General features: G+C 38.7%; 5 protein-coding genes and 3 long non-coding RNA genes across 18 annotated transcripts; 4 read left to right on the forward strand and 4 right to left on the reverse strand.

Annotated features, from left to right (window-relative positions):
* Positions 1-1,234: 1,234 nt before the first annotated feature.
* LOC311078016 (carbohydrate sulfotransferase 12-like) lies at positions 1,235-2,506 on the reverse strand (the record flags this gene model as incomplete). Its single annotated transcript, XM_084106661.1, has 1 exon — positions 1,235-2,506. One exon carries the CDS (start codon positions 2,504-2,506, stop codon positions 1,445-1,447), a length of 1,062 nt encoding a protein of 353 aa, XP_083962787.1. The 3' UTR covers positions 1,235-1,444.
* Positions 2,507-3,706: 1,200 nt separating this feature from the next.
* On the reverse strand, positions 3,707-31,011 carry LOC311068354 (kinesin-like protein KIF19). Of its 6 annotated transcripts, none has more exons than XM_084090738.1 (19): positions 30,871-31,011; positions 30,354-30,528; positions 16,837-16,947; positions 16,519-16,606; positions 16,253-16,389; positions 16,015-16,140; positions 14,700-14,792; positions 14,491-14,592; positions 14,023-14,175; positions 11,901-12,023; positions 9,861-10,017; positions 8,497-8,659; positions 7,270-7,447; positions 6,793-7,063; positions 6,536-6,657; positions 5,686-6,057; positions 4,693-4,864; positions 4,363-4,470; positions 3,707-4,257 (listed from the first exon to the last, which is right to left on the reverse strand). In XM_084090738.1, the coding sequence occupies exons 2-19, from the start codon at positions 30,420-30,422 to the stop codon at positions 4,097-4,099; spliced, it is 2,706 nt and encodes a 901-aa protein (XP_083946864.1). In that variant the 5' UTR covers positions 30,423-30,528; positions 30,871-31,011; the 3' UTR covers positions 3,707-4,096. The 6 variants fall into 6 exon arrangements, with proteins under 6 accessions (XP_083946864.1, XP_083946863.1, XP_083946866.1 ...); XM_084090737.1 differs by lacking the exons at positions 30,354-30,528; positions 30,871-31,011 and adding exons at positions 23,036-23,116; positions 24,573-26,428; XM_084090740.1 differs by lacking the exons at positions 30,354-30,528; positions 30,871-31,011 and adding exons at positions 17,428-17,482; positions 17,926-18,989.
* Positions 27,330-44,733, forward strand: brat1 (BRCA1-associated ATM activator 1). 4 transcript variants are annotated; one of them, XM_084090794.1, is made up of 14 exons: positions 27,330-27,875; positions 31,352-31,544; positions 33,464-33,618; positions 34,449-34,596; positions 35,315-35,708; positions 36,116-36,235; positions 36,808-36,887; positions 36,969-37,072; positions 37,555-37,738; positions 38,427-38,500; positions 38,596-38,680; positions 40,764-40,862; positions 40,970-41,139; positions 42,416-44,733. In XM_084090794.1, the coding sequence occupies exons 2-14, from the start codon at positions 31,418-31,420 to the stop codon at positions 43,136-43,138; spliced, it is 2,463 nt and encodes an 820-aa protein (XP_083946920.1). In that variant the 5' UTR covers positions 27,330-27,875; positions 31,352-31,417; the 3' UTR covers positions 43,139-44,733. The 4 variants fall into 4 exon arrangements, with proteins under 4 accessions (XP_083946920.1, XP_083946919.1, XP_083946921.1 ...); XM_084090793.1 differs by lacking the exon at positions 27,330-27,875 and adding an exon at positions 31,083-31,151; XM_084090795.1 differs by lacking the exon at positions 27,330-27,875 and adding an exon at positions 31,085-31,151 and having other exon boundaries at positions 31,379-31,544.
* Positions 44,734-50,055: 5,322 nt separating this feature from the next.
* Positions 50,056-51,724, forward strand: LOC311078389 (uncharacterized protein). Its single transcript, XM_084107156.1, has 2 exons — positions 50,056-50,570; positions 50,698-51,724. The coding sequence occupies exons 1-2, from the start codon at positions 50,195-50,197 to the stop codon at positions 51,693-51,695; spliced, it is 1,374 nt and encodes a 457-aa protein (XP_083963282.1). The 5' UTR covers positions 50,056-50,194; the 3' UTR covers positions 51,696-51,724.
* Positions 51,725-67,934: 16,210 nt separating this feature from the next.
* LOC311078047 lies at positions 67,935-71,654 on the forward strand. 2 transcript variants are annotated; one of them, XR_014605034.1, is made up of 4 exons: positions 67,935-68,536; positions 68,798-68,883; positions 68,970-69,022; positions 70,984-71,654. It is a non-coding gene; the product is annotated as an uncharacterized lncRNA (long non-coding RNA). The 2 variants fall into 2 exon arrangements; XR_014605033.1 differs by having other exon boundaries at positions 67,935-68,883.
* Positions 71,655-82,994: 11,340 nt separating this feature from the next.
* On the forward strand, positions 82,995-85,989 carry LOC311077404 (carbohydrate sulfotransferase 12-like). Its single transcript, XM_084105858.1, has one exon. It carries the CDS (start codon positions 83,019-83,021, stop codon positions 84,051-84,053), a length of 1,035 nt encoding a protein of 344 aa, XP_083961984.1. The 5' UTR covers positions 82,995-83,018; the 3' UTR covers positions 84,054-85,989.
* Positions 85,990-90,329: 4,340 nt separating this feature from the next.
* LOC311077405 lies at positions 90,330-91,836 on the reverse strand. Of its 2 annotated transcripts, XR_014604880.1 has the most exons (3): positions 91,481-91,836; positions 91,303-91,404; positions 90,330-91,222 (listed from the first exon to the last, which is right to left on the reverse strand). It is a non-coding gene; the product is annotated as an uncharacterized lncRNA (long non-coding RNA). The 2 variants fall into 2 exon arrangements; XR_014604881.1 differs by having other exon boundaries at positions 91,303-91,623.
* An 830-nt stretch (positions 91,837-92,666) lies between these two features.
* Positions 92,667-94,949, reverse strand: LOC311078130. The gene is made up of 3 exons (XR_014605064.1): positions 93,421-94,949; positions 93,203-93,268; positions 92,667-93,112 (listed from the first exon to the last, which is right to left on the reverse strand). It is a non-coding gene; the product is annotated as an uncharacterized lncRNA (long non-coding RNA).
* Between the last annotated feature and the right edge of the window lie 49,230 nt (positions 94,950-144,179).

Genomic DNA, 144,179 nt, shown 5'->3' on the forward strand with positions numbered 1-144,179 from the left:
CATGAGTCAGCATGGACAGGGGTCACAGGAAGCAAAAATGTACTTGCATCCTGTTCTTGTGGGCGACTACAGTAGGCCATTAGTATTGACCTTTATTCAAAAGCATCTCATAGAGGGGACAACATTAAAAGGACCTGCCACACAACCTTTCAAGCTGTCATACAGCAGAAGCGCAAGCAAGCTGAAGAGGACAGTTAGTTCAGAAGATTTTACTTGGCGGTGAATTCGCCCTTGACCTTTCAGAGTAGACCATCCAGATCTAGTCAGTTTGATAGAGAACTAAAGAGAGACGGAGAAAGAGGAAAAGACAAAACAGTTTTTTTTTTTTTGCTTGATGGAATTTACAGTGACCTTTTCATCTCCTCATTTGTAATGAATATGACTGAACAAAACACCCAGTTCCATTACTTATCATAGCTTAATTAACTAGAGAACAGATTATAACAACAAATAATGTGCTTTTTTTTATAGTAACATTTAGCAATGACTCACACCGGTTTTCAGCAGATAGTCCCATCCAAAACTCGTGCCATTGGTTAAACCGTTGTTAATGTGCTTGGGATGCTCATACAAACAGAACAATGTTGGCAAAAGTGTGCGACAATTAGGGAATTTATAACCTATATATTATGTTTAAAAGTATTATAACATCAAAAATGAAAACATAGCCTTAGAAATCAGGAAAAGTTATGCATGCTGGTTTTTTTAGGTTAGTGATTTTCAGTGAAGGTAATATATTTGACTGCTTTTTTTGCCTGTTGAACTGAAGAGTAAAAATACATGACCACAAAAAGATTTATGTGCTAAAATCATATCAAAATATATTCCTGAGAACACTAAATAGAGATAAAACATCAGAAATTGAAATGTCATACTTTTCCATATCTTTCAGATGATGTGATAAATGTGATCATCTTTCATGATAAATGTCAATTTCTGTCCCCAATTAATTTTATCGTCTCTTACTTTTGCTCAGAGATGTCTGGTTTCAAACAGGAGCCCCTATTTCACATATTCCAATGGACCTTGGAGTCTCAATAGGCCTCTTTTCATAAATTCTAAATTCAAATTTCAGAACTTCATCAGAGCGCTGCTATACTCATAGCTGTAGTATATTGCACTGGCTGCAACAAATCAATTGAGAAACACTGTACCCTTGTGGCCAAAACAAATCAACGCACTGGACTGGTCATTTCCAACCAGTTCAAAATTCATTAAATTTAGAATTTCACTACATGTACTTGCGCCTGTATTGTCCAACAGTGTTTGTACGAACAATGAAATATTACTGAAATTTTCTATGTGGGCAACATGAAAATCTAGCAATACAAAACAGCATCAATTTAACAACAAATATAAAAATGTTTTAGTCAAACAAATTATAATTATGTTTAAGTACCAAAGTATCTGTACATTTTTATTATATAATCCTTTTACTCTCATGTCACTTATGCAGAAGTGTCTCAGGTTTGTCATATCCAAATAATCTAAAGTCTGCTTCATAAAGATTGTAAAGTTTTCTCCTGTCAGCTACTGAAATGTTTGCAAACCAGTCTCGCTCCCAGTTTACAGCTGTCCTATTGCGGTACCCTGGGGGAAAGTGAATCTGATTATCCAGACCAAGAATCCTCAACAAATGGTCTGTATCCTCATCAAGAGTTTCCAGCTTTCCAACAAAATCATAGTCAATTTGGCACGGATGGCAGAGTCTGTACATCTGCTGCCAGTGTTCATTGAATGGTTTTACTTTCTCAGTCTGTGGATCTAACAGGTACTGAATAAAGTGAGTAAAGGACAGTCTGATACCTGCGGCGAAGGCCTCTTGAGCGGAGTCAGGGGGGGATGAAATATTAGCATAACGCTGAAGCATTGTGGAGGCATACTGCCTATAGAATTCCTCATTTGGCAAAGCAAATTTGTTCCGGAAAGCAGAAATAAGTCGTACAAAAGGATCCCGTACAAAAAGGAACTTAGTGTAATTCTGTAGTCTGTGATGCATCAAAGGACGTGAGAAACGACCAAAGAGCCTCCAAAACTTGTTAAACGTCAGATGCAGAGTGGCATTGTGGGATAACGCTGATGGTATGTCAAGAGGATCCAGATATGGAGCTCCATTAGGTGCCTTCAGGTTCTGGCTGAGCACAATCATGACTCGTTTCCAGTTGGTACATGCTACCTTCGGTACAAAACAGTAGATAACACCGTGATGATCATCCACAATGAGATGGTCCAGGGATTTTCTTGGAATCTGGTCAAATGTCTTAAATTTCCCTGGGAAGTTCAAGCTGCTATTGGCTGAGCAAAGTTCTCTTATAATACGTCTACGATGTGCTTGACGCAGGTTGAGTTGTGTGGGAGAAGTCTGCATAAATGTGTGCATTAGGTTGTTTGGACCCTGATCATGTTTTAGGTGAGGTGTGATGATCGTCAGGTTTGGTTTGACTGACCTGCTTGACTGTTTCCAGATAAATGAATCTTCACTTGTCCTACGTTCAGAGGACGTCATGCTTGCGGGGACTTCAGGTAATGATGATGCCACGTGCAGATAAAAAGTCCCATCTCTCACGTCATCCCAGTGAACTATTGCGAAGAATATGATGAATACTGTTCCTAGCAGAAGGAAACACTGGAGCTTCCTCAGCATTTTCACTGAAAACAAGTCTGTAACAGATCCCGACTTCAATGCATATCATTATCATCTCTGGAATGAGTCAAGTTGGGACTTCTGGAGAAAAACATAAACATTTAGGACATTCATGTTGAAGTTTCATTTCAAAATTTCTCCCATGAAAAATGATCCATCACTCACCCATATTTTGTCTTCTTGTGCTCTACATTTCAGAATGTTCCACATGAAAACTTTGAGGAGGGCAGGAATGCTTGAAGTTACATATGTAAACTCACACTAGGGTGTGACTGTGAACGCAGGAGAGAAACGCTCCGCCTTTCAGCCAGAACTAAATCATATGCTGCTGTTTTTCCAGAGGGTTCAGCTAAAACTAACTACCACAACCATTCACAGGAAACCACAGCTGAAAATAAACCAACACGCTTGCAGCGTCAACTCCAGACATGACAAAAAATATGACCAAAAACAACATTGTCATAAAATACCTTTTACTATTTATTTCATTTCAAAATAAATTCAAAGGTTCACCCGTGTACTAGGTTATAAAAATAGCTGAACCCCCGAGATCGAGTGGCCTCTCCTGGGATTTCAGAGGGATTGTTTTATGTGAAGGAGAAGGGACACAATCTACACACAGAGATTTCTCTTGATTGTTACAAATTATTGATTTATTAAATCTATATTCATTCCCATTTAATTTTCTTTTATTTACACTTTCATTTATTTTCATAATTCATGTTATTTATATTCTGTGAGTGATTTTTAACCTTTCATTTCTTGATGTCATCTTGATGTTAATGTCATCTTATGTGTCTTAAGTGCTCTTAACAATCTTGAAAATGTTAACACTCAGTTTTTGAATTTTGAACTATAGCATGCCATAAGTGACAAGGTAGAACAACATCAACATGTCATTCGTGATGAACATTTATTTACTTTGTGTCTTCTAAGTTCTTACTAAATTCATTCCATTTGTATTCTATGTGCATATATTGTGCATATTATATGTGATAATATTCCATGGTTGTGGTAGTTATTACAGGGATGATCCTCACCGGGGAAACAAATATAGGCTTTCACACAAATTTTTATATAATTCAATTTTTATTATAAAACAATCAATCACAATAAATGATTTTGTTTTAGCAGCTTACTCAATACAGAGAAAAAAGCCATTCTGAATCATGCTTTATTTCCAAGCTTATTTACATTTTTTATTTCTAAGATTTTCTCCAAATAAATTAGCTTCAAATGTGATTTATCAAAAAATTAGTATGTGTTCTGTAAAATGTATAAAATCTCTATTTAATATCTCAAAAAGTGTTTTTTTCGAATTATAATATTTTCAATACATATCTGAGAAATGCTATGATAAAATGAAAATAACATCAATTCGCAACAGTCTCAGCTGTACATTTTAGTGAAAAAAAACAAAAAAAAACCTTCTCTTGTTTAAGAAGCAGAAACTCAAACATATGACCTTTTTACAGTATGTTTGTTTTTTTGCCGTGCTTCATTCATTCTGTTGACATCGGCCATTCCTTTTTGTCTAGGATTTTCATTAGTGGACTTCTTGTAATTGCCTGGTTGCTGTAGGAGATTGCTGGGGTAAGAAACATCTCCTGGGCCTAAAAACATTTTTATTAACTTAAAACAATTAAAAACAAAGGAAACTTAAAACAATTAAAAACAAAGGAAACATGTTGTTGAATAGCAAGAAAAAAAAACCTCACCTCGCTGTTGTTTGTAGATTGCCTGTCCTCGTTTGACATTGGAGTGTTTTTGATGGATGGTGCTGGGTGGTGTTCCCCTGATCTCTAACTTCTGAAGCTGCACTTCTCCTAAATTCAAATTGACAAAATATCAAAATTTGCTCATTTAGGCCTGTCTCACACATCTCACGTCTGCGACACGAGAGCAACAAGCTGATTTTGGTACCCAAATTAAAAATCCGGAAAAACTGAAATCACTTTATGGTCTGCATTTTCTAACAGAGATCCAAACTCTAGCCTGAATCTCAATTTTGCTTGAGTTTGAAAAAACAAGTAGCTGTAGTTCTGTACCTGTAAAGTGAGAGACGTTGTTCTTCATTTTAGCTACTGGGGGTGTCGCAGGGTTTCCAGCACCACCGTTGAGTTGCTGGGTCATGTTTAATGCTGGTTGCACAAGGCGGTTGTCGGAGATGCTCTCCAAAGCTGGATATCTGGAAGGGTTTTGTCTTGGTTTTTGTACATGCTGTGATAAAAACAGATCAAATTAAGGCACCTCCTTTCAGAGTGCCACCTGAAATTGACAGTTTTTGCATCTATTTACATAGAAACCTATTTTTTTAATGTAATTATTAGGTTATCACTTTGCCATGCGTACCAATGAAAATAAAAAGCAAAAGCACACTGTAAAAGTGATAGTTTGTCTGACATGATGAAAAGTGTATGTGATATTAGACAAAGAACAAGAAGTGTCAGTAAGATGTCAGTAAGTGTCAGTAAGTTTAGTGTCAGTAAGATGTTTTTGAAAGAAGTCTCACAGAGGCTGCACTTATTTGATCAAAAACAGTAAAAATGTTAAATATTATTATAATTTTAAATAACTGTTTTCTGTTTTAATACATTGCAAAATGTAATTTATTCCTGTGATGGCAAAGCTGGATTTTCAGCATCATTACTCCAGTCTTCAGTGTCACATGATCCTTCATGAATCATTCTAATATGCTGATTTGGTGCTCAAGAAACATTTCTTATTATTATCAATGCTGAAAACAATTGTGCTGCTCCATATTTTTGTGGAAACCATGATATATTTTTTCCAAAGTCTCTTTGATAAACAGAAAGTTCAAAAGAACAGCATCACATTTGAAACAGAAATCTTTAGTAATTATATTATAAAAGTCTTTATTGCCACTTTTGATTAATTTGATGTGTCCTTGCTGAATAAAAGTTTTAAATTCTTAGAAAACACACACACACACACAAAATCTTACTGACCCCAAACATTTGAACAGTAGTGTACATATTTAGCCTAACCGAAACTCACTGAAACAACAAATGTGATCATACCCTTTTGCTTGCTTCAAAAGATCTGGACTTCTTCTTGCGCTGTTGTTTCTCAGGCAACTCCATTCTGCCTTCTGTTCTCTTTGAGTCCTGCTTCGATTGGGAACTGCCTCTATGTCTTGGGGGGTTTCTTTTGACCTCCGCGGACTCATCTGCCAAAGTTGAAACTAAACTGTCCATGCTCACCGAAGACTTGAGTCCTGCGGCCAAATTCACACCAGCCACCCTGGAATTGGACTCCTTTACTCGAAGGTTTGAGCGGCGTTTTGCAGCAATGACTGAGATGCTCTTGGTGTCACTGACAATTTCCCTCAGAGTGTCTGGACTCACAGCTTCAGTAGGACATACAGGAGTCGAATTCTTAACAGCACAAGCCTGCTCAAAGACATTCAGCCACATTACAATCTTCACAAAACTTATGACGCACAAATGCAAAACGTCAACGTATCACTATCAATCAACATGCTTTGTCATCTAAATCAATTGTAGACTAATTTCAAAATAAAGTTAGATTTGGGAATAATATAGTTACATCAATTTGAGTTCATGTTGACCTGTTTGATTTAATTTACTGAATATTTTCATTCTGAGTCAAAAGTGTCTCTGATGTAAAGTTGTTAATTTACACAAATTAAAGGATGAGCCTGACAGTCAGGATGGTTCAGTGTCTATGAACGATTCTGTGAGTTTACCTTCATCACAAGAGTTGGGCTTGAAGATAAGTGGTGGGTATAGAGGTAGAGGTAGTGTATATTTAAAAATCAAAAGCGACTGTTGAAACTGAATGAAAAGGGACAAGAAAAGGAGAAAGAACGGAAGATATCAAATAGGACAAAAAACGAGTGTTGCTTACTGCTCTGGAGTTTGTGACGAAAGTGTGAAGGTTGAAAATTTGGTCCACGCTTGCATCACTTAATTCACCAAAGTATAGTGAATAAAGCTCTTGTAACTCTTCAGGTACACAGAGTCCTTGATCTGTGGAGAGAATTAATAAATAAATACATCAGATAATATATATTTATATCTGAAATTTCCTAATGTTTATTTAACAAATGTCAGATGCTATAATCAGTCTTTTTAAAGACATCTGCCCATTTCAATGACCCACACCTTCAATCAGAGCCTTTTGCTGGTGTATGATGTCATCACAGAGTGTCCGCTGCTGCTCGTGGCGCTGAATGATGAAGTCTTTTGTTCGGAGAACGTTTTCTTTACAGAGAACAGCTGACTGGATTTCAGTTTTTTCAAGCTCCAGCTCATGGACTTTACAAAGCAGTGTCAGAATGTCTCTCTGCTCACTGTTACTTATGCGTTTAGGGAGCAACTCCTCAATCTTTGATGACTTCAGTTTCATGTTCAATAATTTTTCCTCCAGTTCACGCTGAAAAACAGAGTGGAAAGCAATAGGGAAACTAATTTTGGCGAACAAAAATACAAATATTTTAAAATGCCTCCTAATTAAGCTTAGGTCATAATATAAACATTAAAAAGGATTACACTGCAGTCACTGCTTTACATGTCAGATGTCCATTTGCTTTTATGACTCTTAAATGAGTCATAAATGAGTCTTTAATTAAACTTGCTTACTTTCAGTTCCATTGTTTTTCTCTGTTCAGCCAGTAGGGGGCCGATCTCCTCTCGAGCTGATGTAACATACTGTGGCTCCTCTAGCCCACTCTCTTGCTCTTCCTCATTATCTCTCTCTCTTTTCTCTTCGGTTACCTCGTCTCTCCCTCGCCGGGCACGTGCTCGATCACGCTCCCAACTACCAGATGAAGAAAAGAGAAAGAGGGTGGATGTGAGATGAAAATGATAATAATAAGATGTAATACTAAATAATGTATTCAGGAATATTTTTTACTACTTAAAATAAAAAAAGAAACATTTAACTATCAAAACATTTATCAAATGTCCTGGGAAATTTCAAGCGGATTTTGGTATAATATGTGATGGTGTAGATTTTTAACTATGTGTGAGATGGCAATGATGTAAGGTGGTAATGACATATTTGGAGGACAAGCTCAAAATAGACACTCTGTCAAATTTACCATTGCAACACTCTTAAAAATACGGGGAAGTAATTAAATAGATACAATAACATTTTAAAGTGATTAAACTTTGAATTATTGTTAAACTGTTATTAAACTTTATAATTAAATTCAAATTAATATTAAACCCTAATCATTGTTTTAGTATCTTTGAGATACTATTATAGTTTTAATTCATATTTTTTATATATTTATGTATTTTTATATTTATCAAAAATATAAGTTTTTGTAATTTTGTGTTTGTCATTATTATTATTTTTTTATTTTTTTATGTCTGTACGGTTTCTACGAAAATAAGAAATGTTTAAGTTTTTTATATATTTTATTTCTGTTTTAAGTCAGCATGAAATGAAAGTTGCAATCATCCTTTTTTTCCTATGGTGACTTATAACTGACTTTTCAAACAAGAAAAAATGTAGGGCGGGACTTGATGTTTTCCATCAGGAATTGATTGGGTTGTAGTGGTTTATTATTGCTGTGATGTCATGTGAGTGACAGGTTGTAAATACGTCATCAGAGAAGAGAAGAGATGTTGCTGCAAGAGCTATTTTGATTAAAGATTATGACACATGAATTAAAAAAAAGAAAGATGTGCACAGATAAATCATTTATAATAGAAACGGCAATAATATTGTCAATTTTGATTTCAAGTTGACTAAGGTTTAATCATTTTTATTGTTTTAGTTTTTGGTAACTATAATAACCCTGACCCTACTGTAAACTTGCTGATCAGTCTAACTGTTTATATGTGTAAGTTTGTGTTTACTCTGAGATGGTGAGCAGATGTCTGGATGTGTCTATGTGGAGTTCCATACTGCAGTTCTCCAGCTCCATCAAGCTGCGTCTGATCTCCATCTGCTCCCTGAAGGCAGACAAGAGCTGCTCCTGCAGTAAAGCCATCTCACCATGACTGTACTCTTGCACCTCAGCTAAGAACAGCCCATTCAGAGAAATCAGTTGGCAATCATAAAAATGACCCTTTTACTGCTATTTCAAGAAAGAATGTCCTCACTGATGTTCTAACATGGCAAGATCTCATATTATTGCTCATACTTGCATACTTTAGGGATTTGAACAGAATAACTTGTAAAGTGTGTACATTTTTAAGTCTAAAATCCCAAAGATACACTATGTAACTTTTGGACCTCTAGCGGTTAAAAAACAAAATTGCATGCATTTTGTGGAAGAACATTGTTTTGGTTGTGCTTCGGCTCTGCGTGACTGTGCAGATGAATATGGTTCTTTCTCATAACTAAAAAAAGAGAGAGAGATTATCCTACTGCTCATAAAACATTCTCTACTAGGCAATACAACTAGTTTAGATAGAAAGGATCTCAAACTGACTAGCTGAAGATGTAACTGTAGCTATACCCATTAATAGACATGGTAGCTACTTCCTTGAAAATAAATTCCAGCACAGTGCTACAACAACCCATAATGAACCTTCACAGTAGATAGTGCTTTGCAATGAACTCTACATGTGGCAATTTATCTATTTTTATCTAATTTATTTTCAATAAAACATCTTACTAACCTGTTGAGTAATAAAAACACCATCTCCACGTCGCTTTTACAACATTTCAAATCCCTCAGTTCTCGACATCTCCAAAAAGCCAAGCGAATGTTGATTCTTGTTTTATTACGAGCTCTGACGTGTTCACTTTTTGCCAGCTGACTCTCCTCTTTTCTGCTTTTTTTTTTTTTTTTTATAAAATGGGTGATTCCCCAGAGCTGAAGGTAGGAGATTTAGCTGCTCCATGTCAAACTTTCTCGCTCATTGTGACAACTAATCTACGCCACTCCCACACCATACATATGTCAAAGTAGCCAGAGCAACTTTTCTCTCTTTATGGATATGATGAGACACACACGGGCGAGTGATGCATGTAAGCAACTTCCTGTGAAATTATCCTGACAGGTCTAAAATATAAACACTTATAACAGGCTTACCTTAGTGAATCAGGGTAAGACAAAAGCACATTTTGGAAGAGGGATTGATTACATATTGACTTGTTTAAATTTTGTTAATTTTGACCAAAAAAAGTTAAATAGTGTACCTTTAATAAAATTGATGATTTCAATATTAATTGTCAGCTGCTGCACCCAAATACAAACACAAATTGAACACACCTTGAATGTCACAAATGCCTGCTTTCTCTCCTTTTTGTTGCTCTTGACTCTGTTGGTCAATCTTTGCACGAAGTCGGTCAATTTCACTCCGCAGATCAGCAATAATACTGGTGTATTGGGCAAGGTGATATGAAACATTCATCAAATTACGCTTCACCTAGAAGAGTTTAAACAATTGGGCAATCAGACACTGAACATTAAGAGAATATATCATTAACATCCATAATATTTATGGAAGTGTAGGTGTTTGTGTGAACTGGCCAATGCTTTACTAATCTGAACACACTCAAAAGAAAAACGTCACTCCATTAAAGGGGAAACACACACCGCAGGCAACTAACATTCTTAAAGGGATACTTTTTGGAAATTAGCGCCTGAAAATAGTCCCCAGCTCGGTAGACTATTAGGTTGACTATTTTCAGGCGCTGCGTCATATCATTACGCCTGCTGCACCCATGGTACGGCAGCAAAGTTTCTTGATTATTACGCAGGAATGAGAGTATAGTTCCTAGCCATATCAGCCTAGAAAATCGCAACTTTTCATTTTCCGTCGGTCTTAGTACACGATGTAACTACAGAAGAGTCAAGTTTTAAATAGGAAAAATATCGAAACTCTTTGGTCATTTTTTTGAGAGAGATGCTAATGGTCATGTCCGATTCAATGATCTATGCTAAGCTATGCTAAAAGTGGTACCGCCAGACCCGGAGATCGGCTGAATGGATTCGAAAATGGAAAAACTCAACTGTTTAACTCCGGGGGAGTTGTAAAATGAGCCTATTTCCAAAAAAAGTGGAGTATCCCTTTAAAGGGGAAACCTAACAAGCACTGTATGTGAATTCGGCCACACCTTTAATTGATGTCGCCACAGAGTACAGATTGTAAACATAATTATGAAAAATATAATGCTGAATTAACCATGTTAAACCATAACTTTTTAAATTTATCAGTGAAATATACACTACCGTTCAATAGTTTGTGGTCAATACGGTATTTTTTTAAAGAAATGTATACTTTTATTCAGCGGGGAAGGATTAAATTGATTAAAAGTGACAGTAAAAGTTTTTACATTTTAAAATGTAATCACAGTTTACACAAAAAATCACAGGAATAAATTATATATAAATATATTAAATGCAGACTTGGTGAGCGCACTGTAAGAGACTTTATTCAAAAACTTTTTAAAAATCTCTGTGACCCAAAACATTTGAATGGTAGTGTACTGTATATTTCCTAATCAAAACCTAACTTAAACTTAACTCTTTCCCCGCCATTGACGGAAATTTCCGTCATTTGTGAGACAACGCTTCCCCGCCATTGACGGAAATTTCTGTGTTTCCATTTTTTCACTGTTATACAGTAGGGGGGCGCTATTACACGTATTCTGAAAGGGTACTGAATCTCCTGATCAAAACACAGGCGAAGAAGAAACAGTGATATAATATGTAAGCAGATGCATATATAAAATAACAAATTCATCAACAATAAACTGCATATAAATCAAAACTGCTTAATGTTACTGAAAGAAATGTCGACCCAGGGCGAGGTATAGGACTGAGCAAGCTTTGATGATGTTTATGGACTCGATCTACTCCATGTTCTATGTTTTATGATCTACTCAACATCTATGTTTTGATCATAGTTCTGAATCCAATCCAGACGTAGTGATTGACAAAAACACGATTTTCTCAGCTTTTTACTTACTCACATTCAAGTGTTAATAAAAAAAGAATGCATGAAGCTAGAATAAAATGGAGCAGAGAGTCTGTTCTTTCTTTTGATATTTTGCATGTTCAGATATTCATACAATAAAATATTCTGGGGGCCATGAAACTTTTGTGAAAATGATCAAAAATGTTGGCGCTGGCTGCCAATTATTATTATTATTTTTACGCTGGCGGGGAAAGAGTTAATACATTTTAATACTTAATTCTGTTTGTGTAATATTTATTCAATGGTTATTTTAAAATATTAACATGAACAGTTTTAAGTTGTGGTTGATTTGTTTGACTTTCTAAACAAATACTATTAAATGTGTTTACCTTGTTTCGTATATTTTTGGCTTTGTCGGCATAAACCAGTGTGTTTCTTGACTCCTCAAAGTTGGAGCTGGCAGGACTAATATGGGTAATCATGACTGTGCGACTGTTTCCTCCTAAAGCATCCTGAAATCCACATCAAAATTTGCAACTATGTGACAACTGTGCAAACCAAGACTTTCAATGATTAAGGCATTTGTGAACATTGTGAGATACAGTATTCCATGCAGTGTGCTCTGCTCTGGTTGTACACTTCACATTTTGGTAAATGTAGTAGTTCATCTGGATTTTCAATGCAGAAATACAGAAATCGTATGATATATTATTTACATATTGTCGTCTTGACAACTCTCTGAGTGTTTGTTGAGTTAGGACATATCAGTCTGCGCCGTCTAGAGTTCTATGACAGAACTTTTTGTATATATATATATATATACAGTGAGGAAAATAAGTATTTGAACACCCTGCTATTTTGCAAGTTCTCCCACTTGGAAATCATGGAGGGGTCTGAAATTGTCATCGTAGGTGCATGTCCACTGTGAGAGACATAATCTAAAAAAAAAAATCCAGAAATCACAATATATGATTTTTTAACTATTTATTTGTATGATACAGCTGCAAATAAGTATTTGAACACCTGTCTATCAGCTAGAATTCTGACCCTCAAAGACCTGTTAGTCTGCCTTTAAAATGTCCACCTCCACTCCATTTATTATCCTAAATTAGATGCACCTGTTTGAGGTCGTTAGCTGCATAAAGACACCTGTCCACCCCATACAATCAGTAAGAATCCAACTACTAACATGGCCAAGACCAAAGAGCTGTCCAAAGACACTAGAGACAAAATTGTACACCTCCACAAGGCTGGAAAGGGCTACGGGGAAATTGCCAAGCAGCTTGGTGAAAAAAGGTCCACTGTTGGAGCAATCATTAGAAAATGGAAGAAGCTAAACATGACTGTCAATCTCCCTTGGACTGGGGCTCCATGCAAGATCTCACCTCGTGGGGTCTCAATGATCCTAAGAAAGGTGAGAAATCAGCCCAGAACTACACGGGAGGAGCTGGTCAATGACCTGAAAAGAGCTGGGACCACCGTTTCCAAGGTTACTGTTGGTAATACACTAAGACGTCATGGTTTGAAATCATGCATGGCACGGAAGGTTCCCCTGCTTAAACCATCACATGTCAAGGCCCGTCTTAAGTTTGCCAATGACCATTTGGATGATCCAGAGGAGTCATGGGAGAAAGTCATGTGGTCAGATGAGACCAAAATAGAACTTTTTGGTCATAATTCCACTAAACGTGTTTGGAGGAAGAAGAATGATGAGTACCATCCCAAGAACACCATCCCTACTGTGAAGCATGGGGGTGGTAGCATCATGCTTTGGGGGTGTTTTTCTGCACATGGGACAGGGTGACTGCACTGTATTAAGGAGAGGATGACCGGGGCCATTTATTGCGAGATTTTGGGGAACAACCTCCTTCCCTCAATTAGAGCATTGAAGATGGGTCGAGGCTGGGTCTTCCAACATGACAATGACCCGAAGCACACAGCCAGGATAACCAAGGAGTGGCTCTGTAAGAAGCATATCAAGGTTCTGGCGTGGCCTAGCCAGTCTCCAGACCTAAACCCAATAGAGAATCTTTGGAGGGAGCTCAAACTCCGTGTTTCTAAGCGACAGCCCAGAAACCTGACTGATCTAGAGAAGATCTGTGTGGAGGAGTGGGCCAAAATCCCTCCTGCAGTGTGTGCAAACCTGGTGAAAAACTACAGGAAACGTTTGACCTCTGTAATTGCAAACAAAGGCTACTGTACCAAATATTAACATTGATTTTCTCAGGTGTTCAAATACTTATTTGCTGTGATTTCTGGATTATTTTTTTTTAGATTATGTCTCTCACAGTGGACATGCACCTACGATGACAATTTCAGACCCCTCCATGATTTCTAAGTGGGAGAACTTGCAAAATAGCAGGGTGTTCAAATACTTATTTTCCTCACTGTATATATATATATATATAATGCTATATAAAATATACTATAGCCTGTTTTTTACAGTAGGCTTACAAAGTCTATTTGAATGAGATTAATTAAACTTGTTGTAGCCTAGCTGGTTTTTCTCACCTTAAGAAGTCGAGTGAGTTTGCTGTCTCTGTAGTTGACAAACTGAGCACCTTTCCCACCCTTCTCACTCAAGGCATTGATGCAGTTGGCCAGTGCTAACAGGGAACGGTTTATATGTGCTCCTTCTTTCATTCTCTTTCCTCTGTTTTGAGTCTGAGAGAAGAGAATGTATGCTTCAGAACAGGACAAATGACTGTCTGTTGGTGTTCATTGACAAAGAAATTGTCTAAGAATGTTTGAATTTAACAAAGGATGTTTGTGATGTTTTGGCTGCCATATGAAATGTGACATGCTCAAATTCTTTAATCAGTCTCACATTATTTGCATATGAATAATGAAGGATAGAAGAACTTAAATATTTATTTAGATGAAAGATGAGAGAGGGCACTGGACTATAAAATCTGGCATCCATGAGGAATTTAAAAGCTTGCGTTTCCACTTCAGCACATCCACACGCACAGCATGTACCTGTGATGCTCGCTCAGTTCCTGCCAAGTCTACCATGAATAGCTTTCCCACCCTGACCTCCTCGTTGATATCCTTTACGCGACTCTTTTGCTTGACTGCCACCTGTGGAGTAGACAAAGCAGGAGGCGCACACTCAAACTACAGTGCCAATTTGAGGTCATGCACATGATTATTGTGTGTGTGTGTGTGTGTCTCTGTTTTAGGCTTGCCTGAAGTATAGCATGAGAGCGAGATGACGTCTTGTTAGCAGCTGTCGACTCCTGGGTCCTCAGTTTATTCCCTTTGGTCAAAAGAGCCATTATCTAAAATCACAAGCAAACACCAGGTTCAGAAGGACATCATCCTTTACTGGAGACACTATAAGGAGTAGACAGGCCAATCATGGGAAATTAATAATAATAGTAATAATAATAATAATAATAATAATTCATTACATTAATATAGCACTTTTCTCAGCACTCAAAGTGCTTTACATGGAAGGGGGGAATCTCCTTAACCACCACCAATGTGCAGCATCCACCTGGATGATGCGACGGCAGCCATAGTGAGCCAAAACACCCACCACACACCAGCTTATTGGTGGAGAGAAGACAGAGTGATGAAGCCAAAATCAGTATATATGGGGATGATTAGGAGGCCATGATGATATATAGAAGCCAGTGGGAAAATTAATGCCAGAATGCCAGGGTTAAACCCCTACTCTTTTTTCTAAGGACATCCTGGGATTTTTAATGACCACAGATTTCAGGACCTCGGTTTAACATCTCATTGGGGCGTTAGGACCCACACAGACCACAGGGTGAGCGCCTCACTAACACCTCTTCCATCAGCACCCTAGTTTTCCCAGGAGGTCTCCCATCCAGGTACTGACCAGGCTCAGCCCTGCTTAGCTTCAGTGGGAAACCAGTCTTGGGCTACAGGGTGATATGGCTGCTGGCACTTTCAGGATGACACTTACAATGACATGCTCACTTTATCTAATCCAACGTAACTTCTAATAACTAGACTTGCACTAATTTTCAAATGTTTTGGGTTGGTAAGATTTTTTAATGTTTGTGAAAAGTATCTTATGCTCACCAAAGCTGCATTAATTTGATAAAAAATACAGTAAAAATTGTCTTATTGTGAACTATTGTTACAATTTAAAATTCAGCTGTAAAGCTGAATTTTCGGCATCATTACTTCTTCAGTGTCACATGATCCTTCAGAAATCATTCTAATAGGCTGATTTGGTTCTCAGGAAACATTTCTTCTTATTATTATTATTATTATTATCATGCTTAATACTTTTTGTGTGGAAACTTTCCCCCCAGAATTCTGTCATGAATAAAAGATTAAAAGAATAGCATTTGTTTGAAATAGAAATCTTTTTTCATAACATTATAAATGCCTCTACTGTCACATTGGAACAATTTAATGCAGACTTGCTGAATAAAAGTATTCATTTATTAAAGAAAATGATAATAAAATCTTACAGACTTCAGACTTTTGAATGGTAGTGTATTTTAAGCTATTAAAAAGTACCTCTTTAGCATTACATGTAGAGAATTCAGTGATGCCTGCAATTTTTATTTTCCCTTTAGCGTCCTCACGCAGCTCAAGGTATCCAGAAGATGGATTCAACAGATCTCTGATCATCTCATTATAAATCTGCAAAGAAGTTCATTAATGTTTAGTGCATTCAGGACACACTGCATTTGTATAAAGTCCAAAAGGGACAGTACCAAAATTGATGTAATATCATCAAATCAATAAGACTGACCTCTATATATGACATATAAACACTGCAATTCAAGTCCTCGGTACTGTCTTCAATGGCCGTAAAGAGATCATTGAGTGTGCGTATGTAAATGCCAGGCTCAGAATCTAAGCCTAACATAGTGTATGTCTTTCCAGCTCCTAAAAAATCAATAAATTGTTACAAGAAGTTTGCAGGAAACGTGAATGCAGTTTTGTAGGGTTTTAGAATATAAAGTATGTGCTTTTTTAAAATCCAAACACTAAAAAAAAAATTCACATCTACATTACCTGTGGGTCCATATGCAAAGACGGTGGCATTATAACCAGCAATCACACCATCAATAAGATTTTTTGTTGTTGCCACATAAACATCCTCCTGAAGTAAAGAAAAAAGTAAGTAACATTGAGGTCTGGAACTGTGATTGTCATGCTATATCTTTCAAAACCTTAAATTACCTAAACACAAAAACTAATTTGAAAACCGATTACTTTTTTTTCAAGAACGGCACCTTAAAATCTTAATGAACATGTAGGATGAGGATCAAGTATCCCATGACTAACAAAAAGAGTAAATATTTTGTGTGGAAGAGCATCACTACTACACACCTGGGTTGCAGTATAATCAAATGCAACATCAAACATGTATGTTTTTTCACGTGAGCGGTTGGCCCTCAGGACATTGTCAGCATCCTCACAGGGGTCCATCAACACCACCATCTGAAGAAAGTAATTAGACATGAGAATGAACTCTTAGATCAATTCGGCAATGTTTAAACATTAACTCACTGCAAAATAAATGACCTGAAATATGTTGAGACTGATGTCCACACTCTCTGTGACATATTGTACACTACCGTTCAAAAGTTTGGGCTCAGTAAGATTTTTTTAAAAATGTTTTTGAAAGAAAACTCTTATGCTCACCAATTCTGCATAAAGTAATATTGTGAAATTGTATTACAAATTAAAATAACTGTTTTGCAACAATTTTTCATGGAAAAGCTGAATTTTCAGCTGTAACATTTATTTACAATACTAAAAACAGTTGTGCTGCTTAATATTTTTGTGGAAAGAGGATGCTTTGATTAATAGACAGTTCAAAAGAACAGCATTTAATTAAACTATTTTTTGTAGTAATGTAAAAGTTTAATGCTTCCTTGCAGTATGAAAGTATTATTATTCTTTAAAAAAATTACTGACCCCAAACTTTTGCTCTGTAGACAGCCCAGGCTCCACAAACGGCAACAAAACAACCCTGTATCACATGAAATACGTTCTGAGGAAACTATTTTGCAAATCGCAATTACGTTACATGCCAACATATAAGCAGTGCTATTACGTTGGTCCTTAACCTAATATAGCCAGTCTATTGCAGTGCTATTACGTTTGTCCTGAACATAATACATCCAAAGCAGGTTTCTTTTCACACGTAGCAGCTAATGCTGTTCATTTTGTTTTAATTATTTACTCCCTTTTTTCTCATTGGGCTACAAAATATTATCTATGCCAGGGCGAGTCAAATGGCGGCACCCAGATAATTTTTTATCTGACCCTCCAACTGGTTTTTGATGTTTAAAACCCCTCGCAATCTGATATCAAAGTCCCCGCAAAGCTGTAGCGCGTTCAGCGGTGAGTTTAACAACGCAGCGGTGAATTTAACAACACTCAACTGCAGGCAAAACGGCATTCAGAGCATACCTGTCAAGTATCCCGTTTTGGCCGGGAAAGTCCCGTATTTTACCCTTCTTTCCCGCCGTCCTCCCGTATTAGTATTTTCCCGTAAATCTCCCGTATTTTAACCTGCATTATTAAAAAATAATAATACCCCGAGCCCGGGCAGAGTTAAAAAAAAAAAATACATTCCCAGTCTGAGCTCTGTCACTAGTCTCGCGATAACTGCCACCTGCAGTAGCCTACTACAGGTGCTGTAGGTGGCAGTTGTCGCGAGATTAGTGTGTGAGGTCAGATGATGAGTGACAACGCGGAAAAAAAAGAATAAAAACAGAGACGGATGATGGACGATATGACAGAGACGGAAGGCACTCCTGCCAAAAAAACAAAACCCTCATGTAAATACCGCGATCAGTGGGACAGCGTATTTACTTTTCTGAAGAGGAGCAGGGTGGGGGACAGTCACGCGTTTTGTAACTGCGACTTTAGCAGCGGGGGTCAGATAATTTTTCTGATATTGTGAAAAATATAATTACAGTTACAATACAAGTCAACTCCTATTTTCACTGTAGGGACATTTTAATGTAAAGCGATTTCAGACACCCCTATTGTGGACCGTACCATTTTTAACCACCGTGGCTAGAAGCAACGGAGATAGAGAACGACTTCAACTTCTCGAGCAAGTGTCAACGTTGAATGACAAAACGCTAGTTTCATAAAGTATCATTCTTTTCAACATTCCTTATTTGTATATTCAAAAATATTTAAAATAATCTAATTTAATACAGTTACAATTTTTCAATGTAAATTATTTAATTTTATTGGTAACAGCCTAGTGTCTAATTATTTTAATTGAATATATTTATCAAATTTAAGAATTTGAAATGAAACATGGAGCATACATTTAATAAAATTAGGGGAAAATGCCCTTTATAAAGGTACAAAAAATTATTCTGAGTGTTTTCAAACAGTGATGTAATGAAACATTGACAATTTAAGCTTCAAGGGAGTAAAGCCTCTGTTTAGGCTATTAAGGAAATGTAATTTTGCCAAAGGAAAAACTATTATTTTAAATAAATGTTAATTTTAAATCAGCCTACTTCAGTGTGATATGTTACCATATTATCATGCTTAACACTGAGAATTTTAATAATTGTAATGTGATGATCAGATGCAGATATCTAAATCAAAGAATATAGGTGGTTTGCGGGTGGATTATTTATTTTTAACAGTGGATTTGGGTGACTCAAAGTGCACCAGATTAATGAATTTATCTTTAAAATGTACAAATTTTTCTTCAGGGGGGGGCATGCCCCCGGACCCCCCTAGAGATACCAAGCTCCACCAACAAAAAACTATGGGAAACACATTAGGCTATATGATGATCTACAAAAAAAATACACATGTAATTATCTTATAATTAAAATACATTATTATGATTTTATCACCTCTGCCTCGTTTTGAGCCAGGAAAAACCCTGAAATAGGCTATAGGCTTCTTGTAAAGGTATTACTTTTACTAGTAATTAGAATGGTATTTCAGTGCACTTAACTTCTAAATTGTAGTTTACAAGTGGTTGACAAGTGGTGATTTTAGCTTTCTTGTACACCTGTCTTAAAATGTAAGGGATAGCCTACTGGAGCTTGGTTGGGGTGGTGGGACTGCTCGCGGTGGGTGCCGGAAAATTTCCCTTATTTTCAAATCCAAAACTTGACAGGTATGATTCAGAGGTGAGTTTGACCAAAGCAACCCTCAAATGCAGGCAAAACAACATTAAAAGGTGAGTTTAACAACGCTCTAAGACGCTTGCAAGTAAGCAGTTTTAGCGTTTTCTTGTCATAGGTAGGACACTGCTTTAAGAAGCTGGATAACGTATTTTTATCGGAGGTTTGATTAAAAACTGTTGAGTCAGGACAATAAGTTGTGTTTAGAAACTTTAGATTTGTAAGGTGGCCATTTCTTATGACGATAAATGATAGAAGAAATTATAAAAATATAGCTTTCTGCACCAAATGTGCAGGCTAGCAAAGTTAGCTAACGTTATTGAATTCAAGTTTAAGTATTAGGCTAACGTTACATTAGCTCACAACTATTATCCAACATTATAAATGTTCAGAGTGAAGAACAATTAAGCCAGATTGGTTTGTTTTACAGCCTAATTGTTTAAAATCCACTCAAAAATATATAATAAACCAAATAAATCCATAATTAACAATACAATTTATTTCATAACTACAAAATTGTGGCTCATCACAATTTTTCAATAAGAAATAAAACAATTAATATATAATAATAAGTAATGCTGTCATAAATTATTGACTGATTCATATATATATATATATATATATATTTATTTATTTTAAGTTCTGCTGTGGCTTTGTTTGGGAATTTTTTTTTATATTAAAATAAATTGGGAATGTTTTATATATATATCGTCATAAGAAATGGCCACCTTACAAATCTAAAGTTTCTAAACACAACTTATTGTCCTGACTCAACAGTTTTTAATCAAACCTCCGATAAAAATACGTTATCCAGCTTCTTAAAGCAGTGTCCTACCTATGACAAGAAAACGCTAAAACTGCTTACTTGCAAGCGTCTTAGAGCGTTGTTAAACTCACCTTTTAATGTCGTTTTGCCTGCAGTTGAGGGTTGCTTTGGTCAAACTCACCTCTGAATGCCGTTTTGCCTGCAGTTGAGTGTTGTTAAATTCACCGCTGCGTTGTTAAACTCACCGCTGAACGCGCTACACCTTTGCGGGGACTTTGATATCAGATTGCGAGGGGTTTTAAACATCAAAAACCAGTTGGAGGGCCAGATAAAAAATTGTCTGGGTGCCGCCATTTGACTCGCCCTGGCATAGATAATATTTTGTAGCCCAATGAGAAAAAAGGGAGTAAATAATTAAAACAAAATGAACAGCATTAGCTGCTACGTGTGAAAAGAAACCTGCTTTGGATGTATTATGTTCAGGACAAACGTAATAGCACTGCAATAGACTGGCTATATTAGGTTAAGGACCAACGTAATAGCACTGCTTATATTAGGTTAAGGACCAACGTAATAGCACTGCTTATATGTTGGCATGTAACGTAATTGCGATTTGCAAAATAGTTCCCTCAGAACGTATTTCATGTGATAGCCTACAGGGTTGCAACCAAAACAAACTGGCCCAACCTGCTTAACCGTTCCAGTCCGTGCAAATCCAGCCCAGCTGGTATGGATATGGTTTCAATTTCCACCTCGAGGCTGAAACAGAGCTCTTTGGAATGTAATACAAATGCATCAGTTGTTGCCAACCGTGCAGAGAATTCCAAGCCGAGAACGGTTTGTGAACGCGCTTTGCCAAACCAATCTCAAGTGGAAATATAACTGGAACCATTCCTTGGCATTCTTAGAACTGTTCTTGTGAAAAGTAGTGATGGGTCGTTCGCGAATGAGCCGGATCTAAGAGCCGGCTCTTGTAGGTGAACGACGGGAGCCGGCTCGCATATCTGAAGAGCCGACTCTATTTTTAAAAATATAGCCTATAGAAATTAAATCATTGTGTAGGCTAATAATGAAATAATGAATGATTTTAATTGCATTTAAAATAATTGACTAATTCAAAAACCAACAAAAACATAATTATATAGGCCTAAAGGCGCACACACATTTGTTTCGACTGTCTGATCAGCCTCACATTCTGTTCCTGTCAATCATACACGCGATGTTAACCAATTAAACTGCATGAGGGAGGGCCGAGCAAACTCACACACACACACTAGAGATGCGGATAAACCGCGGATCAGGCGGATGACGTGACGAAAAATAATATTTTAATTAAATTCGGGCGGGTGGCGGTTGAACCAATCAAATGAAAAAAGTTTGCCACTAAGCAACCCTGCAAGCTATGCCCAGCTGTCAGTACTATTGGAGGAGGCCTAAATGTCTCTTAGATGAGACCGCCTGGGCTATTTTGTTATTTTGTTTCGATATTAATTATATTTTAAAACAGCCAATCGTAGCCTACTGTGGAACATGCATTTAAAAGAGAGACAGATTATGGTCTGATATGACTCAGAAATGACATCGGGCAATTGCAGCGCAAGATGTTAAGAAGAACGCAAGAGCTAAACTTCTACAAGCTCAATAATATCCACATCAAAAAGTAAAAAAAGAAGGTAAGAAAAATAGTCAGTCATAACTTTGCCCATTAATTAGATGTGCAAGGCAAGCAGGCTAGTTTTTGGGTTGTTATGGACAATTAAAAATGTGAATATTCACGTTGCACAGTTGTGTGGTGGACTTTCAGCGAGTTAAAACATATATTTTTTAAAGAGCCGTTTGTGAGTCAAAAAGAGCCGGCTCTTTTCAGTGAGCCGAGTCAAACGAGCCGGCTCACGAAAAAGAGCCGGAATGCCCATCACTAGTGAAAAGCGACTGAAGCCTCTGAGAACCTGACACCTACTTCAGGTAGACAGTTCTGGAAAACGGTTGCATTTTAAAAAGTTCCTGGTGCCTTCAAGCTGACTGTAATTCTTTGCAAGTCTTTTGCACTTAATTTGCAGCTTTGCTTCTCAGCATGTTTTTTTTCCGCAAACATCTATAATGTTGCATTCTTTCATAACCTGTAGTAAAAATTAACTAATATTTAAAAATATCTAAACATGAGGTGCACTGCTAATATAATATAATAAATAATTATTAAGATTGATGTGGTTTGAAATTGGAAAAATGTGCTTGAAAAATTATATAAAATGAGATTGAGAATATTGAATTGCCCAATAATCATGCACACAAAGACATGTCTGCTGCATGTTTCTTTGTCTACGAATCCTAAGACATCAAGCATAAGCAAAGAAGACAGTAAACCTTATTTATTGACTGTAAACAGGATTTACTGCAGATGAAAGGGAGGATTAGGTCTTTAGACCATCATGACAGATTCAGCAACAGACTCCTAATCAAGAGCTGTGAATATTATGCATATGTTTTCAAAATGTATACAAAACATAGGGGAGACAGTGGCTAGTTGTAACAAGGCTATGTATTAAATTTAAAGTCAAATGTCACTTGATTAAATAATTTCAGGCAGGAATTATAGGTAATGCTGGACAAGTGTCTCAGGTGGTCCTTCGTGTTGTTTTTTGCCTACCTGGTTGTCAATCTTGTGCGCCACTGTGGTTGCACCCTCCTCAATCTCTGCATCGTTCAGAGGCCGGATGCGCAGAGCAACCTTGAATCAGTGCACATCATTTATTTAAAAACTTATCTTTAAATAAATCTGCCTTAAAATATATTTTAACAATGTATGTTCATTATCATTCAAAAAACTTGAATTCATTTAATATTCATATTTGAATCTACATGAACTGTTCTGATCTGTTAAGAACTATAGGAGGATGTCACACAGGGAAGTGTTCACTGTAGTGTTATATCTAGTGTTACTGTATGGTTTTGACACACTACACTATAAATTGTGACAAGGGTCATCAACAGGCTATAATAAACATCATTTTTTAACGAAAGGTCGAAATTTGTTCTCAGGGTATGTCAGGTCAGTGCAAGTTGTCACATGTGGTTTATATATTCTTAAATATTATAATTCATCACAATCTCTGATAGCCAAAAAACAAACAAAAAAACGTTTTTGACAGAAGTCTCTAATGCTCACCAAGGCTCCCTTTATTTGATAAAAAGGTCAAATCAGTAATATCGTGAAAATATTATTACAATTTAAAATAAAATAATGTATTAAAATATTAATTTAAAATTATTGATGGCCAGGCTGAATTTTCAGCATCATTACTCCAGTCTTCAATATCATATGATCCTTCAGAAATTAATCTAATATGCTGATTTGCAGCTCAAGAAACATTTCTTTTTATTATCCATGTTGTAAAGAGTTGCGCAGCATAATATTTCTGTAGAAACATATCCATACATTTTTTAAGGATTGTCTGAATGAAAAGTTCAAAAGAACATTTATCTGAAACAGAAATCTTTTGTAACATTATAAATGTAGGCTATTTACTGTCACATTTGATCAATTGAGTGTGTCTTTGAACAAAAGTATTCATTTCTTTCAAAAAAATAAAAAAAATCTTACTGACCACACTTTTGAATAGTAGGATGCCTAATGCATGTTGCGTCTTGTGGTTTTCATTCATTATTTTGCATTTCATAATTGTTTATTACCAAATATAATACATTTTAAATACTGTTATGTTGAGAAAGATAGCCATTTCTGTTTTCCTATATCTGCCAATAATAACTAGCCTCCCTTTGACAACTTAGGCTATACTCTTACCTTTTTGTATGATCTTTTTATAACATTACTTTTTTTTGTAGCGACTTTAATGTGTATGTCTATACAAAGACTGACTATCAAAACATTCTACTACACTGATAATATTCACTAAAAACGTGATAACTGCTGCATAGTCTCCACATGTAGTGACATACTAACGAATGTTATTATAAGTGTTATCATTTGTTTTCACAACAAGAGACACGTTCTGTTCACTAGATGATTCTCTCCTGTCCCGCAGGAGACAGATTATCATGCATCTCTATGTGTAGCCTGTAACGTTACATTTTCCTGCGGGACATTCGTGACAGGTGCAAGTGACAGGTGTTCAACCTTACTGTTGAATGAAATGTGGTGCTTTAATAAAAGATCGACAGCCTACCGTGAGTTGATGGTCCTTCCACTCTCCTGGCAAATCCTTCATCTTTTTATTCCCAACTTAACGTTACTCCAGTCTTGTGCTGTATCAAAGCCTGTTTTGTTTTTTTACAGACAATATCAAAATACGCCTCAGCTAATGCTACGCTAGAATATACTGGTGATTTACTGCGGGTTAGCCTAGTTAATCTTCTAATCTCATTCTGAGACAGGACTTGTGCTGCTGGCTGGCCCCTGCGGAGGTCCTGGATTCACCAGCGGACGGTTGTTAACGGTGATGAAACCCCTAGAGGTGTGAAACAACCCAACTCGCTCCTACCATGCTGGGACTATGTCAACCCATCCTCTCCAGTGCAGCTAAAATAACATTTTCATCAGTCCAAACCACAGTTATCCTCATATTTGCGATGATATTTAAGAGAAAACGTGTGTGAAGGATTTAACAAGAAGGATAAAGGTGCTTGCGCGCCTCTTTAAACCAGTCAAGACGCTCGCAGGCAGCGCGTGCTGGCGCAAGAAACGGTTACTGTTGCTATGGAGACTAGTACACACTAGTTTGGTTACTTTGGCAAGTTTTTTTGCCGAAATTTATCATATTTTGTCGTTTTATAATGCTAATTTGCTCGCATTTGCAAATTACACTTGCAACAAATGGGGGTATGGGCCTAGCGCTGAGCCTGACATGAACTCACTGTTTTTGTGCAAAACAACCATAATGTCAATGCAATAAATTATAAAAAATAGTTTTAAAAAGTTTTAAAAATATTAAGCCACAGAAGAAACATGTTCACATTTACTAGGAGTAAACATACACAATCTTGTGTGTTTGTATAGAGGCTTTAAAACTATTTCAGTTTATTAAATTCAAGTAAAATACACCATTAAGTAAATTAAATTAAATACAAAGAAAATTCTCATATCAAAAATGTATGATGCTTGTGAAAAACTCGTGGCTCATGTCATGCTCACTTGCCTAAATTTATTTCAATGCTTTTGTGTTAAAATTCCCTTATAATTTTACAATTTTTGCATCCAAGTGCAGCTTGGATTTGACATAATGCCTCATGATACTGCAGCACATTGGCATCACGAGTGAAGATGTCTAGAAGTATAACCTCTGGAATGATGGTGGGAAAAAAATAAGAAACGTTTCCTTAGTAAACAAATTGATCTTTTACAAAAGACTAGATCACAATACAAAAGAAATTCCTCTCCTGCATCAGAAATATTTTCTTTTGAGAAGCGATAACCCACACAATTACCATGCTCTGTCAAAAGAAGAATAGCAAATTATTTATCAATGCCCTTTACCAGTGACGTGCGGTGACGTCTTAAAGAGGCTAGGCACTGATATGAAAGCCAGATTACCTGATTTATTGTTTAGGCTAATAATACATAATAACAGTAAACGTTACGCACAAGCGCGGCATATCAAGAAATGTACAAATCAGGATGTATATCGTGTAGTCTCTCTCTCTCTCTCTCTCGCACACACACACACATACAGGCACGCACGTCGCACACACATACATGCACGCACCAGTGTTGCCAGATTGGGTTACATGTCTACCCTCCGATTCCAAATTCCGGTTTTGAATTTGATTGTGCGGGTAAAAAAGGGTTTGGGCGGGTGGACAAAATTTGGGCTGGTTTGGGGTCAGTTCGGCGGTTTTCAAACATCTACATTTTAAAGTCTAATTGGTTAAAAAACTAAACTAAAGTGTGCATGTAGTCCATAAAATCAGTCATCATGATTACTGTACACACACGCCCATGCAGAGTCAGCTGGCGTTGGTGTTGACATCACCGACGAGCACGCACTTTTAGCCAATCAGCGATCAGCAGGCAGATGCGATTGAGCGCGATAAGTTGTAGCTGTTAGTGATGGGATTTATGGCTCTTTGAGGGGATCCGGATCTTGGCGATCCGTTCCTTTCAAAGAGCCGTTCAAAATAACGGCTCTTTTGGCTCTTTTTAAATATTTAGTCAGTTTTAAGAAGCCAGCTTGGGGGCATCTCAGTTTATCCTGGAAATAATCACTGGGAGGAATGATGAGGTGAGATTTGTAGTCAAATAATTAAAACTCAGATATCACACACCAATATCTGAGTTTGAATTATTCTGAAATATTGATTATTACCTCATTTGTCATGTGTGGACTATATTCCATAGGGTTGCACAACATCCCTCTGCTTAGACAGTGACTATTTTGGATTTACCTTTAGTACAAAGTGTGTGTATGTGTAAAGCTACGTTGACATATGTTATTCATACAATACCTACTCACAAATAAACATCAAAAACAAAGCCGGCTGCAATGAATTTCTGTGCAAAACAGCTTTTACTACAAACACTTCCACACAAGAACATTTTGATAGAAAACAAAAAATATTTAAAGTTTTAAATATATACTGTAGATAAAATTAGAATAAATAAAATGGAAATGTCTACATACAGTCCACTATTACTACTATTACTACTGTAAACTTTGCAAATAGGACATCAGCCCCTTCAAGTCTTAAATGAACAATAACAAAGTGGGCTGCAATGAATGTCTGTGCAAAACAGCTTTTAGTGAAAAATTTCTATACAAGAACAGTATCACAAAAGAACATTTTGACAGATAACAAAAAATATTTAAAGTATTAGACATATACTGTAGATAAAATTAGAATAAATAAAATGGAAATGTCTACGTACAGGTTTTTTTTCCACTGGAGTACTCACGTGAAGGATGCGTGCACAACTATCAATGATGATGATAGTCTATCATCATGCTGTTAGGCAGTAGCACCCCTGCGCTGGGTGCGCCCCTCCCCCTATAACTGTTCTGTCTCGCGGAGGAGCTAATTTGTGTGCATCTGTGTGAAACACGCATAGGAAAAAAAGAACGACAGAAAGAACGGCTCCCCTCCAGCCGCGACTCGGCTCCCATCGTTCATGTTTATGAGCCGTTCAAAAGAATCGGTTCGTTCGCGAACGTCACAACTCTAGTAGCTGTATATTCCGTATATTCAAGTGATCGCTAATGCCAAAGTGATATAGCCTACTAAACAGTAAGTTGTATCTGCACAGTAAAGAGTGAGATAGTGAGCAACTCTAAAAACGTACATGTGGTGGGATCGAGATATCGATGGTGACTATAACTCTGAGAGGAGAGAGCACAGTTGAATGACTTGAAATGAAATCAAATATGGGACGACTCCTGTCCATGGTCATGTGCACACTAGCCTAACCTTACCAGACATCGGCAACTTTTACACCGTCCAGACTGCACTATACTCGACCCTGACAGCTGCTGAAAAAGGTTTGAATCGATGAATCCGTTTTTACTGCTAAATTCTGCGTTATGTTCTGCAATGTGTACTTCCGAGTGTTAAAGTCATCGGTTCATTTCTTGATTGCCGTTTTGACAGTGTCCATCTGGACATTTTAGTCATATTGGCTAATTCTCCTTAATTATTGCCCTGTTTTGATCTGTTTTCCTGGAAAAAAAATTAATTTTTTTATTTATTTTATCATTGTTATTTTGTTTTAAGGAGATACAAATTGTGCTTATCAACCTTGAATGACATGGTAATGAAATTATATCATATTATTTTGGCAGTAAAATTTTGGGCGGTTTTTTCTTGTAGTGGGTGGGTTTTGGTGAGCTTTTGGGCTGGAAATCACCGTCCCAATCTGGCAACACTGGCACGCACGTCGCACACACACAAGCGCGCGGCACAGGCACACCCCGGTAACAATGTTCACTCCAGCATCAGAATAACCATTCTTAGTCCTTATTGTTGCACAGCGGCCAAAAGTAAAAGTAAAATCACACACTGCTCAATTGAATATGAAGGCAAATGGCTTTGACAGGGGTTTTAAGAATATGAGCTCTTACTTTTCATATTAAAATGAAACATCCATTCTCAGCAGGAATATGTGAATCAGTAAGTGTGTTTATGCACTTCAAAAGTTCGAAGTTAGTTCTAAAAAACAATAATTCATATATTTTTTAATGTCATGTAAATGCTTTAGTCTGACTGAAATCATACCAGAATATTTTTTTGCGAAGTCAAGCTCAGCTCAGCTTTGTCCAGCATGTATAAGCATATTCAGACTATACAGTTGGCCTCAACAGTTGCTCCAAAACACAGAGGTGATGCGCAACGTGTATTATAGGCTACACTCTTTAAAGTCACCATGATTTCACAATCAAAATTCTTGTATTTTATGGAATATTGCTGTATTTATTATAAATGTTTTTTTTAAATCAAAATGACATCCCTTCCCTCTTGCAGCAACATCTCTTCTCTTCTCTGATGAGAATGTCTGACGTGAGGACGGGACAACATGTCACTCACATGACATCACAGCAATAGCAAAGCACAACGATCCAAATAATCAACATCAAGCCCTCCCTAAATTTTTTCTTGTTCGAGAAGCTTTCACTTGGATATACACAGGGCTGGACTGGGACAAAAAATCGCCCCGGGCATTTTGGCCCAGACCGGCCCACTATATGATCATAAACACCACCCATCTTTGCACGCCCTTAAATATATATATAGATCTCTGTGCTTCTTGGGGGGTTCGGGGGCATGCCCCCCCGTGAGAAAATTTTGTGCATTTTAATGTTAAATTCATCAATCTGGTGCACTTTCAAAATTAAAAGCTCACCCATATTCAGTGTGCAAATTAAACAAAGAAAAATTCAAAACTCTTTTAGGTACAGTGTCTATTTACATTACACCTACTACATAATAATAGTTATAATATTAATCCAATGACAGTAATTGCCATATTTTGTAAAAAAAAAAATGCAATAAAAAATAAAGGAAACTTTCATAATTAGTTTTGTACCAATTTCTATACTTGAAAGAGATACAGTAAGCACATTATCTTTTATTTTGACGCAAACTCATCAAGCTTTTATTTTGGCGGAAAACATGGTTTACAAACGCCTCTCATTAGATTTCTAGTGAATTGAGGTAATCGTGAACTATGCAGGTGTGGAAATAATCTGTAACTGGGTTATGGGTTCCTACACTCATGACATGGCCGAAGTGTTTTGAAAGTAGTTATGCTTACCGCGGACTCTACACTTTCTCATCTCTCTCCTGATCCTCCTCCTCACTATCATCATCTGCCACTGGAGCTGATGAAGGTCAGAAAACATATATTTTGACACATAAAGTGTCTGCTTTAAGGGCCTGGTTCTATTTTTCACGCTATTTCTCTGCACATTCCTTGCGTTTCTTCTCCATCTCACTGACTATTTTGACAGATACACACTGACACTGCTGCACGCTCGCGCACTCGTTTAAAGTTGTGATTGGGCCAGCCCAGTGTCAATCAAGAAAAGAACCAATGGGCCGCTGATCTACGTGTTTCATCATGTGCTGGTCTGTCAGAAAGAAAAAAAACTAACGCTGACTTTTTTGGACCAATGCATTACACCGGCACAAACCCAGTGCCGCCAATTAAGCAAAACAAAACCAAACGAATGGGCCGCCGATGTACATTTTTTTTTTTTTTTTTTAAATGTATATGAGTATGAGATGTATCGGCCCAAAAAGCACGTCGGCCCACCGGGAAAATGCCCGGTATGCCCAATGGCCAGTCCAGCCATGGATGTATCACAATCGGGAAGAAAAGACAATCACAGCTCTTGTTTCATGGCGACTTTAAATATTAAATTCCGTACTTTTGTGAACTTTTGCTCGACTATGCAAAAACCTGCTGATAACTGAGCATGTCAACATATTAGTGTCTCTCATACAAAGAACTTGTAAAGGACCTGTGGCGGTGACCTCTGGCCTGGGGCTGAGTATTTTGTCTCACAGCTGGAAACATGGGTGCTTTCCATGTCTACTCCAGGTCTCTGAGAGCAATGATCTCTTCACTTCTGAAGATCTCGATAGTTTCCTCTTCCCAGTCCTTCACATTGCTGTCCAGCTCATCTGTGTCCACACCTGAAAGATGATAATTCAGGGCAATTTATGAACTTCCAACTTGGATAAGTTGTAAAATATTTGGTTACCATGGTAAATATTTGCAAGGTCCAAAAGTAGCCTAAACTGAATGGATAAAATATGATCTCATAATAAATAATTTTCTTGAATTCTAGCAGACAGAATGTCCTTTTTTTCTATGCACATAGAAAAAAAAACTGTAATGAAAAAAATCTGAATATTATTGCAGGAAAAATATTTAAAATCCCAATTTAAATTTAGTTTAAGCAGTTTTAGTTAATCTGATGTGCATGGTGACTGTCTCATGTTGAGGCATCGCGGATTCCACTGCAGCCTCTTCACCTTCATCATCGATGAGCAGGAATCGTTGAATTTTTAATGCAGTATGTTTGCTTTTAGTTAGACAACTAATAGAAATGTGTCAGGCAATATTGGTGCTGCCTGCCTCATATCTGCGCAGTTAGGAACTCTTATGGCGTCCGCTGTAACCATGCGTGTGAATGAGAGGCGGTTACTGTATTGAAGAACATTAAAGTGCGCAGATTTTGCGCATACGAAGCTGGACGCGTCAACGCTCTGCTCGTATTTTTTATGTCCTTTCCAGCACGCCGTACAAAGCGAAAGTAAGTGTAGCGTGGAGCCAACTTTGACACCAAACTGTTTAAATGTGATACATGAAAGGGTGGTTTTTCCTTCAATACTGTAGTTGTTTTTTCCACTTGCTTTTTAATGACTTATTGTAGTGTACAGATGCAGACTCAGACAAACATTTGAATCGTTTCTCCATACTGGCGTAACGTTACCCTGTTGTGATTGTATCAAGGCAACTTCTTGTTGTTGCCACTTGCAGTTGGATTTGATGTGCTGGTGACTCAGGGATTTTGATATCATGGACAGTGACTGCTTATCTTTGCTACCAGCGGTCTGTCTGGTACTGGCCGACCCGAAGCAGTCTCCGCCTGATGACACCTCGTTAGAGAAGCTGCTCGATTGGTTCAAAGAGCTACACAGCCAAAGTGAGTAAACTGCTGATATCAAACTGATACCAATTTTTGACTAGTTGAGACCAAGATTTGGTAGAATAATATATGCTATCTATCTATCTATCTATCTATCTATCTATCTATCTATCTATCTATCTATCTATCCATCTATACATAGTGCTGTCAACTAATTTTCACATTGACTCTCCAAATTGACATAAAAACAACAAAGATGGTATATATTTTAAATATTTGTTAAATGGCATCTTATTACTAAGTACTATGAATGAAGGTCAGTATCATCGATACCAATACTGCTGCTGCTGATTTTTTGTTTTTCAATTTCTGGGGATGGAATGAGCAATTCTAGTCATTGAGCATTACAGTATAATTGAAATCCATTATTATTTTAACATTTAATAGACTTAAACATATAAATAATAATATTATTAAAACTTTTAATTTAAAGGGTTAGTTCACCCAAAAATGAAAATTCTGTCAGTAATTACTCACCCTCATGTTGTTCCAACCGCGTTAGACCTTCGTTTATCTTCGGAACACAAATTAAGATATTTTTGATGAAATCTGAGTGCTGGATCACTTCTCCATAGGCTGCTAGGTGACCGAAACTTGCTGGCCCAGAAAAGTTATTAAAGAGATCGTTAATATAGTCCAAGTGACTACAGTGGCTCAATCTTAAGTATATCAAGCGACGAGAATACTTTTTGTGCGCAAAAACAAACAAAAATATCGACTTTATTCCACTATTCATTTCCTTCTCTCTGGGCCTCGTAGTGTTTATGCGCTGCGCGTCTGTGTTGCACGTCAACATGCATCACACACATGACCAGCGTCGGCCAATAGTGAGCCTACGTGGTGACGTGTAACACAGACGCGCAGCGCAAAAACACTACGTGAACCAACTAGAGGCCCAGAGAGAAGGAAATGAATAGTGGAGAGAGGAGGTCGAGTGACAGGCACATATAGCGGTGGCAGGTCGAGTGACAGGCGCATATAGCGGTGGCAGGTCGAGTGACAGGCGCATATAGCGGTGGCAGGTCGAGTGACAGGCACATATAGCGGTGGCAGGTCGAGTGACAGGCACATATAGCGGTGGCAGGTCGAGTGACAGGCACATATAGCGGTGGCAGGTCGAGTGACAGGCGCATATAGCTGTGGCAGGTCGAGTGACAGCCGCCAGTGGCAGCTGCCCCTGCCACGGAAAGATTTTACCCTTACTGATAAAGTCGTTATTTTTGTTTTTTTTTGCGCACAAAAAGTATTCTCGTCGCTTGATATACTTAAGATTGAGCCACTGTAGTCACTTGGACTATATTAACGATCTCTTTAATAACTTTTCTGGGCCAGCAAGTTTCGGTCACCTAGCAGCCTATGGAGAAGTGATCCAGCACTCAGATTTCATCAAAAATATCTTAATTTGTGTTCCGAAGATAAACGAAGGTCTTACGCGGTTGGAACAACATGAGGGTGAGTAATTACTGACAGAATTTTCATTTTTGGGTGAACTAACCCTTTAAGTGAACTTGAAACCGTCTTCACAAAGAATTTATAATGTATATATTTAGCTGTGCTTTTAATATAGTGTGTTGAAAAAATGCTGTCAATTAATTTTTCCCCAATAAGTTTAATTTGTGTGTTCATTTTACAATATGTAAGAAAATGAATAGTTAAAACATTTGGTATCCATATTTTTATGTGAGGATCGATCCTCTCGATACATCAGTAATGCTAGTATTTACACTTATTTTTGCACTTATACCTGCTTGTCTTAATTATTGAGACAATCACATTACTGACAGGATAAAAAACAAGCTGCCAGATGGAGCTTGAAACATGGGTCTTAGGGTCTTGCATATCACGCACAATATACGAACGTACATATATATGTACTGCACATACTGTCTGATAGTGATTACTACGTGTTTCCTCAGGTAATGAACAGGTGCTTTTGCAACATCAGCCGTGCCTCAAGGAGTTAATTTCCAGTGTCTGTACGTCTAAAACTACAGATCCTGCTATCCTGTCTTTCACCCTCAAACTCACTGGACTTTTGGCTGGCACCAAGCAGGGTTTCCACTTGCTTGAGGTGAGATAGTTTCCACTATATTGTCACAATATCAGTGACAGATTATTTGCTCGCTCACAGTAGTCTAGGTAGGATAGTGGTTCTCAACACTTCTGACTTCAAGACCCCCCAATATTCAAAAAAAAATATTTGAAGGCCACCCAAAATATTTCTGGATGATGCTTGTTTTCAAACTTTATTTACAAAATCTAGGATTGGCAATATATTAAATTAATTCAATTGAATAATTATAAATAAGTCACAAAATGTAATTCCACAATTCCAGTTTTCAGAGTTTATGCTTTTACATCAATTAATTTACATGACTATTCTCATTATTTGTGATTATATTGTAATTTTGAAATACTGTTTTTTTAAATAGCAATTTCTACCCAATAAAATATTTTAAAGCTTGACATAACAAGAAAAAATTATATTCATTATAAAAAATCCCCATGACATTTTAGGATTTTATTAATTTACATGAATTTTCCTGGTCTAGATATTTCACTTTAAAAATTCACATATATATCCAGGTTTTCCAAGACTGCGGTTCTTAAGTAAAAATGTTCCTGGTTCTTCATTAATTCCCTCAACAACTGCATTTTATTTAAAAGTAAGAAATATGTCAGTTTTTAATGAATTTTATGTCTTATCTTATTTTAAAGGCTGTATTTTCTTCTATTTAAATAATTTTAAGTAGTTTTTGCCCCTCTTGGAAGTTTGCAGAGGCCTCTTGGTTGAGAACCACTGGTCTAGCACTAACCCCAAAAAGTACTATGGTATTCTTTGCAGTTTGCAGTGTTTTCCAGTCACATCATGTTTTTGAGTTCTCTGTTTTTGGTAATAAGGAGGGAGGTCTTTTGGTGTGTGTGTTTGAGCGGGAAGCCTGGTTTGTGTGTGATCTTTGGGAGGATGCCTCAGTTCGCAGTGGCTGGCTGCAGGGAATGTTGAATATGCTGAAACACCGGCAAGCTCTGGACTTCATCTGTGGAAACGGTGAGAATTGTCATAATATATCATCCATTCCAAAAATGATTCAGAAAGTTGCAAATGTGCATAAAAAATGGACTATAATAAGAGAGTTATGGGCCAGCAAATGAAAAAAATTGCAACATAATATATGCTTTAAATTGCAATGTAAGAACTACTTTAATTTAGGTGGCAGATGAAATGAATGCTTTTATTCAGCAAGGATTCATTCAATTGATCAAGTGAAGTGTCAGTAAAGACTTTTACATTGTTACAACAGATTTCTATTCAAAATAGCCTAAATGTGGTTCTTTTGAATTTTCTATTCATCAAATAATCCTGAATTTTTTATCAGAGTTTCCACAAAAGTGTTAAGCAGCACAGCTGTTTTCAGCATTTATAATAATAATTAAAAATGTTTCTTGAGCACCTAATCAGCATATTCAAATGATTTCTGAAGATCCTCAAAAATCATTTATTATTATTATTATTATTATTATTATTATTAATAAATCATTAAACATTTGTAACAACCTCAAACCTTTTAACAATAGTGTACATAAACATTCACACTATGTATTTCAAAACATAAAGTAAACACTGTATTGCATTGTGTTGTTTTAACTATGTTAATTCTAGACTGTTGCCTGTTAGCTGGTGTTTGGGCTCAGATGAAACCATGAAAAAAGATTTTCGATCTTTAGTCTTTTCAAGTCTTAAGTCTTCTATTCCGTTCTATCCACAGGACTCATCAAAGTGATTCTCCAGCTGCAGAACGACGGGAGTCTGTTTGTTGCCTGTCTGGCTAATCAGCTTTTAGTGCACATCCTAAAGTTCCTCACATCATCAAACATGGCCAATGGCAGTGATGCTGTGGGATCAAGAGAATCATCTTTGAGCCCTGATTGGGTCTCAGTCTCCTCAGAAATTATGAATGGCGTGGTTGAGGCGTTGAGCTCAGATGATCATCCTCGGGTCCTCCAGGGTTTACGGCTTCTGTCATCGGTTCCCTCTCAGTGTGGAGAGCCTATCAGAAGTACGCTATGGAAAGATGTGCTAGTACCTCTGGAAGTCTTGATCAACAGGGGGTCTGAATCATTGACTCAGCCTCTGATGGCTGTTCTTCAAGCTGCTGTGAGGTGAGTTGAATAGGACATTTCTTACATTTTATGTATCTATTAATTTTAGCTAAAATATTTTTATTACCAAAAAAACACAGTATAATAGCATATAAATGTTAATGCTAAAAAAATCATTAATTCTGCTTTGCATCTAGGTTTATTCCATAATAATGACATAACATTATCCCTTACATATTTCATTAGTTACATTTAATTAATTCTGATTGTTTGTAGTTAAAGTGATATAATTTAAAAGCTACTTAAAAAATAAAATAGAAAAAGAAAAAGCTAAAATGAATGTAAAAATTATATTATAGTTTATTTCAATTACTCATTATGGAAAGTACATATGTTTTATTGTCTTCTCTTAAATATGTATTCAGTGTAATGCAAGGATCCAGAGAACTGTTTATCGTCTGTTGCAGGACGCCTCTGCTCGGACAATCGGAGTATAAAGTGGAGGAATTATTGGAAGCCATGTTGGGTTCTGGAAACAAAAATGAGAGTTTTCAGTGTGCTGCACTAATCATAAAGCTGGAGAAATGGTGACTACCGAAGACTTTTCACATATGCATAATATAATAGTGCAGTATTAGGGATGGGGGAGAACCGGTAAAAATTTGAAATGATCATCTCTATCGTGGTTACGTTCATGTGACATTGCAGTTCAGTGTGAAAGTTTATTATTGGCATGCTCTTTCAAGCCTTACCAGTTTAAACATGATTTGTTCTGACAGGTGGTTTTCTGAACGATCACATACAGCATGTGGATACTTAACTTTCTCTTTCACGTCTTATTGCGATTAAACTGTCAAATACATGCAAGGCTATGTCAAAGAATGTCTGTCTTCCGACTGACTGATTACAGTACAGGCTTGAAGACCTTTTACTTACATTACTTAGGCTAGTAGCTTTGCTGTGATATCGAAATTTGTATTGAAAATTTTGAAATTTTTATGATATCTAATATTTCCGGCAAAAATAAGTATTGTTAACGTGATATTAAATTACAAGATTTTGGTATCGTCCATCCCTATGCCACATACACACATTTTAAATGGCAGCCAGTTATGTATTGTGTTATTTCTCTTTATTTCTCTCTCTCTTTATCCTTTAGTCCTGAGGTTTTAAAGAGGAAGGCCATTGATATCGTCTTGCTCCCCCTGCAGTGTGTGTCAGCACAGTCTCAGGACACTGGTATCACGCATTCACTGAACTGTGCCTTTTTACATTGTAAAAACCATGCAGTTGTACTTACAGAAGTCTTAATTTCTCCAGCAGAAAAGATGAATTTAGCCCTAAAGGAACAGCTATCCCAGAAAGCCTCATGTATTTCCCACCTCATGCAGAGTTTATCAAGTCTAGAAGATCTGGCATACACAGTAAGTAGGCTTTTGCTTCACTCTCAAGACTCTTTTTGGGCCAGTGCACACAGAACCCACTGTTTTTTTTAGGTTTCCCACTGTGCTACTTTTTAATAGTTTTTTTATGTAAACGTGCACTAAATGGATATCTTTGACTGTTGCATCGCATCTCACTGCGCTTTTATGGCATCTCGCACAAAAGCGAAGCCTTTTTTTTAAAGGAGTCAAGTTCAAAGTTTAAGTTCCAAACTTTATCTCGAAACGCAGCTCGCTTTCTCTCTTTTCTCTCTGCAGTTGAAAACTATCGTGCGGTGTCTTGCGTTTTTGAAAGCAACAACACGTTCGGTGTAAATGGTTCCTTAGGCTGGTCTTGATGCAATCTACAGATTTTTTTTTTTTGCGCATTGTCCATGCAGATTTTGCTGTAAAGTCTGTGGAATGGATTTTTAATACAGTAGAATGTGTATTCCACAATGAAATGTGTACCTTTCTTTTGTTAGAAATACCAGTTTGAAGGCATGTCCATTCACTCGGTCACCAGCTCTGTGGTGTTGCTTCTGAGGATTTGCTCTGGGCATTGCCCCTCCTCTTTGATTCAAAATAATGCCTCCACTCATCTGATTGGCTGCTGCAAGGTTCAGAGGTGTGGCCTTGATACATTAGGTGCTCTCTGCGTGTATGAAGGTAAAGACTTCTTCAGATAGAATTTGAGTTTCATCTTATGTTGATATTGATATGACAGGGATGAGTAAAACATCATAATTAATTACAAAAGATAGCATCATCAATATACACAATGTTTATGCATCAATACACTACCGTTAAAAAGATTTAAAGGTAATTTTAAATAAATGTCTCTTATGCTCACCAGGGCTGTATTTGTTTGATCATAAATACAGTAAAAAACAGTAATATTGTGAAATGTTATTACAGTTTAAAATAACTGTTCTTTATTTGAATATATTTTAAAATGTATAATTTATTCTTGTGATGGCAAAGCTTTCAGCATCATTACTCCAGTCTTCTTCAGAAATCATTCTAAAATGCTGATATGATGACAGTTGTGCTGCTTAATATTTTTGTGGACACACTGATACATTTAAGTATTTTTTTTATGAATAGAATGTTCAAAATAATAGCATTTATTTGAAATGTTTCAACAATGCAAACATCTTTACAGTCACACTTGATCAATTTAATAATCCTTGCTAAATAAAAGTATTAATTTATAAAAAATTATAAAGTGTAAATATATATAAAAACATTACTGTCCAGAGTCCAGAGCCTACTGACTTTGGCATCATTGACCTTGAAAGTGATTGGTATTGAATTGGTATTGACTGTGATATCTGATTAATATTTCTACATATAGAAAATTTTAATATAAGGAAGGACATATTTGGTGTCCTCTTGGACTATCTAAAGAGTCCAGATTCCCATGCTACAGTAAGTACGCACACTTTCTTATATCTTATTTTGTCTTTAAAGCAGATCTGTTGTTGAATCTCCTTATTTACTTGAAGCTTCCTGTGATTTCCAAGGTCTTGAAGAAAACATATCAGGCCACTGTGAGCTGGATCTCTGTGTGTTCGCCCTTCCCTGATCTCCTGCAGTTTATCAGCCATGGTGAGGAGCACTTCAGCCTCATTTGTAATGTAATGCGGAAATTTTCTATTTAAAAACATTTAATCAAACAAATACATCATTCCTTTATCATTTAAAGGGATAGTCCAACCAATTCTGTCATCATTTTCTCTCCATCATGTGGTCCCAAACCTGTATGACTTTCTGTCTTCTGTGGAACACAGAGGAAGATTTTTTTTTTTTAAGAATGTTGGTATCTAAACAGTTTCGGGTCCCATTGACTTCCATTTGTATGGGGAAAAAATATGCATGTACAGTGAGGAAAATAAGTATTTGAACACCCTGCTATTTTGCAAGTTCTCCCACTTAGAAATCATGGAGGGGTCTGAAATTGTCATCGTAGGTGCATGTCCACTGTGAGAGACATAATCTAAAAAAAAAAATCCAGAAATCACAATGTATGATTTTTTAACTATTTATTTGTATGATACAGCTGCAAATAAGTATTTGAACACCTGAGAAAATCAATGTTAATATTTGGTACACTAATTGTTTGCAATTACAGAGGTCAAACGTTTCCTGTAGTTTTTCACCAGGTTTGCACACACTGCAGGAGGGATTTTGGCCCACTCCTCCACACAGATCTTCTCTAGATCAGTCAGGTTTCTGGGCTGTCGCTGAGAAACACGGAGTTTGAGCTCCCTCCAAAGATTCTCTATTGGGTTTAGGTCTGGAGACTGGCTAGGCCACGCCAGAACCTTGATATGCTTCTTACAGAGCCACTCCTTGGTTATCCTGGCTGTGTGCTTCGGGTCATTGTCATGTTGGAAGACCCAGCCTCGACCCATCTTCAATGCTCTAACTGAGGGAAGGAGGTTGTTCCCCAAAATCTCGCAATACATGGCCCCGGTCATCCTCTCCTTAATACAGTGCAGTCGCCCTGTCCCATGTGCAGAAAAACACCCCCAAAGCATGATGCTACCACCCCCATGCTTCACAGTAGGGATGGTGTTCTTGGGATGGTACTCATCATTCTTCTTCCTCCAAACACGTTTAGTGGAATTATGACCAGAAAGTTTTATTTTGGTCTCATCTGACCACATGACTTTCTCCCATGACTCCTCTGGATCATCCAAATGGTCATTGGCAAACTTAAGACGGGCCTTGACATGTGCTGGTTTAAGCAGGGGAACCTTCCGTGCCATGCATGATTTCAAACCATGACGTCTTAGTGTATTACCAACAGTAACCTTGGAAACGGTGGTCCCAGCTCTTTTCAGGTCATTGACCAGCTCCTCCCGTGTAGTTCTGGGCTGATTTCTCACCTTTCTTAGGATCATTGAGACCCCACGAGGTGAGATCTTGCATGGAGCCCCAGTCCGAGGGAGATTGACAGTCATGTTTAGCTTCTTCCATTTACTAATGATTGCTCCAACAGTGGACCTTTTTTCACCAAGCTGCTTGGCAATTTCCCCGTAGCCCTTTCCAGCCTTGTGGAGGTGTACAATTTTGTCTCTAGTGTCTTTGGACAGCTCTTTGGTCTTGGCCATGTTAGTAGTTGGATTCTTACTGATTGTATGGGGTGGACAGGTGTCTTTATGCAGCTAACGACCTCAAACAGGTGCATCTAATTTAGGATAATAAATGGAGTGGAGGTGGACATTTTAAAGGCAGACTAACAGGTCTTTGAGGGTCAGAATTCTAGCTGATAGACAGGTGTTCAAATACTTATTTGCAGCTGTATCATACAAATAAATAGTTAAAAAATCATACATTGTGATTTCTGGATTTTTTTGTTAGATTATGTCTCTCACAGTGGACATGCACCTACGATGACAATTTCAGACCCCTCCATGATTTCTAAGTGGGAGAACTTGCAAAATAGCAGGGTGTTCAAATACTTATTTTCCTCACTGTATATGGAAGAAACTGAAACTATTTGGCAACCAACATTCTTCAAATATCTCCTTTTGTGTTCCACAGAAGAAAGAAAGTATTAATAGATACAAAAATGATCCTATTGTTTTGGAAGATTCAGCAATGACATCATGCACATTTCAAAAACAGATCGACATCAAAAGACATCACAGTATATGGTCATGAAGTGAGCATGTGTATTCTGCAGATCTCTTTCCCGTTTTGAAGAAACGGATGTGTGATTTGCGATGGGAAGTGAGAGACTCCACACTAGAGTTCATCACCCAGCTGACTGTTGCCCTCAACGGTACCACAAGCATATATTGTGATGCTTTTACTATTTCATCTTTTGCTCTGCAGCATATTTTAGGGATAGGTTTCATTGTAATTGTACTTTTTGTCTCTTTCTCCCAGGTAACAGTGGTTTCATTGAAGCTCTCCACACCAGCGGCATGGTCTCCATTCTCCTCTCTTCACTGGCAGATTCAGAAGGCTATGTGAGAGCTAGTGCTGTGGCTGTCGTCGGGGAGGCAGTTACCTCTTCTCTCCATCATACGGTGCTTGTGAGCAACAGCAACCTGCTGGTGAGAGAGTTACTCAATTCGGTCAAATCCAGTTTTTCAAATATGATCTTTAGGATGATCCTGCATTTTTCTTTTGCAAGTGATGAAATTGCTTGTTTCTGATCAGTGTAGAACCTGTCCCCTTAATCCCACATTTTAAAATCGGTTTGTTCCTGTCATAAAAGAAAGTAAGAAAACAAAATGACCAGTGACATATAGGTCTCTTTATTATAGGCTTAAATCTCTTTCACAGATGACTGCTTCTCATGTTTACATTAAAGGACACCTACTATGCGTTTTTTAATTTTACTTTAGTGTGCAAAATAGCTGTTGGTGGTCAATCTGCAAGTTACAAAGGACAAAGTCCATGCCATCACCAGGAGTGGTAATAGTGAAAATAAAAATGTTAGTTATTCAAACATATACATAAAGGCCTGGTTTCACAGACAGGGCTTAGACTAAACTAGGATTAGGCCTTAGTTCAATTAGGACATTTAAGTAACTTTTATAAACGTTCCCTAGAAAAAAAAAAACATTACTGGTTCTTGAGACAAAACAATGTCATGGTTGCTTTCAGTTAAAATGGCTCAAACATGCATTTTAGTCTGGGACTAGGTTAAACCTTGTCTGTGAAACCAGGGGATAATGTTTCAATATTTGGTTTAATTTTGCACTTTCTTGTAATGTAATGTATTTTTATCATCTAAATTGGGTGTAATTTTGGTCAAAAGTGACTAAAATGTGTGAATATGACATGATCAAATATTGATTATTAATATATTGCTATATCACAGAGCCCACAAAGGGACATGATAATGGAAAATGGGAGGAAAAATTATATTTCTATGCTTTTGCATTATCTTGCAAATGTTTTGCGTTCCCCCAATGTCCGCTCGCTGAATGTTTGTCCCATGTTGTCCCTTTAGGGGCTTGGTATTTTACAGATGTTTAAAGTTAAATATATTTTTAAATATTTTCATCAAAAGACTAAAAAAATTGTCCTGGACAATTAAACAAGATAAACAATTGATAAACAGTTCACTAAGCAATATCTCAACACTGACTGTTGCATCCCACCAGCTGAGAAGCAGTAGTTTGGACCACAAAAACCAAACATGTTACACTCAAAAGAATCTAAAAATTAGTTTTGGACGACCAGTGTGAAGAAAGCCATTCTGACCTCAGTGGACGCAATTGTAGCTCATTGATCATTTTAATGGTTGGACACTTGACATCATGTTGATATTCTTGTTTTATTTTCTTTATCAGTCTAATCTCCTGTGTTGTTGAACTTTAGGAGGAGGCTTTGAAGCAGATGATGACCATTCTCTCTCAGGACACGGAGGGCTTCCCGCGTAGAGCGGTGGTCAAAGCCTTCACATCATGGCTGAAAGGATCACACCTCGTAACAGCTGTGCACCCGTTCCTGAGCTCCGTCCTGTCACTGGGATGCAACGATTTTGACTGGGAAGTGAAAATGCACACACTGGAGCTGGCAGAAGTGTTGATGGAGAAGACACTGACCTGCTGTCCATACGCAGTCCAGAACTTTGGTTCCTCTGAAAAGACGCACTTGATGCAGGCCTTGAGCAAACTGAAAGAATTTGGGCTGTTTGACTTGCTGTTTAACAGCTTGTTTGACTGCGACAGACCCGTGTGTGAGAAAGCCTGCGCACTCTTGCTGAAACTCAGAACACTTACATCTGAGAGCACAGACTTCGATTCCACTCTTGTCTTAAATGTAAATGGGAACAGATGGGGGGACGAGGTGCAGAGTAGATACCTCAACAAACAACATGCCAAAGGATCTGTGTGCACATCTGATGAGAGAATGGACAGTGATCTACACTGCATGAAAGACATTAGCCTACCCATGATACTGCACATACTCGATCTAGATGACATGCAGAGGACGTTGAAGTTGAGTAGTGATCATGTCGTGAATTCGCCCCGATCGCTAATGGAGGACATTCTTTCAGCAGCCCAGCAGAGTGAGGACAATATAATAGATTGCTATTGAGAATAGACTGTTACAATTTGAGACTTTTTTTTAGGGCCATTTAATAAAGGATGATGTACAGACTGTTCAATTTGTTGTATAGTCTCAAGGTCCATTTCATTTTTACAACCTATATTTTCATATATATAGTTTTTGTAGTGTTGTATTTTTATTTTATTTTAAAATTATTCATATATAGGGCTACACAACTTGGCCAAAAGATTGTTGCGATTATTTTGTCCTATATTGTGATTTATTAGCTTTTAAGAAACTCATAAACCTCCTTTTGGGAACCCTGTCTTACAGGGTTGGAAATCCTCTGAGGTCCCTGTGCAGTACTGTGTGTTCAACAGTCTTGAACACAGCCCGAATATTCTCTGTGTTCACTGCAGTGATCATGTGATAGAAAACTGGCCTGCCGTTATTCCCTTTTCTCTTTTTAAAGGGGTCATATGATGCCATTTTTGTACAAGCTAATATGATTCTTTAGGGTCTAAATTAAAAGTTTGTAATATACTTTAATTAAAAATTCTCATTAGTATTGTAAGAAAACACTCATTTTATCTGGTCAAAAACAGCTCTGTTTTCAGCACGCCGTTTCAGTGCATGTGTCTTTAAATGATAATGAGCTTTGCTCACCCCGCCCCTCTGTTCTGTGCGTACACCGTTTAAAATAATAATACAAAAATCATAACGCGTTGTTCATTATAAACGTGGGATTATGAATTATATTGAGAACGTTGTACATAGAAAACATGCCATAATGTACCCTGAGTGTAAAAATAGCCACATTCATCGTGAAGCGTGCAAGCTATTTGTAAAGATTAATATAAAGATTAAGATAAAGGTCAATAAAACGTTACACTCACTTGTTCTTCTGGAGGTTCAGCAGGAACACGAATAGTTGGTAGTAATCCTTTTTCCTGGAGCAGCTTCTTAGCAAAAACAGCTTTATACTGACCCTCGTTTGTAAAGCAGTCTCGAGTCTGGTGAAATGATTCGCGCAAACATGAAAGCATTGACGTTGATCGTGGGGAATATTCCCTTCGAAAACAAACTCAGCCACTGCGTCTTCAGCTGTACGGATTTAGAAACATCATCAATATGACTGCTGTGTTCGTTATTACACCCAAGAACAGAACACCACAATCGTTAGACGCCATTCTACTCAGCACTCCAGCTATCAACAATGAACGCGCCGGTCGGCGCGTGCTATGATTGACAGCTCGCTCGCGAGGGCGGGTCTGTGTTTGAAACGCTGCTGTCAATCAGCCATCGTGGGAGGGGCGTCGATATTGTGACGTCACAATATCGAACAGCTTGATTTGAGACAGGAGGAAACATATAAGAAGATTAAAAAAAAAACACTGGATGGATTTTTATCATTTTATGATGGTTGTGTACAGGCACTGCCAACACACATTTCAGTACAATCAACTTGTAAAAGTGCATGTACCATTATATGACCCCTTTAAAGCTTTAAACCAAGAATTCATGCACATCCTCCAGCCTGTAAGGATCACATTGGAACTCACAAAGGCTAAATGGACAATAGTCTATTTGATGATTTTGACATGTGACATGAATAATAAAAAAATAAAAACTTATTCCGTTTATTCTGGACAATAGTTGATACCCAGCAAACATTGGTCCGATGGCAACGTCGTGTCCCTGGCCAAAAATAGTCACGGTAGGACGGCATAAATCGGTAAAAATATGTAACAGAACATTTCCTAAAAATGCATTCAGATACATTTGTACATGTCTACAGTTCTCTGGGGTTGCATGTATAATTGTTATTTTGACTTTTAGCTACGTGTAGTTCAATATATAGTGTATCGGGTGAGAGGACGTCACCTGGCAATGTCTTTTACGCGTGCATTTATAGTCCATCAAGACCTATTTTTTACAGTCTATGATCATGACCCTCTATCCTTGTGAAATATGCAAAAGCTGTGCTTAATCCTTGCATGGTTAAAGGACAAATCCAGTGAAAAATGATCCTAGCGGTAATTAACACATGGTTACCGAGTCGATCGTTCCCTGCGATGCGTTTTCATGAAAATCGAATGTAAAGAGTTTTATCTTTAAAAACAGATTAGCTCATAACACTAGTATATGGGGCAGAGAGTAAGTAACACTAGTATCATAGACAGTATAAGAAGTGGACAGAGCCATCTCATTGGATCTCAATTGAGACAAGTGAAGCCCATTTTTAGCGATTTCTTAGCACTTCCTTTCCTGACGCGCAGACTCAAACCGAGCAAAGCGTTACACGGACCACGTGAGCAACCCGTCTGTCTTCTAGTAGCTGTGCCAAGAGAAATCTGAATCATTCCCTTCCGAAACTTGCAGAGATGGAGAGTGTGAGTAGGAGGTGTCCATGAGCTAGGAGCAGGAGCAACTTTTGCTATGTATTCTGATTAATTATTTTGTCATTATGCCTCCACGTCCCCCCGATTGCGCGTGAGCTTCTCCTCCTGTCCATACGGTAATTTCTCTACTGTGCGACAGAGAGTCGTGTGGTTATGACGCAATCGTTAGCCTATTTTTACAAAAACTGCATCTACGGGGCCATAATGTAAGATACAAGGTAATGGAGCCTTTTATACATTTTCGTGTTTCTTTAGAAATAAATAATGGACAAATGGAGTCTTTATTATTTGGAAGTTTCCCCGGGCGCCGCCATTGGCTAGCGGACCATCACCTGCTGTTAGCATCCCATTGACTCCCATTCATTTTGGCGTCACTTTGACAGCAAATAACTTTACATCTGAGGCGTTTAAAGACTCCATTTGTCCATTATTTATTTCTAAAGAAACACGAAAATGTATAAAAGGCTCCATTACCTTATAGCTTACGTTATGGCCCCGTAGATGCAGTTTTTGTAAAAATAGGCTAACGATTGCGTCATACCCACGCGACTGGAGGAGAAGCTCGCGGGCAATCAGGGGGACGTGGAGGCGAAATGACAAAGTAATTAATCAGAATACTTAGCAAAAGTTGCTCCTGCTCCTATCTCATGGACAGCTCCTACTCACACTCTCCGCCTCTGCAAGTTTCGGAAGGGAATGATTCAGATTTCTCTTGGCACAGCTACTAGAAGACAGACGGGTTGCTCACGTCACATCTACGTCGTCAAGCTCAGTTTGAGTCTGCGCAGTACGCTCGACCATCAGGAAGTTAGTGCTTCTAATTTATTTATTTTTTTAGTTAGTGCTTCTAATTGACTTCACTTTTCTCCGTTGAATCCAATGGGGTCGCTGTGTCCAGTTTATACTGTCTATGGTTCTCCCCATAGACTCCGGAACACTGAACAACCACGAGGAGAGGAGGAATTGAGGAGGGAGTTGTATCGATATTATTAAAAATCTACTATTGGGTAAGTACATTTTGAATTATTAGATTAACGTGCTTGAGTTTTACTTGTTTGACATTAATGAACCGAAAGAAATGATGCCCACATTGTCAACTGAAATTTACTGAGTTTGGCTAAAATTAGCTAGTAGGCTAAAAGAATGATGTCAAATGCTTTAATGGCGAAGTTTAATATGAGGGGTGGTGGCCAGCTTGAAAAGAAGCCATTTAAAGTCACACCTTTATATGATGTAATTCAAGGTAATTTACACGTATAGGCTAAATCAGCGTCTTCACAGCAAGGGAAATGTTTGGAATAACCCTTATACTGTCTATGGGAATAACAAGTAGGACTGTGTGCGGCACAGCTTGCCCTTTATACTGTACAACAGACCAATTAAATTAGGCAGAATAACTTTTTAGATGTTTGGTTGACTGTGTTTCATTTTGATAATGAACAGTCTGCGATATGAAGCAACACCAGAACTGATAGCCTACTATGTTGTGTGAGAGCGCGATTCACAAGTGCCATCACTTGGATTTGTTCCACTGCTGGGAAATAACTTAATACTCTGTTATTTATAGTCATACAGATAATATGACATCATTCGAAACAGTAAAATGTATATTTTTATTTGTGTACATTCAAAATGACTACAAAATATCATGTCATTGAAAAATAAATAAAACAACATGATGCGCTGCATTAGCGCGTCTCGGTCTCTTTAGATCTTGCTGGCGCTCACCAAAAATGAACCAAAATACAGAGAATAGCCTTCTTGGCGCGCCTACTTTCGAAAGTCAACATTTAGATTATTTAACGTTAAATGCATTATATATGCCTGAGTCACTTTGGAATAAATCACAGCGTGTTTCATGATAAAACGTGACTTAGCCTATACAGTCCAGAAAATAGGCTATAGGTTATAGTAAATTCAGACCAACTGCTGGTCTACACAGAGAAAAAGCCCTTTCTAGGCTCTTCTGTTGTACCGAGCCATTCGTTAGTCTAGTTGTTTGATGAGAAAATTAAATGTAGCCTATAGTTGCAATACACGCGTTTTGTAAGCTCCGTGCAACTGCTGCAGCGGACTATTATTACTAGAATATTAGAAATCTAATACTCAAGCTGTTTTCTCATTTTTCTACTCTTAAAGGGTTAGTTCACCCAAAAATGAAAATTCTGTCAGTAATTACTCACCCTCATGTTGTTCCAACCATGTAAGTCTTTCGTTCATCTTCGGATCACAAATTAAGATATTTTTGATGAAATCTGAGTACTTTCTGACTCCTCCATAGGCTTTCAGAGGGACCCAAAGTCGTCGGCCCAGAATAGTTGTTAAAAACATCGTTAAAATAGTCCAAGTGACTACAGTGGCTCTACATTAAGTTTATCATGCGACGACAATACTTTTTGTGCGAAAAACAACAAAAATAACGACTTTATCCAACTATTAGTGTTCTTCAATGTGGGCCTCTGACGAGAGTTCACGGGAGCGCCAGGACGCATGCGCGAGAACTGAGATTACGGCGTTCTTCTTCTTCTTCTACTTGTTACTGGCTGCTCACTCCTTGGGAGTATTACCGCCATCTACTGTACAAGATGACGTCCCGACTAGAGTCCTGCACGGGTTCGGATACCTGACGGGTGACCCGCAAATTTTGCTCATCAAACGGGTGAAAAATATCCAACTGTGTCGGATACGGGTGCGGGTCGGACACGGGGGAAACACGGGTCTAAACACGGGTTTAAAACAATCACATGCAAACGTAAAAATATATGCATATTTTAAGTTGATAAAATAATTTAAAATCCACATCAGTTTATTTGTGCCCACGCGCCACGCCCTCCCAGGAATCTATACTTTCAGTTTTAAAAATTCCTCATAACTGCGCGCGCGCGATCTGCTTTCACTGCAGTCGTCGAGATGGATGCTGAGGAGTTGAAGAAAAGAATAGCTAGTGGAGATTGTAAAGTTGTGTCGACAATACGTCATCAAAAGTCAAGTCCAGTGTGTGGGAGAAATTTGAAGTTATCTGAAGAAAACAATATTGTGAAAGGCTTTGCTGCATGCAGTTTCGTGTTGGATTATAGCCGCAAATGTGGAACTTCATCGCCGAGGAAGCACGCAGATAACTGGTAACAAACCAAGCAGTTCTGTCGAACAGTATTTTTGAAATGTAAAACTGTTCAGTATGTGTGGTGTGCAGGGCGTGTTTGAACCCAAAATTGTCTGATGTAGGCTAGACGAAATTGCGTGGCAGATATAGTGTTGTAGCCGCGTCTGTTAGGTTACTCATGGTGCCTTCACGTGCTATGGTAATTATGGTAAATACCAAAAGCCGACATGGAAAATGCACATGAACACCCCCTCATGTGGCATTTTCAACTGGGCAACTCGTAGAATATTTTGATGCACGAGTTGCCGAGATGAGATAACCTTTGACCTTTTCAAAATGGCGGAGAGCAACGCAAGAGTCGTGAATACTGTTAGCGGATAGTTTTTGTAGCCTATACAATGTTGTGTCATTAACGATTGTAATATAATGCGTTAACACTCAATTTTCAACTTCGCCGCAATTTCCTTGGTTCATATTTAATCATTTTTTGTCATGTTTTATTTATTTTTTAATTATTAATTATGTTTTAATCATCAGAAAGCACCACACTTACGTTTTTTTTTTTTTTTTTTTTTTTTTGTAAAGATAAAAAAGATACTCTACTGACACAGACCTTGCGGGTACTACATTACGACAACAAAAGCACTTGAACACAACACACTGGTAAATACCAGTTCACAAATGGAAAATATCATCTTTTCCATAGCACGTGAAGGCAGCATCAGTTTTGTGGTAACGTTAGCCATGTTCTTCATGTAGGCTACCGGCCTTTTGACAGCTTCGGCTGAAGTTGTCCTTGTGTTAATTGTGGTTATAACTTCTGTATGACCCGGCAATAATTGTAATTGTGTCTATAATGTGATTGGCTAAAATGATTTTATTTCGGGTGCGGGTCGGGTGTCGGTTCTATTTTAAGCGGGTCGGGTGCGGATTTTAATTAGTGCTGTTGACGGATAACGGGTCGGATGCGGTTTGAAGCACTGCGGGTACGGGCGGATGCGGATTTACAAAATCGGACCCGTGCAGGACTCTGGTCCCGACATCATCGAGACCTAAATCACAATAAGTGTCGAATAGCTTACATACAGTGGTGTAGTCAAAAAAATGGTGTTATTGTTTTGGCAAGTTTAGGCTACTCTTTAAATTAAAACATGTATGAAAACTTGTGTGATATTCCCTTAAAATAACGTTTTAATAGATTTTATTATTATTATTATTTTAAAATTCATTTTTACTTTTTTAATTTCTTTGAGTTAGACCGAACTTTTATTTTGGTGGGTTGTAGACATTTGAGTTTCTGTGTGTTTTAATAAACTATTATTATTATTATTAGGCCTACCTGAAGTATATTCTACTGTGCAATAGTAATATATTTCTGTTATAATTTCTTCAAGTTATACCGAACTTTTATTTTGACAGGTTGTCGTAAAGACATTACAGTTTCTATGTGTTTGTATAGACAAGTTTCCTGAGTGAAATAGGCGGGCCGCCATTAGCCTTTCACTCTGCCAACGACTTCCGGTTGTGTCTGCTAATTACTTCCGGTTAGCGAGTTAGCGTCTTTTACTGTCTTTGATTAGCGTGCAGAAAAAGTAAACTATGGATGGTGTTACACGCCGACACGGCTCCGGGACATATTGTGCTGTTCGCGGTTGCAACAACTCGTGGCGATTGCTGAATGTTTGGTCGGAAGGAGAATGTTTCGACCATCAACAATCTACAAGGCGCCAATGTGGATGTGCTCCCCCGTATGCGTTGTATGAGAAACCAAAAACAGATGTTGAATCTCGGAAGTGGCTAGCGGCTTTGAAGTTGAAGAATCCGCCCAAAAGACTTTTTGTTTGTTCTTATCACTTTATTGATAAAAAGCCCACAGTGGAAAACCCTTTCCCGGAACTTTGGTTGGGATACGAGCGACCTCCCCAGCAAAAGAGACGTAAACTCGACAGAAACACAAGTGACACGCAATCGGATGGTAAGTGTATCTTGATATTTTTCTGGTTAGCTAAAGTTTGCAGCATAAGTTTGACTGTTGATATATGTGTCTCTGTCCTGTGTTAGTAGGTTATATACATTTATAGTTTATGCTGTTTTTCTTTTAGAAGTGTGCATCGAGCCGAAGTTTAAAGATGCTGCAACACAATGGGAGGACCTGACAAAAACTGACCACAGCTACGCGGCAAAGTTGGACCAAGTGAACAAATCGACGCAGACTGGGGGTCAGACTGTGGCTGATGATATGCTCCTGGATGATGATACCTCGCTGCTGTACACAGGACTGCGTCTGGTATATTTTTTTACTTTGGTGAAAACGATGTTGCCATTTAGTAAACCATCATGTAGTATTCCTGTTGTTGACCAAATACTGATGACCCTCATGAAACTGAAACTGAACCTTGTGTTAGGGGATGTGGCAAAGCGCTTTAAAGTGTCTAAAGGTGAAGTAAGTAAGGTGATTGCTCACTGGATTGATACATTGGGTGAGCAGCTTGAACCCATGGTTGCCTGGCTGCCAAGAAGTGTTATTCGTGCTAACATGCCACCATCCTTTAAAAAGAACCACCCACAGACCACTTGCATCATCGATTGTGCCGAAACGGCTATTCAGAGAGCTACAAACCTTAACTGTAGGAGTGCCACTTTCAGTCATTACAAGGGAACCAATACTGCCAAATATCTTGTTGCTGTGTCACCTCATGGGCTGATAATGTTTATATCAGAGGCCTATGCTGGTAAAAGCAGTGATAAGTTCATCACTATAAACAGTGGGTTTCTGGAGGCCCTAAGGCCTGGTGATGAGGTAATGGCTGACAGGGGTTTCACGATTCGAGATGTACTACATGAAAGGAAGGTGAAATTGAATATTCCTGCCTTTACCCACAAGCGTGGTCAATTGACCAATGAGGAGGTAACGCGCACTAGACGAGTGGCCAATGTCCGTATACATGTAGAGAGGGCAATCCGCAGACTTAAAGTCTTCAAAATTCTGTCCCAAACTGTCCCCATCTCCATGACCCCGAGGTTGGACAAGATTCTTACCATATGTGCTGCTTTAGCAAACATGAGGTCCAGACTCATCCGACTACCACATGAGGTGTAAGTCCCTATGAAAAGTCACCTGCAGTTGTTGTTTTTTTTTTGTTTGTTTTTTTATTGTACATATTCCTTTTCGGTAGAAAATTGGGCAAGTTATGGTTATTTAAAAGTATTTGCACCATTAAACGAGTGAGCGAGCGCACTGCCGCAAGATGGCCGCCACGTGCGGACGTCGACCTCCATTGGCCAGCAGCGCGCACGAGACATCTAGCCTTTATATATGATATATATAATATCTATGGTAATACTCATTTTCGATTTTCGATTTTCGATTTTCAAACGGTTTGGTTTGTTATAAACGTCAGAGATGTAGTTATGACACTACATACATACACTGCATACATATGAAAAATTATAACATACATGTTCAAGCATTCTGAATTATAGCCACGTTAATAACGTTTGTAAGAAACCAAACCGTTTGTAAATCCGTCAATATTTCAGCGAGATATGAGGATTTGTGTGCATGCTGATCACTCACCTTAATGCACAGAGCACTGACATAAGATGGCCGAACGGTGATGCCGGAAGTGACTGCGCCATAAGACATCTAGCGTTTATATATGATATCTATGGTAATACTCCCAAGGAGTGAGCAGCCAGTAACAAGTAGAAGAAGAAGAAGAACGCCGTAAACTCAGTTCTCGCGCATGCGTCCTGGCGCTCCCGTGAACTCTCGTCAGAGGCCCACATTGAAGAACACTAATAGTTGGATAAAGTCGTTATTTTTGTTGTTTTTCCGCACAAAAAGTATTGTCGTCGCATGATAAACTTAATGTAGAGCCACTGTAGTCACTTGGACTATTTTAACGATGTTTTTAATAACTATTCTGGGCCGGCGAGTTTGGGTCCCTCTGAAAGCCTATGTAGGAGTGAGAAATCTGTCAGATTTCATCAAAAATATCTTAATTTGTGATCCGAAGATGAACGAAAGACTTACATGGTTGGAACAACATGAGGGTGAGTAATTACTGACAGAATTTTCATTTTTGGGTGAAATAACCCTTTAAAATGTGTAATGGTTTTCACATACCAAATTAGTTAAATGTGTAAAGTATTAACTAATAAAAAAAACTCATGCTTCAAAGCGACCTTTTATCAATTTATTGGTCAGTGCTACCCAGTCGTAGCACACTGTAGGCTACTGGTGGGGAAACACGCCAGCATCTGATAAAAAGAAGTCAGCCAGCTGCTCCCTGACATGTGCCGTTCTCCGGGAGGGTCTGCTGCTGCCGACCAAGCGTGCCGCACAAGCCATGAAAAGTGAAGCCAAAACGTCTCGATCGCCCCCCGGTGACTGGTCCTAGTATAGGTCATAAGTCCCGCCTCCCCGTATTATTCAATGGGACGTGAGACCAACTAAACAATTAAATTACACTTCAAATATCTCTTTTCCAAATGTGGTTTTTTTGATTTGCTGTCGTTTTATCACGCTGATGTAAGTTCAAGTGTCTGTTTCAAAAATAAGTTGGTTTTTAGTTAGTTACGTGATGCGGTGGTGTAAGGTCATGATTGACAGCTGTGATTGACAGGTTCTCTGAGCGAAGTAGTCACTGAAGCACCAACGGACATTTTTTCGGAATCTTCGGAGGACTGAGGAGATTGTATTTACTTTATTTTAACAAGCCTCTTGTCGTACTGCAATCAATTTTTAAAAAAGTGTGCAGAATCCACTCTCCCTGAGTGCATTCTGCGAGAGTGAGGGTGGAGCGTTGGTTTCACGGCTTTACTTCCTGCTCACTACTGCGCAGGTCTGGTCCCGAGATCGCTACTGCGCAGACTCAAGTTCCAATATGTCAGCGCCATATCGGGACTCTGGCGGCTTCAGTTCTCATCAATGGAAGAGAGCGAAGGGGCGTCGTCCATCTTTTTTTACAGTCTATGCTGCCGACCAGTGACGTGCGGTCTGGGTAGGCAAACTAGGCACTGCCTACCCTGCCAAAATTCAAAAATAAAATTGTTTATTAAATAATAAACTTGTATTTGTATTTTTACTGTTTATTATTGTGATTTATATATGCAATATGTGTGTTATTCCAGTTATTTAGACGTTATGATGACAAATGTAGCAGTTACGCATAATCAAATATAAAACAAATCGTAGAATAAGCAGTGCTTTTACTGTCCATTCATTGCAGACGGCAAGCGAAAAACCCATGTTGCGCATGCGCACTTCGATCCTGTATTCTTTAACATGTACGTCAAAAAGCACAACTCTGCTGTGCCTTTGGACGTAAATATGGTATGCCCGTAACATCTCCGTAACATATCAGACATGGACCAATTAAAATCGAGATATTACTGGACATTTGCGCAGCTAACGTAATTAACGTTACACCACAGCTAGCCTACATGCCTAATCCCCGCGCCAAATTCAAAGCCAAAATGACAGCACCGGAGTTAAAAGGCCGTCATCAGAGACTTTGCAAACTGAAGGCCCGTAAAGACGAGTTTTACAAAGCTGTGATCGACGTCTTCACGTGGAAAGGCAGGGCGGCGGATGAATTGGATGTAGGCTACAAATAATCTACCGATTGGTGAGTCAAAAACTATTTTGGGCGTAATATTGAAGTAAAATCTTTCCGTGGCAGGGGCAGCTGCCACTGGCGCCTGTCACTCGACCTGCCACCGCTATACGCGCCTGTCACTCGACCTGCCGCGCCTGTCACTCGACCTGCCACCGCTATACGCGCCTGTCACTCGACCTGCCACCGCCATACGCGCCTGTCCCGCGACCTGCCACCGCTATACGTGCCTGTCACTCGACCTGCCACCGCTATACGTGCCTGTCACTCGACCTGCCACCGCTATACGTGCCTGTCCCGCGACCTGCCACCGCTATACGTGCCTGTCACTCGACCTGCCACCGCTATACGCGGCTGTCCCGCGACCTGCCACCGCTATACGCGCCTGTCACTCGACCTGCCACCGCTATACGCGCCTGTCCCGCGACCTGCCACCGCTATACGCGCCTGTCACTCGACCTGACACCGCTATACGCGGCTGTCCCGCGACCCGTCATGGCTATACGCGGCTGTCCCGCGACCCGTCACGGCTATACGCGCCTGTCCCGCGACCCGTCACGGCTATACGCGACTGTCCCGCGACCCGTCACTGCTATACGCGACTGTCCCGCGACCCGTCACGGCTATACGCGGCTGTCCCGCGACCCGTCACGGCTATACGCGGCTGTCCCGTGACCCGGCCGTCATGGCTATGCGCTTACCACTCGATCCATCACAGCTTTATGCATCTGCCTTGCGTCCCATGAGCGTTAAATGCGCCTCTCACTCGAAGTCGAACCACTGTTTGTGCCTGTCACGTGACCCGAAGTTAGGCTACTGTTAAAAAAACAAAGATGACCTGGAAAACGCATCCCGATTTTGAATGTTTTTTTTATTTATTAAAATCTAACACTGTTTAGGTTAGATTTGAAAAGCAGACAAGACATGCCAACATTGCTGGGAGTGTCAGACCAACTGCAACCAGCAATTAAACACTTTTTGGAGGATTTTGGGCAAATGGCTGAAAAATCAAACAGTAGCCTAACTTATGGTTAAATGGTAGCCTATATCATTTTCGACCAATAGGTGGCGCATTACGAAATCGGTGTGATGTGGTCAGAGTGAGGTGACAATGACAAACCTTACCAGTGGCATTACAATAGACAGATTTATTCAAAATTATCAACATTTTTGGAAAATATGTATAACTTTTGACCAGAAGGTGCACTGTCTTGAAATATTTTGAATATCCTTTGAATTACAAAATAGGCTACAATGAAATAGCTTGGCCGTGACTAACGTCTCAGTAGTCCAACATTAGCTAGTGCAAGTTTACCTTAAGATAGCATGCAGTGAGGTTGGCTTGATATAGCAATGATTATTATTACTATATTAATTATTATTATTATCATCATTATCAATATTATTATTGGTATTATTATTATTATTAATTTATTATTCACTGTAAAAAAAAAAAAAACGTAAAAAAACGGCAATTTTCTGGCAGCAGGGGCGCCAGAAAATTTCTGTTAAAAAACGGAAAAATACTGTAAAAAAAAATTTACTATAAAAAAATACTGGTAATTTCTTCCCATTGTTTTTACGGAAAAAAACTGTATTACTAACTGTAATACTAATATATATAGATGCTGCACAGTGTCCTTCACACAAACATTAAACACCATCATGGTAACACATGAAATTTTTAAAATGCAATAAACATTAATTTAACAACATTAAATGTAACATAAACCCCTAATGTACATAACTGATTAGAAAAAACGAAGAAAACTATGAAGAAACAAACATAGTTATTTCAACAAAAATACATCAAATGTGAAGTGTCACAGGGAATTGTGGGATTGTCAATTTACGGTTTTTCACTGTAAATTATACAATGAGTTGTTTTTTCACTTTAAAAAACTGTAAATTTAACGGTATGTTACAGTAAAATTACATTAAATGTACCGTTAGATCTATCACAGTTATTTACCGTATATAGTACGGAAACTTTCTGTTAACCAATTAACAGTTTTTCACTGTAGCATTTTTACAGTCTTTTACCGTTAAAATTAGATCATTTTTTACAGTGTTTATTAAGAAGTCTTATTTCGACATAAGTCGTTATTTCGACATAATATCTCGTTATTTCGACATAATAAGGGGACATTCTAATCTGCATTAAGCCACATTAAGTGTTCTTAATGTTTTTCTATGGGAGGAAAATGCTTAACGTGTAGTTAAACTTTGCGTTCATATTCTGGGCTCATCTGATTTTTTGTACATAGCATATCCTACTTTGTTATGATTTTAGTATCATAATGATTAATAATGCACGCACAATTATCCATGAACTTGATTTGAACAAATGCCTTTCATGTGTGCACAGTTCAGAATTAAATGAATGTGCAGCAATTTGTACAAATACAGATGTAGGCCTACTATACTGTTGTAGCCATTAAATAAGCGCATTTAGTTTCATATTTGTTAAAATATTATAGTATTATTTTTTTCCATTTACGTTGATTTATGAAAAGTGAACAGCACAAGTAAGAGGATGCACAATATATATTGAGAGACATGGAGCGGGTCAGACATGATTTTGACCACTTTATTAAGTTTTGTTTTGTAGAAAACCTTTCTTTAAAGTGAATTTCGGGACATTCTACCAGAAACGTACATTATCTGTCCTTGAATTGTTACAGTGAATAAAAAAGTATTTCATCCAAAAATTTCTAAAACTGGCTCATAGTTGATTTCTGTGAGTTGTTCTGTAAAGGAATATGACATTCATTAGGTTCTCAGATATTTTTTTCTTTATTAAAAACACTTTTGAAAATTACAAATCCTGTCAATGTCCTTGTCCCCAGCCAAATTGGAGCTACAGCGTTCATAGTTTTGTTATGCTACAAACTGTTATTTATAAAAAAAACTCATCAATAACAAGTTTAAGCTGTTATCATTCACATCAACTGATCAAAAACATGAAATTATATATACATTCTACAAATAAATTCTATTTTACAACTGTCCCCATGTTTTGGTCAGTCCTGTCACGTTTACATAAAACTACATAAAATGTGTGAAATACGCCTTTAAGGGTATCACTCAGAGGAAGTGACATCATTTGACCCAGGTGAAGCTTACATTGATTAAGGCTGAATTCTGTCATTGAATTGTATGATTTTAAGCTTGTTTTTGTATATTTTTTTTAGGAAGACGAGCTAAAGGGTCAGGCCCTGTCATGGTAAAACATTCCAGAAAATAATGAAAATGTTTTAAATCCAAAACATGTCTAAAAAGGTTATTGAAATTCCTTGCTTGCATGTTAACAGTTTTTATGCTAGCATGCTAGCAGGCTGAGTAATGGCAGTTTATGGCCAACCGTCAGGCCCTGTCACATCAGGCCCTGTCACATTCCCGTGTGACACGGCCTTACAAATTAATGATATTGTTCTTTTTTATTACATTTATTGCATATTTTATGTATTTAACGCATGCAATAGTAAAATGAAGTCCAAGGTGCTTGATTTTTATACAACTGTGGCCATGGAAGTGATTTAAACACCTGAATTCAATTATTTGGAGGGCTGTCCCAATACTTTTGGCAATATTATGTATGTCCTTGGCTGAATTTAACCATAGTCTAATATTACATTAACATTAAAATTATAATAATAATTTAAAAAAGAAATGCCAATCAAAACTTAAATAAAGAACACAAAACATAACTTTTTCTACATCATCAAAATCCATAAAGTCAGTCCTGTCACAGTACCGTCAGTCCTGTCACGCCATGGTCAGTCCTGTCACACAGGAAATATGACAAAAGTGTACTATTTGAGGAAATATTAATTAATTAATCTCTTTAACTGTGTAGATGAAGGTGGGGGTATATATCCACTACTATGTTTTTATAAAAATCTCCTATGTAAAGTTAGTTATTTTACAACTATATGAGTGCCTGGTGGGTATTCTGTGATTTTGTGTACTACAGTTGACCGAAAAGTTACTTATATTTCTTAAATGAATTATAAAACCATGTTAGATACAATCAGGGACATGTGATCAATAAGAAAATGCTATTTGTATCAAAGAAATTCATTAGGAAACCATTCTGACATATACAAATTTGTCTGTGACAGGGCCTGACATTTTAGGGGTGAAATGCGTATAAAAATGTATTTTATTTAATCATAAAAACATGCTGAGATGGCATGATATGTGTTTCTCATAGTTTAACATGTCCTCCATATGTCTCAACGTTCAGATTTAAGAAAAATATATTTTTTCCCCCAAGATTTTTTTTTCTGGAAATGTACGTTTCTGGTAGAACGTCCATATATATATATATATATAAATAGCCTATAATTAGGCAGTAGTAGATTAACGTTGGAGGATTTGAACTTGAATAACGGCGTGTACTGACGTCTTTCCAGTTTCCACGGTTAAAACAACATTCCTTCTGATGTTCATTTACTGTATGTTTATTTGATGCTATAAATTAACTAGAAGGAAGAGATGATCGGTTCACCAGCAGCTTTAACTGAGGCGCTACAGCGATCTGTCAGACACATTAAAGAGCCACAAAACGGTATTTATTTTTTTAAATTGCGTTAAAAAATGACCAAATTTGAAAGTTGAGACTTTGTTTCATATTAAAAGTAACCTGATCTGTCCTGTCTGTCAGCGCGTTGTCAGTGTCCTTTCTGCTCCACGATGTATGTTTCACTGCATAAGAACATGGTGTGTAGCGTGAGAGCAGCAATTGAATATTGAACAATTTTGTGATTAGCTGTTATGTGGTGTGGGGCCGAGGTGGGCCAAGCTTCTGATTGGGTGGGCCAGGCCCACCCTGGCCCCCCCGTGGAGCCGGGCCTGTGCCAGAAAGTTGTGGAGGGCCACGCACGCCTTCACGAGCTTCACCACTTTTTCAGGTTTGCAGTCAATCGGGCGGCTGAAAATTCGGAAGCGCGCAGCCAATATACCGAAGGCATTCTCCACCACGCGTCTCGCCCTGGCCTGTCGGTAATTGTAAATACGCTTCCTATCCTGCAGGTTCGTGCCTTTTGTTGTGTTTATGTACTTGTCAGGAGATGGCGCTGTAGTCCACATGTTGATACCTATAAAAGGTGTAGAGTAAGAATGGAAGTGGTTGCACCTGCTGCCTAATCATGTAAATGCATGGCACTCTTGTATTGCTTGTGGGTTTGAATAAACCTTGAAGAAGTGAGAAACTTTCTTGTCTTCATGATTACCTGGGAAACTTTCTTGTCTTCATGATTACCTGGACTTAGACATAACACCTTTAATGAGAAGACAAATAAGAGGAAAAATCCTGACCAAACGGAGGTACCCCTATTGCTAAGTTAGCTCAGCGTTTCACAAAAGGGTGGGGCGCGGGCGCGACAAGCAATGAATGTCATTCATTGCTTGTCACACCACAGCCACAATAGCGCTGAATGACTGATGATCTGCTTTTATTTCCTTTTTTTATTCAAAATTTCACAAATTTGTTAGCTATAGCAGGATATATCTGATATTCCGATTGTCAGATATGTGCAAGTGGATGTGTTTTGTTGTTCAAACACCTTTATAACGATTGCGTTAGTTGAGCTGTATGCGCAACGTATTTTAGGTATCTTATTAAAATACCTAAAAAAAAATACGTACATTATTAGGAATTTACCACCTCCGGCTCAATTTGAGATTATCATTATTATTATTTTTTATTTTTTTTGTTCTTTTTGCATGGAGTTTGCAAAGTGACAAAATGAATCAAAGCACAACTAACGTTAGTCCACACTTGTATTTTCCCAGTTTCTGAATTTGATGTTATCAGAGGCTATGCAAACACAATTTTTTGATCTACTTTTGAGTCTTATTTCATGCAAAGTGATAATATAATTGCACTTTCATTTTCTCTATTTGACAGTTTTTAATGCTGTTATTTGATGTTAAGTTTTTAAAATGTGATGTTAATAAAATACATTTTAACAGTTAAACTTAAAGATTTTGTTAGTGGATGGTGAGTTTTGGTGATGCCCACCAATACATGAAATCTGTTCAGAATAAAGGTGCAAGCTGCACTCCAGTGTGCCACCCTGTATTGTGTAATGTATTGAAAGTTGAATTGTGCATAATACATTTGCTGCATGTAGGTGCCAATACAGTGATGCAATTGATTAATCTTTAAGTTCTTGTTTTTTTTTTTTTCATAAGATATTGAACACACACAAAAAATCAATTAAGTAGAAGCTGCCACTGCTGGCTAGTGCTTAAACACTTAATTTAACTACTGTGTCATTATGGCATAAATAGTCAAGTGAACAGCTGCATTTACGTTAAGTAGCCTAAATCAGTAAAAGTATCACAATATATTTCTAAAACAGGAACGGCAAATTAGCATGGTATACCTTTTACACAAGAAAATTATTCAATAAATAAATATTAATAAATATGCCGCGAGTTTAACCCCCCCAATGGTAGACCCAAAGTTACGCCATTGGTTTGTATTAATACCATGGTTCAACAAATAATGTAAAGGTTAAATAATAATTCACTTAGACTTTATAAGAAGCAATTGCGACTTTATTTCACACAATTCTGACTTTATATCTTGCAATTCTGACTTTATTTCATGCAATTCTGACTTTATATCTTGCAATTCTGACTTTTTCACGCAATTGCGACTTTATTTCACGCAATTGTGAGTTTATATCTCGCAATTCTGAGAAATAAAGTCAGAATTGCGAGATGTAAACTCACAATTGTGAGATAAAAAGTCACAATTATCTTTTAAAATGTTTTATTCTGTGGCGGAAACAAGCTTCCATACCTCCTGGCCTCTTCCTCCCATCCATCCTCCCTGACGCATAGCCTAGGCTACCTACCGTAGGTGGTGCCGCGGTAGCCTATGAGAAACTCTATAGGAGGGGAGGGGAGACCTCCCTCACATGGTACAACCCATGCAGAGTCTGCGCGCTGCGGTGTCAGAATGCGGAACGTGTGTACCTTTATTAGGCCTAACGTGACAAATGTGGAAAAAAAAAGAAGAAAAATCCTCGCCCGGCCCAAAAGTGAAGCGGCCCACCGGGAATTCTCCCGATTACCCACCCAGGGCCTGCATATACAGTAGCCTACCGGTAAAAAGACCATTACTATTTTTAATGTTTTTGAAAGAAGTTTCTTATTATGCTCTGCCTGCATTTATTAATATTCAGCAAAGATGTGTTAAATATATAAAAAGGGACAGTGAAGACTTTTTTAAAAAACTTTTTAATAATCAAAAAATCCTGAAAAAAGTATCACAGGTTATAAAATAAATATTAAGCACCATTTTTAACAATTGATAATAAATTAGAATATTATAAAGTTTTCTGAAGGATCACGTGACACTAAATTCAGCTTTGCATCACAGAAATCAATTTTAAAGTATAGTAAAATAGAAAACCATTATTTAAAATTTTAATAATATTTCACTATATTATTTTTCTGTATTTTTGATCAAATAAATCCAGGCTTGATGCGCACAAGAGACTTCTTTCAAAAACATTAAAAATAGTAATGTGTCCAAACTTATGTAGGCCTACCGTGTAAGTAAAAATATACTAAATTTAAAATGAAATGTTGTATAAATAAAAAGGTTAGGAATCATATTTGTTTCAAGTGTTTTTTATTGGGGGTGGGGGGCCTCCAACATGAATTTTGCCTAGGGCCTCCTATTAGGCCCCTGGGCCTATTTAAGGAACACTCCACTTCAGGGCCGTGCACAGACATTTTAAGGGGCAGTGGCCTAAACCAAAAAAGGGGCACTATTTTGTTTTTTTTGGGGGTTGGCACACTACAAAGTGTGCCAACAACAGAAAATTTAGTTGTATTAGATACAAAAAATATAAATTTATTTGTATTAGATCTGATCGAGAGTACAATAATTTGATTAGACAAGCAGCTAATTCTAAGAACGTGGATATGTTGTACACAGGGCTGGACTGTGAAAAAAAAAATCGTCCCTGGCATTTTGGCCCAGACTGGCCCATATATGATCATAAACACCACCCATCTTTGCACGCCCTTAAATATATGCATACCAACTCCAATTCCTTAAAACCACTAATGCCATGTAATGAGTGAGTATATGAACGAGTGAGGGTTAACATATGAAATAAGTAAAAATTTGACATTTATTAATACAGTGATGAAGCCTAAAACAAGCTATAAGCTGCACTGACATAGCAATACCAGTGTTTCTCACAGGATTTTTGGTAAAACTGTGGTGGGACCTCGGCCCTTCTAGGGGGGGTTTGGGGGCATGCCCCCCCCCCCCCCCCCCCCGTAAGAAAATTGTGTGCATTTTAATGTTAAATTCATCAATCTGGTGCACTTTGAGAGTTCAAAATTAAAAGCTCCAACCCATATTCAGTGTGCAAATTAAACAAAGAAATATTCAAACCTCTTTTAGTTACAGTGTCTATTTACATTACACTACATAGGCCTAATAATGTTATAATATTAATCCAATGACAGTAATAGCCATATTTTGTAAAACAAATGCACTAAAACAATAAAGGAAACTTTCATGATTAGTTTTGTACAAATTTCTGTACTTGAAAGAGATAAGCACATGATCTTTTATTTTGACGGAAACTGCATCAAGCTTTTATTTTGGAGGAAAACATGGTTTACAAACGCCTCTCATTATATTTCTAGTGAATTGCGGTAATCGTCAACTATGCAGATGTGGAAATAATCTGTAACTGGGTTATGGGTTCCTACACTCATGACATGGCCTAAGTGTTTTGAAAGTAGCTCTCTCCTGATCCTCCTCACTATCATCATCTGCCACTGGAGCTGATGAAGGTCAGAAAACATACACTACCGTTCAAAAGTTTGGGGTCAGTAAGATTTTTAATGTTTTTAAAAGAAGTATCTTCTGCTCACCAAGGCTGCATTTATTTGATTAAAAATGCAAACAAAAATTTGCAAACGAATTCAGTAATATTGTGAAATATTATTCCAATGTAAATCAGCTGTTTTCTATGTGAATATACTAGGGCTGACTTCTAATAGTCGAGGATTCGACGATTCGATTCGGAGAGGTCTGATTCGACTATGAACCTCATAGTCGAATACATGGGCGTCAGTTTGGTTTGAAATGTGCTGGGGACAGAGACGCATTCGCATTTTCAGAAGGGCTGGGTACAAAAAAATATTTTCTGCTTTCGCGCAGGTCATGTTTTGAAAGACGATGTCCTGTAGCTTACTAATGTAAATAAATAAAAATGTATTCAAAAATCTGCTTCACATTTTCAGCAGGGCTGCGGAGCGGCTGTGGGTTGACTCCACACGGTTCTCATGGGCTTTATATATAGGCTAAGTCCTAACGTGAAAAAAGCTTTACGTGGTTTAATGTACCTAAACAATGATTACCAAATTTCCCTCTCATATTGCTCCTCATGTTTATGAAATGTTATGTTATATGTTTTGTTCATCTGGCTTTAAATGAATAAAAGGTATTTGTTACACACCATGTTTTTCTTTTAGTTTTTTTTTAGCTCTTTTGTTTGAAATGGAAAAAATCTAGCTGCTATCTAAAAAAAAAAAGAAAAAAAAAAAGGTTCGACTATCAGTCGACTACGGCAAAATCTAACGAATCAGATTCGACTATGAAAATCCTTAGTCGAAAACAGCCCTAGAATATACAGTAAAGTGTAATTTATTCCTGTGATCAAAGCTGAATTTTCAGCATCATTACTCCAGTCTTCAGTGTCACATAATCCTTCAGAAATCAGTCTAATATGATGATTTGATGCTCAAGAAACATTTATGATTATTATCAATGTTGAAAACAGTTTTTTACATTTTTATTTCATGATGCTTTGATGAATAGAAAGTTCAAAAGAACAGCATTTATCTGAAATCTAAGGCTTTTGTAACATTAAACACTACCGTTCAAAAGTTTGGGGTCAGTAAGAATTTTAATTTTATTTTTGGGGGAAAGAAATAAAATAAATCAATACTTTTATTCATCAAGGATGAGTTAAACTGATCAAAAGTTACAGTAAAGACATTTATAATATTAGAAAATATTATATTTTAAATAAATGCTGTTCTTTTGAACTTTCTATTCATCAAAGACTTTTGAAAAAAAAAATTGTACACAACTGTTTTCAACATTGATAATAATAATGACTGTTTCTTGAGCATCAAATCATCATATTAGAATGATTTCTGAAGGATCATGTGACACTGAAGACTGGAGTAATGATGCTGAACATTCAGCTTTGATCACAGGAATAAATTACAATTTAAAATATATTAAAATAGAAAACAGTCATTTTAAATTGTCATAATATTTCACAATATTACTGTTTGTTTTTTATCAAATAAATGCAGCCTTGGTGAGCAGAAGATACTTCTTTTAAAAACATAAAATCTTACTGACCCCAAACTTTTGAACGTGTATATTTTGACACATAAAGCGTCTGCTTTAAGGGCCTGTTTCTATTTTTTTCACGCTATTTCTCTGCACATTCCTTGCGTTTCTTCTCCATCTCGCTGACTATTTTGACAGATGCACACTGACACTGCTGTATGAAGGACTAAAAATGACAGAACGAAAAATAAATAAATAAATAAATAAAAGTAGAAATAAATAAATAAATGCAGAAATAATAGTGAAAATAAATACATTTTGGTAATATAAATGGCTATTTCTGTATTTTTACATGTATTTATTTATTTATGCATTTCTATATGTATTTATTTATGTATTTATACATTTATTTATATATTTATGTATTTATATATTTATTTATTTATATATGTATTTATTTATACATTTATTTATTCCTACATTTATTTATTTCTGTATTTCCACATTTCTACATTTATTTATTTCTGTATTTCCACATTTCTACATTTATTTATTTCTGTATTTCCACATTTCTACATTTATTTATTTCTGTATTTCCACATTTCTACATTTATTTTTCCCTGCGCGTGTATGCTAATTGACCAATGGCTAAGCCACGCCCCCTCCACTCACTCGGACAAACAGTCAACATTCGGTAACAGGCGCTTTGGCAGCTGTCACAGTAGGAGACATTTCACAGGAGGCAATTGATGATTTTTTGGAGACAGAAAGATTATATATCATCTCGATGTCACCAAAAGGGCCTTAAATATGCATTGGAGGGTTATATTAATAATTTTATTGTTGAGAAGGTCGATAAGCTTCAGCTCCAGAACAAAGATTTACAGACAGTTCACAGTGTAAACGTTATAGTTTGGTGCTATTTCGCTTCAAACGCTCGCTTTATACGCGCGTCCTATTCGCTTTGGATTCAAAATGTTCAAGCGTCGAACTAGACGCGGATAGGCGCGAATTTGACGCTCTATTCGCGTTTGGTGTGAGCGCAGAATAATGAACAGGCTGCGATGTCAAGATTGCATTGCTGGAATGTGTGTGTGTGTTTGTGTGTCTGTGTGTGTTTGTGTCAGAGAGCGGGCGCGATCGAACAGTGGAAACATAAAAACATACTCCATTTTGTTCATACAGGACATAATTAAAACTGCAAAGTGTTTAGCCTACTTATATTTGTGTAAAACACAACATTGTACTTTTGTCAAACTGTAACCTACAACTGTCACCCAACCAAAATCACACACACACGCTGTTTAAAAGGCAAAATGACAAGAAAAAACATAAAAACGAATGAAAACTGATAACCGCAATGCATTGCAATGGACGAGGAAGCAGAGAATGTCCGAGTGTATTGGGTTAGCTATGCGTACTGTGATTGGCTCATCGCGTTTGGGGGCGTGGCTTAGCCATTGGTCAATTAGCATACATGCGCAGGGAAAAATAAATGTAGAAATGTGGAAATACAGAAATAAATAAATGCAGAAATGTGGAAATACAGAAATAAATAAATGTAGAAATGTGGAAATACAGAAATAAATAAATGTAGAAATAAATAAATGTATAAATAAATACATATATAAATATATAAATAAATAAATATATAAATACATAAATATATAAATAAATGTATAAATACATATAGAAATGCATAAATAAATAAATAAATACATGTAAAAATACAGAAATAGCCATTTATATTACCAAAATGTATTTATTTTCACTATTATTTCTGCATTTATTTATTTATTTCTACTTTTATTTATTTATTTATTTATTTTTCGTTCTGTCATTTTTGGTCCTTCATACTGCTGCACTCTCGCTCACTCGTTTAAAGCTGTGATTGGCCCAGCCCAGTGTCAATCAAGAAAATAACCAATGGGCCGCTGATCTACGTGTTTCATGGGCTGGTCTGTCAGAAGAAAAAAAAAAAAACCTAACGCTGACTTTTTCTGACCAATGCATTACACCGGCACAAACCCAGCGCCGCCAATTAAGCAAAACAAAACAAAACGAATGGGCCGCCGATGTACAAATTTGATGGGCCGTTAAAAAGAAAAAGAAAAAATAATATTAATAAAAATAATGTTTGAGTATTATAAAAAAAGCACCCAAAAAAGCACGTCGGCCCACCGGGAAAGTGCGCGGTATGCCCGTTGGCCAGTCCAGCCCTGGTTGTACAAGTTGTTAGCACTAGTAGAAAGAGCCAGAAGCCAGAAGACCATGCAAAACATTACCGACATAAATACAAAAAAAACAAAAACAAATGACTAATTTTGCAGATTCAACCACTGTATTGCATAGCCTACCTGTTAATGCGACAGCTTTCGTGAACTGTCGTATACTGTGAGTGATGCTGCGGAGCGAGCGGGAAAACCTGGAGTGGATTAGCGGAATCAGCGGAATGCTTTGAGCGGAGCGGTGGGGGTGGGGAAGAGGGGCACCTCAGTCGATGAGGGCAGAGGGGCAGTGGCTCTAGCCACCGGGCCACCCCCCTGTGCACGGACCTGCTCCACTTAGCCTATTTAAAGGAACACTCCACCGTTTTTTCATATTAAACTATGTTATTCCCTTAACTAAGACGCACTGAAAAAAATGATTATGGCCCCAATTAAATTAAGCATAATGAAATTTTGCTCATTTAAATTTAGTTGTTGATTTTAATAAAAAAAAAATCATTGGTTTTATGAGAATGACATGCATTTTGAATCAAGCTATGTGAATTAATTAAAGTCACTTAAAAAAAAATAAGTTGGTTCTTTGCGCATGCGCACATCTTTGGCGCCTTTCCAGTCAGCTTCTTCAAGCAGTGCAAGAGTCGGAGTTTAATTTTTTTGGAGGTGGAGTTTTTTCATTCCATTTGCACAGTAAGTAATAATTCTTATTATATATCACTGTTTATTACAATACATAGTTTGTTGGTTGTATAAAGAGTATAAAATGCTCTGGTTCAGATTCAGAACATGTATAGCAGCTAGACAAAAACACAGCGACCGTCACATAGCCTACTTTGCGCGCGCACACCATAATTGTTCAAATATTACTGATTTTATGTCACGGTATGTACTTTTAAGATATTTTAGGCGAGAATGTAGTTTTATAACCTTTAAATATGGTCTTTGTTTATAAAGATAGCTCCTAAAAATTGTTCAACGTTTACTGAGCTCCAGACCGTCATCCTCCGAACAGACTGTTAACGTTATAACGTTACACCCGGTTAATCTGGTTATACCTAAGTCCTTCAAGAATTTGCTGCGGCTTCTAATGTGTCTTTGGTGGTTACACGTGAGATATAAATCGTTCTGGACGGGTAATATTTGATCTATTATTTCTTTTAGAGCAGCTGGGTGTTTTTAGCCGAGCGCCTGGCGTTTTCAGTGGCTGAAAAAGACTTTGGTGAACTCGCGGCGCAAACACGTCAATTTAGCGTGTGCTTACATAGAAAAACTATGGAGTGGAAAACGACTTCTGTGGGAAAGGCCTCTAAGTTAATCGTTATACGGTTTGCATGTTACCGAAAAATTAAAACTTCAGTTAGCGATTATGGGTTTTTGAAGCAATGAGGGGGAGATTGTGTTTCTGCTTCCTTGTAAGTTACTTTGTCAGTCAACGACTGTGTGTGCTGTAGTATTTTATAATATGTGGATAATTTCATATTGGTAAAGTTCAAAATATAGCATTGGATTTCTGAATCTTTCAGTGACACAAGTTAACAATAGGGATCCTGTAAATATGTACCTGTAATTATGATCCTGTGATTTAAGCAAACATCTTTACTACTGAAACATCTCCTATTTTCGCTAGTTTTATTGTGTGGTTGTGGTATGTTCAGTATATATCTTGAACTAACAATAATAATCATTGTGTGCTTGCTTTCATTTGAGGTGCTGTCTGCGCATGCGTGACACTGAGGTTCCAGTAAGTAATGTTTCATTATGGAGCATCATTCATTACAGTTAACAATCTATTGACTGGTTAAAGAAAATAGTGGTTATGAAGCATAATATAATATGCTCAACGCTAAAGCATTTACATTTGGTTACATTATGCTTTTTTTATCTTTACTACTGACTGAGACAACCCCTAGTTTCGCTAGCTTTAATGGTGTGGTATGAAAATGTATCCAGATTCCAGAACAAACAATAATAATCATTTTGTGCTTGCATGCTTTCATTTGAGGTGCTGTCTGCGCATGCGTGACACAGAGATTCCAGGTTCACGTTTTCAGTCCAGTCCCAGAGTTTTTTTTTCAAACGATTTGCACAGTAAGTAATGTTTCATTATGAAGCATCATTCATTACAGTAAACAATCTGTTTACTGGTTAAGGATGTGTTTTTTTTTGTACCTTAGGTCGACATTGGATGTTAAGTTGCTGGAGTTTTATTATTCCAACACTTTGCACAGTAAGTAATTTTATATTATTATAAATTAAAATTATAATAATTATAATATATACATTTTATTATTATCATCACTCATAGTAGGGGTCTTAAAGGGGTCATGAACTGCATTATTTTGTTTTATAAATGTTGCAAAGGTCCACTTGCAATGTCAGTATGATTTTACTTCAAAAATTGCCATAATTTAGAAATAAAATCAGTTTTTCCTTCCCTGATTCTAGCCCTCTGATTTGAACGCTTTGCTGTGAGGCTTAAGTGTAAACGGAAGCAAAAAACTAAATGTAATGTCCGCACACTGATATAACGGCTCCTTAGACATCAGACATTACGTTTAGTTTTTTGCTTCAGTTTGCCTCCTTTGTCCTGCACCTGAGCCCAGTTTGGGTTTGAGGAACTTGCACACCTATTTTGTATTATGGCGCCTTTCCATTACCAGTACCAGCTCGACTCGACTCGACTCGACTCGACTCGACTCGACTCGACTCGACTCGACTCAGCTCGGCTCGGCTCGCTTTTCGCTCCGTTTTCCATTGCAGATAGTACCTCCACAATAGTACCTGGACGTCATGGCGACGCCGCAGGAAACTGCCGTGACTTAATCTTTTACGCGAGAGACACACCCACTACCCACACACACACACACACAGGGCAAAGGAGGAAATCGAGTGTATGCTGTTTTTGGATGTTTTTGTTTTTGCTGTTTTTTATTCAGGATACTCCGTCTGGCGCGTGCAATGATGACGCAGTGAATAGTGACGATTCTCTCTGACCAATCAGCAGTCTGCCGTGTTTTCACGTCACATTTTAGTATCGCCTCAGCTCGCCTCAGCCCGCTTAGAACCTCGCCGGAGGTGGTACGAAAAAAAGTACCTGGAAGCAGGTACAGGTACAACTTTTACACAGTGGAAAACCAAACAGAGCCGAGTCGAGTCGAGCCGAGCCGAGCCGAGGCGAGCTGGTACTGTGTAGTGGAAAAGCGCCATTATTGACTTAAGTGTAAGCACCCACTGATTGCCTAACAAGCTATTGTATATTGCATTTTTCTTCAATATCGTGCAAGCCTAACGATGAGCATTGTAGCCGATCACAGACATTATGAGAGTGTGAATGCTGTGATCTAGTCATTGCAACTTGATTTTTGCGCTCACAAAGGATTTCATCATAACTAACAGTGCAAACACAATGTAAATAAAAGGTTAGTTGATTATAATGGGACATTTGGCAAGAGTCCAGATTCAGAACTCACCTAAAACTTGCGCTGTTTGATTGACAGCTCCAGCGATTTTAAAGGGAGCGTTCTTTGATCGCTTTCTATATATAATTTAATCAGTTTAAATAACAGATTGTTTTCATGCTACTACCTGGCACTGCACATTATTTTGCACTCTTCAAAGGCATGTTTATTGCTTAGTTGCTCAATCCAGTGTTAGCGTCAAGCATGTTATTTACCTACTACTTTTCATGCGCAAATCAGTTTTAGCAGGGCCACAGTGGTAATGATGTAGTAGGCGTTGATCTTCTGCGGTCTTCTCGAGACGGTCTTTTACCGGTATACTCCCAAACTAGTTGTTTTCTGAGCTTAGTTAATAACAATAAAAGCTGTTACAATTATAGACAAACGCAATGTGCTTAAGATACCAGCACAAACACTATATAATTTATGAATTTTGTAAATGACTACCTAAATGATCCACAACTGTTTTGTGTGTGTGTGTGTGTGACAATTATTTGCCTTTTTTGTCCAGAGCTGTTAAACTGCCCACTGTTCTTCAGAAAAATCCTGCAGCTCTTGCAGATTATTTGCTTTTCCAGCATATTCTATTCATATTTAAAAAAAATTAAAACATCTTACTGTTTTAATAATTATATGTTGTGGTCCTAATTTCCTTTGATTGTATAGACTTTTCAAACAGTTATGAATCAAAAACAATTTCTAATAACAGTTTCTTGTCATTTAAATATAGGACACTCAAAGAAATGAGTTCTTGGAAGACCTGGCAAACATCACCATGGGCATCACCGTGATTAAAAAGGAAAGGGGAGTTCTTGGAGAGTATGATGACATCGGCATTGTTATTGAAGGAGAAATGATTCTGGAGCAGATTAAATCTTTTGCACAAGCCTGTGCAATGATGCTGGGTGCAATCTATGCATTTGATTTGGCATACCCAAAAGAACTCAAGTACTATTTTGAATTTGTTCAGAAAGTCATTCTGCAGATGGATTCTGAAAGGCTGTCCTCCAAAATTTCAAAGACTGAAAAACAGTGTAATGCTGTAATCATTTTGCAACATGCATGAGTGTTCAGCCTCATGAAATTTGTTGCATGAAATGTGAGAACTTTGTTTTTAGGAGTTGTACAGTTTTATTGATTCACAAACAATGTGCTGTTGCCTGTTTCCACATGTGATGTATTTTTTATGTTTATGAATATGCAATGTTATTTGTTTGAGTTATATATCTGGTTATATACATTTGAGCTTTTGGCACTGTTTTAATGATTCAAAAACAAATGTATTGTGGCCTATTCCCACTTATGATTTTTTTTTTTTTTTAATTCACAAAGAAAAGGACTTATTAAACGTTCACTACATTTGATGGCAGTCATTAAAGATAAGTTTAAAATATTAAAGTAATTTCTCTGTGTATTTGAAAGCCATTTAATAACCTCATACTGTCAATTAAATACCTCTAGACGTTTAACTAGTAGATTTAGCTTAATAATTTTGACTACTCAATAAAAATAAATAATTTAAGTAGAAGTAAGATGATTAAACGGGTGGAATTACAACAAAAATTTGATTAAATTCAACTTAATGAGTTTAGTAGAAGTAACATGATTAAATAGGGATGGAATTACAAAAAATAATTATACTAAGGTAACTAAATAAAATTGATTAAGTCCAACTTAATTGATTGTACCTACATTTAAATAAATGCATTGCGTGGAACCACTTACGATAAAAAAATTGAGTAAATTCAATGAATCATTTTTTTCAGTGCGAGTTGACACCAGGGTTATTATAGTTTTGCATTTTTCATTAGTTTTTATTTTCATTTCGTTTTGACTTTTTGTTTTCAAATTCAGTAAAGTGGTTTTTTTTGAAAATGCTTAGTTTTAGTTTAGTTTTTATTAGTTTTAGTGTTAGTTTTAGTCTTTTTTGTAAGGTAGAACCGGTAGAACCGGCCCCACTCGCTGCAGACACACCCTTAAGCAGATGCATAATCGTTACCAGAGGAACTGAGCTGAGCGGAGTTTTGTCGGGACACGCACCGAGAAATAATTGATAAACCAAATAGAAACTTGACACTTAGATAATGACAATAGTCTCCTATTGAAGGTGAGTAGCCTACTGATTTTTCGTTAATATGCTGTATGTTGTGTATGCGGTAATTTAGGCTTGTATTACTTTCAAGGCATCCATTTAGCATCACTAGGTTTTGGCATAACACTGTCACTACAATTTAACAAGATCTAAAAAACTGAAATAATTTCCGACTAACAAGCGCGAGTCAGTCAAAAGGTGTTCGGTGGTGGGGAACAGTGAAATTGTAATGCGTCGCTGATAGTCTGTGAAGTAAAAAAATTGGTAACACTTTACAATAAGGTTCATTAGTTAACTACATTAGTTAACATTAACTAATAATGAACTGCACTTATACAGCATTTGTTCATCTTTGTTAATGTTAATGTCAACATTTACTAATACTTTATTAAAATCTTGTTAACATTAGTTAATGCACTGTGAACTAACATGAACAGACAATGAACAGCTTTATTTTTATTAACTAACATTAACAAAGATTAACAAAAACAGTAATAAATGTATTGCTCATTGTTAGTTCATGTTAGTTAATGCATTAACTAATGTTTAATAAAGGAACCTTATTGTAAAGTGAGGTGTTACCAAAAATTTGCCTATCCAAATCTTTACTTTGAATGGATACTAGTGTGCCAAAATGTAGTTATTTGTATTAGATCTGATCAAGAGTACAATAATTTGATTAGACAAGCAGCTAATTCTAAGAACGTGGATATGTTGTGCACAGGGCTGGACTGGGGCAAAAAAAAAAAAAAAATCGGCCCTGGCATTTTGGCCCAGACTGGCCCACTATATGATCATAAACAGCACCCATCTTTGCACGCCCTTAAATATATGCATACCAACTCCAATTCCTTAAAACCACTAATGCCATGTAATGAGTGAGTATATGAACGAGTGAGAGTTAACAGATGAAACAAGTAAAAATTTGACATTTATTAATACAGTGATGAATCCTAAAACAAGCTATAAGCTGCACTGACATAGCAATACCAGTGTTTCTCACAGGATTTTTGGTAAAACTGTGGTGGGACCTCTGTCCTTCTGGGGGGGTTGGGGGCATGCCCCCCCCGTAAGAAAATTTTGTGCATTTTAATGTTAAATTCATCAATCTGGTGCACTTTGAGAGTTCAAAATTAAAAGCTCCAACCCATATTCAGTGTGCAAATTAAACAAAGACATATTCAAACCTCTTTTAGTTACAGTGTCTACATTACACCTACTACATAATAATAGTTATAATATTAATCAAATGACAGGTATAGCCATATTTTGTAAAACAATAAAGGAAACTTTCATAATTAGTTTTGTACCAATTTCTGTACTTGAAAGAGATAAGCACATGATATTTTATTTTGACGCAAACTGCATCAAGCTTTTATTTTGGCGAAAAACATGGTTTACAAACGCCTCTCATAAAATTTCTAGTGAATTGCGGTAATCGTCAACTATGCAGATGTGGAAATAATCTGTAACTGGGTTATGGGTTCCTACACTCATGACATGGCCTAAGTGTTTTGAAAGTAGTTCTGCTTACCGCAGGCTCTACACTTTCTCATCTCTCTCCGGATCCTCCTCACTATCATCATCTGCCACAGGAGCTGATGAAGGTCAGAAAATATACACTACCGTTCACAAGTTTGGGGTCAGTAAGATTTTTAATGTTTTTAAAAGAATTATCTTCTGCTCACCAAGGCTGCATTTATTTGATTAAAAATGCAAACAAAAACAGTAATATTCTGAAATATTATTCCAATTTAAAACAGCTGTTTTCTATGTGAATATACAGTAATGCTGTTCTTTTGAACTGCTTAATTGCTTAATTGGCGGTGCCGGGTTTGTGCCGGTGTAATGCATTGGTCAGAAAAAGTCAGCGTTAGGTTTTTTTTTTTTTTCTTCTGACAGACCAGTCCATGAAACACGTAGATCAGTGGCCCATTGGTTATTTTCTTGATTGACACTGGGCTGGGCCAATCACATCTTTAAACGAGTGAGCGAGAGTGCAGCAGTGTCAGTGTGTATCTGTCAAAATAGTCAGCAAGATGGAAAAGAAACGCAAGGAATGTGCAGAAAAACAGCTTGAAAAAATGGAAACAGGCCCTTGAAGCAGACACTGTAAAATGTGTCAAAATATACACTACCGTTCAAAAGTTTGGGGTCAGTAAGATTTTTTAATGTTTTTAAAAGAAGTAGCCTATCTTCTGCTCACCAAGGCTGCATTATTTGATAAAAAACAAACAGTAATATTGTGAAATATTATGACAATTTAAAATGACTGTTTTCTATTTTAATATATTTTAAATTGTAATTTATTCCTTTGATCAAAGCTGAATGTTCAGCATCATTACTCCAGTCTTCAGTGTCACATGATCCTTCAGAAATCATTTTAATATGATGATTTGATGCTCAAGAAAAATTCATTATTATTATCAATGTTGAAAACAGTTGTGTACATTATTATTTTATTTTTTTAATTCTTTGATAAATAGAAAGTTCAAAAGAACAGCATTACTGTATATTCACATAGAAAACAGCTGTTTTAAATTGGAATAATATTTCAGAATATTACTGTTTTTGTTTGCATTTTTAATCAAATAAATGCAGCCTTGGTGAGCAGAAGATAATTCTTTTAAAAACATTAAAAATCTTACTGACCCCAAACTTGTGAACGGTAGTGTATATTTTCTGACCTTCATCAGCTCCTGTGGCAGATGATGATAGTGAGGAGGATCAGGAGAGAGATGAGAAAGTGTAGAGCCTGCGGTAAGCAGAACTACTTTCAAAACACTTCGGCCATGTCATGAGTGAAGGAACCCATAACCCAGTTACAGATTATTTCCACATCTGCATAGTTGACGATTACCGCAATTCACTAGAAATTTTATGAGAGGCGTTTGTAAACCATGTTTTCCGCCAAAATAAAAGCTTGATGCAGTTTGCGTCAAAATAAAATATCATGTGCTTATCTCTTTCAAGTATAGAAATTGGTACAAAACTAATTATGAAAGTTTCCTTTATTGTTTTACAAAATATGGCTATTACTGTCATTTGATTAATATTATAACTATTATTATGTAGTAGGTGTAATGTAGACACTGTAACTAAAAGAGGTTTGAATATGTCTTTGTTTAATTTGCACACTGAATATGGGTTGGAGCTTTTAATTTTGAACTCTCAAAGTGCACCAGATTGATGAATTTAACATTAAAATGCACAAAATTTTCTTACGGGGGGGCATGCCCCCAACCCCCCCTAGAAGGACAGAGGTCCCACCACAGTTTTACCAAAAATCCTGTGAGAAACACTGGTATTGCTATGTCAGTGCAGCTTATAGCTTGTTTTAGGATTCATCACTGTATTAATAAATGTCAAATTTTTACTTGTTTCATCTGTTAACTCTCACTCGTTCATATACTCACTCATTACATGGCATTAGTGGTTTTAAGGAATTGGAGTTGGTATGCATATATTTAAGGGCGTGTAAAGATGGGTGCTGTTTATGATCATATAGTGGGCCAGTCTGGGCCAAAATGCCAGGGCCGATTTTTTTTTTTTTTTTTTTCCCCAGTCCAGCCCTGTGCACAACATATCCACGTTCTTAGAATTAGCTGCTTGTCTAATCAAATTATTGTACTCTTGATCAGATCTAATACAAATAACTAAATTTTGGCACACTAGTGCCCCCCCCCCAAAAAAAAAAAATAGTGCCCCTTTTTTGGTTTAGGCCACTGCCCCTTAAAATGTCTGTACACGGCCCTGTCCATCTTGCTGACTATTTTGACAGATACACACTGACACTGCTGCACTCTCGCTCACTCGTTTAAAGATGTGATTGGCCCAGCCCAGTGTCAATCAAGAAAATAACCAATGGGCCACTGATCTACGTGTTTCATGGGCTGGTCTGTCAGAAGAAAAAAAAAAAAAACCTAACACTGACTTTTTCTGACCAATGCATTACACCGGCACAAACCCGGCACCGCCAATTAAGCAAAACAAAACAAAACGAATGGGCCGCCGATGTACAATTTTTATAGGCCGTTAAAAATAAAAATAAATAAATAAAAACCTAATAATAAAAATAATGTATGAGTATGAGATGTATCGGCCCAAAAAGCACGTCGGCCCACCGGGAAAGTGCGCGGTATGCCCGATGGCCAGTCCAGCCCTGGTTGATATAAATCAAAGAAAGAGCCAGAAGCCAGAAGCCCAAGAGCAAAAAATTACCGACATAAATACAACAAAAACAAATGACTAATTCCGCAGATTCAACCACTGTCTTGCATAGCCTACCTGTTAATGCGACAGCTTTCGTGAACTGTCGTATACTGTGAGTGATGCTGCGGAGCGAGCGGGAAAACCTGGAGCAGATTAGCGGAATCAGCGGAATGCTTTGAGCGGAGCGGTGGGGGCGGTTTTGTTGTTGACAAAAACAACAATATTTGTCAACTTAGAGATATTTTAAATAGTTAAATAAATAAATATTAAATATAAATATTAAATGTTACACCTAAATGTTAAATGTTAAATCTAAATGTTAAATCTAAATCTAAATGTTAAATCTAAATGCTAAATCTAAATGTTAAATCTAAATCTAAATGTTAAATCTAAATGTTAAATCTAAATGCTAAATCTAAATCTAAATGTTAAATCTAAATCTAAATGTTAAATCTAAATGTTAAATCTAAATCTAAATGTTAAATCTAAATCTAAATGTTAAATCTAAATGTTAAATCTAAATCTAAATGTTTAATCTAAATGTTAAATCTAAATGTTGAATCTAAATGTTTCGGTTGAAACTAAATATTTAACTAATATGCAAAGCATAGTTTATAGTGTCAAATAACGAATAAAAACCATTGTGATAATAACTACCTAAAATAATGAGGCGGTTGCTGTCGTTGTTGAAACATTTTGAATAGCCGCCAGGACGGCTCTGCCGATGCTCTCGGCTAACGCCGATTCGTTGGACATTTTGAACGACAGTAACGTTACCGTACCTGGTCAGGGGCGGGCGGGGATAAATGCTCTTGCTGGCCTTTAAGCAAGCGAACATGACAGAGAGTGATGACAGAGTGATGACATGACATTCAGTCAAAGTGAGCCCCCTCGTGGTTGGCTATTATGGCTACAGTTCATAAGTCCTGCACTTTTCATAAGTGACACTAGCCTACTCTTCAAATACAGTTTCTCCAAACGTGTTTATTATTTTAGGTAGTTATTATCACGATAATCCATGTCCAAGAGTCCATTTCCTCGGATGAGATGGTTTTCATTCGTTATTTGACACTATAAACCAGGGTACACCAATCTCGGTCCTGGAGGGCCGCTGTCCTGCAGAGTTTAGATTTAGATTTAACATTTAGATTTAACATTTAGATTTAGATTTAATATTTAGATTCATGGGCTCCTTATTGGTCTGTGTGTCCTATTCTGTCCATGTAGGTTGTGTGCACACTGTACAGTGTGAGAAAATTGGCACATTTCCATTCTCCAGTGAAACATCAGTCATAGTAGACATAATAATAGAGGATGGGTGTCTGACTGGAATATTCTGTGGTATAACATTTAAGGCTGCGAGTCTACTTAACCAGGGTCCCCCAAAGGAAGGCTGAGACAGTCACTTTCCTTTTGTTCTATTAAACAAAAATCAGTCTTTCATCTTTGTTGTTGTTTCTGGGGAAATTAAGCACTCACAGCCCAAATGGTTAACACCTTATCAAGTTGCCCCACGAGTTTAATGACGAGGGGAGGGGCTGCTTCAGAGTAGCAAGCAGGCTGAGTAGAAGCTGAGTAACCTTGTTAACTTCTTTAAAGTTCTTTTTGTTTTTCCTACACTCTTTCATCCAATGCCCAGGGGCCTCATTTATAAACGTTGCGTACGCACAAAAGAAGGCGTACGCCGCTCTCTACGCAATAATTGGTATTTATAAAAAGCAAACTTGACGGGAAAATGTGCGGTCCTTCACGCAAGCTCTGACCCAGGCGTACGCACAAAAACGGGTGAAATGAGAAATGGCGACACCGTCGGCAGATGGAAGAAACACGTGAAAGTGTGTGAAACTGTAGATCGTTGTGTAAAAGAAATGGCAATAGCCTACTGCCTCTCATAAATAACATGAAGACTTCACAAAGCAAGTCTTACAATTAACAGCCTACACAAACACCCGTTTGGTCGATCTGCAGTGTAAAACAAACAAAATCAAATGAAGATTACAACAGAAATGCAAATTAACACATATTTGCAAAAATATATAAATATGTTCTGCAATAATATTAGCATGTTATGCAATTCATCCTCATAACACATCTGTAGCTTGTCAGATGCAATCAAATGGATGGTAATAAAATGCCATGATGCCATCACAATGCGTAATGACGCACAATAGCTGATCATGCGCTTCACGCTTGCGCGTGAGTGAAGTTACGTTTCTTGGTTTTCCTCTGTGTTTGCCATGATTTCGCAATCAATGAATATTAACTTGTGGGCGTTTCACGGTCTATTTATGGGCAACTATGGGCGTGACATGAAGCCGCAAAAGCTGCGCTACATTTAGAATTGATTGTGATTTATTAAGGGAAAACTGCGTAGGATGTGCGTGCGCAGGGTTTTATAAATCCGAATATTTCTGTGTGTACGCACGTCCTATGTTTCATCCGTACGCCACTTCTGACACAAATCCTACGCAAAGTTTTATAAATGAGGCCCCAGGTTTACCACAGTAATTACAGCTGCCCTCTCTCTTAGGACATTTGCGTTTCTGTTGATTCTCTGTGTTGACCTTAAAGGATGCTGCTGCAATTTTCACTCTTGCCTTGACATCAGAGTCTCTTTCCAAAGTAGCTAAACTGTCCAAGTTGTTTTGCAGGGTTCTACTGGACCATGTTAATTCTAAGTAAGGCAATGCATTTTTATATTCTGACAAAAGACCATCAAACCATGCGCTAACTAGGGGACCATTATCATCTAGCACCTTCTCTGAAGTGTCAGCAATCCCGCTGTAAGCTGCAGCGGTCTGGCAAAATCTTTCTGTGTACTCACAAACAGTTTCACCCTTCTTCTGTAAACAACTAGTGATCTTTGACCAGTCCACTTTTGGTCCAACAATGTTCTTTAACACTCTCAGAACTCCTTCTCTCAAGTCATCTTTTCTGGTGAACTCAGAATTGTTTACAGCACTTTCAAAATCATTGAATTCTGACTCAGTCAATATCTGTGATATTAGCTGGGTGACTTCAGCTAGAGAAATATCATAGAGACGCATTTTGCTGATCAATGCTCTTCTAAATTCAGAAAAATTTGTGCGTGCTGAGGGTAAACTCTGGGATAGTCTCTCTATATCTTTAGATCCCAGCGATTTGGCAACCGTTTGTATTTGGACAACAGAATAGTTGGGAGGAACACTTTCAGTTCCCTCAATTCCCTGAGATCTTCTCCTAGCGCCACATACCTTTACTGAATCTACAGGCTCATCAGTTAATGATTGGATCGCTACATCTGTTTCAAAGAAAGCTTGTAAGTCAGGATAAGTGTTATCTGGCTGACTAACGTCTTCCACATCAGTTTTTTCTGCAACTTTGCTGCGGTTTAATTTCTTAGTCAAAGAGGATACTTTAGCACGCAGCTCTTTGTTCTGTTTCTCTAGCTCTGAGTTACGCTGAGACTGTTGTGTAGCTAATGCTAAACCAAATTCTCTGCAGATAATGCCTTTCACATTTTTCTTCCTGATACATGCACCTAACACCTTCTTGCATTCTTCAATAGACCATACTTTTTCTGGGTGAATGCCAAATTTCTTTGTCACATTCAATCTGACTGACTCAGTCACTATGGAGTCCATGTGCTGTGCTAACAATGACTTGAACTCACTGTCTGTCCATAAAGGTGTAGCTAGTAGCTAGTCCACCTTTTTCAGTTGTGGTGATTAGTCTAGCATTCCTTCTAACCATTTTGTGAGTTTCTTTGTTACCACACAATCAAAAACACTAAAAACGTATCTGTTCAACAGAGGGTACACTTGTAAACTTTCCAATTTACCAGCACTCTAGCGTGTTACCAGTCTCAATCCAATCAGCATAACCATTCAAACGCACATGTGCTTATCCAATCAGCCTAACGATTCAACGTCTGGGCTGTGGCTCTGGCTCCAAGAGCCATTAAAGACAATAAAGAGAAAACAGGATTTGCAACTTTGCTGAGCAGAGCAGAATCATTCGTGTGATATCATCATCTTAACCTTAAAAGCTAAATACAAGATTCTTAAAGCATATCTGACTTAAATTCTTAAATTTGTAATCCTTCATGGTTCAGTCTATATCACCTGTTATTATCTTTGAATTCAAATTCAAAGTTAAAATCTTTGCTTCTGGCTTCCTATGTAACAAATTATGTGTTTTGGTAAAAACTGTTACAAAGACCACAAATTTTCACAAAAAGCCAAGAATCAAACTGACCAACTAAAGGAAACACTAATCACCATAATGGTAACTTTACAAAACCTATTATTTCCAATAAAACATCAACATCTACACCTCTATTAATTCTTAATAACTAGTTGGTAATAAGTGAAGCTGGTAATGCTGTTTGTGGAGTTGTTTAATCCTCCACTGCTTAGATAGAGAGATTTAATGTTGTCTTTTATCTTCAGTTGATTTCGTCTCCGGAAGTCAGTTGTAGTTCTTGTTTCTCTTTTCTTCAGTGATTCTGCTTGTTATCATTAGGTGTCTTCAGTGCTCAATCATGACTCAATTAATCACTTAATTATCTCATTAACTCTAACACTGCATCAGTGTTACTTTAACACACTGCTGGTGGTTACCATATAAAGACTGAGCGGTGTTAAATTTAACACCGGGGATTTTACTGTGTAGATCCTTTGACCCTAGGGCTATTCAGCTCTTCAATACAACACAGAAGGGGAGGAGTGTGATTGATTTTAGTGTTTAAAACATTAGTTCACCTCAAAATGAAAAATTCCTGATAATTTACTCACCCCAATGCCATCCAAGATGTTCATGTATTTCTTTCTTCAGTGGAAAAGAAATTAAGTTTTTTGAGGAAAACATTTCAGGATTTTTCTCCACACAATTGGCTTCAATGGCAACAAGAATGTTGAAGTTCAAATCAATGCCATTTCAAAGGGCTCTGAAGTGCTTCAAAGGGTTCTGCACGATCCCAGGTGAGGATGTTTTTATAAACCCCATGTCTTATCTGGCAAAACGATCGGTTATTTAAAAAAAAAAGAAAAAAGAAAAGAAAAAGAATTATATACTTTTTAACCACAATTGTTCGTCTTGTGCTGGTCTGCGACGCGCCATGCATTACGTCATCACATTTTAATACGTAAACATAATCTACCCTGGACTGGACTGATTGGCACTGTTTGACTCCCACTTGCCCAATCTGCTAGCTTCTTGTTTATACATGCTGTCTTTTTGTCTGTATTCTATTTTAACTTAAACATTTTCTTCAATTCTTTTTTATTTTTTTTATTTTTTTTACTTCTTTCTATGTATAGTTAAGTAAATAATGATTATTCTATTTTTGATATATTATGTAACCTGTTATAGAATTTGCACTGGCAGTGTACTTTAAATGGCACTTTCTTGCACTATGATATCATTGCACCTTTCTGCATTCTTTTTCCCACACCGCACCTGTCTGTCTGTCTGTCTGTCTGTCTGTCTGTCTGTCTGTGGGCCAAACCGCAACAAAATATCTGCGTCTTCCCTTCGTGTAAACGGGGCCTGAACATATAAGGTGTGATAATGAGGGTGATGGCTTGCCGGTGCAGGTGATCAGAGGAGTGTAATCAGGTGTAAACTATACATTTTTTTTAACTGTTTGTATTAATGATTTCTGTGTATAATGAGCACATCTTCATGATTTCTTAACATTTGCTAGGAAAATTGGATCCTATGTTTTCACTTATAGAGGTTATTAACTGTATTATCACTCACAAAAAGTATTTATAAGAAAACAACATGGCTATTAATATATTCCCCTATTTGACAGAAATAAATCTGAATAACAAAAAAGTCATAGTAACTATAACTTAATAATATTACAGCAATGCAGGTCGCATCTTTATAAATACATTCATGGAACCATGACTGACAATCAGTGTTAATGGATTATGAGCATGCACATTGAAAAAGCAAATGCATGACTTATAGCCTAAGTAATTATAAAGATAATATAAATGGAATTATAACTGTTCTTCTAATGCAGTTGGTCTTAATGAGTCTTTATAAAAATATTTATAGTAATAGGCCTACGTAAGTATAGATGGAGCTATAATTCATTATAAGCATGGACTTCACAGAGAGTGTTACCCATATGAGTTAATAGTGCTGAAGTGTTAATGTAGTTCTACTCATTTGTCCTTCATCACTTCCTAGATAGTTACCTATTAATGACGGACCATTATACTTCAGTGTTACCAAAAAATCTTTTAAAAAGAGTGTAGTCTGCCAGAAAGATAGAGCATTCATTCTATGTTCACATTGTGTGTGAGTTTAGATATAGTGATGAATCATATTTTGTGGTAGTAGATTGTAAATTCAGAATTCATCATAAAGTCCTTTTTGTGTGTTTCCCCCCAGAATTCTCAACTTAATTCCAGAAACAATATACCATTCAATCCATTGTGAGGATCTGGAATAAGCGTCCAGCGAAAATGGCAATGCAAAGGCAACTCCAGTACTTCATTCTTTTGGGAGCAGTATTTGTCACATTCTTCATTTTCTGGAATGATTTGAGAAATGGGATTTTTTACCCACACACAGCTTCATCACAAGATTTCAGACACCTCAAACTGCGTCAAGCACATCGTAGACGTATGATAAGAGAGCTTTGCTCAAACAATAGCAGCTTGAATTTCCCAGGGAAATTAATCCCATTTGACCAAATTCCAAACAGAGCCCTGGACCATCTCATTGTGGATGATCATCACGGTGTTATCTACTGTTTTGTACCAAAGGTAGCATGTACCAACTGGAAACGAGTCATGATTGTGCTCAGCCAGAACCTGAAGGCACCTAATGGAGCTCCATATCTGGATCCTCTTGACATACCATATGAGGTAATCCATAATCATACAGTACATAAGACGTTTAACAAGCTTTGGAAACGCTTTGGTCGTTTCTCACGTCCATTGATGCATCACAAACTAAAGAATTACACTAAGTTCCTTTTTGTACGGGATCCTTTTGTACGACTTATTTCTGCTTTCCGGAACAAATTTACTGTGCCAGATGAGTATTTCTATAAGGAGTATGCCTCCACAATGCTTCAGCGTTATGCTAATATTTCATCCCCCCCTGACTCTGCTCAAGAGGCCTTCGCCGCAGGTATCAGACCGTCCTTTACTCACTTTATTCAGTACCTGTTAGATCCAAAGACTGAGAAGAATAATCCATTCAATGAACACTGGCAGCAGATGTACAGACTCTGCCATCCGTGCCAAATTGACTATGATTTTGTTGGAAAGTTGGAAACTCTTGATGAGGATACAGACCATTTGTTGAGGATTCTTGGGCTGGATAAATATATTCACTTTCCCCCAGGGTACGAGAACAGGACAGCAGAAGACTGGGAGCGAGAATGGTTTGCAAGCATTTCCATAGCTGACAGGAGAAAGCTGTACAATCTTTATGAAACAGACTTTAAATTATTTGAATACAAGAAACCTGAGATACTTCTGGACGAGTGACAAGTATTGCTTTTTGTTCTTTCTGATTTTCCATTACTTATGCCTTATTAAGCTGAATCCTAAATGAAATCTGTCAAGAACATGTCTAGGTCTAATTTTGTATTTGTTGCTATTTATCCCTTAAAGTTGGCCAACTTGGCCCAATATTTTGATTCGCAAAAATTAAGGAATTCAAAATGAAGCTGACATAAGAGCAGTTTGAGGTTGAATTGTCAGTTCTGCTAAAAAAACTTTGTAGGTTTCATCACCCAGGGCTACGAAAGTAGTTTGGTTACATACTGAAACATATTTGAGGCCTGATGGAATCTATTTTTATTCTTTGTTAAATTCAGACTCCTGTTTTATGATAATCTTGGTTCTTTTTTCCAGATTTCATTTTTTAACCTTCTAACCTACTTTGATTTTTGATGCTATAGTCTCCTTTTTCTTGGTGATCAGGTCAATCAAAAACTGTAAAATCACTGTAAAAACTGTCACAGTGATGATTTTCAAAATATGAATGATACATGTGATATTTTTTCTTTACAAGTCAACAGGCTTATATTTCACACAGTAGTTCATGGTTTAATTATTGCAATTAAAGCTTTTTTAACTTTCAGTGTTCAAGTTAATCTAAAAAAAAAAAAAAAAAAAACGATTAAAAACATGTTGACACGTTGGATCCAACTGATATTAGAGGAAGCAGGATATAGGTGTAGCAGTCTTAATTTAGAAGCAAACTCAAATTACACTCAAGAACAGGAATAACAGGAACAGAACAACCAAAGTTCAAAGTAAAATAACTGGCTGTAGAACTTTTTCAGAGAAACGAACTTAGCACATTTCTTCAATATATGCAAACATATTATGGTATTTTTATGCTTTAGTAGAGTGAAAAAGTTACATGCAGCACCTTTAAATAGACAGCAAACAGATAAACTATTGAGACTAATTAACGAGACACACCTGAACTGAAACTCAAATAAATTAGAAACCATAGTGACAAACAGTGAGAGAACTGATTTAACTGAACCAATTAACAGACTGAAAACCTAGAAACTGACATAAGCAGAAAAGATCAAAAACAAACTCTAAAGGCCCTTGCACACTGAGTCCGAAATTTTCGCATGCGTTTTTTCGTATTCGTGATTTGGTGGCTCTGAATTGTCAAAACACCATTCAAAATGCTTGCTATGGATGCGAAAAACGCAGAAAATCGAACCTGATCTTAATTTTTTTTATGACGGACGAAAGTTTCGGAGGCAGTGTGCAAGCGTGATTGACATAGGAGGTCGTATTTATTTTTTAACGTGCGAAAATTTCGGATGCAAATTTCGGACTCAGTGTGCAAGGACCTTAAAGTGAACAGACAAACAGAAACCAAAACAACCTCTTAAACATATACTCTGTATATGTAGGCCTATTATAATTTATTATAAACAGAAGCCAAAACGGTAAGCACGCACTGCGTTGTTTACGGTTTGTGTATCTACAGCCCTTTTTGAATAGGCCTATATCTGCAGAAATAGACAGTTGTCTCACTAACACGCAGGCGCATTCTTGCCGACAGTCGGCAGTAGTTCTCTCGCTGTGTTCAAGTGCAGCTTTTACCCCAACGGGAGGGACAACACAGTCGGCTTTCATCAGCCCTAGTTCGTCACGTCGGCTTGGTGTGTTCCAGGTCAGGCCTACTTCATATAGGGTCCGAAGTAGGCCTGACAAAGAAGGTGCGAAATCGTTTTATCCAAGAGCTTTAATAAAAATCAGTTCACTCCCAGACCAGTAGCCTACATAAAACATTTGGTATAGGATTGCTTTGCAACCATTTTTTACTCATAAATTGCTAGTAAATTTCACAAATAATCACAAAGTATTTTCTAGTTAAAACCTCCAAATTTAAATTTACGAATATTTTTAATCATGTAGGCTACCATTTCCTTTTGATAATCAAATATAACCACAGAAAAAAAACTATGCAATTGAGTCAAAGGCGGTTTCAGGCTTCTAAATCGTGTTAAATGATAAACACCACAGCAAATGAAATAAAACCTTTCAAGTTTCCAGTACGTTCTCTTTAAGTTTACTCGAAGAAGGAAGCTGTGTTTTGTAGGACAGCCTTCACAGTTCTTCCTTTAACCAGCAGAAAGCGGCTGAGGAAAATATTTGTCAAATGTTACTTTTGAAATGTTTTTTTTTTTTTTTTTTTTTTTTTTTCAGCATTGGGCATTGTAGCCTATTTTTTTTACAGTCTATGATTGTAGCAAATGAGTGTATCTTGTATGAATGCAGTGGCCAATCGGATGAGCTGTTTGCTCAGCGCGAGCTTATTGACACATCTTCCACGTTTACAAATGACATTTACTGAGAAGGGAGTTGTGACACGCACACGACGCTCAGAAAGACGCGCGCCAGTATCGTTCGCACAGAATATATTCATTAACGTTAACCAAAGAACAAAGGTAACAGAGAAAATTACTCACTGCGTTTGACTATATAACTTTTTATCTTTAATAATGATTTATAAATAAATTATAATTTATGCAGTGAAGACTGTTTGATAACCTAATAATTAATATTTAATAGGGCACAGGTCAATAGCTATGTATTATGGGTTTATGTGAGGATTGTTTTAAAGGAATAGTTCACTTCAAAATGAAAATTCTGTCATCATTCACTCACCCTGAAGTTGTTTCAAACCTGTATGAGTTTCTTTCTTTTTGGTTGGTTTGGTTTGGTAACACTGTTTGGTTACGGACATTCTTCAAAATATCTTTGTGTTCAGCAGAAGAAAGAAATCCATACAGGCTTGGAAGTATATTTTAATTTTGAAGTGAACTAATCCTTTAAGTTCATTAAAATTTAAAGTTATTATATTTTTTGAAGCCAAATAAATGTTTAAAAAAATTATAGCTTTCAATCACACTGTAAAGTTGAATGGCGATAATTAATGTTTAAAATTGGTGATAAAATCATTTTCATCAAGGTATCAATAGCTGTATTACTATCAGTGATACTAGCCTTCATTTATAAAAAGATGTAATTCAACAAGTATTTAAAATATATGGTATTTACATTAATTTAGAAATGAACTGTGAAATGATTACATTATAAAAATATAAAAACTTATGTGTTTTAATTGCGATTAATAAAAGAAAACAAAAGTGTGGATTGTTTTAATGGATTGACAGCACTCTTTTTTCTTTTTCTTTTTTCTTTTTTTTTTTTGCTATTTATCTCAGAATGTTGATCCAATATCAAAATGAAGCTGGCAAACAGTCAGATGAAGGTTACATTGTAAATGTTTCACTAACAAATTACTTTGTAGGTTTATAATCCAGGGCTACTAAAGCAGTTTGGTTTCATTAAGCATCTTTGAGGCCTGATGGTTGAAGATCCTAATCTAGATTCTTTTTATAGATTTCATTCTTAACCTATGTTATAGTCCCTTTTTTATGTGATCAGGTCAAGCAACTGTTAAAATACTTTTCTTTTCTGTTTCATTTTAAATGGATTGAGGGAATTTGTTTGCACAGTTATGGATATGGATTGGGTATATGAATTAGGCCTAAAGGATGATTTTGATGATTTTTAAAATATGAATGATACATTTTTTATTTTCTTTACCTTTTACGTCAACAGGCTTATATTTCACACAGTAGTTCATATTGTAATAATTAAATGCAATTAACACTTTTTTTTAACATTACCTGAAAATCAATAAACTGATTCAATAAACAGATGTGTTGACACATGTTGGGTCCAACTGGTATTATTGCTTCTAATACTCTGTATATGTATTATTTATTATAAAAAATAAGCCTTAGATCATCATTTTCAAAATTACCAAAACCTGCTGCAGGGTCCGATGTAGGCCTGACAAAAAAGGTACGAAATCCTCAAATACATTTTATCCAAGAGCTTTCATGAAAAACAGATCACTGGAGGATGAGTAAATGATGACAATTTTTTTCATTTTTGGGTGAACTAACCCTTTAAGTCTGATGTCACTGTTTTGTTTTGTTTTCCAAAAGCTCCATCAGATGCCAAAAGCAAACATCAAATGGTGCTGTAATACTACCGAAAAAAACAGGATCCTAACCTTTTTCATAGCAAAGTCTCCGATGGTTAGACAGTTATTCAGCTTTTATGAATCGTTAAAATACTGATGTTCGGGATTCTGTGAGCCTGTAGACAGGGGTGCCCAATGCTGTTCCTGAAGATCTACCTACCTGTAGAGTTCAGATCTGACCCTATTCCAACACAGTGCTTTTCTAAAGATCTTAAGCTGGTTCAGTTGGGTTGGAGCTGAAGGAGCAGGATGGGCTCTCCTGCTGTAGACTGTTGTGTACATCATGACTTTTGAAAAGCTAAATGTGTGATATGCATTCAACAATGCTCATAAACCACATCGCTTCATTTCAGAAGGCCGTTAATAACCAGCGGAGATGCATGGAGCACTTTTATCATAACTAGATGCGCTTTGATGGACTTCCAAAGACATACCTGTACAGCCATTCACTGCCATTATAAAACTTGGAAGAGCCAGGACATTTTTTAATATAACTCCGATTGTATTAGCTGAAAGAAGAATGTCATACACCTAGGATGGCTTTTGGGTGAACTATCCCTTTAATATTTGATCTCATTACAGAGTTAGTCACATTAACTGTTCTTCTGCAAATTTTCACAGGTGAATTCCAGTCATTTCAATAGGAATCCACACACTCACTCCAATCCACACATTTTTTTAAAGTTTGTCACTCAAATTCTCCAGATTGACTCAACAGATTGCAGATTGAAAATGACTTCTGAGTGAGCTGTGCTTCATCCATTACGTCACTACACTGTTGACAATGGACCTTTTTGCCCACGTAATTACACAGAAATGTTTACAAATGTGACCACACCTTTACTCCGTTGCAACATAAGTATGCAAAAAATATAAATAAAATATTCACAAGAGAAATTTGTAGGTAATTATTGAGTCAGAAAAGTGAAAAGTTGCCATTGTTTTCTGCCAGGCTTCTTTTTTTTTTCTCTTTTCAGGTAGATAGTCCCGTCACTTTGATAAGGTTTTCATCCCTGTTCCAACTTGTATTTCAGCATACTATGCCAAGATCCCTGCAAGGTACAACATGTATTGTTAGTCATGTTATTAAAGTGATAGTTGAGAAAATAATAACTTCCTCAACCTTGTGACATCCCAAGCCTGTTTCAATGCCCTGCAGAGTTTAGCTCCAACCCTGATCAGACACACCTGAGCAAGTTAATCAGGGTCTTCAGGATCATTAGAAATTCACAGGTAGGTGAGTTTGATTCAAACTCTGCAGGACAGTGGCCCTCCAGGACTGGATTTGAGGAATCCTGTCTTTGGTTATGTTGAGAGGGGGGCCCACAAATCTATTTTACCTGTCAAAATATGAGGTAATAATGTGAGGTAAATCCGTCCCTGAGCACCACCCTTATAATTTACCTTGGTTGCAACTATACTAACACTGAAGATATGTGTTTGTGTGTGGGCAGATATGTATTTTGTTTACAAAAAAAAAAAAAAAAAAATTTCTATAGTTTATTATTTATTTATTTTAAAGACAAAATAAACATGGTAATGAGCATGGTTTTATCTCTGACTGCCATGATCTTACAGTTAAATAAAACTACAAGATAAAACTCTGATTCTAAGAACTGTAAATTTCATTAGGTCAATTAAAGATTTAATTTACAAAACAGCTTTAAAGCCTTTATCCATGAAATAAGGACAGCTTTTTTTCTCTTTAAATGTAGTTAGTTTTAGTTTCACTGACTCTTCATTTGTACTTTATTAATTTCTGTTTTCATTAGTCTAGATTCCCGCCACTCTTAAGTTCCTGGTGACTGTGATTAGTTGGTTTGGTTCAGCTGTGTTCATCTCGTTATCTGTGTGTTCCTTTGAGTTTGTCCGGTCTTGTTTCAATTTGTGAGTGTGTACGTGTGTGTAGGCCTACTGCTACCTGTTTGGATTATTATATTAAACCTTGCATTGGCACTTTAGTCGTCTTTGTCTTCATTAGTCTATGCACACGTTACACCCAAAATGTCATCATTTACATTCCAAACTTGATTGACTGTCTTTATGTGGAAATAATCAGTAATGTGGTAATCAGTTTTTTTTATATATATTTTTAATCCATATGTGGCAGTTTGAGACTTTAGGTGAATTCCGACTACGCCACCCAGATGTAATCCGGGAACCCAGAAATAGTTTGAGTACATAAAGCACACAGGTACGCAATGGCTGAGTCAGATACCAGACAATGGTGAAAGTACAAACAGTTTATTGAAAAAGCATAATTTACTAAACACACTTTTTAATAAAGAATCTTAAAACCAGACACGTCACACATTACACACACACACACACACACACAAACACACCACTTCAGAACCTGGGGAATTTGTCCTGGCTATCAGATCAACACTGCAACCACTCGTGCTCTCTCACAACACTACACTCACTGTGAACACTGCAGACTGTCAATCAAACCACCACCACACCCAGAAGACTTCAGGAACCACGAATGGCCCCAGATTCTGAAGGAAAAGGACAAAGAATATTCAATACAAAAAAATGATACACGAAACATGCACTCTCACATCAAGGGTGTCAAAGAAGCATATACAAATCACACGCACGGCCAAACAGGCCAGTTTCTCTATAATGACCGTGCTCAGCACGTTAGCGGGGGATTCTAGACCACCCCACAAACTTCCTGACAGAGAAATGAACGACAATGTCACAAACAGTAGATCAGGTCATCACACAATAATGAATGCAGAATTCGGATTAAACACCCATATATAAACTATATAAATACAAGGGTGACATAGAGAATTTGTCAGTGTGCAATTATTTCCCCCAGCCTCAGTTCAACAGTCGAGGAGTACTGTCAAATTAAGGATCAATTTTAGAAGTGTCCTAGCAGGCTGTACATTCGACGCGTGCTTCGATCAGCTTGAATACAGTCCACGACCGGATGGAAACAGTCACATTTATACGTGAAACGCCATCCCATCCACTTCAGGGTCGTTTAGTGTCACACGTAGATAAACAGTCGGTAAGTAGCGCGAGCCGACAGCGTCTGCCAGCCTTTAGAGTCTGCCGAGCCTTCAAAGGCTGCCAAGCCTGCTGCAACACCTCCACGCTTGTATCGCTGTTAAAAATTAACATTAAGTTAAGGAGATGATCCTCCCACTTTAATTGTTAGTTTAGGCAGAAGAGAATATCACATACCTGTGGTAAATGACTCGCGGTGCTCAATGCACTCAACGTGCTAATAAAAACCTCGTAGTGAAATCTGTTTGCATCTCGTGTCTGCTAATCTCCTCTGCCACACTGCAAGGTAAACGAGTCCCAAATCACCCTTCCTGATCCAAACATTCAAGATGCGTTAGACGCAAAAAGCCCTTACCTCCTGAACCGAAACCGGCGCCCCGAAAGTGACGTCACTTCCCAGAAACGGGATAAACGCTCGCCCAGATGTCCGTCGCATCTCCTTTTATACTCGCGGAAACGCCATATTTGGGGATTAACCCCATAATGGCTGATCACATCACCACACATACAATAGAAGTCAAAGCAGATGATGTGATGGAATGACGCAAAGACATGCTCGAATTTCCCGTGGAAATCCATCAGTACCACTGGAACTGAAAACATTATTACAAGCTTTTTAATCGAGCTAAGGCAAACAGATAGTTTGAACACTGGCTGGTCGTCCCGGCTCTCCCCTGCATAGAATGCATTGATTTTAAATTGTTCTCTGATGTCTATATAGAAGGTTTGTGAGTCATGTACATCATTTGTACATAGGAGCTGTGATGTACTCTGAAGTACAAACTTGCAAAATAATCACACTTCAGTTCTCAAAAAAAAATTTTTTTAACAAATCGACTAGATGCATTGTCAGATGACAATCGTTTCAACTTAAGTGGTGGAGCTTAAGGTCAATTTAAGGTCTGGTCACGTTAGCTAGAAGGTGCGAATGATTTATCTCTAAACAACCAAACTAACCTGTTTGCTCCTGAGTTATGTGTTGTTGATGAAATATAGGCTAAATTATAATTCTACCCGACAAAAGGGATTGACGTAACTGCAACACGTATCACCGCAGATGAGTAGCTGAGCGATCTATTCATCAAGCCAACGTGCAAACTATCGCAAATCAAAGTGAAAGTAAGTCGCAGACGCTCAACACACAATCATCTTCATTAAAATTAAAGAAACAAAATGGTTTGACCAGTGCTGTTGCCACTCTCTCCTATTGTGGTCTTTGATTTTGAAATTAACTGATGATCAATAAAATGCAGCTCATAGCCTATTGGTTGCCTTCGGTGATGTCATCTCTTGAATATGTTGAATATTAATTTCTTTATTTTCTATGCAAAAAAAAAAAAAAAAAAAAAAAATCACGCACAAGCAAAAGTGGCTGAAATCTTAAAAGATTTTTGTTTTCCTCTTAACTCTCGTTTCATCGCTCAGGCTTATAAATAACAAGCAAATGCATTTCTCTAAATGTATTATGATAAACTATTCAAAGATATTTAACCTTGTCACTGTGCCAGTAACCATCACAATAAATAAATACATATACAATTCAACAACACATGAAACAAAGCTTTATTCAAACTTGTTCTAGTAATCACATATTTACAGGCGCTGAACCGCACATCCTACTGCCATCTCAACACAGCTGTGCCAAATCTGCAGCTTTATTTGGATGAATCAGACCACTGTGCCCACCTTCACCTGTCTTTGCAGTCCATCATGTCCCTCACTGCTGCAGTCAGAACCTGTGAGGCTCTCTCAACGGCAAACACTTAGCCTTTGGCATGCTGAAAACACACTGGTGCTCTATTTTCTTCATGGTCAGAGGTGAGCCATGCCTTTGTGCCTGAGGTTGTTGCGTGCGGCGCTGTGCTTGCTTCACAATCTGAGGCAAATAAGGGCAGGTGGAGTGATGGAGGGTCTTATCCATGGCACTGTCCCATTTCCAGGATGCTGCTGTGTCTCCTCATCCTCAGTGCTCACACCAATCTGCAGTCTGCAGACATACAAACAGAACACAAAAGCAGTCCTTTTAACAGCACAATGTAATTTCATTTATGATTTAGAAGTAACAAAATGATCTTACTTTATATTTTTGTTTCAGGTTTTCTCTTTTCCCCCACATATTCCCCCACATTTTTCTTTGCAGGCCCTGCTCCACCACAAAAGTTTTGCAGCAAATGCACAGAAATCAAGAATCAGAAAAGTGCTGTAATAACTCCGTTTGAAATTATAATAATTAAAATAAACTACAACTTAAGATTTAAAAAGATTTTTTTTAATTCATTTTTGTAATATACTCACTCGAAAGCCTTTGATGGCAGCATTCTGCTTCATGAGCCTCTCTCCACCGGATAAACACACGTGTTCATCTGTCCCTGTAACATTCAGACAAGATTCACGTTACGTCTGTGATTTATGATCTCAATACTACATTTACATGTTGAGGATGTTGCTGATGTGTTCTCACTTTTTATCCAACATAAATGTTCCTAAATTTATCAAGAGTACTAACTGACGAATAAAACAGATAATGTATGTGTAGAGTTGATAAATGTTGCTATAGCCCTTTAAGGTTGGTGTTACATGGGAAGGTGGGTGTGGTCTGGCAGACCAGACTGCAGGGGTTGCGGAAGGGCAACGGGAATAAGAGAAATAAAAGAAGGAACACGTTGAGTTGTTAAAGCTATCCTGTGTTGTGGTCAGTTATTGATAAATCTACATGGTGTCAGAAGAGGTCGAACATGGCACAAGGTCTCCGCCGTATTGATCCGTTAATCTTCGACGAGCACATTGCTGACAACTGGAGCAAATTCGAAAAAGAATGGCGCATATATTGCAATGCTGGTCTATCAGACAAATCGAAAAAGGTGCAGGCGTACACTCTGCTGAATTTAGCGGGCCCCGACGCGGTGGAGAAATCAGAGGCTTTCACATTTGCCGAGGTAGAGAACAGAGAAGATCCTGACGTATTACTGAAAAAGTTTGCAGAACTCTGCTTGCCTACAAAGAACATTATAATGGACAGACACGTCTTCAACACGACTAATCAAAAACCTGGTGAGTCCATTCAGTCGTATGTGTCCATCCTAAAGTTACTCGCAAAAAAATGCGACTTTGGAACTTTAAATGACGAGCTAATACGTGACCGCATAGTTTGCGGGATTGAAAGTGATGGTGTGCGGAAACAGCTGCTCCGCGAAAAAATCTGACGTTGGACTCCGCAGTTAACGTATGCCTGTTATATGAGCAATCTGAAAAGAGAGCACAAAAGAACTGAAACACGAGGCTGAAGTATGTGCAATACAAGATCGCTGCATCAATTGCAACAGATATCATGTCCCTGACAAATTCAAGTGCTCTGCTTTCAATAAACAGTGCAACAACTGTGGAAAATGGAACCATTTTGCAAAATGCTGTAGATCAACTCCATCACACAAAACGGCACCACAGTCACAAACTCGTGATTACCATCCTAAGCGGACTACTGCACAATTCAGAAACTATAAGTCTAATCGAGTGAATGAATTAGGCACGAATCTGGATGCCCCTGAGGACACTTTCTATTGTGAGACAGTGGATGATGTTTCGCAGAAAGGTGAAATATTCACAACAGTGCAACTGGCACATGGGCCTGGCCAATTGTAACTGAAGGTGGACACAGGTGCCAAATGCAACGTTATATCTGCCCAACAGTTATACCTCATTGCACCCTCAGCTCACATAAATACTGTTGAAAAAGTTAATCTCATTGCATATGGTGGGCAAACCATCAATTCTGAGGGCACCACGATACTAGACTGTGAACAAGGCCAACTAAAATTTCATGTTGTAGATCGCAATGTGAGACCACTGCTAGGATTGCAAGACAGTATAGCTATGGGTCTGATACAGTTAGGACCACATGTGCATGCAGTACAAAACCAAGAACCAGAGGTACAAGAATTCAGTGATCTGTTTGACACCACAGTGCTTGGCAAACTACCTGTCATCTATCACATTGCGATTAGACGAGTCAATAGTGCCCTCTGTATGTGCACCCAAGAAAGTACCCATAGCAATGAAGGGGAAAGTCATGGCAGAGCTTGAGAGAATGACTACATTGGGTGTCATCACCCCTGAAACCGAAGCCACTGAATGGGTGTCTGCCATAGTCGCTGCCAAAAAGAAAGATGGCTCTGTAAGAATCTGCATAGATCCAGTGCATCTCAACAAGGCACTCCTAAGGCCCCATCATCCACTGAAAACCATTGAACAGGTCATTGCTGACATGCCGGGTGCCAAGGTTTTCAGCATCCTCGACGCAAAATGCGGATTTTGGCAAATCCCCTTAGACGAGGCATCTTCGAAGCTGACCACATTCATGACGCCCTTTGGCAGGTACAGATTTCTGCGCATGCCTTACGGAATTTCCACTGGCAGTGAAGTATTCCAGCGATCCATGGAACAGCTCTTTGATGCACAACCATGTCAAATTGTGGTAGATGACATCCTAGTATGGGGATGCACGCTACAGGAACATGATGAGCGACTGAAACAGGTACTCCACAAAATCCGTGGCTGTAACATGAAATTAAACCCTGATAAGTGCAAATTTCGTGTCACCTCAGTTTCTTATATAGGCCATCTCCTGACTGCTAATGGCGTCAAACCCGACCCCGACAAGACCACAGCTATCCGCCAAATGCCAAAACCTGAGGACAAACAGGCCTTACAACGGTTTCTTGGTATGACCAACTACTTATCGAAATTGATCCCACACTATAGTGACGTTACAGGCCCTCTACGTGAACTGTTGAAGCAGGATGTGGAATGGTCGTGGCATGAGCTTCAGGATGCTGCCTTCCAAAAGCTGAAGGATGCCGTATCCAGTCCCCCAGTTCTGCAATGCATTGATGTCACCAAACCTGTTGTCCTTTCAGCTGACGCATCCCAACATGGACTGGGCGCTGTGTGTCTTCAGCAGGGTGCTCCTGTTGCATTTGCCTCACACGCCCTAACACCCACTGAATCTCGGTACGCCCAAATCGAGAAAGAAATGTTAGCATTAGTATTCGCAACTAAGAAGTTTCATGACTTCATTTATGCCCGACCCGTCACCGTGGAAACAGATCACCAGCCTCTTATCACAATCTTTAAAAAGCCGTTACACACCGCCTCAGCACGTCTTCAAAGCATGATGCTCAAGCTCCAACGTTACAGTCTCAACGTGATCTACAAACGTGGCAAGGAACTCTTTGTCGCTGAGGCTCATCTCCCCTCCACTGACCCTCCCCTTTCGGATGACCTGCTAGAGGTAATGACACTTCAAGTCCTCTCATCACAGCGGACAGAGGAACTCCGAACTGTTGTAAAATCTGATCCCACATGCCAAAGACTCGTTAACATGATAATGCATGGCTGGCCAACCTCCTTCAAAGAGCTATCACATGATCTCCGCCCATTCTTTTCCATGAGAGAGGAATTTGTTGTGGAAGATGGACTGATTTTTCGAGGACAGAGACTCCTGATACCACCATCGCTACAAAGTTACTATGTGACTCAGCTTCATCAAGGCCATCCAGGTCTGGTGGCCACAAAACGCGGGGCAAAAGAAACAATGTACTGGGCCACGATGTATGATGATATCGAGAGAGCACTCTCTCGTTGTGCTCCTTGTAATGCCCTTAAACCCCATCAATCACATGAACCAATGCAACCACACAATGTTCCTGATCTTCCCTGGATGTTCACTGCTGCAGACATATTTGAATGGCATGGCAAAATGCATCTGGTTCTAGTGGACTTATTCTCTGGTTGGTTTGAGCTTGACCATCTACCCGACATGAGGAGTGTCACTGTAATTGCGAAACTTAAGAGACACTTTGCCGTCCATGGCATTCCTCAGACGCTCATGACAGACAATGCACGGCAGTTTGTATGTAGTGAATTTTCTGGTTTTGCACGTGCATGGGACTTCGAGCACATTCGGAGTAGCCCTTATTACCCACAATCCAATGGGCTGGCAGAGCGTGCAGTGCGATCCGCCAAGCATCTGCTCGAGAAATGCCATAGAGAGCACAGTGACATTCAGGCTGCTTTACTCCACCTGCGTAACCTTTCACGCGCTGACCTGCCATCACCTGCCCAACTGCTCCTCTCTAGGCAGACGAGAACTTTTCTTCCTGAGCTGAAAGACAGACCGATGCCCTCTGTGTGCCGCAACGTCAAGGCAGCTCTTACCAGGAGGAGAAAGGAAAGCAAAGCATACTGTGACCGCAATGCCCACACCCTTCCACCCTTACAACAGGGTCAGACAGTAAGGATGCAGACGACTCGCGGGTTCGACAAACTGGCAGTTGTACAGGGCCATGCTGCTCAACCTAACAGCTATGTGGTGACCTCTCAGGGCAGACAGTACATAAGAAATCGACGTCTGCTTCTCAGTGTTCAAGAGCCTGCGCCACTGAATGTTCAGAAGATGATTATAGGCCACTTCCACCAGTGTCACCTCGTACAAACCTCTTGTCATCTACAGTGTTACCATCTCAGAGCGAAGCACCTGCCACTGGTGTTGTTGCTGCAACCGCCCAGCCTGTGGTGACTCGTTCAGGGAGAGTTAGCCATCCTAACCCACGTTATGAGGACTATGTAACTGGTTAAGGATACCCGTTATATATATATTACAGTGTTACATGTTGTACTGCTTATTCACATGTTCAGTTGGTGAGTGTTAGCTTAAGGGAAGGGATGTAGAGTTGAGAAATAAAAGAAGGAACACGTTGAGTTGTTAAAGCTATCCTGTGTTGTGGTCAGTTATTGATAAATCTACAGTATGTTTAGTTACTTTTTGTAGATTTGTTTATTTACATAACTTACATTCATGTAACATAAGCAGTGTTAACAACAGTGAATTCTACTACATAATAGCACACATACATCACCCAATCAGATGTCTATTTCATGTTGTGCTGTGCTCATCTGCAATCTAATCGAAGATTTTCCTGTCAGATGTAAATAGACATTTAAAATAAGCGTCTTTAAGATGTATATGGTTTCTGTAAATCCACTTTAGAGACGTACGTATGCTTACTGGAGCTCCCCTGATAGCTATACATAAAACGTGTTTTTACACCAAATCACAACAATACTATACTATACTGTCTAGCGCCTTTACACCTTCAAGAATTCAACAGTTTACACTACAGTTGTTCAACACATGCGATTTAAGCTGTATTTTGTTGGACAGCCTTCACAGTTCTTCCTTTACCCAGCAGAAAGCTGCTGAGGGAAATCTTTGTCAAATGTTACTTTTGACATATTTGTTTTTCAGCATTGTAGCCAATCAGACTGCTGAGTGTATGAATGCAATGGCCAATCAGAGGAGCTGTTTGCTCAGTGCGAGCTTATTGACAGACCTTCCACACCTACGAATGCTCTAATTATAACTAACATGGTACAGGCACGATGTAAATACAAATATTCAGTGTGCAGTAAATAACTGTGTTCATATTGTCACAAGGTAGCACAGGTCACAAGGTTTTCACCAGGCAAAAATGAAGCTTTGTACGTGTCATGACCTCCTTGAGGCCAGATTCATGAAAATCTTCCTATATGAATACAAACATAAATTCTAAAAAGTTCTTAAATAGTCTATTTCTTAAAGGGCCCATCGGATGCAAAATTCACTTTTATATGGTGTTTGCATATAAATGTGTCTTTGCAGTGTGTGGATACAACCATCATACAATGAAAAAAAATCCATTCACTCCTTTTTTTTTAATCCTCAAAAAGCCTAAACACTCTCAGTAATCAAGCCTTTGGATTTTCTGAGCAATATGATGTCATATTGCTCACGCTCCGCCCACGACCACTGACGGACTGTCCCGTATTAGCCTATTTGGTTCCACTTTATTTCGATAGTCCACTTTAGACATTCTACTAACTATAAGCAACTTTCCTACTACATATCAAGTTAAGTCAAGTCATCTTCATTTATTTAGCGCTTTTAACAATGTAGATTGTTCCAAAGCGGCTTTACAGAGATACAAGGATAGTTGAAAGTAACAGAGATTGTTTTGGCTTTATAGAAGTTCTTGAATAAAGTTATTTTCCAGCTAAAGTTCATTTGATTGATTCACTTCTGTCGCAACGATCATTAGTTATTAACTTAGGGGCCACTAACACGACACCGTTTTAACAGGAAACTCTACACAGACTTTAAACGCGAAACCTGTGAGAACGCTGATGGCGTGCACACGCGTATTACGAGTTCAGTCTATTGGTATGTGCGTTTGAATATATGTGCGCAGGTTTGTAATTCCCTATAATTTTGATACAGAATTTTATCACTTCGGGGTAGATACGCGAACCAAATTTTCCAGACAACGCTTTATCTGTAGAGTGGTAAAGGGATCCTCCATAAGGAGAAACTAGTTGGCACTTTAGCACCCCGCTATGACATCGGGTCCAGGCGCAGGTCCTTCATCAGTAACCCGAGAAGTTCCCTTTCAAAAGCTACTCTCAACTCTGCGTGAAGAGCACTATGTGGAATGAAAATACAAACGCTGCCATACTGAAAGTGTCTGGACCCCTCAAGGTTGTGTAGTGTGTGCGCACAAACATGAGAAGGGCCTTAGACATAAGCTTGAGATGTCGAATCAAGGACGTGTGAGCCCGGAGTAACATGAACATACAAACTATAAAATTGACTAAATGTGCGCGGAGAGGACCAAGTCTGCTGCATCACATACTTGCTGCAAGGGGGCGCCTCTTGCTAAAGCCCTGGAGGATGCCATCCCCTGGTAGAATGAGCCCTAACGCCCAGAAGCGAAGCTTGACACGCCTCACAGGCTAGGGAGATGACATCCCTCAACCACTGCGACATAGTTTGCTTTGTGGCAGCCGCCCCCCGGTTATGGCCCTCATGAAAAATGAACAGCTGCTCTGATTTACGCCACTGGCTTGTGCAGTGGACATAAATATGAAAAGCACGAACTGGACACAGTAAGCAGAGTCTCTCCTGCTCCGGCATTGTGAACGGCAGAGGTCAGAAAGCTTCAAGAATGACCGGATGCATGGTCAAAAATGGGACTTTTAGAAGGTAGTCGGGGTGAGGATGCAAAATAGCCTTGACCAGTCCCGAGCAAAGTCTAAGCAGGATGGCGAAACTGTCAGAGCCTGCAAATCCCTAATTCTCTTTAGTGATGAGATAGCCATAAGGAAAAACCATCTTACTGTATGAGTCAGAAGCTTTAATGGCGCTGTGGTTTAAAGGGGTAATCGACTAGCCCCTCAACGACCACGGCTAAGTCCCAAGAGGAAACTTTCACTCTGATGGGAGGCCTCAGTCTCCTAGCTCTACGAATGAAACGGGAAATCAGAGGGTGTTTTCCCACTAAAAAAACACCATCAATCAGAGCGTGGCAAGCCGAGATGGCGGCCACAAAAACTCTGAAAGTAGCAGGACATGTGCCTGCTGACAGCTTCTCAAGCAGAAACTCCAGCACTGTAACAATCTGGCAGTGAACTGGGTCTGCATGGTGTATAGTGCACCACCTTTCAAAGACACGCCACTTAAGGGTGTACATTCGTCTGGTGGAGGGAGCCCTAGCATTGGCACCAGAATGATCTTTATTACATCCGCTGAAAGTCCAGCCTTTCTTAACCGGTCTTAACTTGCTGCTTCGTAAAATCTTTCCTAGATCTGTCTGACCACATCGGGGTTGAGTTTCTTATTCCCTTGTGTGACCTCCTGTCTGGACAATAGATCTGCTCCCACGCTCATTCTCCCAGGAATGTAAACCGCCCTGAGGGACAGGAACTTTTCCTGAGCCCAAAGCAGAACCTAATCTAAGACCTCTCCCTAGCCTGTTAGATATGTGTCTGTTGTTAGCATCCTGCAACGACAACACGCACCTAGTGTGGGACCCAAGGTGAGGAACCGGTGTCTGAGCCATATAGAAAGGTTACGAAGCTCGTGGCGTGTAACCCTTATTCGCCTTTGGGTACTGGCCCTTAGATGAAATATCCTGGCTTTGAGCCACAACTGAAACGGTCTCATATGCAGAAGGCCCAAAGGTATCACCGTGGACGCAGTTGCCATAAGTGATGGAGTGTAATCTCCTGACCTAGCCTGATATTTTTCAGGGTGTTTAAGATGGACTTGACACTTGCAGAAGACAACCTTACATGGTGACCGAGTCCCATACAACCTTCTCTGGGCCGGAGAGAGAATGCTTTTCTTTGTGTTGAATTTGAGACGCAATAATTTTGACCGTTAACATTTTGAACTTGAATCTACTGAGTGAGCGATTCAGACCACGAGGGTCCAGAATTGGACGCAACCCCCATCTTTTTTGGGAACCAGAAAATAACGGCTGTAATAACATGACTGTCTGTCTGGAAGGGGGACATGTTACACGCGAGCCCCGTGATTTCATCACAGAGGACATGCAGGCTCGCTCTTGTCTGATATATGCCAGTTTAGTTAATCCAATGATACTGTAAAGCTAAAAGTTTTAATCTTCTTCAATTAGAATTTACTCCTGAAAATAACCTGATAGCCTAATACAAATGATGCATTTTTTCACATATGTACCCTTTTAGTTAAAAAGTCATTTATTCTGCAAAATAGTTCAGTTTGGTTAATTCAATGCTGCTGTAAAGCTCCATGTTTAATCTTCTTCAAGTATAATTTACTCCTGAAAATAACCTGATAATACAAATGATGCATTTTGAAACATTTTGGGTCCAGTTTGTATTATATCTAAAACACACGCATGTAGGCTTACATGTATTATTTAGTAAAAAAAGAAAAGAAAAAAGAGCATGACATGATCATCCTGCACATCTTATATCTTAGAGCTTGAGGCAGGCCTGATCTGAAGCAGGGTTTCATGCTCAAAGACACAACACCAAACTCATTACTGAGGTACTGCAGTACCAAAGTTTAGCCAATGGATGGCGCACTATACCCACTGATCTGTTCACAGTGATAAACCTCACCAAACTGCCATTAACCCACCTATGGGATTTTATTTATCCATAAAATGGCTGAATTAAGATCCCTGTAGGAAGTACATCCTTCATCCTACATCCTTGTAGGGTGTTCATTTTTAATACCTATATATACAATTTTGTTCAAAACTTAGCCTTGACTTGCTGAAACTTATTTTTCATACCAGATGTTTCTTATTATCACCAGATGTCAAATAACAAACAAGTCTGTACTTCAATCAAATGATTAGAAAATCAATACAGTCAGAGGTACATTAGAGTGGAAGGGCGTATTTTATCTGTTCATTCACTGCTTTATCACATTTTAGACAAGAGCTTGGCTAATGAAAAAGCTTTCAGGCTAATTAGCATAGTGTGAGTTATTTTTGTGAACCTTTTTATGAGCCATTCTGCATGTGATTCTCTCACTCCATGTGTGAGTTAGTGTGCGCTCATGTGAACGCACGTGTGAAATGCACCACCTAAATATGGCTTTTTAAAGCCTTCTAGTCAGGCATAACTCCTGTGACCACAACAAATAAATTTTTAAAATTAAAAATGAATATGCTCCAGTCCTCTCTTGTGGTCAGGCCTTAATGGCATTTTCATCATGTTCTTAGTGCCATAATTATATGACTGATGACTGCACAAACACACTTTCACTCCCTGTCTGCAGGTCAAATACCAGCTTGGTGTGACCCAAGGGTGACGTACAGCATGGCATGATTACAGTTCATGCACTGCAGAGGTGCAAAGTGCATCTGTTAGTAACAACTGGCTTAGAAAGACAGGGTTAAAATAAAAAGCTCTTTCCTGAATCTGATATATTTTACACAGTTTCAATGCAAGATGATCCTAAAGATAAATAAATTCAGATATGATCTGATTTATGTCTTTTTTATATAATTTCATATTAAAATGAAATAAGTCATATACAAATCAGAATCACTGTAAGTCTTATTGGTATTGAGTAATAGAACTTTGAACACGCTAACAAAAAAAAAACAAAAAAAACTTTCCTCCTACATTTTTTTTGTAAACAGATGCCTGAAGATAACTATAGCTGGGAGATATTAGCTGGAAAACACAATGGGATCACAGCATGAAGCCTTACCAAGCCCAATTTAAAATTTGATAACAATACCTTAGAAAATTAGTGTTTTACACGTGTTTATCTAAGTTTATGCCTAGGCGCTTCCCAAAAAAAGGCCACTTGGAGACTCCAAATGACCCTTTGTTACCATAGACACATAAAATACTGCTATTCTTGAATGCTTTACTGTACAGTAATAAGTTCGGGCTCTAATGAAAGGTTACACTTAGAGCTATTATATTCCTTTTCCAGATTTACGGTCTATATATATATATATATATATATATATATATATATATATATATATATATATATATATATGTATGTGTGTGTGTGTGTGTGTGTGTGTGTGTGTGTGTGTGTGTGTGTGTGTGTGTGTGTGTGTGTGTGTGTGTGTGTGTGTGTGTGTGTGTGTGTGTGTGTGTTTAAATACATATCAAACTATTTCCAAATTTTATGATCATGTTTTTCTTTGGTTATTGAACCTCTCTGTGAAGGTGACGGATGGGACTCCTGTCTTGATGAGGTGGTGTCATCATGTCCCTCAGTATATGGCTTTCTGCTGACTAACTCCCAGTCTTCATCCAGTTCAATGTCAAATGATTGTTTGTGATATAAAAAACAAAGAAATAAATAATTTACAAAACATTTACATCTTTTATGTATTCTATGTTATACATGCTCACACGCATGTAAACAGAAACGCACGCACACGAACAACCAGGTACACCAGTGCATGAGCACACACACACACACACACACAAACCCGTGCATGAACACACACACACACACACACACACAAACCCGTGCATGAACACACACACAAACATAAAACCGTGCATGAACACACACACACACACACACACACACACAAGCAAAACCATGCATGAACACACACACACACACACACACACACACACACAAACCCGTGCATGAACACACACACAAACATAAAACCGTGCATGAACACACACACACACACACACACACACACACACACAAACCCGTGCATGAACACACACACAAACATAAAACCGTGCATGAACACACACACACACACACACACACACACACACACACACACACACACACACACACACACACACACACACACACACACACACACACACACACACACACACACACACACACACACACAAGCAAAACCATGCATGAACACACACACACATAAACCCGTGCATGAACACACACACACACACACACACACACACACACACACACACACACACACACACACACACACAAACCTGTGCATGAACACACACACACACACACACACACACACACACACACAAACCCGTGCATGAACACACACACAAACATATAAACCCTTGCAAAACACACACACGGACACAAACATTTACACCTGTGCATGAGTGCCTAACACCAAACACATATACATTCACTCACACAACAAAAACACAACAGAAGTTAGCAGGAAAATCTCAAAACACAAACGCATACCTCAGTATACAAAGTAAAATATGTTATATAATATAATAAAACACTTGTCGAGAGTGATGTCTCCCTCCCTATCCAAAAACATCTATCCAAGAGTCACATGCCATGTACACTTTACGCACGATGCACGGGTCACCATAAAACTTTGCGCTCGCACTTCTGTGGACCATAAGTTGATTCGTCCCACTAAAACTGCATAACAATCTTTTCAGCTAAGCCAGTCATTTGCAAACTCTGATGCAACTAGACCAGGGATGGGCAACTTCGGTCCTGGAGGGCCACTGTCCTACAGAGTTTAGCTCCAACCCTGAAAAAATCACCTGCCTGTAATTTTCTAGTAATCCTGAGGACCTTGATTAGCTTGTTCAGGTGTGTTTGATTAGGGTTGAAGCTAAACTCTGTAGGACAGTGGCCCTCCAGGACCGAAGTTGCCCATCCCTGCCCCATCCTATACGCGTTGCTTGGCTAATGCTGCCTGGTCCAACCTCTTGCATGAACCGATTGGCACAAATTAGCTGTCAATCAAAAGTTCAGGGGTCAGCGGCCATTTTGACATAAAAAAATCTGTTATGTTTAAATGTTAAAATAATCTAGACCAGTGTTTCCCAAACTTTTTGCAGCATGCACCCCTTTCTAGTGTTTGACACCTGTCAAGCACCCCCACCAACTTACTCCAGTTAAACATCACATTTTTAACCACAAGAACTAAACAGAAATATTCACTGTATATTAGAAAACATCAAAACCAGTTATAAATATAAAAAAAAATTACAATTGCTTCCTACCCTATTTTAGTGAGATGAATCTGTTTCCACACAGATCATCAAAATTCAGGGTAATGGATGACAGTTTTACTCTCAAATCATTCTCGGCATCTAGTCTTTGTCGATGTTTGGCCTGCCAGAAAAGCCTGCCTCACATAAGTATGTGGTTGCAAAGGGCATCAACACTTTAAGTGCTAGCTTTGACAATCCTGGATACTCCATCATTGCTGAAGCCCAGAAATCCACCAGTGACTTATTTTTAAAAAGTATATAGTGTCTCCCATCAAGATGATAACTCAAGTAACTGTTCTTGCTCTTGAAATGAGAGATGTGGTATTGGTGGAGTGACATCAAAAGGATTCAGAATCCTGAGATTCGTCAATGGGGGGAAGTAAGTCCACAGATTTTGGCTGAACTGGTTGAGATGTTCAATTATGATGCCTTTGACACAATCACTTAGCACAGCTTCCTGGGATTGCAAAAATTTAGAAAGCAGAGAAAATCACTCGGTGGAGTTTGTGTTTATTGAGTTGGCCCAGAAAAGTAGCTTTTTAATAAGTGCTTCAACTTTGTCCTGGGTGTTGAAAATGGTGGTACTAAGACCCTGCAGACTTAAATTAAGTTAATTCAGAGTGAAAAATATGTCTGCCAGATATGCCAGCTTCTGAAGCCAGATGTCGTCTTGCAAGCTTGAAGACAAGTGTTATAAACAAAAAAATTTATGATCTTCATATCTGAGCTCAAAAATCCTTGCTAAGACATTTCCACGTGATAACCAGCGCACTTCTGTGTGCAGTAGAAGTGTTTCGTGTTTGCTGCCCATTTCATTGCATTTAGTGCGAAAAATCTTTGAATTTAACGGACAAGCCTTGATGAAGATGACGATTTTCATAACGTCATGAAGTACAGACAAAAGTTCATCTGGCATGTTTTTCGTTGCTGGGGCCTCTCGGTGGATGCTGCAGTACACCGAGGAAACTGATGGTGCAACTTTTCGGATGAGAGCTACGTCCCCTTTGTGCCTCCCCATCATTGATTTCGCCCCGTCTGTACAAACTCCAAACCAGTCTATTTTGTTTGCTCTGAAAAAGCTATCCATCAAATTAAAAATATCTTCCGCTATTGAAAGTGTGACAAGGGGACACACTTTTATTCTCCTTAATAGCTGGCTGAGGATGTCACTAGATATTGAATCAATGCAACGAGCCACAGTATTGTCTGAGAAAGGGATTTTGTCCAGCGTTTTTGCAGCTTTCTCTCCAAGCATACAGTTTGCCATGTCTTTGTCAACAGGTAAGCACAGATTTTCTCCAATTGTGTGGGGCATACCTCTTTTATCTATGCGGTAGCTCGCCAGATATATGCTTTCTGCGCATTTTTGGAAGCCCCTAAGCCTGAGAGTGGATAATTTTCTTCTTCTTCTGCAGTTCTTCCAATTTTCCTTGGAAAAAACTTGCAGGCATGTCTTGTAATTGACTGTGTCTTGTTTGCAAGTGACAGACCATATATGAGGACTTGAGACTGCTATTAGCTAAAACTTCACCACAGACTACACATTGCGGGTTTGGACTTTCTGCATCACCAATACATGTAAACCCGAAACCAATGTAACTGTCATTGTATTTGCGTTTCTTACTTGACATTTTATCACTCTCTATTGTAGGTCTATTTCTCTTGACCAGCACATCTCTGTTCCCACCTCTTCACCCCATTCACTAGCGCTGATGAAAGCCGACTGTGTTGTCGCCTCGCGTCGGGGGAAAAAAGCTGCACTTGAACCATAGACTGTATAAAAAATATGGATGACGCCCCTTCGCTCTCTTCCATTGGTGAGAAGTGAAGCCGCCAGTGTCCCGATATGGCGCTGACATCTTGGGGCTTGAGTCTGTGCAGCAGCGATTTCGGGACCAGACCTGCGCAGTAGTGAGCAGGAAGTAAAGCCGCAAAATCAAGGCCCCGCCCTCACTCTCGGTGTGAAATAATTAATTATAGAGATTTAGATATTAAATTTAAAGCTCCAATCTCCTCAGTCCTCCGAAGATCCCGAAAAAAAGTCTGTTGGTGCTTCAGTGAAAAAAGATATTTAAACCTTCGGAAAAAAGATATTTGAAGTGTAATTAAATTGTTTAGTTGGTCTCAAGCATAGACAGTAAAAGAAATGGACACAGCGACCCCATAGATTTCAACGGAGAAAAGTGAAGCAAATTAGAAGCACTCACTTCCTGATGGCTGAGCGTACTGCGCAGACTCAAACTGAGCTTGACGACATAGATGTGACGTGAGCAACCTGTCTGACAGTTGTAAGTCTTCTAGTAAAAATCTGAATCATTCCCTTCCAAATCTTGCAGAGACGGAGAGCGTGAGTAGGAGCTGACCATGAGCTAGTCAACTTTATGACTCTCTATGGGCTTCTCCCTTGACTTTATCGGACTTTATGCCTCCACATCCCCCCGATTGACTGTGAGCTTCTCCTCCTGTCTATACGGTAATTTCCAGAGTTGCGTGGTTATGACGCAAACGTTAGCCTATTTTTACAAAAACTGCTTCTACGGGGCCATAACATAAGATACAAGGTAATGGAGCCTTTTTACAAGATACAATACACAACCTTTTTACACGACAATACATTGTCGTGTTTCTTTAGAAATAAACAGTGGACAAATAGAGTCTTTAAACGCCTCAGATGTAAAGTTATTCGCTGTCAAAGTGACGCCAAAATGAATGGGAGTCAATGGCATGCTAACAGTCATGTTAAATCTGTGGTTCGTTCCTGTTTTTTCCATCTCAGGAACATCGCTAAGATTAGATCTGTGGTTTCTAAAAAAGAGATGGAGATGCTTGTTCACGCTTTTATTTCTTCTCGTCTTGACTATTGCAATGTACTGTACACTTGTTTAAACAAATCCTCCATGGACAAATTGCAAGTGGTACAGAATGCAGCTGCTAGACTTTTGAATAAGACCAACAGGAGATCACATATTACACCTATACTTAAGGCTCTACATTGGCTTCCAGTTAGTTTTAGAGTACAGTTTAAAATCCTAACCATTACTTACAGAGCCTTGCATGATCAAGCTCCCTCTTATATCCAGGATATACTGCATGTATACACTTCTGGTCGCTCTTTGAGGTCTTCAGGCCAAGACCTTTTAACTGTTCCTAGAACACGTTTTAAAACAAGAGGTGACCGAGCTTTCTGTGTGGTGGCCCCAAGGCTCTAGAACTCTCTTCCATTAGCCTTGAGAGCTTTTGACTCTGTGGAAACTTTTAAAAAACGCCTTAAGACACATCTTTTTAGACAAGCATTTAATTAGCAATATGGTTTTGTATGTTTTGTGTATATGTTTACATGTGTATATTTGTATGTTATGTGTGTACATCTGTTATGTGTATATTTTAATTCTGTGAAGCACTTTGTGACCCTTTTGTCTGTGAAAAGTGCTATAGAAATAAAGCTTACTTACTTACTTACTTACTAACAGCAGGTGATGGCTTGTTAGCCAATGGTGGCCCTCGGGGATGGTACGCTTTCTGGATGCTGGATTACCCCCTTGGTCTCAAGTCCTGTTGAATAACACGGGGAGGCGGGGCATATGACCTATACTAGGACCAGTCACCGGGGGGCGATCGAGACGTTTTGGCTTCACTTTTCAGGGCTTGTGCGGCACGCTTGACTTGAACACACTGAGAGAACTACAGCCGACTGTCAGCTATAATGCGCGTTCTGCGCCTGCGTGCAAATTAGACCACTGTCTATTTCTGAAGATATATTCATCTTTATTTATCATTCAAAAAGGGAAACCGACGCTGCAAGCTGCAGATACACAAACCATAAACAAAGCAGTGCGTGCTTACCATTTTGAATATCAATCCTGCTAAACACTTTCTTTATTCCGCTCCGCTTATGTTAATATTGAAATATTCTCCAAGGAACACTCAGGTAAGATGACATAACATTAGAACAGCCTTCTATCTGTACCGTTTTGACTTCTTTGCTCGCTGTTTTGCAATTGTTGCAATTGTTGACTCGAGCCAATTAGAGTTCTCTCTCTCACCAACGGCCCGACGTCGATTCAACATGTCGATTCAATTTTGTCCTCATTTACTCATCCTCATGTCTCAGGTATGATTTTTATTATTATTATGTGGAACACAAAAACAAGACAAAACAAAACTTTTGTCTATACAATGAAAGTCAGTGGGGTCCAAAACAAACTTTTTGGGTGAACCATCCATTTAATCTCATTGCTGTGTAGGACAGAATTTTTCAACTAATAGGTTGTGACCCAAAATGGGTCGTAGGTCTGTCTTGAAAGAGAAAACCAAAGCTAAATGCAAGCAATGCACCAAATAAAATGCAATTATAAAAAAATAAATAGGTTTATCAATTATATGTTTTGTTGCTGACGTCAAAGGCTGTGCAGACAGTCTGTGTGATCTCATCCTCAAAAACCATGAACAAAACGTCAAATAAAATATGACCCAGACTACATTAAACATTTCAACCACAATCTTGTTTTATGCTGCAAATTATTGGCCATCAAGAGCAAAAAAAACCCCGAAACACAAAAACGTACTCGGTTACTAACGTAACCTCGGTTCTCTCTAGAAGAGGGAACGAGTACTGCGTAATATCTTACGCTAGAGGAAAATCTCTTTTCCGCGAGATATTGAAGCCAAAAATTATCCTTAATTTTGAAATAATGTAAAACGCATTGCGGCAGCATGCAGACATAGGCAAGACGGCTCGCGCGCCTATTGGCTGCCCTGCGGCAACTGCAGCAGCCTATCGAGAGAGGCCCCTAGTGACGTCAGATCCAATGGGGGCGCTCCGAAACAGCCGTGGCTTAGGCCTATAAATACAGCTCAACAGGCTGATAGAATCTGTTTTTTCATCGCCGAAGCGAACCAGAGCGTGTTGCAGGCACGGCAAAGATACGCAGTACTCGTTCCCTCTTCTAGAGAGAACCGAGGTTACGTTAGTAACCGAGGGCATACCTCTTTTATCTATGCGGTAGCTCGCCAGATATATGCTTTCTGCGCATTTTTGGAAGCCCCTAAGCCTGAGAGTGGATAATTTTCTTCTTCTTCTGCAGTTCTTCCAATTTTCCTTGGAAAAAACTTGCAGGCATGTCTTGTAATTGACTGTGTCTTGTTTGCAAGTGACAGACCATATATGAGGACTTGAGACTGCTATTAGCTAAAACTTCACCACAGACTACACATTGCGGGTTTGGACTTTCTGCATCACCAATACATGTAAACCCGAAACCAATGTAACTGTCATTGTATTTGCGTTTCTTACTTGACATTTTATCACTCTCTATTGTAGGTCTATTTCTCTTGACCAGCACATCTCTGTTCCCACCTCTTCACCCCATTCACTAGCGCTGATGAAAGCCGACTGTGTTGTCGCCTCGCGTCGGGGGAAAAAAGCTGCACTTGAACCATAGACTGTATAAAAAATATGGATGACGCCCCTTCGCTCTCTTCCATTGGTGAGAAGTGAAGCCGCCAGTGTCCCGATATGGCGCTGACATCTTGGGGCTTGAGTCTGTGCAGCAGCGATTTCGGGACCAGACCTGCGCAGTAGTGAGCAGGAAGTAAAGCCGCAAAATCAAGGCCCCGCCCTCACTCTCGGTGTGAAATAATTAATTATAGAGATTTAGATATTAAATTTAAAGCTCCAATCTCCTCAGTCCTCCGAAGATCCCGAAAAAAAGTCTGTTGGTGCTTCAGTGAAAAAAGATATTTAAACCTTCGGAAAAAAGATATTTGAAGTGTAATTAAATTGTTTAGTTGGTCTCAAGCATAGACAGTAAAAGAAATGGACACAGCGACCCCATAGATTTCAACGGAGAAAAGTGAAGCAAATTAGAAGCACTCACTTCCTGATGGCTGAGCGTACTGCGCAGACTCAAACTGAGCTTGACGACATAGATGTGACGTGAGCAACCTGTCTGACAGTTGTAAGTCTTCTAGTAAAAATCTGAATCATTCCCTTCCAAATCTTGCAGAGACGGAGAGCGTGAGTAGGAGCTGACCATGAGCTAGTCAACTTTATGACTCTCTATGGGCTTCTCCCTTGACTTTATCGGACTTTATGCCTCCACATCCCCCCGATTGACTGTGAGCTTCTCCTCCTGTCTATACGGTAATTTCCAGAGTTGCGTGGTTATGACGCAAACGTTAGCCTATTTTTACAAAAACTGCTTCTACGGGGCCATAACATAAGATACAAGGTAATGGAGCCTTTTTACAAGATACAATACACAACCTTTTTACACGACAATACATTGTCGTGTTTCTTTAGAAATAAACAGTGGACAAATAGAGTCTTTAAACGCCTCAGATGTAAAGTTATTCGCTGTCAAAGTGACGCCAAAATGAATGGGAGTCAATGGCATGCTAACAGTCATGTTAAATCTGTGGTTCGTTCCTGTTTTTTCCATCTCAGGAACATCGCTAAGATTAGATCTGTGGTTTCTAAAAAAGAGATGGAGATGCTTGTTCACGCTTTTATTTCTTCTCGTCTTGACTATTGCAATGTACTGTACACTTGTTTAAACAAATCCTCCATGGACAAATTGCAAGTGGTACAGAATGCAGCTGCTAGACTTTTGAATAAGACCAACAGGAGATCACATATTACACCTATACTTAAGGCTCTACATTGGCTTCCAGTTAGTTTTAGAGTACAGTTTAAAATCCTAACCATTACTTACAGAGCCTTGCATGATCAAGCTCCCTCTTATATCCAGGATATACTGCATGTATACACTTCTGGTCGCTCTTTGAGGTCTTCAGGCCAAGACCTTTTAACTGTTCCTAGAACACGTTTTAAAACAAGAGGTGACCGAGCTTTCTGTGTGGTGGCCCCAAGGCTCTAGAACTCTCTTCCATTAGCCTTGAGAGCTTTTGACTCTGTGGAAACTTTTAAAAAACGCCTTAAGACACATCTTTTTAGACAAGCATTTAATTAGCAATATGGTTTTGTATGTTTTGTGTATATGTTTACATGTGTATATTTGTATGTTATGTGTGTACATCTGTTATGTGTATATTTTAATTCTGTGAAGCACTTTGTGACCCTTTTGTCTGTGAAAAGTGCTATAGAAATAAAGCTTACTTACTTACTTACTTACTAACAGCAGGTGATGGCTTGTTAGCCAATGGTGGCCCTCGGGGATGGTACGCTTTCTGGATGCTGGATTACCCCCTTGGTCTCAAGTCCTGTTGAATAACACGGGGAGGCGGGGCATATGACCTATACTAGGACCAGTCACCGGGGGGCGATCGAGACGTTTTGGCTTCACTTTTCAGGGCTTGTGCGGCACGCTTGACTTGAACACACTGAGAGAACTACAGCCGACTGTCAGCTATAATGCGCGTTCTGCGCCTGCGTGCAAATTAGACCACTGTCTATTTCTGAAGATATATTCATCTTTATTTATCATTCAAAAAGGGAAACCGACGCTGCAAGCTGCAGATACACAAACCATAAACAAAGCAGTGCGTGCTTACCATTTTGAATATCAATCCTGCTAAACACTTTCTTTATTCCGCTCCGCTTATGTTAATATTGAAATATTCTCCAAGGAACACTCAGGTAAGATGACATAACATTAGAACAGCCTTCTATCTGTACCGTTTTGACTTCTTTGCTCGCTGTTTTGCAATTGTTGCAATTGTTGACTCGAGCCAATTAGAGTTCTCTCTCTCACCAACGGCCCGACGTCGATTCAACATGTCGATTCAATTTTGTCCTCATTTACTCATCCTCATGTCTCAGGTATGATTTTTATTATTATTATGTGGAACACAAAAACAAGACAAAACAAAACTTTTGTCTATACAATGAAAGTCAGTGGGGTCCAAAACAAACTTTTTGGGTGAACCATCCATTTAATCTCATTGCTGTGTAGGACAGAATTTTTCAACTAATAGGTTGTGACCCAAAATGGGTCGTAGGTCTGTCTTGAAAGAGAAAACCAAAGCTAAATGCAAGCAATGCACCAAATAAAATGCAATTATAAAAAAATAAATAGGTTTATCAATTATATGTTTTGTTGCTGACGTCAAAGGCTGTGCAGACAGTCTGTGTGATCTCATCCTCAAAAACCATGAACAAAACGTCAAATAAAATATGACCCAGACTACATTAAACATTTCAACCACAATCTTGTTTTATGCTGCAAATTATTGGCCATCAAGAGCAAAAAAAACCCCGAAACACAAAAACGTACTCGGTTACTAACGTAACCTCGGTTCTCTCTAGAAGAGGGAACGAGTACTGCGTAATATCTTACGCTAGAGGAAAATCTCTTTTCCGCGAGATATTGAAGCCAAAAATTATCCTTAATTTTGAAATAATGTAAAACGCATTGCGGCAGCATGCAGACATAGGCAAGACGGCTCGCGCGCCTATTGGCTGCCCTGCGGCAACTGCAGCAGCCTATCGAGAGAGGCCCCTAGTGACGTCAGATCCAATGGGGGCGCTCCGAAACAGCCGTGGCTTAGGCCTATAAATACAGCTCAACAGGCTGATAGAATCTGTTTTTTCATCGCCGAAGCGAACCAGAGCGTGTTGCAGGCACGGCAAAGATACGCAGTACTCGTTCCCTCTTCTAGAGAGAACCGAGGTTACGTTAGTAACCGAGGTCTCTCGTACTGCGTAATATCTTACGCTAGGGGAACACAGTGTAAAACGCCGTGCGTGCTGAGATCCAACACCAAAGTCCCAGGGGAAGGTGCCCGGGGCTCATATAGTACATGATCACCAGGGACTCGCAGAGAGTCCAGGAAAGAGGGGCTAGAACAGCATCATTCCCGTAATAAGTAGCGTCCTATAAGGAGCAAATTATATCAATAGTATTCCACACAGTCAGGGTGAAAATACTCGGCCTGGACTGATGAATATTATGGGTCTTACACACTGCCCATAGAGTTATTTAATCGATCAGCGAGCGGCGCTCAAGCAGTTTCAGTATTCTGAGCCGATAGCATCGGGGCAGACAATACTGATTTATTAGACCGAAAGCAGCTTAGCCTGCAAGGCGGGAACCTCTAGGTTATAAAACCTTATAAATGTAGATGGGGAGGCCCAGCCTGCCGCCATACAGATATCCTGCAAGGCAATCCCACTAGACCAAGCCCACGACGAGGCCATGCCGCTTGTGGAGTGCGCTCTGACACCTAACGGACACTGCAGGCCCTTAGAAGTGTAAGCCAGCGCTATAGCATCAACTATCCACCTGGATAGACTCTGTTTCGACACAGCTAGTCCCGTAGAACGTCCGCTGAACGAAACAAAGAGCTGCTCCGTCAGTCTGAAGACAGTCGAGCGAGACACATAAGCCCTTAATGCCCTGACCGGGCAAAGGAAGCTCGCGTCCTTTTCCTCATTATAGACCGGCAGGGCCGACAGGGAAATCACCTGAGCCCTAAACGGTGTGTTGAGGGATTTAGGAACGTACCCGTGCCTTGGTTTGAGTATGACTTTCGAGTCATTTGGCCCAAATTCCATACACGTCGCGCTCACTGAGAGCGCTTGCAAGTCCCCTATACGCTTTACCGAAGCGAGAGCCAGAAGTCCCTCCTCACTGGTATTGGCCATGGGGCAGTGCTTGTCAGCTGCATCAGAACTGGGAACCAAGCCTGGTTCTTCCAGAATGGAGCCACAAATAGCACTGAGCATCCGTTTTCCCTGATTCGCTCTAATACCTGAGGCAGGAGCGTGACGGGGGGGAAAAGCATAGAGCGGGCAGCGGGGCCAGATGTGGGCCAGCGCATCCCTGCTCTTGGAGAAAAACTCCGGACAGTGAGTGTTTTCATGAGACGCAAACAGGTCTACCTTCACTCTGCCGAATGTCTTCCACTGCAGTTGGACTGTCTGCGGGTGTAGAGACCATTCTCCTGCCGGAACATTGTTTCTGGACAGTCTGTCTGGTCCCATATTCAGGTGACCTGGCACGTGCGCTGCTCTCAATGAGCGCAGATTGTGCTGAGCCCAAACCAGGAGGCGCTCCGTCAGCCTGTAAAGGTTTCGGGACCTGATACCTCCTTGGCGATTTATATAGGCCACCACCGACATGTTGTCCGAACGGACCAAGATGTGGTGTCCTTTTATTTGGGGACAAAAGCGCCTCAGCGCGTTGTCGACTGCCATCATCTCCAGGCAGTTTATGTGTAGAAGCTTTTCCCGTTCTGACCACTGGCCAAAGAACGGTCTGCCCTCGAGCAGCGCTCCCCATCCCGAGGTGGAGGCGTCCGTAGACACCACCTTCACACTCGAGGAAGTCCCCAGGCTTACACCTGACCGGTACCAGTCGGTCGCTCTCCAAGATTTCAGAGCTGAGACGCATTTCTGATCGACCTTGAGGCGAAAAAGCTACCACGCTCGACGCGGTACTCACGCTTTTAGCCAGAACTGCAGTGGGCGCATGCGAAGCAGACCCAACTGGAGTACTGATGATGCTGAGGCCATGAGACCCAGCATTTTCTGAAACTTCCTGAGTGGGACTATAGTGCCGCAGCGGAAGGATTTCGTCATGCGCTGAATATTCAGTCTGCGCTGTGGCGATAGTTGTGCTGTCATAGACAGCGAGTCCAGTTCTGTGCCCAGAAAAGAGATTCTCTGACTGGGAGACAATGAACTCTTCGCCCAATTGACTTTGAGACCTAGATTCTCGAGATGTTTGAGTAATATGGTCCTGTGTTCTATGAGCTCTGAGTGTGATCGAGCTAGAACTCGACAGGGCCGCAACGTCTTCGGGCAGATACTGCGATTTGTGTTCGCTGGAAGCCGATGTGTCCCGAAGCGCCATCGGCGGCGGGAAGCGAACATCGATTTCCTAAGGGCTGCATAAGGGGGCGAGACTCCTGTACTCGCTCTCCTGGGGGAACGCCCATAAGGGTCTGCGTGTTACGACAAGACCTCTTAGTTGAAGCCATCTTAACCCGAGAGACAGTCCTCAGACCCGTCTTCGGTATGGAGGGCTTCGTGCGAGAATGTTTCTTCTGGCCCCAAGCCTTATAAGGGGGGGCACGAGAGGAAACCTTCTCAAAAAATGAGGAGCTGGCGGCTGTCCCATGAGGCTGCCCCCTGGCAGCAACCCCATGAGACCTGGACTGACAACTGGGGATAGCTGATTGTCGCTCTGCCTCCTGAAGCCTCTCGACAACGGTTCTTGCCGCGTCGCCAAAGAGGCCAGAAGGCGAAAGGGGGGCATCGGGAAGGAAAGCCCTGTCTTTCTCCCCGATCCCCAAGCGATTAAGCCATAAATGTCTCTCTGAGACGACTAGTGCTGCCATAGAACGGCCAATAGCACGGGCCGTCTCTTTAATAATACGGAGAGATAAGTCAGCTACTCTACGAAATTCAGTAATATCCATTGAGTGAGACCTCCCAGTTATCATCCACCTGCTTGAGGAGGTCAGCCAGGTATGCCTGTAATAACCCCATCATGTGTGGGCATGCACCGGCTCGACCCACCGCCATATATGCTTTCCCTAACAAATTCGATGTACGAGATTTGGAGGGAAGTGTCTGAGCTATCAGGGGTGACGCAATGTCGGGGAGAAAATATTTCGCAAAATATTCCTCAACCCGAGCCATCACCTCATAACCATTCTCATTAGATTCCCTAATGGATGAGTAAATATATACATGCGGGGAAAATAATGGATTTTTCCACGATCTTGATACCTCAGTATGGAGATCAGTGAAAAAGGGAAGGCTCTGACACGAAGATTGTGACTGGGTCTGCAGGAAGCGCTCATTCATTTTATTTTTCTTAGTCGCTTCCTGCTTATTATATGGCCATTTAACATATAATTTAACCACTGCCCTGATTACAACCTCCAGCAACTCCTCACTAACGGGAATATGGGGTGGCGAATCCCCATATCCACGTGATTCAGTGTTGATAGATAATATCTAACTCCTCGGAGCCAAATAAATCAAACGCTGTGTCTTTAACACGGTCGGAAGAAGCCGCAGCGCGGGCTTCCGAACCGTGCGCGAGACAAGTGGGGCTGGTTGATAAACGCTGAGAAAGGGTCGCAACCGTCTCAGTATTATATGCCAGCCCCACGTGCGAATCCCATGCATACAAGCGGCGCACTGCCTCAACAGCCGCGGGACCTAATGCACTGGAAACGCGAGCCTGATCCAATTGATCGAACAAGCTCTAACGGGAGCGGAGCTTTTTCATTGAAAACAGTTTGCACAGACAGCGCCCTCGAGCCCCGCCCGTGCATGCTCCACTCCCAGACAAACTACACAAAGCGAGTGTGTGTCACCCTCGCTTAAATAACTTGGGCAAGGGGACGCACACTGCCTGAATAGCTTCTCTTTATTCGCCATAAATAATACTCTTTTCACGGGACAAACAACACCAAATAGAACAGACAAGATGACATAGAGCGCTTGCTGAAGACCAGAAGCTAACATTTCCTGGTTCCTGTGACCGTTTTATAGCTTCCGGATCACCGTCACATGCGACGTCACGGGTGACGTTGCACCAATCAAGATTGGAATAGTTCCATAGTTGACTTCAGACGCTTCATGCCGAAGGCATTCCCCAAAGTATCGAGTATTGATGCAGCGGGAGTTCCCTTTACGAAAGGGAACTGTAATGTGTGTTTGGCAAAACTAACTAAAATAAAATAAAATTATAGAGTAAATGTCCTTAGTTTTCGTCTTTGTCAAGGTCTTTCATTTTTAAACGCTATTTAAAACACGCAGCGTATTCGTTCAGCTGTATTTCCTTTCCCTGCTCGCCCTCCGTCTCTCTGTCACTCATGCGTCTCTCACATGAACACACACACAGCCCCTCCCATCCGTGCACACCGCGTCTCCATGAGAATGAATGTTCGTTCGCCGTTGAAAGAAAGTTCGCGAAAGGTTGGTATCTCTATCTCGTGAACACCTTTACACAATTACACATTAAAAAGTGGTATACAAATATTTTAAATTCTTAATATAATTTTGTCAGTGTGTTAATGTCGACCCGAGAAGCGATTGCGCCTTCTTTAGAAAGTTAACTAGTCGCAAGTTTGAGGTAAAATGCACTTTTTGGTTATGGTTGTCGATGTCAAAACACTATATAAGCTGAGATTCAAATATTAAATAATGTTATGTCATTTTTTTTTACTTTTACACTTAATGTTTGCTGCTTCAATTCAGATGAGTAGGCTATTGACTGTATAGGGTAAATTTAGTATAGGGTGTGAAAATTGTAGCCTACAGCTATGGTATTTGTATAGGGTGTGAATTCTGTATAGAAGATGTGTAGATACTTTTTCTAACCTTTTTGAATCTTGCCCCTGACAAATAACCCAAATTACAAAAAAGACTAAAACTAACACTAAAACTAATAAAAATTAAACTAAAACTAAGCATTTTCAAAAAATAAAAAATAAAACCCACAGTAGCAAACCCACTTTAAAAACTAATTAAAACTAAACTGAATTTGAAAACAAAAAGTCAAAACGAAATGAAAATAAAAACTAATGAAAAATGCAAAACTATAATAACCCTGGTGTCAACTCGTCTTAGTTAAAGGGTTAGTTCACCCAAAAATGAAAATTCTGTCAGTAATTACTCACCCTCATGTTGTTCCAACCATGTAAGTCTTTCGTTCATCTTCGGATCACAAATTAAGATATTTTTGATGAAATCTGACAGATTTCTCACTCCTCCATAGGCTTTCAGAGGGACCCAAACTCGCCGGCCCAGAATAGTTATTAAAAACATTGTTAAAATAGTCCAAGTGACTACAGTGGCTCTACATTAAGTTTATCATGCGACGACAATACTTTTTGTGCGGAAAAACAACAAAAATAACGACTTTATCCAACTATTAGTGTTCTTCAATGTGGGCCTCTGACGAGAGTTCACGGGAGCGCCAGGACGCATGCGCGAGAACTGAGATTACGGCGTTCTTCTTCTTCTTCTACTTGTTACTGGCTGCGTTCTTCTTCTTCTTCTACTTGTTACTGGCTGCTCACTCCTTGGGAGTATTACCGCCATACCCGACGGGTGACCCGCAAATTTTGCTCAAACGGGTGAAAAATATCCAACTGTGTCGGATACGGCTATCTCCTCATCTATCTCCTCATCCTGGTGATGTTCAGCAGATGGTGTATATCCTTCTTTCTCCGCAAAAGGAGTCATCATCTAAGTGTCAAGTTTCTATTTGGTTTATCAATTATTTCTCGGTGCGCGCTTACGGTGCGTGTCCCGACAAAACTCCGCTCAGCTCAGTTCCTCTGGTAACGATTATACGCATCTGCTTAAGGGTGTGTCTGCAGCGAGTGGGGCCGGTAGAACCGGTAGAACCGGCCCCACTCGCTGCAGAATAGGAGTCCTCTGACAAATAACCCAAATTACAAAAAAGACTAAAACTAACACTAAAACTAATAAAAACTAGACTAAAACTAAGTATTTTCAAAAAATAAACTAAACTAGCAAACCCACTTTAAAAACTAATTAAAACTAAACTGAATTTGAAAACAAAAAGTCAAAACGAAATGAAAATAAAAACTAATGAAAAATGCAAAACTATAATAACCCTGGAATGAACGCATTATAGCATTTATTTGAATTAATTAGAGAGAGAGAGAAGACTCAGGTCCGAATCTCTCTCTCTCTCTCTCTCTCTCTCTCTCTCTCTCTCTCTCTCTCTCTCTCTCTCTCTCTCTCTATTAACAAAGAAGCTGTGAGTTTAATTAATTCAGAATAGTGATGTAACCCCCTCCTTGCTGAGAAATATAATGTAGCAATTCAGTAGCGAGGGCAGCATTGATAACAAGTTTCTGTGCTCCTGAATGTTTCTGTGTGCGCAGTGCTATCTTCACATTAATCACATTAATTGCCATCTCTTAATTACGGTAGTTATAGCATTAATATAGCATACGCTTGTTGTGTTGGAGGAAATGTAAGTGGTGGCTGCTGTTTGTTTGCGGTGCTCGGTGACGTCTGTACTCTGCATAGCATGAAACCATAGACAGTATATAAACTGGACACAGCGACCCCATAGGTTTCAACGGAGAAAAGTGAAGTCAATTAGAAGCACTCACTTCCTGATGGTCGAGCGTACTGCGCAGACTCAAACTGAGCTTGACGACGTAGATGTGACGTGAGCAACCCGTCTGTCTTCTAGTAGCTGTGCCAAGAGAAATCTGAATCATTCCCTTCCGAAACTTGCAGAGACGGAGAGTGCGAGTAGGAGCTGTCCATGAGCTAGGAGCAGGAGAAACTTTTGCTAAGTATTCTGATTAATTATTTTGTCATTTTGCCTCCACGTCCCCCTGATTGCCCGCAAGCTTCTCCTCCTGTCCATACGGTAATCTCTCTACTGTGCGACAGAGAGTCGCGTGGTTATGACGCAATCGTTAGCCTATTTTTACAAAAACTGCTTCTACAGGGCCATAACGTAAGATACAAGGTAATGGAGCCTTTTATACATTTTCGTGTTTCTTTAGAAATAAATAATGGACAAATGGAGTCTTTAAACGCCTCAGATGTAAAGTTATTCGCTGTCAAAGTGACGCCAAAATGAATGGGAGTCAATGGAATGCTAACAGCAGGTTAGCCCAGGGAAGCTTCAATGTTTTCCGGAACATTGCCCCCCTGCATGAAACGCGCTGATGACGTGTGATGTCTGGGCAAACAGGGTGCGCCCATGTGTATACACTAAAAAAAAAATGAAATCTGTAAAAATAAGGCACAATGTACTATATTAATTTGACGGAATTTTCCGTATTTATTTTGTACAGGTGTTTTATATTTAGAATTTTGAACTTAATTGCACTATGTTTTAGGGTTAATGGAAATATCCATTAAATTACTGGATAATTCGGCAATTTGCTGCCAGTACTTTTTCTGTTATTTTAGGATTTCTTTTTTACTGTGACACACACAAAGTTCTTCCATAAAACTCTAGATGGCCCAGGCTTATAAAAAGGCTCATCATTCTCTATAGGGCACAGCTGATTGGTTCCTGCTGTATCAGTAGCCATTGAGTTTGGTGCTCAACATTCAAATTCTTGCCTATTGTTTGCTGTATGTTTTTTTGGAAACCCTCCACCTTCCCCAGCTCCACCTGTATAGATCTGCTATGGAGGTGATTAATGTATGCTTGTACAGAAGCAGCATGTCTTGCTTGCTCACAGCAGCATGTTGTGTTTATATAGTTGCACATGGCCGCCATTTTGGATTTTGGATCAGCGAGTGTGTGCTTAGACACTTCCGGTTTCGCATTACGCCCGGTGCAGGGAGCCGGAGAAAGCCGAAATTTATCTTTTATAGTTGTTTATAGAATCAATTATCACTTGGCAGTGGCAAGTTCCATACTTGCTTTGCAGCAGCAGCAGTGTATCAGATCTATTCCGCCAAGACCAAAAACATTAACATTGTCATGCTCATTACCATGCCAAACTCTCAGAGAGTTGTCATGACAGAAATATATTGACTTTTATGTCTCATGTCTTGTTTTAGTTCATTCGTTTTTTGTGCCTTTTTGTACAATAATAACATTTATTATTGTTTATGTTAAGAAAATGATCCCTTTTAGGTTATACCTTTATGATCTGCAATTTAAATATTTTCAGTGTTCACATTCAATTTTCTGTTGTGTATTTGTCCTCTTAATATTATCTAAAATTGTTTTCAGCTATTAAAGAAAAGCAATGGTATTTTGTTGTTAGGGGTAACAGTTTAGGACCCAAGGACCAAACGTTTGAAAGAGGACCCGGAGTCAGAATTATAATAAATTGAAGAAAAGTTTTACTGAAGTTAGTTTGCAGTTTCATCAGCAGATGTCAGCTTCAAGACTCACACAGGAGTTCGTAGGCCGCTCCGCTTACAGTTACAAAGATCACAGCAGTTATACCCTACACCAAGGTCTAAGCTACATCATTGCTTACAGGTTGAATGATACTCATTGGCTAAGAAATAGATAAACATAGTAATTTTCCAAACATATACAGATAGACTGAAGCATATCTCCATAGATTATGCAGCTGACACTCGGACCCTAAAGTTAGGCACGTTGTGACCTCCCAGGTCGCAGATTTGAGTTGCTGGGTGCTAGCATGTCCCGAACAACAACTCAGTCAATCTCCAATAATGCCAGTGGTTCCTTAACTTGTAACCAAGAAGACTAACACACACACCGACACACAGCTTTTCCAAGGTTGGATTTAGCCAGGCTATAACTATAAACAGGAGTCTCGTCTATCAAGATAACAAGTTCTTTCTCTCAAGGATAGGACACTTTAGTCTAAATGGAAAATATAGGCTTTAACTGAGAAATGGTCCCTTAAACTACAATGACAACAGACTTCAATGACCCCCTATATGTTTTTACACGTTGAAGACCTTTCTCAAACACAAAACGTCCCTATTTCATTTCTGGAAGCCGGGCTAAATAAGCAAGCACTGCTACTGCATTCAGATATCAAATACTGAAATTAAAGAATACATGAAAAGAACATTTCAGTGATCACACTGGTAACTTCTATAACAAAGTTAAATCTCCACAGAAGCCATTCAACTCATTTTATATTTAGAAGAAAAAATATTGATTAATACCTTGATTATAATCACTCATTACATATACATTGAAGCAGCTGTGGATTCCAATCCACCCGCTTCATTGTCACCGTCCCATTCTCCATATGACGCTGAATAGTTACATCTGGAATCAGGCTTCGATAAACCTCTAATAAACATTAGAGCATCAGTGAAATCAGGGGTGTCAGTGTTTATTTGCTCATCTCTGTCTCCGTGTATCACCAAAGATCAGTTTAATTCTCATTCTACACACTGAGAAAAACTGAACGGGCTGATTAAGAAACGCAATTACAGGAAGTAAATAACTTTCCAAGATCACATGTGATTTTACTCTAACAATGAGAATGGAGGTTGGGACTCGCACACACCTAGACACGGAGATACACAGACCCGAGGGAACCACGCTGCCCTCCCCTCCCCTCCCCTCCCCTCCTAATTACCACCCGCTCTGTTTGTCTGCGATAAACCCAATAGGAAGCAGATTTTGGGTGAAAAATAAGAAATCAAGAATTCCACTTTGCATTAAAGACTAATTATATTCAGTTTACTGTGCTTGGGGGTTAGAGGAAGGTTGAGAAATTGATATGTATGTGCGTGTGTGTTTATATCTGTATTTGCATGCACACTGCCCTGCATACTTACACAGGATTCTACCCTACCCATCCTGATTAGTTTTTTAACCTGATGTCTAGCAAATCACACCTTGGTTGTAAAGCAGATTTTAGAATAATTTTCTTTATCATTTCATTAATATTCCAGTGTGTGAAAACAAACAGACAGGGAGTTAATTGTGTTTTTGTGCAATCCACTGATGATCCAGTGGCAAATGTTTTTTTTGCAATCCACTGATGATCCAGTGGCAAATTTGATAGCAACTTTTGTTAGTCTTGAGCATTAGAGTCTGTGCTTACATCTACATTTGAATAACATTCAATATTTATGTTTATCATGGCCAGCGAGTGTTGAAATCAGTTCAGCTCTATAATCTAGTAATTAAGACTATGATACCTCTTTTTTTCTCTCTTAATGATTCTCAATTTGATAGGCTCCATTCTACCGCCCAAAATACAGTCTAATGAAAATGACTAAAAATGTTGTATTACGCACCCACCGCTAGCCTAGCTTAGCACAAAGACTGGAGGTAAACGGCTCCAGCTAGCATACTGCTCCCAATAAGTGACAAAATAACGCCAACATTTTCCTATTTACATGTTGTGATTTGTATAGTCACAGCGTGTACAAATAACAAGGTCACATGAGACACAGCCATCTTCTAACCGTATACATACTGGGAACTATATTCTCAGAAGGCGAAGCACTGCTACTTCTACGGAGTGATTTACTCCAACTCTGAGCGAACTCTCTGCTCCTCACCACGGGGCTTCTCAGGTGCTGCGAGCAAATCACTCCGCCCAAGTAGCAGTACTTCGCCTTCTGAGAATATAGTTCCCAGTACGGTTAGAAGATGGCTGTGTCTCATGTGACCTTGTTATTTGTACACACTGTGACTTTACAAATCACAACATGTAAATAGGAAAATGTTGGCGTTATTTTGTCACTTATTGGGTCACTTACCTCCAGTGTTAAACTAGGCTAGCGGTGGGTGCGTCAGACAGAGTTACGGCACGCACGGAGATGAAAAGGGTATGTATGGACTTATTTAACTCGGGGGGGGGGGAGGGGGGGGGGGGTATACGGTGAATAAGTCCCAAAAAGTCGGCGTGTTCCTTTAAGAGATAAATTTCAGACCAAGGTCAGACTCTATCAAATCTCTTGCTATGAAGAAGCAACCTCAAAGCAATCTTACCCAGTTCTGATTGTACCTATATTGCTCAAAGATTAAAACAGAAACTTTGACAACTACATATCGATTGAGCTGGACATTTCAGTGTAGACATGCCTTTATTAATGTCTACATTCTTTATATTCAATTGTTTTCTGCATGACAACACATTATGCACACTGATTATCCTCATGCATGACTGCACACACACACACACACACACAAACACACACACACACACACTCATTCACATGAAGATTGCTTTGGTCTTCCCTGATGACAAAGGCACGGCTGCCACCAGTCTCTGACCTATATTTCAGCATTTATTTATGCTCCCTCTTTCCTTCTGTTTGTGTCTCGCTCAATCTCTTTCAGTCCCTCCTCAGCTTGCCTGCTGTCCATCTGTCCCCTTAGAAAAAACTAATAATAAAACCTAATAGGAAATATTGAAATTTAAAGCCTTGGCTATTGCATCGAGCAGGACAAAAAATGATATTTCCATTAAGCCTATAACAAATATAACAAAAAGGTGTCTGTTTTTATTTGTTTGATTTATTTTAATTGAAACGTTTCTTAAAATTGCCCATAGGACAAAATACTATTTATATATAGAAAGCAATGTTATGATATTTTAACATAAATCACATTATTGAGAGAGGCACTGAAGAGCCTTTCTCTTTCATGTAATGTGCAAAAACAATCCATCTCAATATCCAGTAAGAGAACAATCATTATTTACACATTAGACAAGAACTAATGCTGCCTTCAGGTCATGTTGGAATGATCATATGAGATGAGCGCACACGAATGGCACCAAAATGTCATGTGGAAAACTCAGGATTCTCTTTGAGCTCCGACTTTTCAAGTTGGGGGCGTGTGAATTAAAAAATCGTAATAGATGAAAATGGATTTTGTTTGAAAATTCACAACAAAACTGTCTGGAGTCCATTTTAATTCCAACCCAAAATCACTTCACGTAATTTACAAACTTGTAAGTTGGAATTTACCAGAAGGACTTGAAGGCAGGATAATCGGCAATGAATATTTGAGTATTTATTGTTTAATGTATAATTTTGAGTCTAACATGTAGATGAGAGATCCAATAATTCCTGCCAGTGGCGACTAGGTCTGCATTCATTTCGTTTTTTGTGAGATAGAGCATTTGTTAGTGACATTACAGTGTTTTGGGAGCAACTTTAACATGGGCCTGCCTGTTCTAATCAATCCCAGCAACCCACTTTCTTTGATCTAACAGTTCACTTATGAAGAGTGCTGCAATGGAGCAGATATGTGCTTTTGTTGAGCACATGCCGAATATGCATCAAAGGTAAGCGTGGCTTAAAGAGAAGAGAGGAAAGAAAGATTTATTTTTTATTTTTTACATTTTCTCTTTCATCTAATTAGCACAGCTAGTCTTTTTGGGCTAAACCCAAACAAGGAAGAGACATAAAGTAAGAATTGTGTGTAGACAAATTGAAAGAGGACATCGATATATTCCCTGTTCTAGTCCTAGTTTTATAATAATTATGTCTCGAGTGATCCAATCAAATATCCTCCTATTCCAAATATATGTTTTTCTAATTACTATTTTAAAAGTTTACTTTGGATGTGCATGATTCACATGATATCATGCATGTTGAATGTAACCACAAAAGTTTAAAACTCTTGTTTTACTACAGTATATGACTGACAGGTATAGACAGGTATACCATTCGCTGCTGCATCAGGGATTCACATTTACACTCCATATGCTATGGATTTATATATTTGATGATCTCTGAATGTGCTTTGAGTGATCTGATCACAAAATGATTTGGACACTGTTAACACCTTAGTGCTGTGCACTTGTGAACACATGTGATCACATACAGCAAAATTTAGTGTAAACTCTAATACATCCGGATACATCCCAGACAACAAAATAAATTTAGGGTAAAGGCTGTAAAAAAAAAAAACATTGGTAGAGGCTCAAACTCAATAAAAAGTTGCCCCTTAATCACTGCATAATTTTGGAGAAAATGCAGTGGTTTTTCCGAAGAACTGTGGCAGAGCCTTATACATCTGTTTTCAGAGTAGAGCCTTAAATATCTGATTTCATACTTGGTTCATACTCCCAGGTGAGGAGGAACCCAGTGAGCATCACCATGACAACAGCTCCCAAACAGCCACTGCAGGAAGATTGGGATGCAGCTGTTGAATTGAAGAGAAGCATTTTAAACATGACAACACGAAAATGTCCAGGCCAGGCAATGATCAGTCACTATGCTTGAATTAGCACTTGTGATAAACAGACCAGATACTCTTACATCATTTTAAAGAAAAAGAGAACATTCACCATCACGAAGGTAATCAGTTTCCTCTCCAAACTAAATCCTTCACCAGATCCATCAAGGTGCTTTTCCCTTCAGTAGGCAGGCATTTCACTAAAGAATACCATAGAAAGCTAAAATTGAAACAAATAGTTTGTCATGGCCTTGAAGATAAATTTCTGAGATGCTTATCCCTCAAAGCTTGATTCAATCATCTAAAATGATTCATTTTATCTACAGTATCACTGGAAGTCGTAAAATTACAAATTTTAAAAATACTTAGCTAACATGAAATTATATATACAGTGTTATATATACAGTGGGGAGAACAAGTATTTGATACACTGCCGATTTTGCAGGTTTTCCTACTTACAAAGCATGTAGAGGTCTGTAATTTTTATCATAGGTACACTTCAACTGTGAGAGACGGAATCTAAAACAAAAATCCAGAAAATCACATTGTATGATTTTTAAATAATTAATTTGCATTTTATTGCATGACATAAGTATTTGATCACCTACCAACCAGTAAGAATTCCGGCTCTCACAGACCTGTTAGTTTTTCTTTAAGAAGTCCTCCTGTTCTCCACTCATTACCTGTATTAACTGCACCTGTTTGATCTCGTTACCTGCATAAAAGACACCTGTCCACACACTCAATCAAACAGACTCCAACCTCTCCACAATGACCAAGACCAGAGAGCTGTGTAAGGACATCAGGGATAAAATTGTAGACCTGCACAAGGCTGGGATGGGCTACAGGACAATAGGCAAGCAGATTGGTGAGAAGGCAACAACTGTTGGGGCAATTATTAGAAAATGGAAGAAGTTCAAGATGACGGTCAATCTCCCTCGGTCTGGGGCACCATGCAAGATCTCACTTCGAGGGGCATCAATGATCATGAGGAAGGCGAGGGATCAGCCCAGAACTACACGGCAGGACCTGGTCAATGACCTGAAGAGAGCTGGGACCACAGTCTTAAAGAAAACCATTAGTAACACACTACGCCGTCATGAATTAAAATCCTGCAGCGCACGCAAGGTCCCCCTGCTCAAGCCAGCGCATGTCCAGGCCCATCTGAAGTTTGCCAATGACCATCTGGATGATCCAGAGGAGGAATGGGAGAAGGTCATGTGGTCTGATGAGACAAAAATAGAGCTTTTTGGTCTAAACGCCACTCACTGTGTTTGGAGGAAGAAGAAGGATGAGTACAACCCCAAGAACACCATCCCAACCGTGAAGCATGGAGGTGGAAACATCATTCTTTGGGGATGCTTTTCTGCAAAGGGGACAGGACGACTGCACCGTATTGAGGGGAGGATGGATGGGGCCATGTATCATGAGATCTTGGCCAACAACTTCCTTCCCTCAGTAAGAGTATTAAAGATGGGTCGTGGCTGGGTCTTCCAGCATGACAACAACCCGAAACACACAGCCAGGGCAACTAAGGAGTGGCTCCATAAGAAGCATCTCAAGGTCCTGGAGTGGCCTAGACAGTCTCCAGACCTGAACCCAATAGAAAATCTTTGGAGGGAGCTGAAAGTCCATATTGCCCAGCGACAGCCCCGAAACCTGAAGGATCTGGAGAAGGTCTGTATGGAGGAGTGGGCCAAAATCCCTGCTGCAGTGTGTGCAAACCTGGTCAAGAACTACAGGAAATGTATGATCTCTGTAATTGCAAACAAAGGTTTCTGTATCAAATATTAAGTTCTGCTTTTCTGATGTATCAAATACTTATGTAATGCAATAAAATGCAAATTAATTACTTAAAAATCATACAATGTAATTTTCTGGACTTTTGTTTTAGATTCCGTCTCTCACAGCTGAAGAGTACCTATGATAAAAATTACAGACTTCTGCATGCTTTGTAAGTGGGAAAACCTGCAAAATCGGCAGTATATCAAATACTTGTTCTCCCCACTGTGTATATATATATATATATATATATATATATATATATATATATATATATATATATATATATATATATATAACATGTGTTATCATAATCAGATGAGTGGAACAGGATATTCATTAAAAAAAATGGGACGGACTTTCTTTTATCTAACAGGAATGTATTTGAGAAGTAATGAAAGTTTATTTAAACTTTTTTTTGGAGTATAAAAATAGCAAGAAGTTATTGTATTCAGCCAGGGCTGTACAATTCAATAGGCACAGCCTTACCAGTTGGTAAAACTTTACAAATAAATACTGTTCTGCCATTTACTGACCTGAGAAAAAATAATATTCACAATATTTTAGACTTATGTGTCCCATAATTTGTGAAGGAATAGGCTAATTGTTCTGAGTTTTAGTTTCAGTTTTTGTTCAGTTTATTGTCATGAAGTAGTTAAACAGATTACCAGAATGGTCTGAATTGGTTCGCGATTCCGAGTCATTCAGACAGTTCGGAGCGGTTTCTCACTTGGCAAACCATTAACTAGACACTTTAGAATACAGAAAACCAAAAGAGCGCTGGATGAAGTCAATATAGTTCAGCATACTATGCTTTGGGACACTTGTTTTCACGGTGTGCTACACACTCAAAAGAATTTTTCTTTTAAGGTTTGGGACGATGTGTGTTTCTGTGGTGCCTGATGATGCCAGCTGAGAAGGAAAATTGTTTCAGAAGCTTTCTTTTTGCTAAAAGATTTCATAGACATGTTCATGTTTTATAGCCTAGTTTTATATGAATTCAGTCCTATGAATTCAGATTAATTGGGACACTTTTTCCCAGTCATTTCAACGGCAAAAAGTGTCCCCATAAACCTGAATTCACCCTATATTGTGATCATTGAGAAAACTGCATTACATTCAGTTTTATAAAGTGATATTTAAATTCATTTAATTAAAAAAAAAGATTTTCTTAGTCTCCAAAACAGTGTGTTGTTGTTTTTTATCTACATTTCAGAGCAATGTAGCCTCTAATGACACTGTAACTATCACTCTAGATTAGCAAAGCACTTTTGCAAACATGTCAATCAAATTCCCGCAATGAGTGTTGATGATTACTTCAATGAACACGGGACGACAAAACTCCTCGCCTGAGTAAGCATCTTCAAAACAGCTTCTTACAGAATTGCTGATAAGCCGCAGCAGAGGAAAGAATGGGAAAACAAGAGTCCCACCACAACTTTTCCTTCCAAGTTGCAAACCACGTCAAGTTGTGAATGCGTATTTATAGAAAACACTTTATTCTGGCTTTCTGCTGTGATAGCATTCTGAATTATAGATGTGATACGATGCATTCAACAGGGAATGTTAACCTCCTCTTTTTGGAGGGAAGTGTAAATATTTAGAGGAATACCACGATCCAGCATTCTCTGGAAAGTTGTAAAAAAAGAAACACAGGCAGTGTTATGTTTGACAGCATGTACCATTGATCAACTGATATTTTTTTATCTTTTGAATTATGACAGCAAAGAAGATTGTTACATATAAACTTGGGACAGCAGCCACCCTTTAAGAAAATTCCATAATGAACTTTTAAAAAAGAAAAATCCCCTCAAAAGGGCTGATATACTTCAAACAGGATTGTGAAATCATTTTTTTTAAAAATTGGCCACTTCTCAGTGGTTTGGAACTCGCCAGTGTGAATTTTCTGGAAAAAACTATGCTATGGTTGCTCTGCTATTTCAAACTTCTGTTTAATGAACAAAGGACGAAAAATAACTTCGCCTTTAGGGTGAAGGTCCAAGATTAGCCAGTTTAAAGCATTGTTGATCATTTTACTTTAATTTAAAATAAAATAAAAAATTCTCAAAACACATACTATAAAAAGGGGTCATTTAAGGGGCTATGTCTGCAAATATTTAATGATTAAGATGCTTATTTCTAGGTAACAAACTGCTGATTCTCTCTTTCACACACACACACACACACACACACACACACACACACACACACACACACGTTGTGTTTTCATGTATAAATATGACCAAATATGACACATTTTTAAATCAAATATGCCTTCAAGTCTTCCTTTCCCCCTTCGAAAAACAGCATTTTTTCTTTGTTTTCCGACAAAGACAAGGCATGTTAGTTGTGTGAGGATCCAGGACGTTGTTCTATACATCTCCCTCTGCCGTTTGATCATCTTCAGTGTGCTATGGCACACACACCCACAGAACTTCATCTGGATCCACACAGGCATATGATTTTGGAACTATGTCAGAAATCAAAAGAATATTTAGGTGCTTGAGATGCTGCTGATGAGTGCAGTTTGGATTTATGCTTTCATTCAAAGACAAATCATTTTGCAAGTCTCTGCTCCTTTGAATCTAAAAAAAAAAGGAAAGCACCCCCAGTAGCAGGGCATGGAAACGGTTTGGGGAATAAATTAGGTTGCAGCTTACCACTTATGCTGTGAGAAACAATTAAAATTGAACTTTTCTAATAATGTGGCCTTTGTCAGAAATGGTGAAGATGGAGTCAGTGACCTTCTGGAATTATATATCCTGCATTTGATTAAACTAAAACGTGAACTGGCCTTTCTTGTGAAGTTGGTTATCTCTGTATAAAGTGCATTAATGTCATACTCCCTTTCTTTATTGAAATATCTATGCATTCGGGATCATTGCTATTTGGCCTGACCCACATTTTGTTAGGCTTTAGTTCACAGTGATGCACTGATATTCTACAGTGTAATATTACCATTAGGGCTGCACGATTAATTGCAATGAAACCGCACACAATTTGGCAAAGGCTGCGATTATTTTATGCACAGCTTGTCTGTGAAGCACGGCTGATCGGTAGTAAATGCTGCTCCATCTGAACGCCAGAGGGCGCTCTCACGCAGACACTCCAAATATGCCACCGCAGAAGTATGATAACACATAATTCCAGGAAATCCCTATCGGGCAACATGCTGTCACTGTAGCTGAATAAACAGAAGACTGAAAAGCTTTGATTGATTAAACATGACTAATAAACACACGACTGCTTTATTCTGTGTAAGAAGCCACATCATCTCACAGAAGGATGCTCAACTGTCGTTATGAAGTGAGTTTGGAGTAAAAGTATGTTATTAAATGTTGTCTTTTGTTGGACAAGAGGTTAATTTATGCTTCTCATGTTTGGAAAGATGTTTGATGCGTGTTGCTTTTTCAAATGCACATTATAAGTGACTCAAACTCACAGTGCTTTCAGATGGAGCAGCGTTTACAGATCCGTACATCAATGACAAGCTACGCATAAAAAATAATCACAGCCTTTGCGATTTCATAATCATGATAAGCCAAATTGGTTTAAGTGCGATTTCATGTCAATTGCAATTAATCGTGCAGCTCTAATAACCATTTATTATTTATTCAAACCATGATACATGCAACATATGTTAGTTGGAATGAGGTTCATTTGTTTTTAAAAATCCAATACGGTAATTATATATGCTAAAATGAAAATCATATAGCATGTTTTGGAGTGATTTTAATTGGACATCAATTACTAAAAAGAGTATATATCTAGAAATTTGTATATTAGCTACAGCAGATTTATACATATTTTAACAACTATAACTCATTTCTGAAGGGTGTGCACAATTAAAGCTTGTTTCACACTGTCTGCAAACACTGTGTAGGGACAAAGTGTAGCTGATGGCCTGGAAGTCTGTGGCGCAGACAATGCGACGAGGGAGCCCGGTGGAGCCATAGGGGTGATAGTACCAGGTGGAGCCGGAGGGAGGGAGGAGCCAATGTGGAGTGATTGGCTCAGCAGCTGGAGGTGGAGCCAGAGGATCCTTGTGCTGAGGAGGAGCTGGAGACTGGAAGGCTGATTGATATGTTTCGCTCTGTCTTCCTATTTCAGTGGAAATTACATTAACACATCGAATAATGCTGCACATTTCAAAGCACTTCAGTGGGCATTTTATAGTAAAATTCCACTAGGAACATGAAGGAGAATCACAGGGAAGAAGCTCAGGTAATAACAAAACATACACGTTAAAAAAAGAAAAACCTTTTGGAAACTTTATTTTTAAAGAGTGTTGCATAGGTCCAAGAAGAATTTAAGCATGGAACCCACTGAACTCAACAGAAAACAGAAATGTTGCACTATAAACCTATTTTAACAACAAATTATAGGAATTTATGCTTTCATAAACCAGTATATAAAGACTATAGCAGTACTCACCCTTTTTTTTTTTGAAGAAAGATGTAGTGACAGTCACCTAAACAGCAAGCGAGGGAATCCTGATGATTTATTGCAGTTTAGCTACACTTGCTTCAGTGTAAATGTGTTACTGTTTCGATGTTACCTTTTCGATTTTGCATCATTTATAGTCATTATTAAAATAAATAGTCAATTTAGTAACCCAGAAATCACTGTATTTTCTCTATACAGCTGCAGTGTCAGTGTTACACACACCACTTATATGAAATACGCTATCTTTGAAATGGAAAACTTGGTGTCTGTTTTGCCCTTATACTCTTATCTGATTTCCAAATGCTGCCCTCAGCCCATGTGGTCCTCCTTCAAGTCCACACTTGGACTCATGGGATGTTGGGTAGTAGCCCACTGTGTAGACTTCACAAATTGGTGCATCAAGGGTGAATCATAGCAGTAAAAGGGGCTTTTATGAGCACTTACTGAATCATAAAATGACAAATGAGACCCTACGGTTTTGTGGACTAGCGCACAAGAGTAAAGGCCATATGACCTCAAGGTCATATTACGTGTATAAATTGGGAAAGACCATTGTTTTAACTTTCTCAAACTGTCATTTTCATAGAGCTGATCAGAAAATCGGTTGTATACTTTTTCGGGCTTTCATTTTAACATGCCAAATTAATGCTTTTGAATATAAACTTGGCTTAATTATACTCTACTGACAGTTTGATAAACCTGATAGCAAAATAGGTTTCTGTGAACTGATTATCTTCAATTATATGGAAATAAAACAAACATTATGAATGCATTGACTTCTAAACCCACTTTTTACAATGTCTACAACATTGCCAAAGTCTACAAGTCTGCCAAAATAACATAATGCACTGCCTTCTTTTCCGATTTTTACTTTACCATTTTATTTGAATAATGAGACCCCTTTTCATTATAAAACCAGGTTTCTGTTGTCCGACCTCAGTATGAGCACTTTTTAAATGAACACTTTTCACACTTCAGCCCCATGATCGAGTCAAACCATACTCTGATATTTCACGGGTTTGTGATAAATGAGTGGACGGCAACGTGCTTCTCAGACAGTCTGTTGAGAGGGTAGAACGAAGACCCCTGGAGAGACTTGCGAAATACTAATGAGTAGGGAGACTTTCAAAATACAAAAGCAGAGGCAGACAGACTTGAGCTGCAGGGGCGAGTGGGAAAGACAGGGAAGAACAGGGTGGAGGAGAGGCTGCTGGAGAGCTTTCTTAAAAAAACCCATTCATCATACAGGCAGCAGGCTTCAGTTCAGTAAACAGAAAGGCGAGCATGTTTGCATGAGGCCGTATGTGTATTATGTGTTTGCATGCGCACGCGCGTGACACGGAGAGTGATGAATGGGATGATTTGCATGGAAATGTTTTGCTACGGATCCTCAGCTCAGTATGCAGCCGGTGCTGTTCATTGCTCACCTGTTGTTTTTGTTGTGACTGGCCTGTGCCCTGTGATTAAATGTATGTAGGCTAGTTTCAGCAAACACTTACTAATAATGTGTATATTATGGCAAACTTTATGATATATAAATGTCCATTATTTTTTATAATGTGAAAACAAAGTAGTTTTGCTTTGCTGTGTTTGATATTACAGCAGAATAAATGCATTTCTAAACAGTTTCCTTGAGGTTTCTGCTTAACATAATTTGGATTTTAATATCTACAAGCCATTCTAGCATTGTTTCTAGCATTCTAGTAATGAATTCAATTCAAATTGATATCATGTCTTGAATGCACTTTCACTTAAAATAAATTTACATGACTGTAAAGGATCTAAAAGTTTATAACAAGAAGACCCAGATTGTGATCTCTAAGGAGTTTTAAGTGTGTGTTTTTTTTTTCTTTTCTGCAAACCAACAACCATGCCACGTTCAAAGTTACATAAATAACTTTTTTGTTCCCTATTCTGATACTCAATTTTGGACTTAGCAGATCGTCTTGACCATTGCTGGGTCCCAATTCGCCTACTTAGGCCTATACTATACCCTAAAAGTATGTACTGTTTTTGTTGAGAAAACTTGTCCAATGTACAATGGGTTGTGGGCAATATTAAACCGGAAAAAGTAGACCATCCAGGTATCTTTAGAATACTCATTTCAACATACTACCATTTGGGACACAATAATTTGGAATACTAGGTAGTATGTGAATTGGGATGCAGCACATGTCTACGTGCCTAAATGCATTGAGTTGCTGCCATGTGATTGGCTGATAAGATATTTGCGAACAGGTGTACCTAATAAAGTGGCCGATATATATACTTTCACAATACTTTCCACTCTCCAGTTCAGTTGGTGGCAGTAATGCACCAAAAGCCTATGAAACTCAAGAAGAAGAAGACAACAGACTCTTAATATCAGTAAGTGAACTAAATGCTTTTTGGATTAGATATTATTGTATTGTGAAGTTTTGAGTATTTTAAGGAAGTCTTTCAAATTTCTAAAATACTAGAAAAAGTTGTGTCCGCTCAATTGACCGTTCGCAGGGAGTTTGATTGACAGGCGATCTGACCAATCATAATCCGCACATCCGCTGAATCCGCCATTTTTGTCCAACAAAGCAGTCAGGAGAGTTAGTAGATTAACCTTGGAGGATTTGAAAAATGGAGTGTATTGACATCTTTCCGCAGTTAAAACAACATTCCTTCTTATGTTTATTTGATGCTATAAATTAACTAGAAGGAAGAGATGATTGGTTTACAAGCAGCTTTAACTGAGGCTCTACAGCGATCTGTTAGACACATTAAAGCCACAAAACTGTATTTATTGTTTAAATTTCTTTAAAAAAAAAAAAGACCAAATTTTAAAGTTGAGATGTTGTTTCATATCAAAAGTAACCTGGTCTGTCCTGTCTGTCAGCGCGTTGTCCATGTCCTCTCTGCTCCGCGATCATGCGCAATGTATTTTTCACTGCGTGAGAACATGGTGTGGCATGAGAGCGGACATAGCAACAGTAACTAAAGGGAGCGGGTCTCCTTCCTGCAAAAAAAATTATATGTATGAAAAATTTCAGTCAGGGTTCAGGCCCTATCATAGCACAGAAACTGCGCTTGTTAAAATTACAAATGACTTACATCTAGCTTCTGACCAGAGGTGTAAAGTCCAGGGGTCAGAAAGTAAAAGTCGAAAAAAAACTGTACACAGAATCTCTTAGAATACAATTTGCATTTAGAAAGATGTACTGTTACTTTGTCCTCTACAGTAAAAGACCTGGGCTGGGTTTCCCGATAACGTTGTCTCTTAGCGCGCTACGAAGACTCTTAAGATATAACTTAACTGAAGGTATACCATTTCTAGGCGTGTTCCCCGAACTATACCTTAGAAAGCTGCTTAAGATATACCTTATTACGTGCGACGTTACCCGGCGCTGTCCATGGCAATGGTGCTGAATTGGTTGATATCGATGGCTCGAGAATCAATTACTCTCTCGTGCAGGGGCTGTTTCACTGCATTATGTGAGAAAGTGGTGTTCTTTATAAAAGAAGCACTTTAGAAATAGCTGAAATTGCATTTATTAGGACTCATGGGTTATTATAAAAAAGAATCCAAACTATAATAGCCTATAATAGCCTAGCCTACATATTTTAAAATTGTATCACATTGCTGCCATAATAACTATTTCAATTTTTTACGTGCTTACTTCTCTTTCCCATTTTTGTTCGCTGAGGTGGAGCTGCGATGAAATATTGTTCTTGTAAATACTTTCTAGCATTTCAGTAATAAGTATACATCTTACGTATGGTGCTCAGCAGTGATCAAAAAGGATTTAAACAGTGAATTTTGAATCTCTTCTTGTAAACTCAGAGATGTGGATTCAGATGGCAATTAAATTACCACACGACCTGTTTGTCAAAAAACAGTAGGTACTAATTTGGCCGGGGATTTTTACGTGGGTTGAGTGAGAAAAAACACTGATATTATGGATTTGGGTGGCACTAAAATCACAGAATTACCCCTTTAAATGTTTAAAATACCATATATGTATACGAGTCCAAAGCCCATGACATAAGAAACAAGTAGCGTCCGAATAGGACTTAACTGACAGTAGCCTATGCTTTCATTGGCCTTTAAAAGCGCTCTTTAATTAAATGAATAATATTATTATATATAACAACAATCAGTGTAATGACAATTTTATTCTTTGCATGAAAACACTTGAATTAGCCTAATTGAACACTGTCTGGGTGTATTAAAACTTCAGAATTATATTTGTATAGACCTGCAACAGTGATAAGGTAAAGCTAAGAGTGGTCCAGACCAACCTTCCGAACGTATGACTTACAGAAGGTGTACTTAACTAAGAACGTTTCGGGAAACGCGTATTAACGATAAGGTACAACTTAAGGTGTAACTTAAGAACGACGTAGCATTAAATAGGTTTCGGGAAACCCAGCCCTGGGTGTTATATTAGACAGCAACATGTTTTTTTGAAAATTATATTTCATTATGTTACAAAAACAGCCTTCTTCAACCTTCTTTTCTGCATCAGAAACAACCTTCTGTTTCTTTAAAAACCATTTAGCATTGTAACTGAATGGGAGAGAGAATGTTAAGGGCAATTCACTCAAAGAGGCTGCTTATTCGTTCTTTTGTATCTGGGATGATAGAACCAATGACACCTGCTGTCCCGTGTCTAACTCCACAAATCTACACAATGCAGAATAGAGTGTTTCATAATATGTCTGTGGCATTGCTAGAAATCTGGGAGCAACTGCTTCTACTGGTTGACAGTTTTTCCATTTGTGTTGTGGTCTTTTGCTTGTTTAACATTTCATTGTTATGTGCAGCTATGGCCATCATATTATGTAGGCTACTACTTCAGTGGCAGCTACTGCTGATGAAATAATCGATTTGTCAGTATACATGATTATAAGAATAATCATGTGTCTGAGACCGACAATCCAGAAATCAAGCTGTTAATACTTTTGTCTCAACAAATGAAATGGCAAGCAACTGGTGACAATGGTTAAATAAAGATACTCTTAAAACATCCTATTTTTACTTTTATTGCATTCCACGGGAATCAAAATTGTCAGTTATAATTTAGCGACAATTGTGCATTTAAAAAAGTGTATTCTCAGATGCTTGTATTGTCTTAGGCTTTTTGTTTAGGTAAAGCTTTGTTGAATTCTTTTCATGGTCTTGTTTGCTATTTTCTCCTGCGATTCACATCTAAATAGGCCTTTGTGCATCTACTGAAAAGGTGTCTCTGAAAACATGCTTGAATTTCCACACGTTCCTTTATATGCTCACTGATTGACTGATAAGGTTATAAAGAACCGTATCCTAAAGGGCCCTTGAGCCAAGTCCTATTACTCACTGACAGTTCTATTACAGATGCTTTTTCTTCAGTGATGGAGGTATTTCCTGTTTGAAAAGTGTTGCTTCAGTGGCCATTGTGTGATGACATTACCTTTTCAGCATTACCGCTACTTTTGTGTGTGAACAACATGGTCATGTCTTCCCCACACCAGATAAAAACATGATTCCAAATGAAATGGCGGATCTGAGTCTCAAGGGACAAAGGTAGTTATATTCCTGGGACAAATCTCATTCCTGCCACTCCGCTAATAACCTCCTCAGTCACCTTTCTAGATGACATGATAGAAATGTGTGTGTGAGGGTCTGGAAAATGATTTCTTCAGTTGAATAGACAGGATCTGGTTGAGTCATTGCTGGCTGAAGGTGTGTGTTATGTCACTGTCACCTCACCGCACAACAGTGTCCTCCAAACACCTCATCAGCCCAAAGATGGATGCTGTCCACTATGACTCCCTGTAACTGTCGCCCACGGGGTGAGTGTGTAGGGTTCTGCATTGTTGAGAATTGAATTGAGAATGCCTTTACCATCCAATTAAACCCCAGAATTTGAATTGGAGTAGCAAATAGGATGCTGAATTGCAATTTGAATTTAAGGAAGAAATTTTTTAATTGAGTAATTCCAAAAAGTTCATATAGTTGCTAAAGCTATATTATTATTATTTTACATTACATGTAATTGATGTCGGATATTAAATTATATAAAATGATATACACCCCAGCAAAAAAACAAAAAGTCGCTTTTTTGATTTTAATAGGTAAATGCTTAAGAGTCTACCAAAAATGTATGTGCCTCTTGATGAAAATAACATCACAACATTTATTTCCATCAAGAGGTGCATCAGTTTTTGGTCATTATGTTGTAGTGACAATGCAAAAGTCAAGCACTTTGTAAAGTCTACTCAATTAATGTGTGAAAATGATTCTTCATGCTCCCTCACAAATATTCTTTCACAATTTGAGCCTGATGAATCTTGACATTTTCATCCTGGAATATGGCCATGATACGTATTCCTACATGGTTGTTTAAAAAATTGAAAAGCTACACACTCCATCAATTAGGGTTAGAAGAACTGTTGCCAAACATGTAACATGCTAGAAACATTATACACTGTAAAAAAAGAAAAGTTGACTTAACTTAAAATTATAAGGCAACTTGCTGCACAGATTTTTTGAGTTGGCTCAACTAATAGAGTTTACTCAACTGGAGATGTTATAGTTGAGTCAACTCAACTATAGAGATGTTTTAGTTGAGTCAACTCAAAAAAATTTGTGCAGCAAGTTGCCTTATAATTTTAAGTTAAGTCAACTTTTCTTTTTTTACAGTGTAGGATCATTGCAATAATGATCCAGACATAGACTCTTAAGCATTTGCCTATTTAAATCTAAACAGCAACTTCTCTTTGGCAAATCGATCGATCGATCGATTAGTCAGTCTGTCAGTCTATATGTTACATTACGTTATGTTTTCTTATAGCCAGTATGTTGTATGCAGGATAAATGGAAAGTAAAGACGGGGGTCAAACTCTTATGGGCAGACTAGGTCAGAGCATCTCTGAAACGGCAAGGCTTGTGGGTTGCTCCTAGTCAGCAGTGTGAAATGACAGAAGGTCTATGGCACAAGTCACACAAAATTCTAATGATGGTTATGGGAGGAATGCACAACACACAGTGCATTACACCCCTTCTGTGCATGGGGCTGTGTAGCTGCAGACCAGTCAGAGTGCCCATGATGACCCGTCCACCGTCGAAAGGGCCTACAATGGCCATGTGAGCTTTAGAAATCAATCTTGGAGCAGTGAAAGAAAGCCGCCTAGTCCGATGATTGCCCTTTTCTTTTACATCACAAGGATGGCCGTGTAGGAGAGCAATATTTACCTGAGGAAGTGATGGCCCCAGGATGCACTGTGGGAAGACGAAAGCTGGTTGAGGGAGAGTGAAAGTCTGGCCAATGTTCTGCTGGGAAACCCTGGGTCTGGGCATTCATGCTGATGTCAATTTGACATGTGAAACCTACCTAAAGATTTTTGTAGACCACGTACAACCCTTCATGCAATGGTGTTCCCTGGTGGAAGTGGCCTCTTTCAGCAGGATAATAAACACATTTTTCATGAATGATTTGAGGAACATAATGAAGAGTTCAAGCTGTTGCCTTGGCCTCCAAATTCCCCAGATCTCAAACCTATTGAGCATCTGTGCTGGACCAGCAAATCTGATCCATGGCGGCTTCACCTCACAACTTGCATGAAGAATATGCTGCTAAGGTTGTGGTGCCAAATAGCACAGGATACCTTCAGGGGTCTTGTAGAGTCCATGCCTTGGCAGGACGGCACCGTTTTGGAAACACGCAGAGGCCCAACAGCATATTTGGCAGGTGGTCATAATGAGGTCGTATATCAAGACTCAAAATGAATTCAGAAAACCTTTTTCAATATTCAACTACACTTTTAACAATACCAGGCAAGGAACAGAATAAAACACAAGTACAAGGAGCAAACAAAGGGAACTAATCAAGACCAGCTGAACAGAATGATTAATTAATGGGTAACCTAGGCGACAAACAAGGAAATCAGATCAAGTAATGAAAGGGAGACAAAAGAAACCTGACACTAATATATATATATATATATATATATATATGATTCATTGATCTTATTTGCTTTTTTTCTTTTTTTTAACTGTCCCTTGTTTTTCAGGCAAGTTTGGTATGCAGTATGCATCAGATGCTCAGTAAGCGGACTAAGGGCGGTCCATGGGCGTACTGTCTGAGACTGAGATTATTGTTAACTCCACTGCTTCATCCCTTTAACTTCATTGCAGCAAGATATATTCAACCTTGAAAGGACATATTCTGAATGCTCAAAATAAGACAACGTGTTTTGAATTTCAATACTTTTGAAAGAACTTTTCTCAACTTTCATGATTGATTTGGTTAGACAGTAAAAGATCTCGCCATATTACTTTTTATTAAGGTGGAAGTGCAGAAAAGAAGGGAAGTCATTGAGCTCTTCTTAAATGGAACTACTAAAAGCTTGACAGGGGCTTTTTGTCATTGCAGGACGGGACATACATCTCGTCAAGGTCTTTCATATAAGAAGAATGTCGTAATGTTCTGTTCGTCCTTCTTTCACCTTCCCCTTCACACATACCAACCCATGTAAACACACACACAAATATACAAGCACACACATTTAGACTTACATTGTAATTTCTATCATTGTAATTTCTATCATATTCATCATTAGTATCATTATTAGTTTGTTTCTTTTACAATATCTTAAGTGAACATAAAGAGTGTATTCCTGATCCATTATTGCCCTGTGTAACTAAACGTGAAAAACTGGCAATTTATTAAACATTATTTTAATTGATTATCCTTTTTCATTTAAATTGTCAGTTTAAATATTATTTTTGTGTCATAGTTGTAGTTTAATAATTTGAATTAGATTTAATTTTTATATAGTATTTTCTAAGAATCGCCCTGGTTGCGTATGCAACCCACCGTTCCCTGAAGGAGGGAACGGTGGACGTAGTCGACGTCAACTGAATGGGATCACGCTTAGGGAGCCTGTCTTCTTCGTACTATTATTTAATCAAGCCAATTCAACATTGGCTTGGGTGATTACACGCTCCGCCCCCCGGTATAAACACGGAAGTGGACGCACGCACCAGTTGCTTTTTCGCTGAGCAGCCAGGCCGCCCCCGAAGTCAGCGGTGGTCCAACAGTAGTGGCTAAGGGATTACGTCCTCCGTTCCCTCCTTCAGGGAACTGTGGGTTGCATACGCAACCAGGATGTTCCCTTTCAGTCGAGAACGTCAGACGTAGTCAACGTCGACTGAATGAGATCCCCCATTGAAAACGCCACTAAAGCTGCCACCTTCCAGTGCCTAGACAGAAGCCTCCTGATCCCCCCGCAATTTAAGGCGGAGAAGGGACAGGGCTATAGGTCAGGGAAGTCACTGCTGTTCCTACAGGACCACTGGGAAAGCGTTCCCTGTACATGGAAGGAAGGGACGCTGCGGAAGCCACATCCTGCTCATGAAGAGATACATGTGGAATATACACATATGGACTGGGCGAATTGACAGGCAGTACAACATATGGAAGTTACTGGGGAGGCTCCAGCCTAACCGGGGGGAGGTACTCACCTTTCTTTTTAGACATTGATGGCAGAAACTCTGCCAAGGGAAGACACGGGCTCGCCCTAGGGAGCCGTATCGTGGAAGAATACACATATGGGATCACCGTGGGGATCACAACATATGGACCCTAGCCTAGCACAAGTTTCACTAGTGCATACGAGTGGTAGGTCTGGCTTCAGACGCTCTGCCGCGTCCGTCGCCGGAGAGTGTGGAGGAACTCGACAGGGTTCGGTTAAAGGGAACTCAACTGGAGCAAAAATGGTGCACATATCCGGTCCATAGGAGGGGAATGGCGCAGCAAGCCGACACTTCGAACCGGGCTCAAGTGAAATTGGCTTCATGAGAAGGGAGCCCACGAGAATCCCCCAACTCTACAATATCTGTCAGCAAAGCACACTGTGTCAACGCCTAGGCGGGAGCACACACTCATTTAAGAGGAGCTCACCACGTAAGTGGACACGTGCATCTCAGGTTTTTACCAAGATGAAGGCCGTTCAGTGGGCCAACGACGCTTGGAAACAGCCTTCCCTTTCTGCTGGTTTCCTAAACAGATAAGAGCTGGTCTGAGGTCCTAAGGCTTGCGTTCTGTGACGTATAACCGCAATGAATCGGACGGACAGAGAAAGCCAGGGCTGGGTCTGCCTCCTCCGGGGCAGCGCTTGCAGGTTCACCACCTGGTCCCACCTTTAGGGAGAGGTAGGAACCTTGGGCACCTATCCAGGCCGGGGTCTCAACTTGTGAGAGTTAGCCGGTCCGAATTCCAGGCACAACTCGTTGACCAAAAGCTAGGAAATCCCTACCCTCTATTAGAGACTACTAATATTCTGTTACATTCTGTTACTATACTATTACTACTATTTTCTTCAAAAACAGAATTTTTAACTCACTGCCTGCAGTGGCTCAGGGGCAATCTCTGCAGTGCAGTAGCACCAGAGATAAGGCCCAAGAGGATAAGAGGGGCACAAGGCCTTCTTTCAGTACCTTGCTCCCTCAGAAACCTGACGATCAGGACGTGCTTCCCATGCTACTGCATCATGATGTGCATCAAAAAGAAAAATAGAGGCAACATCATTTTGAGGGTGGAGGACAGCCTCACTCCAAACCATCTTGCAGGAAAGAGAGCACTGAAATGACCGAAAGCTTTCAGGATCTCCTCACGGAGAGAAGACTCACTCAACGAATAGGTTCCACTTCTATTTGGCGTAAGCACTACCACTTTTAGGGGGTGCTCTCGCAGAAGTGATGGTGACTACCAGACATTTCCTGCGGTAACCACCTGAACCTCCGCATCCACTTTTAGGACCGCCTGGAATCTCTCCAGGGGTCTGAATGCGGGTGCCATCATGCCCCGTCCCTGAGAATGTATTCAGGGGAAGTCAGGAAGGGCTGTCGAAGGGAACTAGGTCTTGTTGTCCAATAACAACTATCAAGACCTGTTCCACTCCTGACGTACATTAAGCGAC

This window comes from Abramis brama (assembly GCF_963993115.1).
Source record: "Abramis brama genome assembly, chromosome: 2".
NCBI classification, from domain to species: Eukaryota; Metazoa; Chordata; class Actinopteri; order Cypriniformes; family Leuciscidae; genus Abramis; species Abramis brama.

Excerpts from the sequence above, each read along its gene's own strand:
- LOC311068354 (XM_084090737.1), bottom strand. The coding sequence starts at position 24,614 with ATGAAGGATTTGCCAGGAGAGTGGAAGGACCATCAACTCACG. Across the intron at positions 23,117-24,572 it reads GGAAGGACCATCAACTCACG|GTTGCTCTGCGCATCCGGCC; the intron begins GTAGGCTGTCGA and ends CACTGATTCAAG. Across the intron at positions 4,865-5,685 it reads CTTTTGAAGCAAGCAAAAGG|CATGTACAAAAACCAAGACA; the intron begins GTATGATCACAT and ends TTTTTATCACAG.
- brat1 (XM_084090794.1), top strand. The coding sequence starts at position 31,418 with ATGGACAGTGACTGCTTATCTTTGCTACCAGCGGTCTGTCTGGTACTG. Across the intron at positions 38,681-40,763 it reads CCTGCAGTTTATCAGCCATG|ATCTCTTTCCCGTTTTGAAG; the intron begins GTGAGGAGCACT and ends TGTATTCTGCAG. Across the intron at positions 41,140-42,415 it reads TGAGCAACAGCAACCTGCTG|GAGGAGGCTTTGAAGCAGAT; the intron begins GTGAGAGAGTTA and ends GTTGAACTTTAG.
- LOC311078389 (XM_084107156.1), top strand. The coding sequence starts at position 50,195 with ATGGATGGTGTTACACGCCGACACGGCTCCGGGACATATTGTGCTGTT. Across the intron at positions 50,571-50,697 it reads AAGTGACACGCAATCGGATG|AAGTGTGCATCGAGCCGAAG; the intron begins GTAAGTGTATCT and ends TTTTTCTTTTAG.
- LOC311077404 (XM_084105858.1), top strand. The coding sequence starts at position 83,019 with ATGGCAATGCAAAGGCAACTCCAGTACTTCATTCTTTTGGGAGCAGTA.